The sequence below is a fragment of the Patella vulgata genome, chromosome 5 (assembly GCF_932274485.2).
Source record: "Patella vulgata chromosome 5, xgPatVulg1.2, whole genome shotgun sequence".
NCBI classification, from domain to species: Eukaryota; Metazoa; Mollusca; class Gastropoda; family Patellidae; genus Patella; species Patella vulgata.
This window is the reverse complement of record NC_065883.2, coordinates 7,582,813-7,726,991: the sequence shown is the minus strand read 5'-3', so window position 1 is coordinate 7,726,991 and position 144,179 is coordinate 7,582,813. Positions and strand designations below refer to the sequence as shown.

General features: G+C 38.7%; 1 protein-coding gene and 1 long non-coding RNA gene across 3 annotated transcripts; one reads left to right on the top strand and one right to left on the bottom strand.

Annotated features, from left to right (window-relative positions):
* The first annotated feature begins 24,820 nt into the window (after positions 1-24,820).
* On the top strand, positions 24,821-130,628 carry LOC126820947 (uncharacterized). The gene is made up of 3 exons (XR_007680202.2): positions 24,821-25,736; positions 114,511-114,559; positions 126,851-130,628. It is a non-coding gene; the product is annotated as an uncharacterized LOC126820947 (long non-coding RNA).
* A 5,259-nt stretch (positions 130,629-135,887) lies between these two features.
* LOC126820938 (uncharacterized) lies at positions 135,888-139,803 on the bottom strand. Of its 2 annotated transcripts, none has more exons than XM_050549155.2 (2): positions 139,663-139,803; positions 135,888-138,330 (listed from the first exon to the last, which is right to left on the bottom strand). In XM_050549155.2, the coding sequence occupies exon 2, from the start codon at positions 138,120-138,122 to the stop codon at positions 136,884-136,886; it is 1,239 nt and encodes a 412-aa protein (XP_050405112.2). In that variant the 5' UTR covers positions 138,123-138,330; positions 139,663-139,803; the 3' UTR covers positions 135,888-136,883. The 2 variants fall into 2 exon arrangements, with proteins under 2 accessions (XP_050405112.2, XP_050405113.2); XM_050549156.2 differs by lacking the exon at positions 139,663-139,803 and adding an exon at positions 139,055-139,412.
* Positions 139,804-144,179: the final 4,376 nt, after the last annotated feature.

The window sequence follows — 144,179 nt, the reverse complement described above, 5'->3', positions numbered from 1 at the left end:
CATAAATGATCCCCTCAATACGTCTACTTCACCTAGTGTCATAAATGATCTTCTCAATACGTTTACTTCACCTAGTGTCATAAATGATCTTCTCAATACGTCTACTTCACCTACTGTCATAAATGATCCCCTCAATACGTCTACTTCACCTAGTGTCATAAATGATCTTCTCAATACGTCTATTTCACCTAGTGTCATAAATGATCCCCTCAATACGTCTACTTCACCTAGTGTCATAAATGATCTTCTCAATACGTCTACTTCACCTACTGTCATAAATGATAAATTAATTTTGGCCCGGTAGAACAAACAATTTAAAGATACATTATGTAAGATCTAGACAAAGAGCTGGATGTTCTTGTTATACTAGATCAGAAATAGAATGAATATACATGTTTGGAAATTTCATTCATGTATACTTCATTCTGAGTGAAGGTATGACTGTTTGAAGTTAAAGCGTACATCGTTCATTATCGCACCAACGGTACTTGACAAGCTTTAATCTATAAATTATCTTTAAATTTTAAAATCTCGCGGATGTTTAAACCTACATGTATATACATATTGGCCCTACGATGGTCTAGAGAGTTGATTACAGGATTCAGGATTGTCATGTGAATAGATGTCTGAATAATAATTTATATAACATTTTGAAACCAATAGGCAGATTGAGCTCTTTACATGATTGTAGTCACGGTGGCTAAGTGGGTAAGACGCTGGCTCGCTAGCCTGGAGGTCACGTGTTCGATCCCTGCATTGACCGAGAAAGTTCATCGGGATGTTCCGGCGTGGTTTTCCCCTTGTCAGTGGTGCAGGACGGAGGGCCTGACAAGGACAGCTGTCTAGTCGTTCGGATGGGACGAAAAACTGAGGAAACGTGTATACATTCGCGTGCACGTAAAATATAATCTGGTAATTGGAATTCTGGTAGTGCCGCTGCCCGGGCAAAATTTCCTTCATAGCGCACTGTATGGGGTACCCCAGTCTTCATTAGCCCAATCGTAGAAGAACAGTAGGACGTTAAACCCCATTTCATTTTATTTCATTTTACATGATGTGTCTTTAATCGTGGATATTAAAAACTGATCAACTATATAATTAAAACTTTCAACGTACTAAATGGAAGTTTATTACCTTACTCATCGGGATAAACCATTTCATACAAAGGCTGACAAAATCGGACATTCGATACTACATATACTCCATTATCACTACAAAACATTTATATATTAAAACACCATTTATATAGAAAACAATCACAGCGTTTATTTCACACTACGTTTTCACAAGTTCCTCTTGCTATTATACAGTCATTACTTACTTGACAACGACAAGAGGAAATTGTTGAAACGTAGTGTGAAATAAACTCAGTGATTGTTTTCTGTATAAATTGTGTTTTAATATTATATATTCAATTACTAAATGCCATATAAGGATTAAAATATTTATATAGTCCAAGTGCTGTCATGTCAATTTAACAACTCATCTAAACAATAAAAATATCCAAAATAAAATAACTCACTTTATTAAATAAATGCTAAACACATCAAATACAAAATATTAAGACGTAGATACATATCAATTGTAAGTGTGTAGAAATAAATAGGTTTTTAAAATTGTTTTCTTAAAATAGCTTTAGATTAGCTATTGCGTAACTTTAAAGGCAGGCTATCGCTATAGAGGTCATACTAAACTTTAGGCTGTCTGTCTATAGTTAGCTCTGCTTGAAAACAGACACTAAGCTAGTTGACCGACATTTAAATTCCTAAATCGACGATTTTAGTCGATAACACTAATTATATTCCGAGAATTTTGAGAAGTATATATTCTGGTTTCATTTAATAAAATTGAAAAGGTATAATCAGTCTTTTTGTGTATAATAACAGATGTGAACAGGAGTATGAAATGAAATGAAATGGAGTTTAACGTCCTACTGTTTTGCTCCGAACTGGGCTAATGAAGACGGGCATACGCAATACAGTGTGCTATGAGGGAAATTTTGCCCGGACAGCGGCACTACGGCCTACTCTTATATCGAATTCCAACTGTCAAGGGATCTTTTACGTGCACGCCAATGAGTACACGGGACCTCGGTTTTTCGTCCCATCCGAACGACTAGACAGCTGTCCTTGTCAGCCCCTCCGTCCTGCATCACTGACAAGGGAGAACCACGCCGGAAAATCGGGATGAACTTTCTCGGCCAATGCAGGGATCGAACACCCGACCTCCAGGCTAGCGAGCCAGCGTCTTACCCACTTAGGAACTGGAGTAGGACCGCATTACGAAACAGTATACTAATTGTTGGATATGGCGGCCATTTAGAGCAGAGATCTATTCTCGAGGTATGAAGTAGACGGAATGGCTAAAGACATGTTGTCGCATGATACAAATTTTGCATTACAGAGTTTTAATAGATACTAGAAGAATGCCCGGCTTCGCTCGGGGGCCATAGCCCCGAAACTGGAAGTGGTAGACTAACGCCACCTGGCCTATGTTACTCCCCGGTCCGAGCTACCCCTATACCCCAAATTTCAGACTAGGGGCAGACCTATTGTAGCCGTCAACCCCGAACAGACAGACAAACGACAGTCACAAATATTAGTCTAGATGATGAGAATACGATCTGAGACATCTAATAGGTGAAAAAATTCTATACGTTCAGTTCAAAAATATTCCTTCAATTAAAGATGTAGATGAAGAGCTGGTTGTTTTTGCTATTATAATAGTGCAAAAATAGGCAATGAAAAGCGAATATATTGACATTTCAGTCACATGACTTTGTTCTGAGCAAAGTTATGACTGTTTATAAAATAGCGAAGTCTCGGTTTTCATTGCTAGCTTTGTTACGATAATAAACATAGTCTCGAATCGATTTTTAAATAAAATTAACTAATATGCCGCGATCTTGTTTCGATTCGTTCAAAATTAAAACCACCTGATCATCTAGAGAGTTGATTATGGTTTGGTTAAAGTTACAATTTCATATTTTTAAGTTATATTTTTAAAATGTATTAAAATAAAGCCTTAAAATAGATGGTATCTATAAACAGTCCTATCTTGTTAAAGAATAATCCTATTAATCCTATAATTCACTATTGCCAGTTGAGAAATTGGCAAAAATATCATTTTCAACTTCAAATTCAAACGTTTGAAGATAGCTATTCCATGGGGGGGGGGGGGGGTAGAAAAACAGGGGGTTAATTGTGTTATTATTTCCGGGGTCAAGAATTTATAAGTAGGAGAATGATACCTATGATCGTATAATATTAAGTTGACAACCTATTGAGCAAAAGACATAGAAATAATTATGTTTTGACTTTCTTAGAAAATATGAAATTCTCGCTTTAAGCTAATTAATGTCTAATTAATAATTTAGATAACATTTTAAGATCTAAAGAAACACTTGCAATAGGCAGATTTAACTCTTGCATAATGCATCTTTGAAATCATCGGAATGTTAAAATAAATGTTATAGGCCATAAAATATCTTGGATTTGACATTTTCTCCCCTTTGTCAGTGGCACAGGACGCGGGGGCGGCGGGGGGGGGGGGGTTATGTTGGGCACGGACAGTGTATAGTCGGCAAGGTGGTACAAATGCATGGACCAGAACATTTGGTTTGGAATTCGAAAAAAAAGGCCGTAGCACCGCTAGTCTTCAAGCACATTCTATGGAATACGCCGGTATTCATGACCACAGTCGGCACAGAACAACAGGACGTTAAATCCAATTTCATTTGATTATCAATTTCTAGTCCCGATATGGTGACACAAGTTACTGTCATCGGCCTGGTCACGTCACGTGGTTATTTATAATTCAACATGGGTGCGGGCGACATGATTGGCGTTGGTTGGTAAGCGCTGCAGATAATCTAATTAATATATTCAAATGACTTCCTCCATACAGAATAACTCGGCGACAGAGGAAAAGGATTAGACATACAAATGTATTAAATTCCCTGGTATGGCGAAGACTATCAATGTTTTTCCATAATTAGGTATAATGTTATTTTGAATAGGGGGGGCGGCGTTGGGTCAGTGAGTAGGGCGGTGGCTAGCTAACAAGGGGATCTGCGGTTCAATCCCGGTATAGGCAGAGAAGGTTCCCTGGGTTTTCCAGCGTGTCTTCTCCCTTGTAGTGTCTAGTCGTTCGGATAGAACGTAAAACCGGGGTTATATGTACCATGACAGTTATAATTCGATAAAAGAGTAGGCCGTAGTGCCGATGTCCGGGCAAAATTTCCCTCATAGCACACTGTATGGCCTATGCCCATCTTCATTAGCCTGGTCTAGTCGTTCGGATAGAACGTAAAACCGGGGTCATATGTACCATGACAGTTATAATTCGATAAAAGAGTAGGCCGTAGTGCCGATGTCCGGGCAAAATTTCCCTCATAGCACACTGTATGGCATATGCCCATCTTCATTAGCCTGGTTGGTGCAGAAAAGTAGGACGTTAAACCCCATTTTATTTCAGTTCATTTCTTTAAGCCTGTGTGTGGTCTACACAACACATTGAAGACAAGTGTGAATATCGCTTAAATCTCTGCTGAATTTGTTGATATTTAGCGGGAATTTGTTTACACGAGTTTGACCTATTGACCTATAACATCATTAGAACATTGTTTATCTTTCATTGTTTATATATTATCTACCTGTGTTGTGAGTTTAATCTACACTTGTTTTACCTGTAACAGGTGAGAAACATATAACATGACCGGTGATTCATTATAGAGGAACAGTTCAATATTTCCATACTCCATGTTTTTTATTTACATATTATAACCATAATCATCCCCCCTTTGTATAAACAACAAGCAGAATTATCCCCCTTTGTGTAAACAATGATAACATAATCAAAGGCATATCTTGTACAACAGTTGGTTTGTTATTTTATGGTCAAGATAAAAGAAATTTGTTTATTTTTATATATTATATATATAAAGAATATACAAAGATACATTATGTAAGAGATAAATCTTCCCATTACAGGTCTTTCTTTTGGTCATGATATTGAATGATTTAAAAACAATCGACATTTAAAGGCTCAATACCACTCTTGTTGTAACTGAATAATATGTCCCAATCTTTATTCTGGTCAACAAATTGCACTATTTTACAATATTCCAATTAATTGATGATACAAATTTCATCTTAACACACCTAATTTAAAAAATTGGAAAAATTCAACTAAATGATTTGAAAAGCCTGACGTAAAGCTTTTCAAATGTGACTTGGATTTAAAAATATTTTTGAACCCTTTGGACAAGTAAAATATGATTTAATGGATAATTTACACAACAGGTATGACACTAACACATCTAGTACTTAGAATAAGGCTATTTTTTTATTTTTAGAGCTGTCAAGCCAGCAAGAGTGTTATTGTCCCTTTAATAATTTAGCGTAAAATCGAAATCGAGATTTTGTTAATTATCATAATAAAGTAATTTGACTGAAATTTTCAATATATTCATTTTTCATTGTGAAATAGTATAGCAAGAACAAATCTGATTAAAATACAGATCTATATTTCGTTTCGTTTTTTTTTATACATTCGATGGCCTACAGTACATGTTGTACTGGAAGGTCGCGTTAGGGGTCATACGAGCGGTTTTTGAACCTATGACGTCAGACATTGATTAATCAATCAGCGTTGACGTTTCAAGTGGTTTACCCACAGTTCCGTGCATTGCACGCCAAAAAACTCGCCGTAACAGACAGTTTCATTGGCTAATCCCTCACTTCAACCAGAACGCCGGTAATATAACAACTCTTCCAGATTCTTGTGTAGTAAAGACAAGTAAAATGAAATTTTTGAACTATAAAAAACAAAACGGAATAGGATCTGTGTTTTAATCAGATTGAGCGAGAACGGTCGGCTCTGTATCTAAATCCTCTATGATGCACCTTTAATTGGATTCTGTCCTCAGGCTGGAGTAAAGTGTGGCTAACTAATCAAGGGATACGACATTTAATCCCCATGTTGCCGAGATTGTACCGCGGTATTTTCAAGCGTGGGTTTCCCTTGTCAGTGACGCAGATGTTTAGTCCTTCGGGTATGAATAAAAGCAGAAGTTCCCTAAACAAACCCTTGACAGCGGGGTGCAGCGGAGACCCACAGCAAGAGTAGCCTAAGTCGTTGTGCCTGCCATTGTCCGGTCATAATTGAGGGTGATAGTTTAATAAGGTGGACAAATGCCATTTCACAAAATCTACCAAAAATTATATCTTTACATATTTTTAGACCAGAACACTAAAATTGACACATACTGTGATAAAATGATAAAGTTATAAAAATGAACAAGTTGTTAAGAAAATCTTCTAAAAATAGATTTGTTTGAAAAAAAATCAAATGATCTTATTTAAAAACAACGACACTTGTTCACCGTATTGCACCAGCATCCTTAATATGTATCGCATGTCCATCTTCATTAGCCCGGTTGGTGCAGAAGAGTAGGACGTTAATCTCCATTTTATTACATTTCTATACTCAGGATGGAGTATAATTATATTTATTTGTAACCTTTCTACTGACACCGGAAGTTGATTGCAGTAGTGGCATTTTATACAAGATATATGTTTTTATTAAATGGTCACATTTTACATTAATAATAGGTTTTGTATGTCGGAAATCGAATGGGTTTGACGTTTTAATTTTCCTGCATGAATTGGCCTAATGAAGGCGGTCAAACAGTCTCTCCCAGATTTTCAGTTGTCACCAGGTCATTATCCGGGACCTTGGATGTTCGTCCGAACACCTATAGTTAATATGTATTACCTGGCCGCGTTCTGCATCCTACACTACTGGGGGAGAAAATGAAATGAAATGAAATGGGGTTTAACGTCCTACTGTTCTGCTCCTATACTGGGCTAATGAAGACGGACATACGCCATACAGTGTGCTATGAGGGAAATTTTGCCTGGGCAGCGGCACTATCGCCTACTCTTATATCGAATTCCAACTGCCAAGGGATCTTTTACGTGTATACAAGGGACCTCGGTTTTTCGGCTCATCCGAAGGACTATACTGGGGGAGAGGGTGTTGAATGGGTTAACTCGTGCACGTTAGATCATCGGGTCTGTCATTGGGTCAAGTGGCGTGGTTTCGAATCTCACCTTGTACGTGACGTGGGTTTTCTCCGGGTCCTCTGGTTTTCTCCCACAGCTAGAGAGCGAATCACTGCAATAAAATTGAACCATAAGTTAGTCCCGCAATGACCTAGTTTGTGTCGAGTGGACGTTAAAACCCCATTCCTCTCCTACACTACTACACTTTATCGACCAACACGGCGATCGAACCTTTTACGGGATCAACCCCGTTTCTTTTAAAATACTCACAATTTACATACCGCTTGTATTTGCTGAACAAGTAACAAAAAATTGATAAAAAAATAAAATGCAATACAGTTTATAATTTTTGACATGTTTTAAAATGCAACAACGTGAAAGGCAGTGGCAGATTTATGGCTCGAATCTCATAGCTGTTTGTTATCTCTTATAAATATACACACTATTGTTCATGTCAATAATGTTTCATACTCGAAAAAGATAATTTGAAATAATGTTGGCAAAATTTGATAAGTTTATTTTAAGAACTGTATTACCAGAAGATAAATCCAATGAAACTCAATACGACGACCTCTGATTGTTGTATCAGCGTAAAACAATCTAGAGTTAATAAAAATAGATCTCTCCCAGCAGCAGACGTAAGAGAGAGAGAGAGAGAGAGAGAGAAAGAGATGGGTTTAACTTCCACTCGACACAAACTAGGTCATTTCGGGACTAACATATGGTTTAATTTTATTTCAATAATTCGCTTGCGCGTAGGGGTTTTTAGCAGTGGGGGGAAACCGGAGGACCCGGAGAAAACCCACGAGGTTGGACAGGCGAACCTAATCCTTGACACGAACAACCGGGGAATCGAAACCATGCCAGTTGACTCAATGACAGACCTATGATACCTTATGCACGTACTAACCATTAGGCCATCCCCCCACCCCCACCCCCGCATTATGGGAGAGCTAAGTCTGCCTATTGCAGGTCTTTCTTTAGGCCGGAAATGTTATCTAAATTATTAACTAGACTTTACATACCTTATCCAGACCATAATCAACTCTCAATGTCATAGCTAGCCTGTGATATTTACTGGATTTGAATCCAATCTGCTGCTCAACGCTCATTGATGATTAAATCCAAAAATGGATAATCGAGACTATGTTTTTTTTTATCGTACCGACTTTAGTAATGATGATCGAGGCTAGGCCTAAAAGTCAAAAGCTAATATCTCGGTTCAGAGTGGAGAAATTTGACTGAAATTTTCAGAATATTCACTTTACATTATTTAGTTTTTAACTATTATAGTGAGAACTGACAGCTCTTTATCTAATCTCCCATAATTCCCCTTTAAATGCCCAGTCAACAAACATTCAGCTATTTTGGGACTAACATTTAATCTGTTTACTGTTTTTAAGAAACCCTAAAAAACACATTTAAGGGTCAGACATTTGGAAACTCTAACAAATCTTTTATAAACAAATGAATTGAAAAGGGATTTGATATCCTATTTAACTGTTCAGTCCGGGTTAATGGAAACGGGTATATGCCATGCACTTTGGGTGTGCCGTGGGGTACATATTGCCCGGACATCGGCGCTACAGCCTACTCTATTTCGAATTCCAACTGTCAAGAGTTCTTGTACGTGCAGACCAATGTGAACTCGGGGACCTGGGTTTTTTCGTACTATCGACAGGCGACCCCACTCCTCGTCGCGTACAAGCGGGGAATCGAAACCACGCTAACTGACTAAATGATAGACTTTACGATACAACTCGTACGAGCTAACCATTCGGCCATCCAACCCACAACAACACGTTTGAAGAATATTTCTTCGGTTTATACAATGAATCAAGGGCATTTCGGGACTGACATATGGTTCAGTTTTATTTTAAATTCGCTTGGGCGTAGGGGTCTTTAGCATTGGGAGGAAACAGGGGGACCTGGAGAAGCACACTTCCAATCTAATTGGGTCAAACAAAGCAGCCCCACCCCACCCCTCACAGATCCACCCACAAGCCAATATCCGTCTTCATACATATTAATTATAAATACGACTGTATATATACTACTCCTGTTTTTAATGTAAAGTAATATTAAGAAAGACTCGACGAATATAGAACCATTTGAGATTTATCTAATGAAGTCAGTAATCTAGCTGGTGATTGTTAATTACGTAAGCGATCCACCCTCTTAATTGCATCTTCGTTGTTTTGTAAAACACGGCCAAAAGATAACATATTCAAGCCACCAGAGAACAAAATTATAAATAATCAGACGTTCGTTTTTACCAGAAAAACAAATCAAAATAACCTCCATAAATACAACGTCGTGTAATGCGCGTGATTATATATTTATTTATTTATTGTTCATGATGTAAGCGACACGATCTATCTGGGGGTTTTGTAATTTTCATCAAACAATACGATCCTTGTAGATTACAAGTGTTGTTTTTGGAAACTAAAAATAATTTATCATGCAAGTAGATATAACGAAATCGATTAAGGTATACCTCCAGGAATAGTGCTAAATGATAAGGCCAGCTCGATTTTTCGTCATGGGCCACGAAATGTAAACATGGCTGGCGCTAATCCCAACCCTAACCCTGGACCTAGCCCTTTATAATGCTTACCCTAACCTACAAACTCGCCAACAATCACGTGCCCTATAAGCTTATTTACATCTCAGCGACTTTGACAAAAATTGAACTGGTCTTATCATTTAGCACTAACCATAAGTCCACGTAATCATGGGCGCTTATGTTTTCTATGTTTGTGATTAATGCGTAGTTTCGTATTAACTGTTATAACGGTACAATAATTAGACCACATAACCAATAAGTTGTTTATTTACAAGAATGCCAAAACAATTCTTACAAGATCTATTATGATTTATCTCCGTCATGAGTGTAGATATGTTATTTTCTTGGCACGATTTTACTGGGAGCCGCGGTGGCTCAGTGGATAAGACGTTGGATCGAGGACCTAATAAGGTACAATGTACAGTCGTTCGGATAGGACGAAAACCCGAGGTCCCGTGAACACTTAGGCGGCCACGTAAAAGAACCCTTGACACTTAGAATTCGACATAAGAGTAGGCCATGGCGCCGTTGTCCGGATAGTACACTGTACAGTGTATGCCCGTCTTCATTAGCCCAGTCGCAGAACAGAACAGTAGGAAGTTTTACCTCATTTCATTTTGGGATTTTACTGGGTTCGACCTCAGTGTTTATCGAGTATCATGATTAATATACGTCACGAGTGTAGAAAGGTCGGACGTGTTATTGTCTGGGTAGATTTGATGCGATTTTAATGGGTTCGACCACGGTGTTGGCCATGTAGAATCCTCGAGATTTTCCAGTTTCTATGATCATTAGTCGACACCGGAACGATATTTCATTTCTATCCACGATCATCTACCCCAAGATGGTATCAAACCTCATTGTTTTGTTTTAATCGTTAAACGGTTCAATTTAAATTCAAATATAGTACCATATGAACCAGTCACCGATCATGACGTTATCGCCGTCGTCTTGGCAATTCACCATATAAAATCGATGCGCAGTGGTCCAAGGAACAAGTATGCCGAGCTTCATGTCGATGCAACCTAGGGTTTTCTAACGTCGCCCCCCCCCCCAAGATAACAACAAGCGGTAGCGCTTGGGTTCCCGTACAAATAACCCACGAGGTTGGACAGCCGACCCGCGCTACTCCTTGTCACCTACTCCGTTTGTCTTCTTATACGTGACAAGGAGTAGCCGGATCTGCTGTCCAACCTCGTGGAGTTTTACCTCCCATTGCTATATACCCGTATGAGCAAGCGAATTATTGAAATAAAAATGAACTATATGTTAGTCTCGAAATGACCTAGTTTGTGTCGAGTGGACGTTCAACCCATCTCACTCTTCTTTTGAACTGTAAAGTGTATTCGGGAGCCACGGTGGCTAAGTGGGTGAGACGCTGGCTCGCTAGCCAGGAGGTCGCGTGTTCGATCCCTGCACTAGCCGAGAAAATTCATCGGGCTTTTCCGACGTGGCTTCCCCTTGTCAGTGATGCATATGTCTAGTCGTTCGGATGGGACGAAAAACAGAGGTCCCATGTATACATTGGCGTGCACGTAAAAGATCCCTTGGCAGTTGGAATTCGATATACGAGTAGTTCATAGTGCCGCGGCTTAATGAGAAAGACGCTGGCTCGCTATCCTGGAGAAGTCGGGTTCGCTTCAAGTGTTGGTCAAGAAAGTTCCTCGGAATTTTCCGGCGCGGTTTCCCCTCGTCAGTGGGCGGCGGTCCTGACAAGGACAGTCGTTTGGGAAAAAAAACGAGGTCCCGTGTACACATTGGCGTGCACGTAAAAGATCCCTTGATCTTGATAGTTGGAATTCGATATAAGAGTATCATAGCACACTGTATGGCGTATACCCGTATTCAATAGCCCAGTTAAAGAGCAGAACAGTAGGTCGTTAAACCCCATTTCATTTCATTTCTAAAGTTTATTCGTTTCAACTAATATGTTTTTTTTTAAAAATATTAACTTGTTTTATCTTTGATTATTTATCTGGATATATCAACTGATGGCCTTCATTGTTTACATTACATAGAACATCTAAAATTATCTTGAATTTGGCACAGAAAACTTCTATCAATAAACCTGTCATTCTTGAGAAAATATACATTTACAAAATAAGATATTATTTACATTGTTGTACGATAGAAGGGCTGGGACAGATGGAATAGAGTAAATATTTATTTTAAAAGGCTATCAATTCTAAAAGATATCAATTTTTAAATTTCAAAGGGCAAAAACACAAATCAATCTTCGACGGAAATTCTTCCAAAAATTGACAATTCAATCAAATCGACTATTTTATTATTGATCAAACTCAAATTTAATCATTATAATCATAAAATAAATACACATCAAACATCTTGTAACGATCAACGAACTCTAAATTTAATCATAAGTTTCGTTTTAATAAAATAAATAAATATCTCGAAACTTCGTTTAAGAGAGAGAGAGAGGGGAGATGGGTTTAACGTCCATTCCACACAAACTAGGTCATTTCGGGACTAACATGGTTCAATTTTATTTCAATAATACGCTTGCGCGTAGGGGGCTTTAGCAGTGGAAGGAAACCGGAGGACCTGGAGAAAACCCACCCCTTGTCACGTACAACCGGGGAATAGAAACCACGCCAGTTGAGTCAATGGCCGACCTAATGATACAACGCACACGCGCTAACCATTCGACCGCCAACAACCTACTTCGTTCAAGATCATCGAACTGTAAAAGTTTGACATAAAACCTTAAAGATGCATTATATAAGAGCTAAATCGGTCCATTGCAGGTCTTTATTTTGGCTATAAATGTTATATAAACTAGTGGTCTAGAGTGCCGCGCTTGGACCTCTGGCTGGCCGGTCACCTCTGGCTTCCGGCTGTGGTTTCGAGCCCTGGTGTGAGCGTATGTGGCATGGAGATAGGGGCGCCTTCTCAACCTCGTGGGTTTCCTCCGGGCACTCCGGTTTCCTCCCACTGCTAAAGACCTCTACGCGCAAGGGAATTATTGAAATAAAATTAAACCATATGTTAGTCCCGAAATGACCTAGTTGTGTCGAGTGGACGTTAAACCCCATTTCTCTCTCTCTCTCTTTCGAAGATCTTCGTTCTCAATAAAGCTTACGTGATAGCTGCTCGGAATATCTGGATGAGCTCTGATCAATTTCGCTCAACACCCTCTTTTATATAACCGCCTAGTTTCTGTACGTCCTAGACTGACCTTGGTGTTAATTTCCTTCCCAAATATGGAATAAATATATATATATATAAGTTTATAAATAGATAAGATTGCGCAATACTCGTCTGTCACCTTGGTGGGTTAGATTCTTCATACCATCACACCCACTGCAGATTAGCCTCCATAAGGCCTGTCATCGAGTCAGCTGGCGTGGTGTCGATTCCCTGGTTGTATGTGACAAGGAGAAGGGTCGCCTGTCCAACCACGTGCGTTTTCTCTAGGTCCTCCGGTTCCCTCCCACTGCTAAAGACACATACGCGCAAGCGAATTATTGAAATAAAATTGAACGTCATATGTTAGTCCGAAATGACCTAGTTTGAGTCGAGTGGACGTTAAAACCCCATCTCTCTTTTTCTCTATCTCTCTCTCTCTCGTATGTATTATTTATGATTGATCTCTATTAAGTTTTGGACAGGAGAGGATCTACTCTGAAGCTAATAAAGCTTAAGTTCCAGGGATTCTAATCCTGGAGGGGACCGAACAGCGAATTAATTTAGGTCACATGGTTTAATTTCGTTTACTATAGAGATTGGACCGTTACTACACGGACTGAGATTGTTTATAATAGCGGCCAACAACTACTGTACTATACAATCTTAATAAGGTAGCTGAAGACAATTTAAATTATCAACTATACATTCTGTTATTTCGTAAACACTTATTATGAATAAAGATTATTTCGTCAATACTGTATTTATAAATTGCGATTACCCCGTAAATACTATATTTATGAATTATGAATTGCGATTACCCCATAAATACTGTATTAATGAATTGCGATTACCCCGTAAATACTGTATTTATAAATTGCGATTACCCCGTAAATACTGTGTTTATAAATTGCTATTACCTTGTAAATATTGTATTTATGAATTACGATTATCTTGTAAATACTGTATTTATGAATTGCGATTACCCCGTAAATACTGTATTTATGCATTGCGATTACTTCGTAAATACTGTATTTATGAATTGCGATTACCCCGTAAATACTGTGTTTATGAATTGCGATTACCCCGTAAATATTGTATTAATGAATTGCGATTACCCCGTAAATACTGTATTAATGAATTGCGATTACCCCGTAAATACTGTATTTATAAATTGCGATTACCCCGTAAATACTGTGTTTATAAATTGCTATTACCTTGTAAATATTGTATTTATGAATTACGATTATCTTGTAAATACTGTATTTATGCATTGCGATTACCCCGTAAATACTGTATTTTTGAATTGCGATTACCCCGTAAATACTGTGTTTATGAATTGCGATTACCCCGTAAATACTGTGTTTATGAATTGCGATTACTTCGTAAATACTGTATTTATGAATTGCGATTACCCCGTAAATACTGTGTTTATGAATTGCGATTACCCCGTAAATACTGTGTTTATGAATTGCGATTACTTCGTAAATACTGTATTTATGAATTGCGATTACCCCGTAAATACTGTGTTTATGAATTGCGATTACTTCGTAAATACTGTGTTTATGAATTGCGATTACCCCGTAAATACTGTGTTTATGAATTGCGATTACTTCGTAAATACTGTATTTATGAATTGCGATTACCCCGTAAATACTGTGTTTATGAATTGCGATTACTTCGTAAATACTGTGTTTATGAATTGCAATTACCCCGTAAATACTGTGTTTATGAATTGGGATTACTTCGTAAATACTGTGTTTATGAATTGCGATTACCCCGTAAATACTGTATTTATGAATTGCGATTACCCCGTAAATACTGTGTTTATGAATTGCGATTACTTCGTAAATACTGTGTTTATGAATTGCAATTACCCCGTAAATACTGTGTTTATGAATTGGGATTACTTCGTAAATACTGTGTTTATGAATTGCGATTACCCCGTAAATACTGTATTTATGAATTGCGATTACCCCGTAAATACTGTGTTTATGAATTGCGATTACTTCGTAAATACTGTGTTTATGAATTGCAATTACCCCGTAAATACTGTGTTTATGAATTGGGATTACTTCGTAAATACTGTGTTTATGAATTGCGATTACCCCGTAAATACTGTATTTATGAATTGCGATTACCCCGTAAATACTGTGTTTATGAATTGCGATTACTTCGTAAATACTGTATTTATGAATTGCGATTACCCCGTAAATACTGTGTTTATGAATTGCGATTACTTCGTAAATACTGTATTTATGAATTGCGATTACCCCGTAAATACTGTGTTTATGAATTGCGATTACCTTGTAAATATTGTATCTATCCCCACTCTGATTAAAATACAGATCTATATTTTGTTTCGGGGTTGTTTTTTTTATACTTTCGATGGCCTCTACTACATAACATCTGACCAGTTGTAGAGGGGGGTCGCGACAGAGGTCATACAGGTGGCCTTTCACCCTATGACGTCAGACATTTGATTAACCAATTACCGTTGATGTTTCTAGTGGGTTACCCACAGTTCCGTGCACCTCACACCAAAAACTCGCCGTAACAGACCGTTTAATTGGCTAATCCCTCACATCATCCAGAACGCGGGTTATATAACAACTCTTCCAGATCCTAGTGTAGTACAGACAAGTAAAACGAAATTTTGAACTATAAAAACGAAACGAAACAGGATCTGTGGTTTAATGAGATTAGATTATCCCGTAAATACTGTAATATTTTCGAAGTATTGATATTAGAAATTTAAATGAAATTTGTATTTTGTCAGAATTAAAAATCACAACCATAAAATCTTAATAAGGTAGCTGCAAACAATTTAAATTATCAGTCGTACAATCTGTAAACGATAGCTGTACAGCTTCCTTTACAGACGTAATTTCCCCGTAAACTTCGATTACTTAGCAGATAGCTGTTACCTTAATGACAGTCCGAGAAAACCATCCATATCCTTGATTAATCATCGAAGATGTAGCTGGTAGTCTCGATTATCAGATTACCAATAAAACAGTTTAATGAGAATTGTTTCTGTCCACATGTCTTTAATAGGGTGATTTGTATCGCCATGTTGCTTATTTTAGACTCGGTCAATAAGATCTTAATTATTGATTAGGCCACATGTATTTCATACTAAACCTCCGCTGTCTGTTTATAATTAGCTCCGCTTGAGAACAGACACTAAGCTAGTTGACCGACATTTTAATTCTTAAATCGAAGATTTTAGTCGAAAATGAAATGAAATGGGGTTTAACGTCCTACTGTTTTGCTCCTAAACTGGGCTAATGAAGACGGGCGTACGCCATACAGTGTGCTATGAGGGAAATTTTGCCCGGGCAGCGGCGCTACGGCCTACTCTTATATAGAATTCCAACTGCCAAGGGATCTTTTATGTGCACGCCAATTTGTACACGGGACCTCGGTTTTTCGTCCCATCCGAACGACTAGACAGCTGTCCTTGTCAGGCCCTCCGTCCTGCATCACTGACAAGGGGAAACCACGCCGGAAAATCTGGATGAACTTTCTCAGCCAATGCAAAGATCAAACACCCGACCTCCAGGCTAGCGAGCCAGCGTCTTACCCACTTAGCCACGTGATCCCCTGATTTTAGTCGAAAACACTAACTATATTTCAAGAATTTTGAGAAGTATATAACTTTTAACAGAACACAGTTTTTATGGGATACAACTTTTGTTTAAACATACATTATGCAAGAGCTAAATCTGCCAATTGTAGGTCTTTTTTTAAGTCTGAAATGTTATCTAAATTATTAATTAGATATTAATTAACTTATCCAGACCATAATCAACTCTCGATGTCAACACTAGCTTGCGATGTTTACTGGATTAGGTTCCCATTTGCTGCTCCACTTTCATTCTTGATTTAATCATGAAATGGATAATCGTGACTATGTTTTTCTATCGTATTGACTTTAGTAATGATGATCGAGGCTAGGCCGAAAATTCAATCGCTAAAATCTCGGGTCAGAGTGGATCAATTTTACTGAAATTGTCAGCAAATTCCCTTTACAGTATTTAGTTTTTAACTATTATAGTGAGAACTGCCAGCTCTTTATCTAATCTCCCATAATTTATCTTTAATAAAATTGAAAAGGTATAATTAATATTTTTGTGTATAAAAGATGTGAACCGGAAAAGGATCGCATTACGAAACAGTATACTAATTGTTTAATATGGCGGCCATTTAGGACAGAGATCTATTCTCATAGTATGAATAGATAGTTCTCTGTGTGCAGAATGCATGTATTTAAAGGGACAATAACACTCTTGCTGGCTTGAGAGCTCCAGAAAATAAAAAAAATATCCTTATTCTAAGTACTAGATGTGTTAGTGCCCTACCTGTTGTGTAAATTATCCATTAAATCCTATTTTACTTGTCCAGAGGGTTCAAAAACATTTTAAAATCCAAGTCACATTTGAAAAGCTTTACGTCAGGCTTTTGAAATCATTTAGTTGAATCTTCCAATTTTTTAAATTAGGTGTGTTAAGATGAAATTTGTATCATCAATTAATTGGAATATTGTAAAATAGTACAATTTGTTGACCAGAATAAAGATTGTGACATATTATTCAATTACAACAAGAGTGGTATTGAGCCTTTAAATGCCTGAGAACTTGAAAGCTGTCAATTATCCAGTGGCATGAATATTTGTAATTAGATCTAGAAATTTAAATTAAAATACTGGTTGATAACGGTGAGAGTACCCTCATTGAAACATCGAGGTTAATAAACCCAGTGAATGTTATCCATAAAGTTGTCTTTATCCTGCTTTCACTAAATGCCATTTAAAGATATCAGCTAATGTCCTTTTTTAAGATAAAGTACTGCGGTAGAATGACATCGAGTACGCATGTCTAGACTTAGATAGGATATAGGGGATACTCGATTGAACGATCCGGAATTAAATTCTGTCAATTACAAAAATAGTGTCAATCCAGTGAAAAGGAGAATTTCGGAGTACAACGCATGTGCTGAGTGCATAAAATATATCTCAACCAATCATGACAGCTGAAACATATTTGTTACTTAAAATACGTCACGATTCTACTCACACCACCCCAGCTGTTGGGACTGGCAGAACTGTGACAGGACTGAATTCCATATCACTTGATTGTAATTCTGTCAATTCGGGACTGTCCGGGCTGACAATCGAGCACCCCCTGGAGGAGGATAACTCTCATTGATTAAAAGCAGGTTCAATTTTTAGTTCATTTAAAGGAACGTTGCCAGGCATATGTAGTGGGAATTATGTAAGATTTAAATAAAGAGCTCGCCGCTCTTGTCTTTTATAGGGTGATTTGAGTCGCCATGTTGCTTATTTTAGACTCGGTCAATAAGGTTCAATTTTTAGTTTAAAGGAAATTTGCCAGGCATATTTAGTGAGAATTATTTAAGATTTAAATAAAGAGCTGGCCGGTCTTGCTATAATAGTTCAAAATTACATAATGAAAAATGAATATATATATATAGAAAGTTTTTAAGATAGTCTCGATTGTCAAGTATCATTGCTACGATTATCCAGTTTAAGGTTAACTTATTAAATTCGCGTTTGTTTTAATCTATTCAATATCTCGGCAATCCGATGATCTAGAGTAAGAAATGAAATGAAATGGGGTTTAACGTCCCACTGTTCTGCTCCTAAACTGGGCTAATCAAGACGGGCATACGCCACACAGTGTGCTATGAGGGAAATTTTGCCCGGGCAGCGGCGCTACGGCCTACTCTTATATCGAATTCCAACTGCCAAGGGATCTTTTACGTGCACGCCAATTTGTACACGGAAGCTCGGGTTTTCGTCCCATCCGAACGACTAGACATCTGTCCTTGTCAGGCCCTCCATCCTGCATCACTGACAAGGGGGAAACCACAGATGGTCTCTAGAGTTGATTATAGACTTGTTGTGTGAATAATAATGTAGATAACATTTAAAGCTAGAAAGAAGACCTGTAATGGCTAGATTTAGCACTTTTCATAATGCACCCCTAAAGGAACATTATGGGAGATTAGATAAAGACTTCACAATTCTCGCTTTAATAGTTGAAAAACAGATAAACGTAAATAGAATATGCTGAAATTCCAGTCAAAGTCTGTTCCACTCTGAACCGAGATATTAGCTTTTGAATTTATAACACACGAGGAGCTAAGGTGGCTCGATGAGAAAGGTTCATAGCTCACTAGCCAGCGGGCCCCGAAATTAATCCAAGAAGGTTCTTTTGGAATTTTTCAGCGTGGTTTCCTCCCTTGTCCGTATTACAAAAACTACCATATTCTTACGTGTACGTTGTTTTTAATTTACAAGACTCTCTCATGGGGTTACGATGTTTCATTGAGAAAAAAACATGCCCCCTTAATACGAAAGTCACCGACCTCTTTCGTTATCATTCTTTGATATTATTTTCCATGCATAACATGCGATAACAGACATCATAGACGAATAAGTTACTCAGTAATTTCCTATTTAACGTTATACGTTAGATCGTTTATATTCATTGAGTTCTGGTGGCGAGGTCTGGTTTCTTCATTACAGTTGATGTTCACGTCTTCTGGTGGCTCGTCTTGTAGTTTTACAGACTCCATCAATATCTCCATGTATAACACAATTAATTAATTAATAGCGCCCGTCTCTTTATCGGCTATTCTTTGTCTACCTTCGAGTTTTTAATTCTTTTTGAAGATTCGTACAGACGTGTTGTGGAGTTGATCGCCCGCGGCTGGATATTATTAACTCGATGACTCTTTAAGAAATCTGTACATCCGGATAGTTACATAATAATGTAATAGGTACGAGTAGCTAGGGTTTTGCCACCATCAGCCGTCCACCCTCCTAAGGGGGCTTGGATGGTGAATGGTTAGCGCGTGCGCGTTGTATCATAAGGTCTATCATTTCATTTCATTTTATGTATTAAAGGAAAGTAGCTTGTTGTTGATATGGGGAGTTGGATGGCCGAATGGTTAGCGCGTGCGAGCTGTATCATAAGGTCTGTCATTGAGTCAAATGGCGTTGTTTCGATTCCACGGTTGTATGTGACAAAGAGTAGGGTCGCCTGTCCAACCTCGTGGGTTTTCTCCGGGTCCTCTGGTTTTCTCCCACTGCTAAAGACCCCTACGCGCAAGCGAATTATTGAAATAAAATTGAAACATAGGTTAGTCCCGAAATGACCTAGTTTGTGTCGAGTGGACGTTAAACTTCATTCTCTCTCTCTCCCTCTCTCTCTCTCAGACAAGATGTCTTATTTTATTATGCTTAGCGCACTTGCATGGACCTTTCCTCCTCTCTCTCTCCCTCTCTCTCTCTCTCCTATTGTTCACTTGTGAAGAATACGTTTCATGGCGTGCTGAACATATTAGTTTGATAATGATGGGTATTGATAATTGTTAATAGACGATATAATTAAATATTGGGATGGTTAGACAATAAGTCACGCTATCATTAATTATTAACCCCCTTTTCTCCTTTTAGCTTAACTTCTGTTAAAAATCATTATTTCAAAGTCAAAGTCATTATAACGTCGAGTTTATTTTTTCTCTCTCTTTCTAATTTCTCGGGGATCACGTGGCTAAGTGGGTAAGACGCTAGCTCGCTAGCCTGGAGGTCGAGTGTTCGATCCCTGCATTGGCCGAGAAAGTTCATCCAGATTTTCCGGCGTGGTTCTCCCTTGTCAGTGATGCAGGACGGAGGGGCTGACAAGGAAAGCTGTCTAGTCGTTCGGATGGGACGAAAAACCGAGGTCCCGTGTACACATTGGCGTGCACGTAAAAGATCCCTTGCAGTTGGAATTCGATATAAGAGTAGGCCGTAGTGCCGCTGTCCGGGCAAAATTTCCCTCATAGCACACTGTATGGCGTATGCCCGTCTTCATTAGCCCAGGTTAGGAGCAGAACAGTAGGACGTTAAACCCCATTTCATTTCATTTCTAATTTCTCTTATTTAACTGTTTTCTTATAAGTTAAACTTTATTGATGCATTTTGGGAGAGAGAGACCGATGGGGTTTAGATGAATGAATGATTGAAATGGAGTTTTATGGCTCGTCAGCTCCAACTGGGCTATTTTGTGTTTTATATAAAATGAAATGGGCTTTAACGTCCTAATGTTCTGCTCCGAGCTGGGCCCGGACAGCGGCAATACGGCCTACTCTTATATCGAATTCCAACTGTCAAGGGATCTTTTACGTGCACGCCAATGTGTACACGAGACCTCGGTTTTTCGTCCTATACGAATGACTAGACAGCTGTCCTTGTCAGGCCCTCCGTCCTGCATCACTGACAAGGGGAAACTACGCCGGAAAATCTGGATGAACTTTCTCGGCTAGCGAGCCAGCGTCTTACCCACTTAGCCACCGTGGCCCCCGTGTTTTATTTTAAGATACATTATTGGAGATTCGATAACGAGTTGGCAGTTCCCACTATAATAATTAAAAACTAGATAATGTAAAGGCAATTTGCTGAAAATGTCATTCAAATTGATCCACTATGAACCGAGAACTAAGCGATTGAAAGTCAGTACGATAAACAGTATAGTCTCGATTATCCATTTAATCGTTAAATTGTGAAGGAAAGTTATGCAGTAAATCGGCTCATAATCCACAAAAGATCGCAGAATAGCGCTGCCATCTAGAGTTAATTATGGTCTGGATAAGTTAATTAATGTCTAATTAATAATTTAGATAACATTTCAGGCCTAAAGAAAGACCTCAATAGACAGATTTAGCTATTGCATAATGTATGTTTATTAAGCTCTTCGGGTAAACAACAATAATTTTTGTCACATCCGAACAACTGCCTGGTTAGTTAGCAAGCCCCTTACACGCTGAGCCACCGTGGCTCCCGGGGAGTGGAATAAAAAGTTATTTTTATAATAATCTTTAGTTAATTTACCATGATGTTTGAGGATTATATTATCGAAGTTCTAATAAATCTTTCTTAGAATAGAATCAATTAGATAACACAATAAATAAAATTATTTGATGCTAATGAGCTGATTATATTGTCTAGGGTTAATTACCAATCTGGTTAAAACACAGATCCTATTTCGTTTCGTTTTTATAGTTCGAAATTTTGTTTTACTTGTCTCTACTACACTTGGATCTGGAAGACTTGTTATTTAACTCGTGTTCTGCTTGAAATGAGGGGTCAGCCAATCAAATGGTCTGTCGAATCGAGTGTTTGACCTTTTTTGCCCGGAACTGTGGGTAATCCACTAGTAACATCAATGCTGATTGGTTAATCAAATGTCTGACGTCATAGGTCAAAAGTCGGTCTTTTGACCCCTGACGTGACCTATCGCTATAACTTGTCAGATCTTCATGTAGTGTAGGCCATCGAAAGTATAAAAAAACGAAACGAAATATAGATCTGTATTTTAATCAGATTGGGTTAATTACATATATATATATATATGTATATATATATATATAGTAAATAAAATAATTTGAAACTAAGGCGGATTAGATAAATATTTTAGTTAATTTATTAGCTAAGTATCCTTAGATACGGGGGTTATTAATTTACCACGGAAAGCATAATATATATGATGTAGATTGTATCAATTTAATAAGTCGTTGTTAAATACCCTGAAGCTATTTGTATCGTATTCTGATTAGAGGAATAAGCTGATTATATTATTCATTAGCTGATTTACAATGGAAAATATGAATGAGGCATACATGGGATCTCTCAGAAAACTAGGATATCTCTCAGAAAATTAGGATATCTCTCAGAAAACTAGGATATCTCACAGATATCTCCCAGAAAACTAGGATATATCTCGAAAAACTAGGATATCTCTCATAAAACTAAGATATTATATCTCAGAAAAATATAGGATATCTCTGAGATATCTCCCAGAAAATTAGGATATCTCACAAAAAACTGGGATATCTCTCAGAAAACTAGGATATCTTGAAGTTTTAACAACTATCAAAAATAGGAAAAATAATTCATAGATTTCCCAGTTTTGAGATAATTTCTCGTTTTAGATAAACATCACATGAGGTCAACCCAATTCCATAATTTAATTTGTCCCAAAGCAAAGGAATGTAGCCTCTTTAGGTTATCGGTCAGTTTTAATTCAAATTACGTATCATGGAAGTAGTATCAGATGTTCTAGAAAAATTGAGTATATCTTACCTCGTGTACTACACCCATCTTTACCTATAGCTAGGAGAGAAAATTTATCAGGTTTTCTAGATACATCAAGCATACCTTTTATCGTGTACTACACCCATCATTACCTATACTAAGTGAGGAGAGGTATCAAGTGTTCTAGAGAGAAGCATATCCTGCCCCGTGTACTACACTCACCATTACCTATATTGCTATATATTATTCTTTCGTAAATATGAATATGCCAGTGCTGTTGTTCGGATGGAACGAAAACCGTGTACGTACTAGCATCTGGTTATTCCAGTCTACACCAATAGTATTTACTACGCATGCTCTCCAGATAAGAATATGACTTCACTGTTTGACATGTCTTGCCCCGTTCTCCGAGCCTCTTGATACAAATGCCGCTGAAACGCTTTATGATACACGATTCGTGTACCAATGGTAAAATGTTTATTTTGCCTGAAATATTGGATATCAAAAGCCCATCTTTTCTCGGTAAGATCACAACATCAATGTTGATTTAAATTGACAAATAATTCGTGTTTTTAATGTCGAAGACTTGAGATGATATTGAGTTAGAGACTTAGCTACTTTAAATGTGACGGAACGTTAGTAGAAACATATCATATTCCTAAGACCCCCCCCCCTTATTTTAAGTATTACGCACGTGTCGTAATTTTTATCGCATGATTAATTATCGGCAATATTTCATTTAGTCTCGAGACCACCCGATACAAAAAAAAAACTATTATAAAAATGAAATAAAGTGTAAAAATTCCATATCGAATATTTTGCTTGGTATTTGAGTGAGGACTGTGTGGGATCGCTTATTGTTAATGAAGTGTATAATAACGTACTCTGGCGCTTCTGGTCAGTGGGTTCTATAATTGTATATCAGCACAGTAGATGGTTCTTTTAACACTGGTTGCCGGTCGACGTGGGTTCTATAATTGTATATCAGCACAGTAGATGGTTCTTTTAACACTGGTTGCCGGTCGACGTCTTCTAAATGAAATGAGGTTTAACGTCCTACTTTTCTGCTCCAACTGGGCTAATACAGTGTTCGATGTGGGAAATATTTGCCCGGACAGCGGCACTACGGCTTACTCTTATTCCGAATTCCAACTGTCAATGTGTACACGGGCCTTCGGTTTTTTGTCCCAGCCGAACGACTAGACAGCTGTCCTTGTCAGATCCCCCTGTCATTCACCAGAAAATTCCGAGAAACTTTCTCACCAACACTGGGAGCGAGCCAGAAACCTCCAGGTTAGCGAGCCAGCGTCTTCCTCACTGAGAGGGTGGGGTTGGAGGTATTCGGGTTGGATGGCTAAATGGTTAGCGTGTGTGCCCGCTGTATCATAAAGTCTGTCATTGAGTCAACTGGCGTTTTCGATTCCCCCGTTGTACGTGACAAGGAATAGGGTCGCCTGTCCAACCTCGTGAGTTTTATCCGGGTCCTCCGGTTTCCTCCCACTGCTAAAGACCCCTACGCGCAAGCGTAGTATTGAAATAAAATTAAACCATATAGTCCCGAAATGACCTGGTGTGTGTCGAATTGACTTAAAACCATCTCTCTCTATCTCTCCTCGGGGCGATCTGACCTTCTCTGTTATCAATAAAAAACCCCAGCAATCTTTGCGAATTGTCTATCCTGATATACGGATGAAAGAGAGTAATAACTTACTGTAAATATACAGGTCTGTATACTGTTTATTCTGATCTACGTACGATCGTGATGGACCAAGCATGATCTACCGACGGGTTCTGAATGGACTGGAAGTAGCGTGAAGAAGCAGACGAATGAAAATTGATTGGTTGAAATCGATGAGTGAGCGCGGGAAGAATGGTACTCAATCTCGCGCGCGTTATTACCGCGTGTTACACCTGTATTTAGCCGTCTGCTGTTAAAGAAGATAGTTGTGTGTGACGGAAAGCCAAACATCAATAATATTATATATATATACATGTCAAATGAGATTTTAAGATTTAATCCGACCGTTACTCGTCGATAACCGACATTTATTTTTTCATTGGACGACAAAAGCACGAGACAAGCAGACGACAGAATTATTTGCAACGGACTTGGAACAGAATCAAAGTATATAAAAGTTTTAGCGTCACGAGAAGCAGTCGATTTTACTAATAAGAAAGGGATCAAAGAGGATCGGACCAGTCTAAACTCGATGTCTTTTACACCATTTGCCTTGATTTAGAAGTTGAATTAGCCAGTCATCGAAGAGACCGAGGTTGTTATAGCGACGGCGGGAAGTGGGTCAGGTTCAAGTGTCTTTAATTACTTGTAAAGAATTATTTGGCTTTGATTAATTTACTTGTTGGAGTAAAGTGTTTTATTGTTGTTGTGATGTTATTAATCAGGGTGATCGTGTTATTCTTGGAGTATAATAATCTCGTTAGGCCTTCATTCTATGATCACTGATTCGGCCATTGTCGCTTTAACTCGACCAGCTTCATATCATGATTGTTTATCATTTTCCCGCGTAATCACAAAATATTTCAAAAATCTCGGATTCGGTGGAACTGTGCGAGCCCCGGGAAGAGGAGCTCGTGCAGGAAGCTATGACAACGGCAGAAGATGATGGAATAGAAATTCTCTCTTGTCACATAGAGCACGAGGAATTGGTGGTCGTGGAACCAGCGACCACTGTTAATATTTCTGTTACCAAGTCCAAACTCGAAGATGACCCGGCCACGAGACATAGGAAGCGCGTGGCACGTGCCGTGGCCATTGTGTCATTCATGTTATTGTTATTTAGTGTCGTGTTAATAGGAGTGTCTCTTAATATGTCAAAAAACATCGATGAATTAGGTGAGTAAATTATTTACTTATATTCAAAAATAATCTTAACATTTCGTTTCTGTAATTTCGTCCCTAATCAATTTATTACATTTAAATTCCAGATTTCGTTTCAGTAATGTCATCCCTGATCACTTTTTGAATTTAAATTCCAGGTGTGTTGCGTTTCGTTTAAGCGCATAACATGACGTCCATAAAACTTAAACACAGATGCAGTGCATCAAATCAAAACTGATATCTGCAAATTCACTTAAAACAACACGCTACCTGTTGCTATACAAAAACACACACAATTTAAAAGCCGTCTAGACGTTCTAGGTGGAGCCGTGAATATAATCTTAATGAATTGATGATAAGTTTAGAATAATTCTATTAATGCGATCTTCATCCACACAGTTGACTTACTACAAAGAACACTTCGACATGTAATCACTTCCCGTAATTAAATGTCATCAGATACGAAACCTTGGCTGTAGAACTCAAAGCATACTATCATCTATGAAATACATGATACACCCTTCAAGTACACTCAACTCAATCAATTTTAAAATTATTTTTACTTGTTGAAACCTCGATTTAAAAAGGACATACCATCTCCTTCAAGCGATACTCGGATACGAAACTGTGATTACAGAATGGTATTACAATTTCAGTACAAAATGCAACCACCAAAAATATCTGAATTGTACACGTAAGATCTGTTTAAGATTTATACATGATAAACTCTTCAAGTACACTCAACTAAAGCAATTTTAAAATTAGTTTTACTTATTGAAACCTCGATTTAAAAAAAGACATACCACCCCCTTAAAACGATACTTAGATACGAAAAAACTTTGATTACAGAATGGTAATACAATTTCAGTACAAGATGTAATCACCAAAAATATCTGAATTGTACACGTAAGATCTATTTAAGATTCATACATGATATACTCTTCACGTACACTCAAGTCAATCAATTTTAAAATTAGTTTAACTTATTGAAACCTCGATTTAAAAAACCGCGCCACCTTAAAAGGATACTTAGATACGAAACTGTGATTACAGAATGGTAATACAACTTCAGTACAAGATGTAATCACCAAAAATACCTGAATTGTACACGTAAGGCCTTTTTAAGATGTCTTAACAGTTGGCCCCTGGTTGTCTTAAATCCGGACCATGATATTAAGAAACAAAAATGGAAGTTATCTTAAATCGTCTCAATCTGTTTAAAACACAGATCATATTTCGTTTCATTTTTTATAGTTCAAAATTTCGTTTTACTTGTCTGTACTAAGTATGTAGTGTAAACCATCGAAAGTATAAAAAACGAAACGAAATATAGATCTGTAGTTTAATCAGATTGAAATCGTCTCTGAGCTTGAAATCCGAATAACTGTGCCGATCACGGGGTCTTTTCGGGGCCCCCGACGACTTTGCCATGAAGTTTCTGTCCCATCAATTGGCGATGGTCGGCGACCTGCCTACCACGGTGTTGACGGAGGGAGCCTGCGAAACGATGTGGAATACCCCCCCCCACCAAAAAAAAGATACGAAACAATGAGATAACATAAACGAATCGGTCCTATAATAAGTATACGCATTGTACTTCTAACATAATTATCTATACAGGAATTTTAATTTAATATTTCAAGAGATGCATTTAAAATGTGGAACTATTCTTAGATACAAAATACGAAAGTATTTTTAAAAACAAAATCCGATTGCACTGACGTTACAGTCATCGTATACAGTTTAATAAGAATTTTATAGACGGTAATAATTTGGATCTGGGTAGATCGAAACTTCAAACAAATTGAACCGAAGAGATGCATTTAAAATGAGGAATGATTCCTAGATATGCTATTTAAAGTGAATGAGTTATTACTAGATGTGAATTTGATATAAGAATGATTTCTAAATATGCTGTTTAAAGTGAATTTGATAGAAGAATGTTTCCTAGACGTGCTGTTGAAAGTAAAATTAACCAATACAACAATGTTTCCTAGATGTGCAGTTTAAAAGTGAATTTGATACAAGAATGGTTTATATCTGGGTAGATTAAAATTTTAAAAAACTCCAATGGGAATCAATATTAATTTGTAGTCTATAGAAATATCGATTAATATTGCTTAGTGATTAAAATCATCAAGTAATATCTGATAAATAAATTAAATTCTACCGTTTCCGCCTCATCGATTACAAATATATACAATTGTTTACGATTTCTAAAGATAACTCTTAATCTATATGCTACATATTGAAGTATGGCAACAGTTAACTCATACACGTTGGACTCTTGAATATTTCAGATGTTTCAGAAAATATTCCTCAAGCTAATTCTACGTTCCAGGAAGCATAACAACAGTTAAAGATACATTGTATAAGATTTGAATAAAGAGCGGACCGTTCTTGCTATAAAAGTTCAAGAATAAATAATGAAAATGAATATTGGAAATTTCATTCAAATTACTTATTTTATTCTTCGTGGCGTTATGGTAGACTGTTTATTATCGCAGCAACGGTACTTGACAACCGAGGTCAAGTCTCGATTATCTATTTTATCGTAGAATTTTAAAATCTTGCGGGTGTTCTAATCCATATAAATCTCTGCCGTCCGATGATCTAGATAGTTGATTATGGGCCTGGCATGTGAATACATATTTAAATAAATGAAATGAAATGGGTTTTAACGTCCTACTGTTCTGCTCCGACTGTTCTAATGAAGACGGGCATACGCCATACAGTGTGCTATGAGAGAAATTTTGCCCGGACAGCGGTACTATGGCCTACTCTTATATCGAATTCCAACTGCAAAGGGGTCTTTTACGTGCACGCCAATGTATACACGGGGATGTTTAAATAATAATTTATATAAAATTTGATGCCAGAAAAAAAGACCTACAATAGGCAGATGCAGTTCTTACATTATGCATCTTTAGGTTATATGCAGAAAATATTCAGATCGGAAAATATTCCTACTGCGTTTTTTTTACATGTTCAGAAAATTTACGGGAGGAACTCAAGAGACACAAGATCGGCTATTGAATGAAACAACTGGATACATAGTAAAAATGTTCTTGTGTAGCTATGTCGGATATTAAATATACGTCTTCAAAATTGTTTGTTTCGTGTAAAAAACAAAACAAAAACCAAATCAAAACAATTCACGCAAATCGACCAAAACAGAGAGTTTGACTATAATAAAAAGGAACGCGTAGAAGATTTTTTGTTTTGTTTTTGTTCTTACATAATCTATCTATAAATTATATACAGAAAATATTCCCAATGCGTTTTTTTACACGCACAGAAATTTTTTACACGCACAGAAATTTTTTACACGCACAGAAAATTATTCGTCATAAAAATTTATTTTTGTAGCTGTGTATCGGATATTTATTATACGTCATCAAAATTGTATTAAAATTTTGTTTCGTGTAAAAACAAAACAAAAATCAAATCAAAACAATTCGCGCAAATTGATCAAAACAAAGAAAAGGGTGGGTATATGTAGAAGAATTTTTGTTTGTTTTTGTGTGATTTTTGCTTGGAGTTGTTTTTTTGTTTTTTCTATTTTGATAAATCATTCTGCGGAACACATTGTACAATCTCCATTCAGATTAGTTTTTATTTCTTCTCATATGCGGCTTGGAATTCAAAACATTTCTACTTGGGGTCTCTAACTATGGAAGCCTTTTCTAATCTATTGTTGTTGTTTTTTTTAATAATCAATTTGCTGAACACAAAAGGCAACTCGGAACTCCTCCCCAGTGCGAAGACGATTGGCACGGCAATGTAGGATCTCTATTGATACTCGGCTTGGGAGATCCCTAAATATAGAAACCCATTGTTGTTCCAGTACTCCGTTTCAAATACATCTCTCTGGATAAAATGAAATGTTTGGGATCAAAATATACTGAAAATTTTTTTTTGTAATTTTAATTAAAATTATAACAACATAATGAAATGGGTTTTAACGTCCTACTGTTCTGCCCAGACTGGGCCAATGAAGACAGGCATACGCCATACAGTGTGCCATGACGGAAATTACGCCTGGGCAGCGGCACTACGGCCTACTCTTATATCGAATTCCAACTGCCAACGGATCTTTTACGTGCACGCCAATGTGTACATAGACCCCTGTCCTGCTCCACTGACAAGAGGAAACCACTTTGGAAAACCTCGATGAACTTTCTCAGCGACCTCCAGGTTAGCGAGCCAGCGTCTTACCCATTTAGCCACCGTGGCTCCATTATGGAGATTATTTTGTTTTATATGAAAGATACTAGCCCTAGCACTGATTGGGATTTACGTCCGCATTCATATCAGATGATATCGTAGCGTATAGTTTATTCCAGTACATGATAACGGCACTGTTCGGAAGATTAAAGATACATTATGGGAGATTCGTTAACGAGTTGGCAGTTCTCACTATTAAAGTTAAAAACTAGATAACGTAAAGGCAATTTGCTGAAAATTTCATTCAAATTGATCCACTATGAACCAAGAACTAAGCGAATGAAATTTCTGCCTAGCCTCGGTCACCATTACTAAAGTCAGTACGATAAACAGCATAGTCTCGATTATCCAGTTAATCGTAAAATCGAGAAGGAAAGTTCTGCAGTAAATCGGCTCACAATCCACTAAAGATCGCAGGCTAGCGCTGCCATCTAGAGTTAATTATGGTCTGGATAAGTTAATTAATGTCTAATTAATAATTTAGATACCATTTTAGGCCTAAAGAAAGACCTGCAATAGACAGATTTAGCTCTTGCATAATGTATGTTTAATAATAATGATTAATACAATGACGTCATTATTAATGTGACGTCATAATGTATGTTTATTAAGCTCTTCTTTTATATATGAACGATACTACCACTAACATTGATTGGGTTTTACGTCCACCTCCTGATTAGATAATATCGCAATGAAACATACATACAATCAGGTAGACGTTAAATTGTATAGCATTTACACCTGTTGTTATTAAAGGTATATATATGTACAGGTAGAATTTCATCCAACAGGTGCGTGAACTGTGTGTGTACTTGCATGTAGGTTTTATTTGTCCCAAGATTTCATTTCATTTAAAGTAGTAATAATGTGAATAATTTATAAAACCAAATATATCCAAACTTTAAAGAAGCTATATCATTATTAATTTTAAAAAAAAACAACCACGCCCAATCTTAAAAGGAGCAATATTATTATTAATTTATCCAAAAAAAAACTATATCCAAACTTCAAAGAAGCAATATATTTATATATATAAAAAAATTAAAAAAAACAACACGTCCAGTCTTTTTTATAGTAGTAATATTGTGAATCATTTATTGATAAAAACCAACCACATCCAGCCTTTGTTAAAAAAGTAATATTGTGAATAATCTTCTTTGAGCGGCATTTACCAATTGACATACGTAATAAAGACAAAAAGATAATATGGATCAACCACGCACAATTTTTGTTAAAGTACACGTAGTAATATATTGTTGTTAATTTATAAAAATCAACCATGTCCAGTCCTTGTTAAAGTTACAATTTCATATTTTCTAAGAAAGTCAAAACATAATTATTTCTATGTCTTTTGCTCAATAGGTTGTCAACTCACTATTATACGATCATAGGTTATCTTTCTCACACTTAAAAATCTTCACACCGGAAATAATAACACAATTACCTACCTTGTTTTCCTATTCCCACCATGGAATAGCTATCTTCAAACGTTTGAATTTGAAGTTGAAAATGATATTTTTGCCAATTTTTCAACTGGCAATAGTGAATTATAGGATAAATTAATCTTTAACAAGGTAGGACTGTTTATAGATACCATCTATTTTAGGGCTTTATTTTAATACATTTTAAAAATATAACTTAAAAATATGAAATTGTAGCTTTAGAATAGCAATATGGTTATTAATTGATAAAAACCAATCACATCCACGGCCCTTATTCACGAAAACTTAAACTAAGATACAATCGAAATTTTAAGAAATACTGCAATTCGATTGGCTGACCAGTAAAATCAATTTGCATATATCCAATGAAGTTGCAGTATTTCTTAAAATTTCGGTTGTAACTTAGTTTAAGTTTTCGTGAATAAGGGCCCAGTCTTTGTTAAATTAATAATATTATTATTAATCTATAAAAAACAACCAACCACACCCAGTCTTTACATGAAGTTAAAACATACTATATTATAAACAACGTTTGAAAGTCTCAATTTTTAGATTAGTTGGCCACCAAGAATATTGTAAACTGTTCTAATTTATTAATTAATCTGCATATTCAACAATAGTCTCGGTCACCCAGAACCTCCCAGTCTTCAATATTCGTAGAATATTTGTCTGGATGATAGAGACTAATTCAACAATTAGTAGGCCTATAAAGGATGGCGACAAAATTATTCTGACATGCGTAGACGTATTACCGCTTTATAAATCTGTTGTTCTATTTTTACCTGCTATTATTACCTGCTATTGTTGTATTTTTACCTGATATTATATATAATCTATTGTCAAGGTAATCTATTATTCTATGTAAGTATAAAACTACATGGCTAATGTTTAATTATTTATATACATTATTAACACCTGAAGTCTTTTATTAATGGCAGATAGCTATGCTATCATGTAAAAGTGATTAAAGTTGTTTTTTTTTAACTGGGCGTACTTTAATTTTGTTTTATGTAAATATAGAAGTTTATCACCCAATAATACATTCTACAGTAGATATCGCTTGTGTTATATATTTCATAATCTACTGCGATATCTCCCTAGGAACTACTTTTTTTTTAATTTCAAAGAACAGTTCATTTTTTTTAAATTAAAAGTAACTTCTTTTTTTTTTTTTATTAAAAATGAACTATTTTTATTTAATTGAACTTGATGAAAACATTGGGTCAATAAAAAGGACTTTGCAATGGTTGAATTGCTGTCAAAAAATGATGTATCACTACGCCGTAATGTAATCAGGTTCAGTAAAAGTGAAATCTATAGCAAAGAATTATATTTATTTATTTGTGCATGTAAGAAAGGATTGGGTGATAAATAAAATCTCCTACTCGTCTTTTTCAAAAACATGACACCACTTTGTTACAAAAATCTATTGGTTGTTTGTATGTTTTGGACTTCATATCGATATTGGTAAACATCGACTATATTCTATTAGGCGGTTTCAGGGAAGGGGAGGGGTATTTATGTCCCTTGTATATAAACCACGCCCACATTTCATTGTTTCCCGATACAATGATCTTAAATTTAATAAAGAAATACTTTTCATTGTGTGTGGTCATAAACACCCCATACACAAAGAAAATTATTTTTCGGATGTGACGAATAACGGAGGTCCTGTGTACACATTCGGGTGCACTTAATAGAACCGTTGGCGGATGAAATTCGATGGAGAGTAGGCGGTCAAATTTCCCCTCACAGCATGGCCCGATTGGCGCGGAAAATTAAAGGGCGGTAAATCGCATCACACTTCTCTTTTTAGTTAAAGATGCATTATGTAAGATTTAGATACAGAGCTCGCCAGTCATGCTATAAAAGTTCAAAAATAGAGAAGCCCTGCTAAGACACGAATAACCAGTACCGTGGTTACGATAATGAACAATCAATGCACACATCTTGTCAAAACTACAAACAGTGATTACTTCGCTCAGAAATTTTCAATATATTCATTTTGTATTATCTATTTTTGAGCTATTATAGCAAGAATGGTCAGCTCTTTATCTAAATCTTACATAATGCATCTTTAATTAAATTGGTGTGCACGTAAAAGATCCCTTGACAGTTGGAATTCGATATAAGAGTTGGCCATAGTGCCGCTGTCCGGTCAAAATTTCCCTCATAGCACACTGTATAGCTTATACCCGTCTTCATTAGCCCAGTTCGAGCAGAACAGTAGGACGTTAAATAAACCACATTTCGTTTCATTTCCAGTTTAATAAATGTCATTGTGCTTGATAACGATAAGAGAATACTTATCGAAACGTCGTGCTTGTGTATAATAAACCAGTGATTGTTTTCCCATAGAACTGTGTTAGTTTTGTTATTTGTCCAATCGCTATTAAATGCCACTAAAAGATTACATAATGTACCTTTAAGTTCTATATTTAACGTTATTTTGGTGTGTTGAGACTACAGTGTAAAAAAACAGTTCCAGATAAAATCACATAATAAGAATTTGTTATTTGTCCAATCGCTATAAAATGCCACTAAAAGATTACATAATGTACCTTTAAGTTCTATATTTAACGTTATTTTGGTGTGTTGAGACTACAGTGTAAAAAACAGTTCCAGATAAAATCACATAATAAGAATTTGCGCGTTTTACGTTTCTTCTTTGGCCATGGTAATCTAGCCACAAAAGGAAATACTGAGCTACTTTCAGCAGTTAACGAGTATTGTATCGTCTGGCTTGTCACTGTATCATGGTTCTTAATGCTTCTAAACATGGATCCATGTCAATAAGATGCTTTACTAAATACCTCGTTTCATTAGTCCTAATGCCCATTGCAACACTAACAATAATACTGAGATAGGTCAAAAGACCAAACAAAATATTGCGCAAGATCTTCTTCACAGTTCTTAATATTTGAAGTCTCCTAGGGGATTTTGAAATCCCTTGCGAACTATTTTATTGCGAAAGTGGGGTCTCTAAACGGGACAGGAGGAGTCCAAATATGGTTTAATCCTGTTCTGTATTTACAAAGAAATGATGAATTGTAAATTTCGGAAAGAGAGAGAGAGAGAGAGAGAGGGAGGGATGGGGTCTGACGTCCACTCGACACAAACTAAGTCATTTCGGGACACATGGTTTAATTTTTTATTTCAATAATTCGCTTGCGCGTAGGGGTCTTTAGCAGTGGGAGGAAACCGGAGGAGCCGGAGAAAACCCACGAGGTTGAACAGGCGACCCTACTCCTTGCCACGTACAACCGGGGAATCGAAACCCAGCCAGTTGACTCAATGATAGACCTTATGATACAGCGCGCACGTGCTAACCATTCGGCCATCACCCCCCATGTAAATTTCCGCATTCGGCATCTACTGCAGACTGTTAAAACTGTATCTCATCAAAACGGCCATAATTCATAAAATTTTGGTCAAAATATATCGTTTTAATTTTTATGGTCATTATGGCAAATCTATGGTCGTGTTGACTTAATGTTATATCCGTTTTGACCAAAGTTTTGTGTTTCTGGATCAAAGATATTTCTCATAAACAGTGATTGAAAATTGAGTAAATTCTTAACTTAAGTCTGAGAATGTTTTGTGAACTTGGGGCCAGGGGATTCTCTACCGTTGATATTTGGTTTTGTGTTCTTTAACATGTATTATGCAAGAGCTAAATCTGTCTATTGCAGGTCTTTCTTTGGGCCTGAAATGTTATATAAATTATTAATTAGACATTTATTAACTTGCCACGACCATAATCAACTCTCGATGGCATCGCTAGCCTGCGATATTTAGCGGATTATGGGCCGATTTACTGCATAACTTATCTTCACGATTTAACGATTAAATGGATAATCGAGACTATGCTGTTTATCGTACTGACTTTAGTAATGATGACCGAGGCTAGGCAGAAATTTCATTCGCTTAGTTCTTGGTTCATAGTGGATCAATTTGAATGAAATTTTCATCAAATTGCCTTTACGTTATCTAGTTTTTAACTATTATAGTGAGAACTGCCAACTCGTTATCGAATCTCCCATAATGTATCTTTAATCTGATATGACTGCGTATTGTGTCTTGTCCGTAGATTTGTTTTGTGTAATTGGTGTGTGGTGCAGCCCCCCCCCCCCTCCCCAGCACTTACTATTAATGAACTGGAATGAGGTTTAACGTCATATTCTTAATGCATTAATGAGAAAATAACATTTTTTTTATTCAGTGCGCCACTTCTTAACTAAACTATATATCCGATCAAAGGTGAAGGTAATTTCTAGAACATCTTTCTATTTTATAATTATTACACCTGTACGTACTCAGGTGAACCATTTATTATGAAAACAAAAACAACGGTTTCTATTGGACTAACAAAATAATAATCGACAAATAATTGGCGTTGGTACAAGTGTGATAGCAATCTGTTTCACAGAGTATTACAAAAGTCTTCTAATATCTCTGTAAAAGATGACTGCCTTCAACAAATGTCGTCATATCACGCGACGTCAATCATTGGCTCAATGACGCGAGTATTGTTTACATAAGACGTTACTAGTTCGGGCAGAATGGCGCCTTTTACTCATTTTAATACCTATTTCCACTAAAATAGGAAATAATTTTTACCTACAAATACTTCAAACGTCTTTATTTATTTTTCTAATACATTAAAAAAATGTTTTAGAATTTAATTTTTCGGAGGAAAAAAGTTAATATTTGTGACTCATTAAGTCGCATCGCTGTCATCCTTATCAGTGATTGTCGCGGCCTAGCGAATATTCAATGCGGATCAGTGTGGTGTGATAGGTATAGTGATTCATCCAACACTAATCAGGGGCGTGAACAAAAATTTGCTAACAGGTGGTGGGGGGTTGGGGAGGGTCTCATTTTACAATGACTGACGCCAGGGGTTTGCATGGGGCTTGGGGTGAAAGTTGTAAAATGTAGGCTCTATTTAGTGCAAGCATAACGAATTTGAAATCAAATTCTGATATAAAATTGGAGAGAGAGAGTGTGTGAGATTTAACGTCCACTCGACACAAACTAGATCATTTCGGGACTAACATATGGTTCAATTTTATTTAATAATTCGCTGGCGCGTAGGGTCTTTAGCAGTGGGAGGAAATCGGAGGCCCCAGAGAAAACCCACGATGTCTAGTACAACGGGGCAATTGAAACCACGCCTCTTGACTCAACGCTCACGGGTTAACCATTCGTCCACCCAATTCCCCCTGTATAAAATATTTTGAGACTGCAAGGGTTAAATGGATTCATAATCATTTGAACTACTAGAATACACATTTGTTAGCTATTATTTTGGTCTATGGGTGAGAGGGATCTCGATCCCAGTATACTATACCCCCCCCCCCCGGGCCCTCAAAATAGGTTATACCACTGCACAGAATTGATTCTAAAGACACGAGGCGATTCTGGTGCAAAGAAGGCACATTAAAACAACTACGAACAAAACACTAATCCTTCAAAGATTCGGTACCATGACGACTATTAATTCAAAATGGATTGATCCTGTTTTTAACGAGGGGGTCTATTGAAAGGTACTTATTAAGTTAAAACTCTACATATCTTACAAGGTCGTTTGTAGGAGACTCGAGGTCATCTCGGTGTAATAAAACCATTAAAGACTTTACTGATTATAAACCAAGATTACCCATAATCCCCTCTTGATTATAAACCATGGTAAGCCAATGATCCCCTCCTGATTAGGGTAAGAGTATAATGGCGGTCAGGTTTCTCCTCGGTTTAACCGGTATAGTTTGAACAGCGCTTCCGTTATTGCAGGTGGAATATCATAACAGACCAGTAGTTTTAATGCTATGTGTATGTTGTGTTTAAGACAAGGCGTGGGCACTGCTTTCAGAATCCAGGAAACAGTATTATACCAATCTGCTTCATATATATATAATGGCTACATTTCATTTGTGATATTTCAAGAATCTTTTGTTAGAGATAATGTTCTAGTTTTGGTAGATTGCATACAAATTGTATTTATGGAGAGAAAATTAGGGTTTAACGCCCGCGTGACACAAACTAGGTCATTGCGAGTCAGACGCAAGTTATAATTGTATTTCAATTATTCGCTTGCGCGTGGGAGGAAGCCCACGAGGTTGAACGCTTTCTGACACAGCTGGAGCAGCCTGTGGAACCGTCTTGCTTAAAAGCATTTCTGATATTAGCCATGGAAATATTGAGATACACAAATTGCAACGTAACAAACCTCTTGACTATATTATCCTTCCGCCTAAAAAATATGAATATTCACCAAAACCTGTCAGTCAATAAACATTCAGGCCCTTTTCTTCGATTTAACGCCAAACAGTCAACAAAAATCGCCATGCAAAAAGGGCGACAGAGAGACTTTTGGCAAGGGTAAATTCCTGTTACGTATCGCGTATCTGTATCGATTTTGCGTGTGACGTCATCGATGTGTGTGTATTTCTCATACGTGATAGGATACACGGATACGGCAGCACGTATCGAACAGTTTTCATACGGAAAAAGTCCGTATAACATCTTCGGTTTTTTTACCGTCTTTTTTGCTACTTTTAGATGCTGAAATGTTGTGGCATAGTGTTCAATGAATCTACGTGTATCCTAGATCAAGAAGGCGTATATTTGATGTGATTTTAATCATAATAAAGACTGGAATTTAAACATTATTTTTGATGAATTTTTCTTGGTACTTTCATCTTTTTCCTGCCTGCATGCTGGTTGAGCTACGTGCTAAATTTAGAGAGGTGGGAAGTCGCAAATGATGTGATTCTATCGTAAAGGGGTATAAACTTTCTGAAATGATATATTAATACTGAAACCAAAAACTGATGTCGAGTCGAAGATTTTTAATAAGATTCGACATTATTAATTTTTTTTAATTAGCTTAGCGACTGTCGAACGACTTTACTCCCTCCAGGAATTTATATGCTAGGCATTTGGCTGGTACTGGTGATGATCTTGGTAGTAGATAACTGCCATCATGCTGTAACAGAACTAAACTGAGCTCAGCTACTCATACGTACGTGGCGCGAAAATCTGCCAAAACTCTAAAACTACATTGACGGATACGTGATACGGATGGGAAAAATTCCGCTTGCCAAAAGTCTCTAAGAACTTTGCACTATATTCGTGTGTAGGAACTAATTGTGTAAGACACTTTGGACCTTAAGACAATATTCGGTCTTTGAAAAATTGTTGCTTCACTCTTTCTATAGAGTCAAGTCACACGTACTAATAAAAGCGGACGACATGTTTATATATAAAAAAAACAGTGATATTTTGGTAAAATCCTAACAATTGTCAAAATATCCATATAATTCTGTTTATGACCTATGGTTGGTATACCAAATAAGGTAATGTTCTCCCCCCTGGTCTTGGGAAATGGAATGTTTATTCCATATTTGGGATGGAAATTAACGTCAAGGTCAATCTAGGACGTGCAGAAATTATGGGGTTATAAAGAAGGGTTGTTGAGCGAGACTGGTCAGAGCTCACCCAGGTATTCCTGGAAGCTATTATTTATTGAGAACGAGCCATTCCAGCTTAACAATAACATTGTGGGAACCATTTAACCTGTAGTGTTATATATTACAATCACGAAGAAAACAAACACAACAAGGAAGTCTGATATTACTATACTTGGTTCATGTAAAACTACGCGCTTCAACAACGTTATAATGTCCCCTGTGTATTGTACGAAACTATTGCAGTTCCTTAATTTAGTAATTTAGCATGTAACCATGGTTAATTACATCAAGTGGATTTCTATGTTTTACTCATTTTATGTTTAAAATTGATTAGATCGACAGGAAAAGCATGGACTTGGCTGCTAACTCTGGCCATACTTTCGTATTTACAAATGGACCGTAAAATGTAATTATAGTCACGTGAAATGATATCGAATGGTGTTTAGCAGTCTACCTGTAAACACGAACTGAGTTAATGATGACAATAAAATGATATGAAATGGGGTTGAACGTCCTACTTTTCTGCTCCGACTGGGCTAATGAAGACGGGCATACGCCATACAGTGTGCTATGGGGAAAATTTTGCCCGGGCAGCGGCACTACGACCTACTCTTATATCGCATGACGTGTTATGATGGTAATCTTGCCCGGGAAGCGACGTTTTTACCTATTCGTCACCGAATTCCAATTGCAAATACGGGTCGGGGGGGGGGGGGGCTAGTTGTGTAACGCATGCGTGTGAAATAACATGATCTGGCATTGAGTCAAGTGGTCTATTTCGATTCCCGCTTTTTGCGTGACAAGGAGTAGGGTCGCCTACCCAACCTCGTTGGTTTTCTCTGGGCCCCCCGGTTTCCACCCACTGCTAAAGACCCCTACTACGCACAAGCGAATTATTGAATTGAAATAAAATTGAACCATTTGTTAGTCCCGAAATGACCTAGTTTGTGTCGAGTGGACGTTAAACTCCCATTATTCTCACTCGCTTTATTGTCAACAGTTCTTTTACGCCAGCAACCTTGGTTTTTTGTCCCATCCGAAAAGAGAAAACGGGCTGAAAATTCTCGAACCACGAATCTCTATCTGTTTAGTGAGTCTTCGCCATTCCCACTGTGCCACCTTGGCATCAACAAAATTAGAAATCTTCTCGACGTAGGGAATACTCCTGACATATTAAGTGGCCTCTATATTTACAGGCGTGGGTGGTCTAATGGCCTGCGCTTTAGTTCACAAGGTCCGTCATTGAGTAGGACAGCTGTCTAGTCGTTCGGATGGGACGAAAAACCGAGGTCCCATGTACACATTGGCGTGCATGTAAAAGATCCCTTGGCAGTTGGAATTCGATATAAGTTTAGGCCGTAGCGCCGCTGCCCGGGCAAAATTTCCCTCATAGCACACTGTATGACGTATGAAATGAAATGAAATGAAATGGAGTTTAACGTCCTACTGTTCTGCTCCTAACCTGGGCTAATGAAGACGGACATACGCCATATAGTGTGCTATGAGGGAAATTTTGCCCGGACAGCGGCACTACGACCTACTCTTATATCGAATTCCAACTGCCAAGGGATCTTTTACGTGCACGCCAATGTGTACACATGACGTATGACCGTCTTCATTAGCCCAGTTTAGGAGCAGAACAGTAGGACGTTAACTCCATTTCATTTCATTTCATTTCATACGTCATACAGTATGGTGTATGCCCATCTTCATTAGCCCAGTTTAGGAGCAGAACAGTAGGACGTTAAACCCCGTTTCATTTCATTTCATTTCCATCATTGAATCAGGTGACGTGCTTTCGATTCCCATTTTGTACGTGACAACGGCTACGATCGTCTATCTGACCTTGTAGGTTTTCACCGGTTTCCTCTCACAGCTAAAGCCCCCCTCTCTCTCCCCCTCGTCTATCTGACCTTGTAGGTTTTCACCGGTTTCTTCTCACATCTAAAGCCCCCCCCCCCCCCTCTCTCTCTCTCTCTCTCTCTCTCTCTCTCTGAAAAGTACACAAGTAACAGAGAGTATATAATCATTGTAACATGTGAATAATTTATAAGTTAGTGTAGGCTTCAAAGACACGCGTGTTTTTCTTTCTTTTTTCAGAATCAAACAGTTCTATTGTACTCGTTCCAGGGCCGAGCTCTTTGTGAATCTAACAAAATAAATGAAATAGGGTTTAGCGCCCTACTTTTCTGGTGAAATTGGGTTTAACGTCCACTCGACACAAACTAGGTAATTTCGAGATTGACATATGGTTCAATTTTATTTCAATAATTCTATAGGGCATAGGGGTCTTTAGTAGTGAGAGGAACCAGAGGACAGGTAGAAAACCCACGCGGTCGGACATGAAACCCTACTCCTTGTCACATACAGGCGGGGAATCGAAACCTCGCGACTGGCCAACTTCATGGGATTTTTCTCCAGGTCCTCCGATTTCCTACAGCTGCTAAAGAGAACCCTACGCGCCTTGCATACCAATTGGATATCTCGAGTAGACATTAGCGCCTCTGTTCGGTTAAATTTCCGTCGTAGCACACAACGTTCTAAATAAGAGTACGCCGTAGCGCACCTGTTCGGCTAAAATTTTCCTCGTAGCACACAGCGTTCTAAATAAGAGTAGGTCGTAGCGCATCTGTCTGGCTAAAATTTCCCTTGTAGCACACAACGTTCTAATTAAGAGTAGGCTGTAGTGCCTCTGTTTGGCTAACATTTCTTTCATAGTTCATAGCGTTATATTATTTGCCTAGCAGGTGCCCTTAATATCCCGATAACAATATCAGATTGATTATGGCTGCTGGTTAATCCCGACTTAATATATAATATTGATAGACATCCCTTAGATGATGTAGAAAATAAGACCTGGGTGAACAAATCTATAATATCGATACGTGTGATCATCAGTGGTGCCAGCTTAGTCCGCGCTCTTGACTGGAGTTAATCCGCACTTGATATCACCGTTAAATCTTATATTATTTGTGTTTGATGACTGTAATGGTTTATTGACTGTTGAATGTAACATGGAGCATTTGTGAGACCCAAGGGGATGAAAGACAATAAGCTATCATTAACATCATTGATTTCATACTGTAACTTGATACCTGCCAAGAGGACAACTTGATCCACTAATTTAGCCTTGATTGTAAAGCTAAACCAGGAAGCGGATTGTGGTGCTTTCGGTGGGTTATTCGGTCGCATTGGGCGAGAGGAACCTTCTGGGGGTTTTCAAACCATGTTTCAACTAATCACATTTCCCGCAATATTTAGGCATAGCACCGTCTGCATACAGCTCCCTCACTCGCCCCCACGCAAAACGAAAACAGTTATCCAAGATGATCCTATACACTTATTTAAGTGCTTTAAAGTGATAATAAACATTCGCACATTTCAACCTAATTTAAGGCATTAGACTCATCCCAATCCCCACCCCCGTATCTCGGAAAATCCCCCTCAAACACTTGATCATCACCCAGATTCAAAGTCTACGGAAAAAATGCTCTTGGGTAGCGTTTCTGCTGCTCTCTCGCTCTCTCTCTCTCTCTCTCTCTCTCTCGGGAACTATATTTTACAGATTCCATTGTTTGTGGACAAGATTTTATTTTATTTTGTCAAATTAATCGCGAAAGATGATTATACAGGAATATAAACATTGCTCAGCATATAAGTCTACCGAAAACACGGGAACTATATTAATGTAATAGGTGAGATAACATCAGATTGTATCAATACGCCCACTGAGAGCAGAAAAACATTACTAAACAGTGAAAATAATACAAAAGAACAAATTTTAAAAATTTATATGCGATGCGACGCGACGCAACGTGATGCGACGCAACGTAACGCAACGCAATGTAATGTAGTGTATTATATGCAAGGTTATGTGTAGTTTATATTAATTATATTAATAGAGGGAGAGGGGAGGTAGGGGGTAATGTCCACACGACACAACCCATATGATTCAATTTTATTTCAATAATTCGCTTATCATCTTTAGCAGTGGGGGGGGGGGGGATCCCGTGATATGTGGTGGAGTACCCATATGCTGAAGAATGTTTATATCCCATTATGATTAAAGTTGGCAAAACCTTCTCCTTTTTAAACATTGTGTGGTGTTTGGCCACCAGGCAAAATTATCCGAACCTCCGAGAGAAGGGTTTAATGTCCACTCGACACAAACAAGGACATTTCTGGATTAACATATGGGTAGTGTGTGTATGTATTTTTTTTAACTCAAGTCAAAACATTCCTGTATAAATGAAATGAAATGAAATGGGGTTTAACGTCCTACTGTTCTGCTCCTACACTGGGCTAATGAAGACGGGCATACGCCATACAGTGTGCTATGAGGGAAATTTTGCCCGGGCAGCGGCACTATCGCCTACTCTTATATCGATTTCCAACTGCCAAGGGATCTTTTACGTGCATTCCAATGTATACACGGGACCTCGGTTTTTCGTCTCATCCGAAGGAATAGACAGCTGTCCTTGTCAGGCCCTCCGTTCTGCACAACTGACAAGGGGAAACCACGTCGGAACATCCCGATGAACTTTCTCGGCCAATGCAGGGATCGAACACGTGACCTCCAGGCTAGCGAGCCAGCGTCTTAACCACCTAGCCACCGTGACTCCCAGGGTTTTTAATAACATTTGGTATCGATCTAAAGGTATTGATAAGATCTGACATCTATTCAACTGCCATCACTGAATCAATATATAATTGTTATAATTGCAATCTACAGAGATTAGGCGATTTCTATAAATATTGACAAGTTTCTATATTTAACGAAATTAATCGTCTTGGTTTCTTGTAATTGCATCCTAAGTACTGACTATTACCTTAACAATATGTGTAATTATTCTATGGACGGGGATGCCCAGACTCTAAGATTCAATGGGTAATTATTCGGTGGAACGAGCGTCAATTGAAAGAAAACATACTTTGGTTCTAAGATACGACCACATCTCTTAAAGTTACAATTTCATATTTTTAAGTTATATTTTTAAAATTTATTAAAATAAAGCCTTAAAATAGATGGTATCTATAAACAGTCCTTCCTTGTTAAAGAATAATCCTATAATTAACTATTGCCAGTTGAGAAATTGGCAAAAATATCATTTTCATCTTCAAATTCCAACGTTTGAAGATAACTACTCCATGGTGGAGAATAGAAAAGTTGGGAGGTAATTGTGTTATTATTTCCGGTGTAAATGAGTTTTAAGTGTGAGAATGACACCTATGATCATGTAATAGTGAGTTGACAACCTATTGAGCAAAAGACATAGAAATAATTATGTTTTGACTTTCTTAGAAAATATGAAATTGTAACCTTAAAACGCACTTAATATTTGTCAATACAGTTTAATTAGGCCGAAATAAAATCAGTCCGACAGAGCGTAGTCGGCGACGAACCATGGGTAGCGTACGATCCTGTCGGGATAATGTGCCGGTCTTGCCGTGACGTCATCACGCCTTGTCGTCCAGACCATGGTCGATTTGGAGTGGACTGGAAATGATCTGATGGAAACGATCGGCTGGTTATGTGATGGCACCCAGTCCTTGGGGCGAGGAAAGACCGGCGATTCTCAGACTGGTTGTGTGATGGCATCCAGTCCGTGGGGCGGGAAAACGATCGGCCAGTCTCGGGCTGGCTGTGTGATTGCATCCAATCCTGCGGGCGGGAAGCGATCGGTCAGTCTCAGACTGGTTGTGTGATGGCATCCAGTCCTTGGGGCGGGGAGCGATCGGCTAGTCTCGGGGTGGTTGTGTGATAGCATCCAGTCCTTGGGGCGGGGAGGTTGTGTGATTGCATCCAAACCTTCGGGCGGTGACTATGGTACTCGCGCCCTTTCGGATTAACGCGATGGTGCGTTGAGTTGTCAACCTTGGTGCATGGTTTCGTCTTCACAGTCGTATTTAACCATACATTTATTAAGGCCGGATTTTATACGCCAAATCTGCACCTTTAAATTGTGATGTTTTCAACGTTCTCATTCATTTGTTTGTGTTTGAGGGAGTTAATCTGTGTTGCGTTTATTCATCATTTCCACGTGTTATCGTCGTGATCTGTTACATTCAAAACTGTAAGATTAAAGTATATCTCTCAAACGATATTTACAATCAGTCATGTATATAAAAGTGCACGGTTTATAATGCCTCGGAGTTTATTTATATAAAAAGTTGTGTGAAATGGCGTGTATATATAACACAGCCTTCTAAATATTTAAAACCATTCATCATCTGACGTTATTCGTGTATGTCGTGATTCCCAGCGGATATATTTATCAAGTCTTCTCTAGTCTTTTTTTGTAATGAAGTCAGCAGATTTTCGCTGAATCTAATATATGTTGATGCAGCTGAATTATCTCCTATCCAATTGTTGATTGTAGGGTTTAAAGTCCGCTTTCACCGTGGGTGATATCGCACACAAGTTGTCAGATATCTGTTGATTCAACTGAATTATCTTTTTTTATATCGTATGTAGCCGAATCCAAACGTATCGAAATTTTCCATTCGTCACAATCTGATTAAAATACAGGGTCCTGTTTCATGAAATTTTAACTGAAGATAAAATGCAAATTTTAAAAGATACTTCAATTTTGATTGGCTAAGCACTAAAATCAATCTAATATTATCCAATCAAATTACTGAAATTTGGATTTTATCTTAGTTAAAATTTCGTGAAACAAGCCCCTGATCAATATTTCGTTTCGTTTTTTTATACTTTCGATGGCCTCTACTACGTAAAGATCTGACCAGTTGTAGTGTGGGGTCACGTCAGGGGTCATATGAGCGGCTTTTGGTCCTATGATTTCAGACATTGATTAATCAATCAATCAGCGTTGACGTTTCTAGTGATTTCCCCACAGTTTATTGCACAGCGCGCCAAGAACTCGCCGTAACAGACCGTTTCATTGGCTAATTCCTCACATCAACCAGAAAGCTAGTTGTATAACAACTCTTCCAGATCGTAGTGTTGTGAAGACACGTAAAACGAAATTTGTACCTATAAAAAACGAAACGAAATAGGATGTGTGTTTTAATCAGATTGTATTCGACCTATCTTTGAACCACGTTTTGGACTGGTATTCCTTTCAGGTGTAACTCCTTTAAACATACATTATGCAAGAGGTAAATCTGCCTATTGCAGGTCTTTCTTTAGGCATGAAATGTTATATAAACTATTAATTAGACATTTATTAACAAAACAGGACCATAATCAACTCTCGATGGCTTCGGATAATCGAGATTTTAACTAGATTAAAACGGTTCGCCATCTAAAAATTTAATTTAAAAATGGAGGCTAAGTCTCGATTATACCAGTGCCCTGGTTATCACAATGCATACATCTTGTCAAAACTGCAAACAGTGATATTTTGGCTCAGAATGAAATAATTTGAATGAAATTTTCATTTTTGAGCGAAAATAGCAAGAATGGCTAGCTCTTTATCTAAATCTCATATAATGTATCTTTAGCTATTTAAGAAGTTTGGAGGCTGGTTGCGTGGGGGTGTGACTTTAACATCCATATGTAGGCTAATAACTCAACGGTAGAACTATACAGATATTGCGACATTTTCCTTCGATTATTTTAACGGTATAAAATTTTTATCAAGCTGTCTTTTATATGGTTATTTTTTGTTTAGTCGATGCCAAGCTAATACAGCACGTGGTTTGTATAATGATGGTCTACATCTCAGATGTTCTTCACTAGTACAATGTATTGAAGTTTTGACAAGGTAGTCAAGTATGATTGCCACGATAATAAAAAAAATCTCGGTTATCCATTTTTAAATTAAATTATTAAATGGCGGTCAGTCTTCCAATCCGTTCAAAATCACAACCATCCGATGATCTAGAGAGTTGATTATGGGCTTGTCATGTGAATAAATGTCTAATTAATAACGTGGATCTGCAAAAGGCAGAGTTAGCTCTGAAGACTTATGAAGCACGTGATTCGTATAAGCATGCAAATGAACTCCTCTGACGTTTTTTATCACTAGTTTATGTCTATGTATACTACTGGAATAGTATTTAATTTAATTCGATACCGCGTGAGGGGGAGGGGGTCTCCATCCCCCTCCCCCTTGAACTGTTTTTAAAGGCTTACTTTTAAGGGTATAGATCCTGTTCGGTCAACTTACCAATTCACCAACATTCAAAATTCATGACTAAAAAAGGACCCTCGAACTAAAAATTAGGAAAAGGTCGACGGACTACGTTAAATACTCACATTCATTCTGGAGAGCCAGGGTTGTCATGTTAGTAAAGGGGGCTGTCCCACTAACCCGGAGATATCGATGTTGGCCGCGAAAGGACCCTAGTGAGTATATGGGGGTTGGCGTACTGACCAGACTATTTCCATTGTCAGTTGAGAAAGTACTTAGAGAGAAAGAAAAATGGGGTTTAACGTCCACTCGACATATGGTTTGATTTTATTTCAATAATTCGCTTGCGCATAGGGGTCTTTAGCAGTGGGAGGAAACCGGAGGACCCGGAGAAAACCCACGAGGTTGGACAGGCGACCCTACTCCTTGTCACGTACAACCGGGGATTCGAAACCACGCCAGTCGACTCAATGACAGACTTTATAATACAGCGCGCGCACGCTAACCATTCAGCCATCCAACCCCACAAAGTACTTAGAGATTTTACAAAGTGGTCTTCCCTTGTCAAGGATTATTTCTGATTTGATTTATAATACCTTTCCCTGATTTCCACTGACACAAATATTCTCGTCAACTCATTTCAATAGATATTCCACTTCGTTCCAATGTAGTGAATTAGTTTTTTAACCTTTTCATTTCGTTTTCTCATGGGACCTTGTTTTACATTAATATTTCTTTTTTTAAATAAATGAAAGCAACTCGATGACAACGTAACGGAAATGGATCTTTTGATATTGAAGTAGCGAATAGTGGAAGCACGCGATACAACTCTTTTTCACTTGAAACCATCTCGTGGAATTACTCGGATAAATTTGTTTTGATTTCTTGCTGTACGGGCTGGGGTTTTTTTTATATTATTTCATCTTTTTGAAAATAACCGAACTAATTAGATGCAATCAAGGAAAATATGTTTCTGATTGATTTTAACATTCCTCTGTGTGTTTTCTAGAAATATTAGAACTCCGTAACAAAATCAATTGTGATAACACGGAAAACATGATTATTACCGCCATTAAAGAATTCAGACATCAGTCTAAACGATAATGTAACAATAGTTAGCGTCGCCCATTTTCCAGACAAACGATTCTTTTAAAAACATCCCTTCCATTAAGAGCGACCGACATCACGCACGGCAGATTCCCAGATTCTACAAGACAATGTTTTCTACTTAACTAATTAGTTCGGCCAGGTTGATTAAAAACATAGTTTGATTCCACTTTTAGACACGACTCGGTGTGGCTTGAAAAATATTTGGTTTCATAACCAATTAATTATAAAAGCTTTGAATAGGTTAATGGGACAAGCGTAACAAAAAATAAGGAAAACTTGAAGCGCACAAGAAAATTCCAATGCTATCCGGCATAGATTAGAAAACTTAATTCGGTTCGTTTGATAAACAGCTTTATTTGAGTTTTGGGCACGAAATATTTCTGTTAACATAATTACCAAAGAAGTAATATTATTTCAACTGATCACATGTCAATTTGCCTGGAGTCGGGGATCTTCTATACTAATATTTGTGACTGTAGTCTGTTTGTCTGTTCAGGGTTGATGGTTACACTAGGGCTGTTCCGAGGCTGTATTTTGGAGTATAGGGGAAGCTCGGACCGTGGTTCCGGTTTCCTCCCACTGCTAAAGACCCCTACGCGCAAGCGAATTATGTAAATAAAATTAAAACCGTATGTTAGTCCCGAAATGACCTAGTTTGTGTCGAGTGGACGTTAAACCCCATTTCTCTCTCTCTCTCTCGGACCGTGGAGTAACATAGACCTAGTGTCAATGGCCTGCCACTTCCGGTTTGGGAGTTATGTTACTTCCGGTTAATGGCTATACCCGTGCTACGCCGGACCAATCACTAGTATCACATTACCCAGTGTCTCCGGGGTTGCATCCCGGTGTAATGGGCCAGTCGGTTACTCACTGAGCCACCGTAGCAGATCCGTGAAAAATAAAATATATATTTACATAAAGTCTTTTTATCATCGGTCTAGACAAGTAGGCGTTAACCCCCATTTTATTTCATATTTTTTGGTGTTGTCTAGTCGTTTCAACTGAAAAGGATAGCTGTCTAGTCGTTTGGATGTACGAAAAACCGAGGTCCCGATTATAAATTGGCGTGCACGTAATAAATCTCTTGGCAGTCGGAATTCGATATAAGAGTAGGCCATAGTGCCGCTGCCCGGGAAAAACTGTCCCTCATAGAACACTATGGCGTATGCTCGTCTTCATTATCCCAGTAGGAGCAGAACAGTAGGACGTTAAACCCAATTTCATTTAGTTAGCGCGCTAACGTCTCACACACAGAGCCACCGTGGCTCCCCTGTTGTTTGATTATTATAGGTCGGTTATTGATGAGAGGTTGTCCTGATCTTGGTTTTATATGTTCCAGCCAGACTAACATAAATAAAGTATATATTTTTATGCGTCCAATATATTTTCCCTTTTAGAAATATGTCTAGTAACCGACAGTAATTAACACTCGACATTTTCTCTTTGTTTACGCTACCACGGTGACTTGTCTTAGTTTGACTGGGTTTTACTTATCTTATAAAATGAATCCTTACAGATCGAATCAACGACTAGTAGAGAGAGAGAGAGAGAAAGAGAGAGAAAGGGGGGTTTAACGTCCACTCGACACACACTAGGTCATTTCGGGACTAACATATGGTTCAATTTAATATCAATAAATCGCTTGCGCGTAGGGGTCTTTAGCAGTGGCAGGAAACCGGAGGACCCAGAGAAAAACCCACAGGCGTCCCTTTTCCTTGCAACGTACAACCGGGGAATCGAAACCAAGGCAGTTGACAGATTGACAGACCTTATGATACAACGCACACGCGCTAACTATTAGCCCCCCGTCCCCCATGCTAGAACTTTTGAAGGGTGTTGCCAATTTACATTTTAGGGTAGGCTATGGTCTACTCAGATTTCAATTCTATCAAGGGTTCGTTTACATGTACGCGCCTGTCCAACTTCGTGGGTTTTCTCCGGGTCCTCTGGTTTCCACCCACTGCTAAAGACCCCTAAGCCCAAGCGAATTATTGGAATAAAATTAAACCATATGTTAGTCCCGAAATGACCTAGTTTGTCGAGTGGACGTTAAACCCCATTTCTCTTTCTCTCTTTTACGTGTACGCCAATGTGTACACGGGTCCTCGGGTTTTCGACCCATTGATTCTGCACCGATGACAAGGCGAATACCGGAAATCCCGAAGACTTTTCTCGACCAACACCGGGGAGGAACCCGGTGCATCTTGATTAGCGAGCCAGCGCCTTACTGCGCCACCGAGCCTTGTGAATCATGTGGTCAGTCAGTCAAGTGGTAGGCTCGAGTGGCGTTGACGAGTGCTGTGACCAGTAGTAGGAAACCAAGCGCGTGACTGGGTGACACGTGTTTGTCATTGACACCAATAACAAGAAACCAAGAGTCCAAGTCATAAATACTTGACATTTATACAGATCCGATTGACAGACAGATCATCTGAAATCTATTACTATGCCTAAAAGCATCATAATGAATCAGCCGCTCAAGATTTTTACAAGGAAGTGTCGTCTAGAGTTCATTACCACATAGCACATATATACAGAATGTAGTTGTTTGGATTGTACGAAGCACCGGGGTTCCGTATGCACGGGGGCAAAACATTTTTTCGCTGGCTACGGGCCTGACAAAAAACCCTGTTGCTTCACGGAATTCGCTGTTGTTAGGGTAAAATGTATTTTCATAGTAGACGGCATGGTTAAAGTCCATCTTCATTAGATTAGTTGGTGCAGAGAGAGAGAGACAGAGAGAGAGAGGGGTGTAGAAATGAGGTTTAACGTCAACTCGACACAAAACTAGGTCAGTTCGAGACTAACATAATATGGTTCAATTTTAATTCAGTAATTCGTTTGCACGTAGGGGTCTTTAGCAGTGTGAGGAAACCGGAGAAAACCCACGAGGTTGGATAGGCGACACCACTCCTTGTGACGTACAACCGGGGAATCGAAACCACGCCAGTTGACTCAATGACAGACCGTATGATACAACGTACTAACCATTCGGGCCCCACCCCACCTGTATAGCAATTAAGACCCAAGCGTATTAAACGTCAATGTGATTAAAATACAGATCTATATTTCGTTTCGTTTTTTTTTTATATATTTTCGATGGCCTCTACTACACTATGTAAAGATCTGACAGGTTGTAGCAATAGGTCACGTCAGAGTTCATACGAACGGCTTTTGACCTATGTTCAGATATTTGATTAACCAATCAGCATTAATGTTACTAGTGGATTACCCATAGTTCCGTGCAAACCACGCCTAAAGCTCGCCGTAACAGAGCGTTTCATTGGCTAATCCCTGACACCATTCAGAACACGTCAATGATAACAACTCTTCCAGATCCTAGTGTAGTAAAGACAAGTAAAACGAAATGTTGAACTATAAAAACGAAACGAAATGAAATGAAATGAAATGGGGTTTAACGTCCTACTGTTCTGCTCCTATACTGGGCTAATGAAGACGGGCATACGCCATACAGTGTGCTATGAGGAAAATTTTGCCCGGGCAGCGGCACTATCGCCTACTCTTATATCGAATTCTAACCGCCAGGGGATATTTTACGTGCATTCCAATATATACACGGGACCTCGGTTTTTCGTCTCATCCGAAGGACTAGACAGCTGTCCTTGTCAGGTCCTCCATCCTGCATCACTGACAATGGGAAACCACGTCGGAAAATCTGGGTGAACTTTCTCGGCCAATGCAGGGATCGAACACCCGACCTCCAGGCTAGCGAGCCAGCGTCTTACCCACTTAGCCAAGTGATCCCCCAAAACGAAACGAAATAGGATCTGTGTTTTTATCAGATTGAATAAACGTATTATGTATTTACCTGGTGTAGAATGTGGTTAATATTATTATATATCTTTAATGTGAATAATTGGCTCTAAATAGATTGATTATATATATATACAATGTTTATAAACACGTGTTCTATATTTAGATTAGTTTGCTCTACGCGTTAAAAATAATTTCAAATATAAAAAAACGAACTAGGGCATGTGTAGAGTTAAGTGTTTGTAAGTTTTTTGTAAAGCTGTAAAAATGAATTAAAATAGGATTTAATGTCTCACTATTTTTGCATCAGTCGGGATAATAGAGAAGAATGTGCGCGCCATGTAGTGTAGTCCCATGTATACATTGGCGTGCACGTAAAAGATCCTTTGGCAGTTGGATTTCTATTTAAGAGTAGGCCATAGTGCTGCTGCCCGGGCAAAATTCCCGTCATAGGACACTGCGTGACGTATGCCCGTCTTCATTAGACCAGTCGGAGCAGAACAATAGGACTAAAAAACCCATTTCATTTCATTTCCATGTAGTGTGCGAAGGGTATAATTTTGACCTAGCAGCGGCACTTCATATCCTCCCCTCCGTCCATCACCACTGGCAAGGGGAATTGATGGTGAATGGACGAGGTCTCGTGTACGTCATTGGTACCACGTTGGAAATCCAAAGAAACGGAGGCCTTAGCGTCGCTGTCTGGGCAAAATGTCCCCATGGCACACTGCATGGCGAATGAACATCTTCATAAGCCCGGTTGGTGCAGAAAAGTAAGAAGTTTGATTTTCATTGTGATTTATTGTATTATAGAACGAATGGTCTTACCGTATCGATCAAATGACAAAATTTAAGAAATATGTCTAGGTTTATTGTAGTGCACCGACGCCATTAATCTATAAAATATGTCTATAACACGTGCTATTTAATGAATGAGAGAGAGAGAGATGGGGTTAAACGTCCACTCGACACAAACTAGGTCATTTCGGTACTAACATATGGTTCAATTTTATTTTCATAATTCACTTGCGCGTAGGGGTCTTTAGCAGTGGGAGGAAACCGGAGGACCCGGAGAAAACCCACGAAGTTGGACAGGCGACCCTACTCCTTGTCACGTACAACCGGGGAATCGAAACCACGCCATTTGACTCAATGACAGACCTTATGATACAACACGTAAGTACTAACCATTCAGCCATCCAACCCCCCTGTAATGAATGAAGTATTACATATAAAGATTTATGACAGATCATTTTAAATATGAAGGGGTGAGGGGGTCGGGTGGCCGAATGGTTTAACGCGCGCGCTTTAAATCACAAGGTCTGTCACTTAATCAAGTGGCGTGGTTTCAATTCCCAACCACGTGTGTTTTCTCCAGGTCCTCCGGTTTCATTCCACTGCTAAAGACCCCTACGCGCAAGCGAATTATTAAAATAAAATTGAACCACACGTTAGTCCAAACATTATTGAAATAAAATGATAGCGAGCGAATTGTTGACCAGTAAATAAGGTCGGCTGACAGAAAAGTATGACGTGTATTACAGCAAGGTAGCTTGTTGTTGATATGGGGAGTTGGATGGCCGAATTGTTAGCGCGTGCGCGTTGTATCATAACGTCTGTCATTGAGTCAACTGGCGTGGTTTCGATTCCCAGGCTGTACGTGACAAGGAGTAGGGTCGCCTATTCATTTCCTCCCACTGCTAAAGACCCCTACGCGCAATCACATGTTAGTCCCGAAATGGCTTAGTTTGTGTCGAGTGGACGTTAAACCTCTCGCTCTCTCGCTCTCTCTCTCTCTCTCTGTTGTTGATATACCAGTACATAAGTAGGACTGGCAGTGGGGTGTTCAACAACCAGTTCAATTCGGGCTAAATCTAAAGGTTAAGGCCCACAGCAGATTTCGTCAAGGCCGTTAAACCTAAATACAGTTAATACGCCCCGTTTACATCTCGTGACCTTCGACCAAATCTGCAGCGGGCCTTAACTTTTAGGACTAACCGTCCAATTCGTGTCTAACACTGACTGGCTTGTTGTTGCAACACGTATGACTGACTGACAATGTATTATCGATCTACAACAAGATTAAAAACTGCTTTGGTAATGAAAGGTTTTTTTTATGTCGGTTGATTGAAGAAGAAGTCGGCTAATGGTACAGGAATTACAGTGTGTATTATCAAACATTAGGATGTTACTCGCGTGTCCTCTTTAAATACTGTGATAGTGAATGAAATCATGACTGTCGAGTATCATTAAAATTAAAGGGACATCATTATTGGGGTTTTGTTGTTGTGGTTACATTTTTTGATATCACTGACAGCTTGATTTAATTTAGATTAATTACATATGAAGCAAGCATAAAAAGATAAAAACATTTAAGAAGGCAATAACATAAAGACAAGTAAAAACATTAAAAAAAACGGTAAAAACATTTTAAAAAAAGGTAAAAACATTAAAATAACGGTAAAAACATTTTTAAAAAGGTAAAAAAACTTTACAAAAAAGGGTAAAAACATTTTTAAAAAACCCGAAAAAATTACAAAATAGGGTAAAAACATAAGGAAAGGTTAAAAACATTAAAAACCCGGTAAAAACATTTTAAAAAAAGGTAACAATATTACAAAAAAGGCTAAAAATATTACAAAAAAGAGTAAAAACTTTCCTTTTTTTTTTTAAAGGTACAAAATTACAAAAAAGGGTAAAAACATTAGGAAAGGTTAAAAACATTTTAAAAAAGGTAAAAATATTTTTAAGAAAAAAAGGGTAAAAACGTTTAAAAAAGGGCAAAAACATTTTTAAAAAAAGGTAAAAACATTTAGAAAAGAAGGTAAAAAAAAATGGCATTTCAAAACAAGGTGTTAAATTTCGCTGTCGTGAGAAGTTCGGGTGGATCATCTTCTCCCTTTGTCGTTTACTTGAGTGTCAATCGAGTGAAAAGGAGAATTTCGGAGTACAACGCATGTGCCGGCTTCATAAAAAAATTATCTCAACCAATCATGACAGCTGAAACATATCTGTTACTTAAAATACATCACGATTCTACTCACACCACCTCAGCTGTTGGGACTGGCAGAATTGTGACATGGCTGAATTACGTATCACTTGATTGCAATTTTGTCAATTTGGGACATTCCGGACTGACAATCGAGTACCCCCTATATGTATATTGTGACTGTCGTGTGTCTGTTCGATAGGCGGCTACACTATGGCTGTCCTTAGGCTGACATTTGGTGTATAAGGGCGGCTCCAACAGTACCACTTCCGGTTTCAGGGTTATCATACTTCCGGTTTCATGAAACTCCATAAGTTCGTCATTAGTAACTCGGATGGTGAAGTAAACAGTCACCCCACGCCCTCTCCCGCACACACATATAAATATTGTTTTGGGTTTTTTGGTGGCGGGGGGGGGGAGGGGGCGAACGGGATCTTGTTATTTATGCAAAATCATGGGTCACCACGCCCCTGGCAAGATGGCGCTGATGACGTCATGCTTGATTCCTGGTCAACATAGTACTACAGTGCTTGTTAATATTGCTTATTGAGAAGATTATATTATGACGATGAAGTCAGTCCTTAATACCCCAGTCTATAATCCATTGGAGTTTAAAATCTTCTTCAGCAAAATTACTGTAACTAAAAGTTTGCCGATTTGTAATTACAAATCAATCGATAAATTATCATTTATTTTCATGTTTTTGTTGGAAAGTTGGAAACGCTCTCTTTTTTTCATTTCAAGAGTTGAACTACATGTATTTGATTCCTCTCCGCGGATATCGATTGTTCATTAGACACGTTGGTGATTAGGCCGATTCTGAATCTGTATTTACCATATAAAAGTTGACATTTGATCCACATAAACGTCGACATTACGATTTTCGAGAAATAACCTCCATGGTCATGTTTGCTCAACTTTATAAATTTACTCAAGCTAGAATATTTGTTGATGTAGAGAACATTAAATACGTTAGGTATATTCTCATCGTCGGGAAGAACACTAATTTGGTGCAAGCCATGGTGACGTGGTGAGTATGGCGCCGACTCAGGTTTGATAGCGGTGTTGGTCGAGGGTCGCCTGTCCAATCTCGTGAATTTTTCTCCGCGTCCTCCGGTTTCCTTCCACTGCTAAAAACCCCTACGAGCAAGCGAATTATTGGAATAAAATTGAACCATATGCTAGTCTCTCGGTGTTGAGCGACAAGGTTCCTCAGGGTTTCCATTCTACTTCCGCCATGTCAGTGATGCAGGACGAAGGGCCTCACAAGGAAAGCTGCCTAGTCTATCGGTTGGGACGAAAAACCGAGGTCCCGTGTATACACTGACATACACGTAAAAGATCCCTTGGCAGTTGGAATTCGATATAAGAGTAGGCCATAGTGCCGCTACCCGGGCAAAATTTCCCTCATAGCACACTGCATGGCGTATGCCCGTCTTCATTAGCCCAATCGGAGCAGAACAGTAGGACGCTAAACCCCATTTCATTTCATTTTTTTCTCGGCTCTAGCAGGGGTTCGAGAGAGAGAGAAAAATAAAAATGGGTTTAACGTCCACTCGACACAAACTAGGTCATTTCGGGACTATCATGTGGTTCAATTTTATTTCAATAATTCGCTTGCGCGTAGGGGTCTTTAGCAGTGGGAGGAAACCGGAGGACCTGGAAAAAACCAACGAGGTTGGATAGGTTGGTGTATAAGGGCGGCTCCAACAGTACCACTTCCGGTTTCAGGGTTATCATACTTCCGGTTTCATGAAACTCCATAAGTTCGTCATTAGTAACTCGGATGGTGAAGTAAACAGTCACCCCACGCCCTCTCCCGCACACACATATAAATATTGTTTTGGGTTTTTTGGTGGCGGGGTGGGGGGGGAGGGGGCGAACGGGATCTTGTTATTTATGCAAAATCATGGGTCACCACGCCCCTGGCAAGATGGCGCTGATGACGTCATGCTTGATTCCTGGTCAACATAGTACTACAGTGCTTGTTAATATTGCTTATTGAGAAGATTATATTATGACGATGAAGTCAGTCCTTAATACCCCAGTCTATAATCCATTGGAGTTTAAAATCTTCTTCAGCAAAATTACTGTAACTAAAAGTTTGCCGATTTGTAATTACAAATCAATCGATAAATTATCATTTATTTTCATGTTTTTGTTGGAAAGTTGGAAACGCTCTCTTTTTTTCATTTCAAGAGTTGAACTACATGTATTTGATTCCTCTCCGCGGATATCGATTGTTCATTAGACACGTTGGTGATTAGGCCGATTCTGAATCTGTATTTACCATATAAAAGTTGACATTTGATCCACATAAACGTCGACATTACGATTTTCGAGAAATAACCTCCATGGTCATGTTTGCTCAACTTTATAAATTTACTCAAGCTAGAATATTTGTTGATGTAGAGAACATTAAATACGTTAGGTATATTCTCATCGTCGGGAAGAACACTAATTTGGTGCAAGCCATGGTGACGTGGTGAGTATGGCGCCGACTCAGGTTTGATAGCGGTGTTGGTCGAGGGTCGCCTGTCCAATCTCGTGAATTTTTCTCCGCGTCCTCCGGTTTCCTTCCACTGCTAAAAACCCCTACGAGCAAGCGAATTATTGGAATAAAATTGAACCATATGCTAGTCTCTCGGTGTTGAGCGACAAGGTTCCTCAGGGTTTCCATTCTACTTCCGCCATGTCAGTGATGCAGGACGAAGGGCCTCACAAGGAAAGCTGCCTAGTCTATCGGTTGGGACGAAAAACCGAGGTCCCGTGTATACACTGACATACACGTAAAAGATCCCTTGGCAGTTGGAATTCGATATAAGAGTAGGCCATAGTGCCGCTACCCGGGCAAAATTTCCCTCATAGCACACTGCATGGCGTATGCCCGTCTTCATTAGCCCAATCGGAGCAGAACAGTAGGACGCTAAACCCCATTTCATTTCATTTTTTTCTCGGCTCTAGCAGGGGTTCGAGAGAGAGAGAAAAATAAAAATGGGTTTAACGTCCACTCGACACAAACTAGGTCATTTCGGGACTATCATGTGGTTCAATTTTATTTCAATAATTCGCTTGCGCGTAGGGGTCTTTAGCAGTGGGAGGAAACCGGAGGACCTGGAAAAAACCAACGAGGTTGGATAGGCGACCGGGGAATCGACACCAGACCTTATGATGCAGCGCGCACAGGCTAACCATTCGGCCATTCAACCCTCCAGTAGGGAATTGAACCAGGGAGATTGGAAAATGATTTTCAGCTCAACAGGGATTTATTACACTAATATCAGTAAATCTTGTAAACTATCTATTAATCAGAATAAAGTATGGTAAATGATCGGTATGATCAACTCTAGCAAGATTAATTTACTCAAACCATCGGCGGATTGTGGCCTCTTTAATATAGGCGATGATTTGTAGATTGATATATCATTTGTGCAATGATATTGATACAGTAAACATGGCAACGTTCAGCCATGAATTTATAAATACTGTACTGGTAAAGAAATTGATAAATGTGTCAAATTTATTTAATTAATAAGCTTGCGCGTCGGGGTCTTTAGGAGTGGAAGGAAACCGGGGGACCCGGAGATAACTCACGAGGTTGGATAAGCGACCCCACTCCTTGTTACTTACAACCAGGGATTCGAAACGCCGCCAGTTGACTCAATGACAGGCACATGCTAACCATTCGCCCCCCCCCCCCCCCATATCGATACGAATACATCAACGTAAGAATTGTAAAAGATCTTGTGATGTGGAATGGGATGACGGTCAGCATAGAATGTATCGGAAGCAATGATCAATTTATAAATATTATATTGGTCAATAGTCCAATAAGAATATATCAACGTTGGAATTGTACTCGTAAATGATGTATTGATTTAACAGCAGTAAATATCAAGCTGATTAAAACACAGATCCTATTTCGTTTCGTTTTTTATTGTTCAAAATTTCGTTTCACTTGTCTTTACTACACTAGGATCTGGAAGAGTTGTTATATAACCCGCGTTCTGGATGATGTGAGGGATTAGCCAATGAAACGATCTGTCACGACGAGTTTTTGGCGTGAGGTGCACGGAATTGTGAGGGCCGCCGCCTGACAAGGGGTAGGGACACTTGTCCAACCTCGTGGGTTTTCTCCGGGTCCTCCGGTTTCCTCCCATTGCTAAAGAACCCTACGCGCAAGCGAATTATTGAAATAAACTTAAACCATATGTTAGTCCCAAAATGATCTAGTTTGTGTCGAGTGGACGTTAAACCCATTTCTCTCTCTCTTTATTACGGTCAAACCCGTAATGATTAATTACGGTACGAGGTCGAGTCCGGGGTAATCTTGATAAATAATTACCTTTACCAACACCATGGCGGCCATAGTGGATAGTTCGTGTATGAAGTATTTAGCTGTGGAGTTATTTAATTAATTAGATGGTTATTTGACGAAACACGGGATGATATACAGCGTCGGTAGATTATTATAGGATTTCTCATCAGCTTGTCTGGTGATGATGACTTTAACCTGATGGTCAAGGAGAAATACTTTTATATTAATCATCGCATAGTCTGGTCATCACCTGGCATTAACTAGTGTTGTCGGAATGAGGGAATATTATACATTCTGTGTCTGGTCGTTCAAGCGTTATTACTTCCGATGAGTAATGGGGAAAGAGAGAGAGAGAGAGAGAGAGAGAGAGAGAGAGAGGGGGGGGATTAAAGCCCACTCGACAAAAATTAGGTCATTTCGGGACTAATATTTGGTTCAATTTTATTTTAATAATTCGCTTGCGCGTAGGGGTCTTTAGCAGTGGGAGGAAACCAGAGGACCCGGAGAAAACCCAAGAGGTTGGAGAGGCGACCCTATTCTTTGTCACGTACAGCCGGGAACCGCGGAATCAAAACCATACCAGTTTATTCAACGGCAGACCTTATGATACAGGGTGCACGCGATAACCATTCGGCATCCAACACCCCTGTTATGGGGAAAGAATAAGAATGGGGTTTTACGTCTTGTCAGTCATTTTAAAACTAACATACGGTTATTTCGTTTTGATGGATATATGTCCAGTCATTAACATGGATAATTTTACCCGAAGATTTCTTCATCGAATCCCACATGGTCTTGAATATCTGAATGAAACAGTAGTTGATAGTTTATAAAATATTGATAATAATATCGCTGCCTTGATTAACCAGGAAGTGGGTGCAGGTGAATGGCCGAATGGTTAGCGCATACGCACTGTATCATAAGGTCTGTCATTAAGTCAACTGGGTTGATTTCGATTCCACGTGACAATGTATAAGCGACGCGTTAGCGCGTGTGCTCTGTAACACAAGGTCTGTCATTGAATCAATTGACGTGGTTTCGATTCTCCGGTTGTACGTGACAAGGAGTAGGGACACCTGGTCCTCCCACTACTAAAGACCCCTGCATCCCTGACAAGGGAGAACCACGCTGGAAAATCTGAATGAACTTTCTCGGCCAATGCACATAACAATTAGAATTGACTATTTCTCTTTGATCAAAAGATATCGATTGAAATTTATCATAAAATAAAAATAAGAAGAGACGGGAATTGATTTGGAATTAGTAAAATGTGATGTTTTGCAGTCTATAATTATTAGAAAATAGATAATTACACAATAAGCCTACTAATCGATAATTAATTATTTTTTGATTATCAATTATTTTCAATTATTTCATTTTATATCGATCTTTTAAATGGGTTACGTAAACACTTCGATTAAACATATTGTTGTTGGGTTGGGTTTTTATAGTGAAGTAGGTGATTTGTTCAAAAATCGTTCCGTTTATGCCATGCATTGTTGGTGGGTTTTTTTAAACATATATTATGCAAGAGCTAAATCTGCCCATTGCAGGTCTTTCTTTAGGTCTGAAATGTTATATAAATTATTAATTATACATTAATTAACTTATCCATCGCTAGACTGCAATGTTTATTGGATTAGGTTCCGATTTGCTGTTCGACTTCCATTCATAATTAAATCATGTAATGGATAATCGAGACTATGTTTTTTTATCCTACCGACTTTAGTAATGATGATCGCGGCTAGGCCGAAAATTCAATCGCTAAAATTTCAGTTCATATTGGATCAATTTGACTGAAATTTTTAGCAAATTTCCTTTATCTGATTTTCTTCAAACAAGGTCAACTTTGCACTACAAATTCTAAACACGCTTCGAACGATGCAATTTTGATAACTTCTTTTTAAAAGCGGCAAGTTTTCCTAATAAGTAAACCGGTGCCGCATCACAATTGTATAGGCGTAGGTACATATCACTTAACAGTCATATAGCCGATGCTAGATGTAGAGTAACAGAATCAGCCGAGGTTTTCCGAGTGCGGCACCACGAGATCTTCCTAAGTGTGCCGCGAAATTTTGAAAGGCACACTAAGAAATTGCGAAAAACCACGTGATCCCAATTGAGTATTCGCTGGTGTCTAATAGTAACTTCGATAGCTGTGTTTTTCTTTACTTAGCTTGCGTCATTCTATGTGTCTATGACAAGTCTCTGTCTACGGATCTATGCCGTATATGACTTGCCATGTATTTATTTTGCAAAATTCAAATACTTTTCGAATATATTTAGCCAGGTGTGCCGCTATTTTTTCATGTGTTCCAAGGTGTGCCGTTGGCAAGAAAATATTGAGAACCACTGGGCTAGAGTTTGACGGACCTCTCACCCTACCCTTCTCCACCTTACTCAGACCCATTTTGTTTTATAATATTTTGAGAGGTTTGCCAGACATCTTTCTTAGAAGTTGTTCCACTTGATATGTTATGACCAATCAAGCAATCGTTTCCTTCCACTGTCCCGACACAAAAAAAACCTTTATAAATGGGCGCTATGGTGTGTGTGTGTGGGGGGGTAAACTGTCATAATTTCCGAGTTTCTATAGTTGTGTCCCTACAGAACAAGAACTATTTTTTTCATTGTAGTCGACAAAAAGGGTGCCACCTGGGTGGACTCCCTTCTTCTTCCCCGCTGCTGTACGGGTTATCGATTTAGCCTTTTAAAAATATCTTTACCCTCTTCTAACAATCTTTATTTCCTTCCCCCCTCTCTCTCTCCTCTCTCTCTCTCTCTCTCTCTCTCTGTTTTCTCCCACATCCAAAGATCGCTAGGCGCAAGCGAGTTAATCTCTCTCTCCCTCTCTCTCTATATCTCCCTCCCTCTCTCTCTCTCTCTTCCTCCCTCTCTCTCGCTCTCTCTCTCTCTCCCTCCCTCCCTCTCTCTCTCTCCCTCTATCTCTCTCTCTCTCTCTTTCTCTCGTTATCTTATAAACATAAGTTGGCATGTGTTCTGATCTTAACCTTTGTTTGTGGTAACATTGTCTGTTTTTCATCCAGGTAATTCTCTCTAGGTAATATACAGGTAAGAAGTTTTCTGTATGATATACAAACATCAAACAGATTGTAAGAAAAGCCGCCCACTTGTAGCAGTAAAAAGAGAAATATTTTGTCTGTGTCGCAAGAGGATGAAATAACCATAAAAACTTAAAGGGAAAGTGGATGTTGGTTGTTGGTTTTTTTTGGATGATATTATTGTTGCTGTTCTTTGTGGATAAGTAGAGCAGTTATAACCTTTAAATCTTCAAGGGGACGAAAACCCGAGGTCCCGTGTACAAATTAGCCTGCAAGTAAAAGAACACGTGATAGTCATGGAATTTGATATAACAGTAGGTCGTAGTGTCACTGCCCGGGAACAATTCCCCTCGCACAATGCATGGCGTATGTCCGTCTTCGTTAGCTCAGTCGTAGCAGAACAGTAGGACGTTAAACCCCAGTCGTAGCAGAACAGTAATAAAATCGCCCGTCCTAAGCTTAACACACATTTAAATACAATTCTCTGTGAATTCGATAACAATCTCCCGTGTGTACCTGGCTTTAAGTGTTTTATCATATGCCGTGTAGGAGTCTGTTAGTTATTCATGTAAAATAATCTCCCGTGTTTACCTGGCTTTAAGTCTTTTATCATATGCCGTGTAGGTGTTTGTTAGTTTTTCATGTAAAATAATCTCCCGTGTACACCTGGCTTAAGTGTTTTAGCATGTGCCGTGTAGGAGTCTCTGATATATATAGTTATTCATGTAAAATAATCTCCCGTGTACACCTGGCTTAAGTATTTTATCATTTGCCGTGTATGAGTTTATGTAACTACCTGTTCGATGTGAAAGTTATTCTAGCTAATATCTCTCTCAGGTGTAATTGCATTTAAAAACACCTGAACTCGTTGCCATGTTGTGATAAAGGGTGGAACCAATTTACTATGAACACATTTAAGACTTATACATTAGGGTTTTTTTTTCTCTCAGATGTTTCTCTATCTTTGACCGGAATCTGTGTAAAAATTCCACCTCCTACGATTAAATTTAGAATTCATTTGATGCCAAAATAATCTAAAAACGTCACAAATAGCAGCAAATGGATATTTTTGACCTTGCGGCGTTCACCTTGAGTGAAATCGTGAAAGAGTCGACGGTTATTAGTTTAAGGAAATGAAACGAAATGAAATGGGGTTTAACGTCCTACTGTTCTGCTCCGACTAGGCTAATGAAGACGGGCATACGCTATGAGCGAAATTTTACCCGGGCAGTGGCAGTACGGCCTACTCTTCTATCGAATTCCAACTGCCAAGGGATCTTTTACGTGTACGACAATGTGTACACGGGACCTTGGTTTTTCGTTCCATCTAAACGACTAGACAGCTGTCATTGTCAGGCCCTCCTTCCTGCACCACGTCGGAACATCTCGATGAACTTTCTCGGCCAATGCAGGGATCGAACACGCGACCTCCAGGCTATAGCGAGCCAGTGTCTTACCCACTTAGCCACCGTGGCTCCGGTAAGGTAAAGGAGAAGTCGCAGATATATTTTAGCGAATAAAATGAAATGAGGTTTAACGTCCTATTTTTCTTTACCAATTAAGGATAATGAAAACGGACATGCACCATACAATGTGCTATGAAGGGTATTTTGCCCCGGCAGGTGCGTGCCCGCCTATTCTTCACTGAATTGCCAAAGGTACTTTATGTACACGTACCAGGCCCAGTGCCGAATTTACTTACAGACTTGGCAGGCTTAACCTTGTGCCTCAAGATCTACAGGGGCTCCACAGGTCTCACGAGAGGGCGGCGCACCGGCTGCACCGGGCCCATGCTTCTCATAACCCTTATGACAGTATGACAAGGTGTAGGGTCGCTTATCCAATCTCGTGGGTTTTCTCTGGGTCCTCCGGTTTCCTCCCACTGACAAAGACCCTTTCGCGCAAGCGAATTATTGAAATAAAATTGAACCATATGTTCGTCCCGAAATGACCTGGTTTGTGTCAAGTGGGCGTTAAACCCCATCTCTCTCTCTCTCTCTCTCTCTCTCTCTCTCTCTCTCTCTCTCTCTCTCTCCCTCAGTTCTAATTTTCTAGGTACACATGTTCTTACTGGAACACCATCAATTGATATAGCACAGTTATAAATGATTAGGGTGAACGGTCTATATTAACACCGTCTATCATTATTTTAGACAGATCTGTATTTAAATGGAATCTTGCTGTCAATGTTATATGAATAATATCGAAACTATAATAACCTGACTTTATGGAATGTAGTTCAAGAAAATATATGTAATGAGAGAGAGAGAGAGAGAGAGAGAGTTAGTTTAACGTCCACTCGATACAAACTAGGTCATTTCGGGACTAACATATGATTCAATTTTATTTCAATAATTCGCGTGCGCGTAGGGGTCTTTGGCAGTAGAAGGAAACCGGAGGATCTGGAGAAAACCAACGAGGTTGGACAGGCGACCCTACTCCTTGTCACGTACAACCGGGGAATCGAAACCACGCCATTTGACTCAATGACAGACATTATGACAGCACGAACGCGCTAACCATTCGGCCAAGCAACCCTTCCATATGAACATACATTATTATGACTGTATACATGTATTTCTAACAGAGATATCGTTTAATTGACTAATCCCCCACCTCAACCAGAACGCGGGTTATATAACAACTCGTTCAGATCCTTATGTTGTGAAGACAAGTAAAACGAAATTTTGAACTATAAAATAAACCAAAACGAAATATGATCTGTGTTTTAATCAGATTCCGCCGCTCTGTACTAAACATGTAATATTGTATCCATGTGTAATAAAGCGAATAGTAGTCAAATTTCAACTGACAAATGCCATTCAAAAATTAAGATAGACGCCATTTAAAATGAGACGGTGTCAAATTCCCCTCAATAATTAAAATGAATCCATCAATATTTGAAGGTGTTATATTGTACTGATTTCCCTGTGTGGTTTTAAATAGATCGAATTTCAACACAAATTGATATTGTGATATTTTCATCTAAATTCAGATGAATAAGATACTTGTTATCAATAGAAATTAATTGAAATGGGGTTTACCGTCCTATGGCCATACGTCATGCAGTATGCTGTGTGTGTGTGTGTGTGAGAGAGAGAGAGGGAGAGAGAGAGAAAGAGAGAGAGAGAGATTAGGTCAATCTGGACTAATTAACATGAACAGGCATTATTTCAATGTGAGAGAGAGAGAGAGAGAGAGAGAGAGAGCGAGAAAGGGGGGGGGGTAACTTGCTTGCGCCTAGGCGTCTCTGGTTGTGGGAGGAAACCGGAAAACTCGAATAAAAACGATCGAGGTTGGTCAGACTACCAAACTCCTTGGCACGTACAAAGGGGAGTCGCTGTGAGGGTGTGGTGGGGGGACAGCAAATTTTAAATTCCAATTGTCAGGGATATTTTTACGTTCACACCGGGGGGGGGGGCGAATGGTTAGCACGTGCACGTTGTATTATAAGGCCTGTCATTGCGTCAGCTGGCGTGGTTTCGAATCCCCGGTTGTACGTAACACGAAGTAGGGTCGCATGTCCAACCTCGTGGGTTTTCTCCGGGTCCTCCGGTTTCCCCCCACTGCTAAAGACCCCTACGTGCACGCGAATTATTGAAATAAAATTGGACGTTAAACCCAATTCTCTCTCTCACACGTTCACACCGACGTGTATACGGGACTTCAGTTTTATAATATACACGAGTTCGCGCATGCCTTGTATTCAGATGTGTCACATTTTGCTATTTTGTGTCCCATACGATTGAAAGACAGAATTGGAGATTTTTTTTTACTTTTTCAACTGAACATAGCGGATTATTTTGTTTCTGTTCCACAACGAAAAAAGACGCTAAGCTGATTATATAATATTCTGTTCGTGTACTATTAGCCGGGCGTGGGCCTGGATAATAAAAACAATACATTAGTCTGGGTCAATAAGTCAGTATTAAGAGTAATTCGTGTAAACCTATTACAAAGTTAGCTTGAGAAATACTGCACGAGCTAGGACTCTCATGTGTGATGGGTGACATACACAAGGCAGAGCATGCTTATAATTGTAAAACACACGTTGTGGGTTCTTATCCAATAATTGTTTTCTATTTTGTTAGCCAAAAACCAAGGTGGCTCAGTCAGTAGGGATTCAGGTTTCGACCCCCCGGTTTTGGCCGAGACAGTCTCCCAGTATTTTCCATCTTGGTATCCCCGACCCCCGTGTCAATGATGATAAAGTGCAGTACAGTTAGACGGGAGTCTCAGTGCGGGGTGGGGGCGGGGTCCATCAAATGGGCACAAAACCAGACCCAACTTTTCTAGAGTAAAATGTTGCGTAAAATACGATGCCGAGTGGTGATCAGTCCGCCGTTGGAGACATTGAGGTCATTTGCACTGAAAATGCGCAGTCATTCTTGTAATCAACCTTTCAATAAAAATGTTAACTTGCTAAATTTACCTTAGTTCTTTTTGATCCCAGAGGCCAAAAGGTCCAATTTCCCTTTTTGCACTAGCGTAAAATGTCAGCGTAAAATATAAAAACTAAAGCGAAACCTGTTCTAATTAATAAAAGGAACATTTAAAACTTATTTTTAGGTGCTCTTAGCACCGTACATTTACTTTGGAACGTTGCATAACAGAAACAAAACACTTCGAACCCTGTTTCAAAAATACGTAAAAACTGTCAAATCAAAATCTCCACGATTTAGTTTAACAACGATTGTTTTACATAATGGAACTAGTTGTCCGAAAAACAATTGAATAGTTTCATAGTTGGACTCCGCGAGAAACCAATTCTTTCCCCAACGGGAAAAGGCACCATTGGGTGGGCCGATTTTTCCAGGGGAGGCAGCTCCCTTGTCAGTGATGCAGGACGAAGGATCTGACAAGGACAGCTGTCTAGTCGTTCGGATGGGACGAAAAACCGAGGTCCCGTGTACATATTGGCGTGCACGTAAAAGATCCCTTTGTAGTTGGAATTCGATATAAGAGTAGGCCGTAGCGCCGCTGCCTGGGCAAAATTTCCCTCATAGCACACTGTATGGCGTATGCCTGTCTTCATTAGCCCAGGTTAGGAGCAGAACAGTAGGATGTTAAACCCCATTTCATTTCATCCCCCCCCCCCAACAGCTAGCTACGGCCCTGTAAATCCCATTTCAATTCATTTATAATTGATACAAAATATAACAGCGACACTGTTTTGTTTTTCGTTTATTGTTTATTTGAATCAGCGTGCGCCTGGCTTTAGATTGAACATAACTGTATTTATATTATCGATAAAAGATTAGATTTCTATTGCCAGTAGAGATGTCAGATACTTGGAGTGTTTATTTTTAACCAGATTGGTCTGAAGTATAAAGTAGAAGCCCATTAGGTTAGTGGAACCAATGCCTGTTAGATATTTATGTTCCTGATAATATGAAGTTAAATCTGATAGGTATTATTATACTATAGCTAATGAGTGAAACGAGGCCAGTAGTGCCAGTTCCAGAAATATAATTCAATATTACACATATACGATCATTTACTGATGGCATGTAATTTGACAGGTGCCCGCTGGAAAGCTATCATTATGTATTATATAAAATCATCAGTATATATACCAGGAGGGCGGGGTGTGCTGTAGATCATTAGGTCTGTCACTGGAGCAAGAGATGAGGTTTCGAGCTCAAGTTTGTACATGACAAGGAGTAGGCTAGGGTTACCTGCCCAACCTCTCGGGTTTTCTCCGAGTTCTCCGGTTTCCCCCCACTGCTAACGCGACATGTTGAGATGGAGAGAGAGGAATGGGATTTAGCGTCCACTCAGCACAAACTAGGTCATTTCGGGACTAACATATAGTTAAATTGTATTTTAATAATTCGCTCAGGTTCAAGAGTTTTATTGAGAATCGTTCGTTCGTTCATTCATTCGTGGAGTTTTACGTCCACCTGATGTCGTAGACAAGTTAGTTGGAATCAAATTGACAAGCATAAGTTCAATAATAATAAACATAACAGAATGAAACATTTCAGACAAAAAACGAAAAGTAATAATAATAACAAAAGTCAAACATATAGATGTTATACATATTTGCAATCAGCGAAACATACTACAGATTTTGATAATACAATTAAATATAAATATATACATTATTTAGATAAATCTTTCAGTAAATATACATGAATATGATTATCTACCCTTATAAAAACGAAGGCGAAACGAAAGGTTTGTAAACTATTTTTTTATTGGTTCGTAGACCATGGACACAATCAAGACCAGGGCAGATAATTTGAAATCGTGGAAACCCTATGGATTAACCCAGGGTATAGTGGAGTAGAACGGAATGAGTACACCGGGGATATCGAGGATGGGTCGAAGTGTGACACTCTAGACCTCTAGGCCATCCCAACCCCACTACCTCGGCCACTAGGCCATCCCAACCCCCCGTACCGCGGTTATTATTATTGATGGTATTAATGGTATACCCTCTAGGGTAATATTATTACACCAAGCAGATGTCTATATTAATATAATAATAATAATAATCTGTTATACTATATATGGAACAATAACTGTGAGTCTATCGAGTATTCGCCGAGCCTTTTACAATACTGCTAAAAGCCAGTCGTTTATTATTGACTGCGCAACCAACCATGGTGTAATTAAACCAGATTGCGCAACATTAAGAATAGGTTATTGATCGAATCATTGTTACAACATAGCTTGTCTAAATAATGAATCGTTAATATCATATTATACTGATACTCTTATATTTATTGTATCTTATAATATAAAGGGGGTTGGATGGTCGAATTGTCTACGATATCACCTTAGGTGGAAGTGGACGTAAAACTCTAGAAACGAACGAACGAACGAATGGCCGAATGGTTAGCACGTGCGCGCTGTATCATACGGTCTCTCATTGAGTCATCTGGTGTGCTTTCGACAGAGAGCCTGACAAGGACAGCTGTCTAGTCATTCGGATGAGACGAAGAACCGAGGTCCCGTGTGTACATTGGCGTGCACGTAAAAGATCCCTTGGCGGTTGGAATTCGATAGAAGAGTAGGCCATAATGCCGTTGACCGGACAATATTTCCCTCATAGCACACTGTATGGCGTATGCCGGTCTTTATTAGCCCAGTCGGAGCTGAACAGTAGGACGTTAAACCCATATCATTTCTAATATAAAGAAGCATTATGTAAGATTTAGATAAAGACCTGGCCATTCTTTATAATAGTTTAAAAATATATAATGAAAAATGAATATTCTGAAAATTTGAGTCAAATTACTTTATTCTGAGCGAAGTTATGGATGTTTGAAGTTTTGACAAGAATAGCATAGTCTCGATTGGCATTACTAACATAATAAACGAAGTCTCGATTTCCCTTTTAAGCTTTAACCGATTAATTGCCTCATGTGTTCTAATCCAATTAATATCGCTGCTATCCCATGTTCTAGAGAGTTAATTATGGGCTTGTCATATGAATAAATTTCTAATTAATATATGAGATAACAATTGAATCGAGAATAAAGACCCGCCATAGGCAAATATGGCTCTTACGTCCTCATAATAACAAAAATATCGTCAATTATATAGCGCGTTAAAGGAGCTAAATCGCTAATATTTGGGATCTAGAGATTTATACAAATGGGTCGCAATGCATATAATAATGTAATATGGATGTATATAAACTGATTTACTTTCAATCGTTTCCGCTTTTACTCTAATTTCAAATCACATTATGTTCGGCGAAATACACTAAAAATCTCAATCGAATGGCAATCTCTAGCGTCTGGTTATTCCAGTCTACACCCTGGAGTTACCGTTTGACATGATTTGTGGAATATGTCTAGCCTCGTTCTACGAGTCCTTTGTTACAAATGGCACTGAAACTCATTATGGCAATGTTTATTTTGTCTTAAATATTGGATATCAGAAGCCCATTTTTTCCCGGTCAGATCACAACATCAATGTTGATTTGAATTGACAAATTATTCGTGTTTTAACGTCGAAGACTTTGGATTTTATTGTGTTAGAGACTTAGCTACTACTTTAATATCTTAGCTACTTTAAACCCGCTTTATATCGTTAATATATACTGGAGGAAAGTTTCTAAGGCGCTGATTATTTACAGATCAGGGTTTTGGAACAAGAATGTTTTGTGCATGCAATCTTATTTTTTTCTTTTTCCCCAATAGCCGAAAAACATACGACACAGCAATGTTTCATATTTTTGTTTTAATCGCCAGAGAGATATTTCAATAGATGCGGCGATCTAAAGGGATTGGTTTTACAGAATCCTGTCAATATTTGAAGTTTTAAATTCCGGACTTGAGAAACTATAGAGATAATTTGCACCAAATAACACCAGACGCCATTGTCAGGATATCATACATTGGTTTCCTTAGAGACACGTGCATGATCAGATACAGTTTCCGATAAATTGGGCTGATTGAAATCTGAAACCAACAAATAAATGGAAGTCAAATCACAAAAGGAATATAGGACAAGATTAGAAACAGGAAGTAAAAATTGTTCATTACTTGATTGCAAAAGTTCATTGCCTTTTCACCGTCGGTTTAGAATTGATTAATGTACGGTTAGCGCATGCGCGTTGTATCATAAGGCTTGTCATTGAGTCAACTGGCGTGGTTTCGAATCCGCGGTTGTACGTGACAAGGAGTAAGGTCGCCTGTCCAACCTCGTGGGTTTTCTCCTGTTTCCTCCCGCTGCTGAAGACCCCTACGCGCAAGCGAATGATTGAAATAAAATTAAACCATATGTTAGTCCCGAAATGACCTAGTTTGTGTCGAGTGGACGTTAAACCCCATTTCTATTTCTCCTCTCTCTCTCTCTCTGTCTCTCACTCTCTCTCTGCACCAACATGACTAATGAAGGCAGGTTTACGGCATGCAGTGTACTAACGATAGGGGAATTTTGTCCTGACAACCGTGTTATCTCCTTACTTTACGTGTACGACAAAGAATACACCTGTAAGCCTTTTTGCGATCACCAATCACTAACCCAGCATTCGATTTATTGTTCTTGTGGCGTTTTCTTTGATTTTTCGTTGTTGTTTTGGTGAGGTGAGTTTTGGTGGGGCGGAGGTGTTTGTAACTTTGCAAGTGTTCTTTCACGTCCATCACTGAAACGAAGAAACCAGGTTGGAAAGTCACAAGGAACTTTTTCGGTCCGAGCCGTCCTGGTTGGTGACAGGTGCGTGGTGACCCATGATTTTGAATGAGGAACAAGATGCAGTTCGCCCCCCCCCCCCCTCCTTCAGAAAAAAACCCAAATATTTATATGTGTGTTGAACATGCTAGAGTCGATTTTTAGCGTATCTCACCCACGGTATATGGTTGATACTGGTTAAGAAAGTTATGATTATGATTAAGATTTTGAAAACCGCGTGATTTTTTGCCATTTGCGAGGAGGCAAAAAAACTTAAGGAGGCGCAAAATTCAAAAGCATGATGTAAAGCTCGCCATTGTGTCCCTCTCACTTAACCCCTGGGCCCTGTTTCTCGAAATCTTAACTAAAGTCAATTTTGATTGGCTAAGCACTAAAATCAATCTAGTATTATCCAATCAAATTTCTCAAATTTGGATTTTAACTTAGTTAAAATTTCGTGAAACAGGCCCCAGGTTGGTGAACGAGTGAAATTTTAATGTTGCCATTACGGCTCCCTTTTATGTACAGAACATTAAGATTAGAGTCGCACAAGGACTGGTTGTACAGACAATTATTATTTCTAATTATAGCATACACGAGCTAATCAAGGTCATAGGGGTAATGAAAGTTAATAATAAATAAGATTAACCTTGGAAACCACTCTCTTTGTGTGATACGATATCAACATTAATCTCCGTGCAGTATTATCATACACATTCTCCCGTGCAGGTAATTAGTTTTTCCCGACCCAGGAGATAAATTAATACTAATTGACTTAGCCTAATTTAGGCTGTAAGTGCCTGTAAGTACAAGTATGGTATTAATACAATAGATAGAGTAATCCTGGTGGAAAGCTCGGGAGAATACTGTCATGAACGATATCACCGTTAATGCTTTATGCCACGTCTGGTGAATTTACATTGACATATCCAATAGCCAGCGTGCAAATGACAATTGGGAGAAAATTAAATGGGGTTTAAAGTCCTACTCCACTGTACCAACCGGGATAATTAACTTGGGGACATTTAGCCAGGACAGCGGTATTTTCATTCCAAATGTGGAGAGTTATTTAGGTGCACACCAACAAGTACACGGTACCTCCGTCCTATCCGAGCAGTGGCTAAGGTTCTGGCTTACTAAACTAGAGGGGGGGGGGGGGCCGAATGGTTAGCACGTGCGTACTGAATCATAAAGTCTGTCATTGAGTCAACTGGCGTGGTTTCGAATCCCCGGTCCAATCTCGTGGGTTTTCTCCGGGTCCACCGGTTTCCTCCCACTGCTAAAGACCCCTACGCGCAAGCGAATTATTGAAATAAAATTACACCATATGTTAGTCCCGAAATGACCTAGTTTGTGTCGAGTGGACGTTAAACCCCATCTCTCTCTCTCTCTCTCTCTCTCTCTCTCTCTCTCTCTCCCTAAACTAGTGTTCCTCTGCATTTTACGCACAAGGGGTTTCCGCTTGTCAGTGATGCTGGACGGTGGGTCTAGTCTTTTCAATTGCACAAAAGTTTGGACGTCAAACCCCTTTTTTTCCCTATAGATATAAATCAGGGTATTATATTTATAAGATCAGTGTATATTTATTACCTTTATATTTACCTTACCTGTTGTTAGTTTTACCAACGGTCAGGTATTTTTACTAATCAATGACATCGTTTACCTGTGGAACGTGACGTTTTCTATGGGACCTTGACCCATGGATATTTAACCCATATTTAGTATCAATCAGATGTGTAACTCACAAATACACCAGGTAAAACAGTTCTCACAATCAGATCATTTATTTAACAAGATAATATTTACTATGAAAAAATTCATCATTAATAATTAATCCAAATTTATGTACAAATTTACAAAAAAATTCGTTTTTTTTTTATTATTCTACCTTTTTAATAATACCTTTCTCTTATCTCACAATTTGTAGTTTTTGATATTCTTACAATCTGATTAAAACACAGATACTATTTCGTTTCGTTTTTTACAGTTCAAAATTTCGTTTTATTTGCTTTTACTACACTAGGATCTGGAAGAGTTGTTATATAACCTGTGTTCTGGATGGCGTGAGGGATTAGCCAATGAAACCATCTGTGCGATACAAGGAAATGTGGGTAAACCACTAGAAACGCCAACGCTGATTAATGTCAGGGTCAAAAGCCGTTCGTACAACCTCTGACACGACCTTTTAGTACAACCGGACAGATTTTCATGTAGTGTAGTCCATCGAAAATATTAAAATAACGGAACGAAATATAGATCTGTATTTTAATCAGAATGATATACTAATGTTGGGTTTCCATCTATGGATTCAGAAACTTCCTATCTCGTTATCAGGATGTGGATTGTAGTGCACCACCGCAGTTTGTTATAGAATAGACAGAGCCGCGGGGGCTCAATAAGTAAGACGTTGGCTGGCTAACCTGGAAATGAAATGAAATGAGGTTTAACGTCCTACTGTTCTGCTCCTATACTGGGCTAATGAAGACGGGCATACGCCATACAGTGTGCTACGAGGGAAATTTTGCCCGGGCAGCGGCACTATCGCCTACTCTCATATCGAATTCCAACTGCCAGGGGATCTTTTACGTGCATTCCAATATATATACGGGAGCTCGTTTTTTCGTCTCATCCGAAAGACTAGACAGCTGTCCTTGGGGTCCCGTGTTCTTCGATCCCTGCATTGGTCGAGAAAGTTCATTGTCAGTGGTGCAGGACAGGGGCCTGGCAGGGGACAACGTATATTCGTTCGGATGGTACGAAAAACTTAGGTTCCGTCTACACATTTGCGTGCACGTTAAATAATCCTTGTCAGTTGGAATTTGATGGGCTGTAGTGCTGATGTCCGGATACAATTGACCTCATAGCATACTTGATTATCCCAGTTCGGAGCAGAATAGTAGGACGTTAAACCCCATTCCATTTTATCTGTTACATTTCCGACCATGTAATAGGTTATATTTATAGCACGGCTTCCATTCGTTAACGGGGTTTAAACACAGAGGCCGTAGGCCGAGGTGTTAAACGTGTTAAAGAATGAAGCGTGCTATACATGACTTGTAACATTGACACCTGTTCAACATGCATGTTTTTATTTCACAGTTAACCCACCAGCATACTAAAACTAGTGTAAACCAGCAAAAAGGGGGGAAAAACATTGAACATGTCCAGTTATTGCATGGCTAAGCCCAAGCCAGTCTGCTCGAGGGAAAACAATCTGCTTATTCAACGAAAAGAACACAGGAAGATTTCCCATCATGTAATATAGAGTAGTTAGAGAATTGTCTGTTTGCTTTTTAATATAACGCATGGTCTGGATGCCTCCCACACATTAAGATCATTTGCATCTTAGAACAGACAGATAGCAACGACAATTTCCTGATGTTACACTTCCGGTCATGCAATAGTGATCAGCCCAATTTAATTCAGACCACTGATACACCAGTCTCAGAATTAAAGCCCTTAGCGTCCTCTTCCACAAGTTGGTTCTATTGATACAGTATACATTTATATATGCGAACACATCAACTTTATTTGCTACATAATAACAAACAAATATTCGCCATGGTGCCTAAAGCCTTTTGCATGATACCTCTATGAAACAGACTGGATAACTAATAAAGTCTTTCTGGGGGTTTTTATGTGTCTGTTGGCTTCTGTACAGTAAATGATTTAGTCTTGCCGAGTGTGTAATGTCATGTCATACACTTAATCAACTCTTGATTTATATAAACGGGGAGGGTATTTGTTGAATGGCATGATTTCGACTCCCCGCTTGTACGTGACAAGGAGTAGGATCGCCTGTCCAACCTCGTGGGTTTTCTCTGGGATCTCCGGTTTCCTCCCACTGCTAAATACCCTCTAAACGTAAGCGAAGTATTGAAATAATATTCAACCATATATGTAAATCCCGAAATGAACTAGTTTGTGTCGAGTGGACGTTAAACCCCATTTCTCTCTCTCACTCTTGTATAACTTGAGGGGGTGGGGCAAATTGTTTAATGCGTGCGTGTTAGATCACATGGTCTGTTATTGTGTGGCAAGATTTCGACTCCCCGTTTGTATGTAAGGACGCCTATCCAACCTCGTGGGTTTCTCTGGGTCCTCCGGTTTCCCCCCGCTGCTAAAGACCCCCTAAACACAAGCGACATTGAACTAAAATTAAACCGTATGTTAGTCGCGAATGACCAAGATTGTGTTGAGTGGACATTAAACCATACTCTCTCTCTCTCTCTCTCTCTCTCTCTTTCTCTCTCCGAATGGTTAGCACGTGCGTGCTGTATCATAAGGCCTGTCATTGAGTCAACTGGCGTGGTTTCGAATCCCCGGTTGTACGTGACAAGGATTAGGGTCGCCTGTCCAACCTCGTGGGTTTTCTCCTGGTCCTCCAGTTTCCTCCCACTGCTAAAGACCTCTACGCGCAAGCGAATTATTGAAATAAAATTAAACCATATGTTAGTCCCGAAATGACCTAGTTTGTGTCGAGTGGACGTTAAACCCCATTTCTCCCCCCTCTCTCTCTCTCTCTCTCTCTCTCTCTCTCTCTCTCACCGCAGTTGACCAGACTATCTCTGCATGACTCTGTTTCAAAGCATTATTGAGAGTAAGACGATGGCTCACTAATCTGGAGGTAGCGTGTTTGATCACGGTGTGGGCCAAGAAAGATTATCGAGATTTTCCGGCGTGCTTCCCTCGTGTCAGTGTTTCAGGATACCCCGTGTACCATTGGCGTGCTTGTAAAAGAACCATTGGCAGATAGGATTCGTAGCGCCGTTGTTCGGACAACATTTCTCTCATAGCACACTGTATGCTCGTCATCCTTAGCCCGATTGGAGCAGAACAGTAGGACGTTAAACCGCCATGTTGATTTATTAAACGTACAGAATAGGTAAACAAAATGGCGACCATGACCGCAGTTGGCCACACTCTCTCTCTCTCTCTCTCTCTGGTTCAAAGCATTATGTTCCGTCATGTTTATTCATATGTCTTGAATTATTAATTGTAAATATTGATTAACTATTATTGAAATGGACTAATTCCACCGACCATCAAGGGTCTCTATTTGTATTGGAAGAAGCAATAACTATATATTATCTTTCCAATATTCTGAAATAGTATTGGAACTTGTTGGGTGATTTCTGAAATGTTTAATAAACATGAAAGAAATGTTTATTGGAATGTGGAATGGTTATTGTTTTGCCCGAATATTGGAAAATGCCTACATCGTAATCCTTCCACTGCGTCAGCCCTGTCACAAATTACTCCGGGCGACCGTGTTTCCGCTCACTATTCTTTGAATTCGAAATGTCAAGTGATCTTTTACGTGCACACTCGACTTCGGTTGCTCCTTGTCAGGTCCACTGCACCACTGACAAGGGAAAACCACGCTGACAAATTCCGAGGTACAATCTCGGCGAACGCCGGGGTGGAGCTCGGGACAGCGCCTTACTCACCGAATCACCGTGGCTCCTCCATAAACAATTATAATAAGCATGTTATAACACGAACTGGTCACGAGATTTGAAATCAATGAACAAGATATGAATCAATAGGGTTGATTATTACTAGTTTAAATAAACATAAATGTGAATCAATAGGTTTGATTGTTGCTAGTGTTAATAAACATAACGATTTCCTATAAAATACAAATAAAACATCATGTCGATATCGACGAATGGTCCATTTTTGTGAGAATACAGAAATTGTAATTAATGTATCAATGAGAAAATAAAAGACTACTCGTCAATAATATCGATACCAAATCACGTTGGCGATCGGCGGTCATTAGTTAGTCGGCCCGTCTTCATTAGCCCGTTAGGGAGAGAGAGAAATGAGGTTTAACGTCCACTCAACACAAACTAGGTCTTTTCGAGACTAACACCTTGTTCAATTTTGTATTTTAATAATTCGCTTGCGCGTACGGTCTTTAGTAGTGGGGGGAAACCGGAGGACTCGGAGAAAACCCACGAGGTTGGACAGGCGACCCCTATTCCTTGTCACGTACAACCGGGGAATCGAAACCACGCCAGTTGACTCAATGGCAGACCTTATGATGCAGCGCGCACGTGCTAACCATTCAGCCATCCAACTCCCCAAGCCCGTTAGGAAATGAAATGATATGAAATGGGGTTTAACGTCCTACTGTTCTGCTCCGACTGGGCTAATAAAGACGGGCATACGCCACACAGTGTGCTATGAGGGAAATTCCAACTGACAAGGGATCTTTTACGTGCACGCCAATGTGTACACAGGACCTCGGTTTTTCATCCCACCCGAACGACTAGACAGCTGTCCTTGTCAGAACCTCCGTCCTACACCACTGACAATTATCCCGTTAGGACGTTAAACCCCATTTCATACCATCGTTAGTAGGTACTGCATTTTTTCTAGCCAAGGACACCCGTTTGACGCACAAGCTTAAAGTGGCATACAAGCTTAAAGTGACATACAAGCTTAAAGGGGAATTATGTGAGATTTAGATAAAAAGCAGGTAGTTCTCGCTACAATATTTTAAAAATAGATAATGCAAAATAAATATATTGAAAATTTCATTTAAATTACTATTTATTTTCAACGAAGTTATCATAATAGTTGTAGTTTTGACAAGATGTATGCATTGATAGTAAACACCGTACTGGACATTTGAGTCTTAGTCTCGCTTCTCCAGTTTCCGATCAAATCATTAAATGGCAGAACCGTTCTAATCTACTTAAAATCCAAGCCAGCTGATGGCATTGAGAGTTGATTATGGTCTTGTCATGTTTGTTAATACGTGTCTAATTAATAAGACCTGCAATTGGCAGATTTAGCTCTTACATAATGCCTGTTTAATGTATAGTTACTGCCCAGGCATCCTTTCTACTTTAGTTTTTACTTTCTTTGAAAAGGTACCAGTAATAAGAATTCTAAATGGCATGCGTTATTTTACGCACACGCCAAGGTGTACACGGGACCAAGTTATACGACTAGACAGACCCTCCGTCCGGTTGGAACTAATTCATAAGGCCAACTTCATGTTTGGTCAAAGGTCACGAAATGTAAACAGGGCTAGCGCTAATCCCAACCCTAACTCTGGACCTAGCGCTTACCTTAACCCTAACCTATTATTTCGCCAACAACCACGTGTTTTAATCGTATTTACGTCTTGGCCTCCCTCCGTCCTGCCCCACTGTCATGGGAAATCCACGCTGGTAAATCTTGAGGAACCTGAGGAACTTCCTCGGCCAAAACCTAGAGCGAACATCTAGTTGTGTTATAGTTCGTCCAGCATGCTGATTGGTTTTATACTTGAGTCGCTCGGCCATCGCTGTGTAGATTGTAAGTGGTTCGTATTGTTGTATAAATGTTTTAATATCGAACTCCACCTCCTTGCCAACCACCATACGTCATCTGACAAATATAGCTATTAATATTTCATGTTTTTACTCTCCTCACGTGGCGAATCACACCTCGGTGATCAGCCTTGATAATCTTAAAGATTATTATTTTTGAAACCAAAACGGAAATAAAATCCATTAAAATGAGCCCAGACTATATAAGGAAATGTAATCCGTTAAAATGAAATCAGACTATATAAGGAAATGTAATCCGTTAAAATGAAAGCAGACTATATAAGGAAATGTAATCCGTTAAAATGAAATCAGACTATATAAGGAAATGTAATCCGTTAAAATGAAATCAGACTATATAATGAAATGAAATGAAATGGGGTTTAACGTCCTACTGTTTTGCTCCGAACTGGGCTAATGAAGACGGGCATACGCCATACAGTGTGCTATGAGGGAAATTTTGCCCGGACAGCGGCACTACGGCCTACTCTTATATCGAATTCCAACTGTCAAGGGATCTTTTACGTGCACGCCAATGTGTACACGGGACCTCGGTTTTTCGTCTCATCCGAATGACTAGACAGCTGTCTTTGTCAGGCCCTCCGTCCTGCATCCCTGACAAGGGGGAACCACGCCGGAAAATCGGGATGAACATTCTCGGCCAATGCAGGGATCGAACACCCGACCTCCAGGCTAGCGAGCCAGCGCCTTACCCACTAAGCCACCGTGATCCCCCAGACTATATAAGGAAATGCAATCCGTTAAAATGAGACCAGACTATATAAAGAAATGTAATCGGTTACTAACATCCGACATTGTGGGTTTTCTCCAGGTCCCTAAGCGCAAGTGAGTTATTGAAATAAAATTTAGTCCCGAAATGTCCTAGTTTAGTCTACATTTACAATTGTTTTTTTTTCTTCTGTAAACTATAAAATATAAAAAGATTCTTTACGCGATCATTTCATATAGATTGGGGGGGGGGGATGGCCGAATGGTTAGCACATGCGTGCTGTACATAAGACCTGTCATTGAGTCAACTGGCGTGGTTTCGAATCCCCGGTTGTACGTGACAAGGAGAAGGGTCGCCTATCCAACCTCGTGGGTTTTCTCCGGGTCCTCCGGTTTCTTCCCACTGCAAAAGACCCCTACGCGCAAGCGAATTATTGAAATAAAATTTAAAAACCATATGTTAATCCCGAAATGACCTAGTTTGTGTCATATATATTGGTGTTTTAAATGTTATAATCGACTCTCTAGAACATCGAGTAACCGTGTTATTGAATGAATTAGAACAACAATTCTATTTAATAATGGATAATCGAGACTTTATTATCATAGCAATGGTACTTGACAATAGAAACTTCCTTGTCAAAACTACAAACACTTATTACTTGGCCGAGAAAGTTTATCAGATTTTTTCGGCGTGGTTTTCCCTTGTCAGTGGTGCAGGACGGAAGGCCTGATAGGGACAGCTGTCTAGTCGTTCGGATAGGACGAAAAACCGAGGTCGTGTGTATACATTTGAGTACACGTAAAAGATCCATTGACAGTTCGAATTCAATAGCACATTGTATAGCGTATGCCCGTCTTTATTAGCCCAGTATAGAAGCAGAATATTAGGACTTTAAACCCCATTTCATTTCCATTTGCGGCCTATGACCATGGATTTGTATAGTGGGTCAGATCTTCCCAATCTAGTATTCAGTAAAACACGTTAATATAGTGATAGCATGAAATACACCACGTGACACTAAACGTAAATATATATATATATATATATATATATATATATATATATATATATATATAAAAACTACTTACAAGTTATATTTAGAATAGAATTAGTTATAAAAAAATCCTCGTAAATCACAAAATTCGATAAAAAGCTATTTAATAGATTTAACACGTGCTCGTTTATAACATATAAATACTTATATATACACTCTAAAATATACGCATGTAATTTAACAGGACTTCCGTTCTGCTTGGATGAAATGGGGTTTAACTTCCTACTTTTCTGTGGTTTTCATGGCTTATTCTTTAGAAACTGATCATGCATGACATATTTATCACTCAATTTATTCTATTTATATTGAGGGGAGGGGGCTCTTGTACATTCATGCAAGCGGTTCCACCCATTTATCATTGAATTCTGTCAATGGTTCTTTTACGTCCACGCCAGAAAGTACATGTGATCTCCTAGAGTTTCCCCCCCCCCCCCATTCCAACGGTAAGACCCTCGTTTTCTTGCCTTCCGTCCTGCCCCACAGACAATGGAACTCGCGAAGGACTAACACCGGAATATAAATCTAAACCTCCAGGTTAGTGAACCAGCGCCATATTGAACGAATTATACTGACTGAGCCACCGTGGCGCCAGCGCCATATTGCGCGAGCCACCGTGGCGCCACCGTGGTTCCAGCGCCATACTGACCAAGCCAACGTGGCTCCAGCGCCATACTGACCGAGATACCGTGGTTAGTAAATCAACTGCATACTGACCGAACCAGTGTGACTCCAGCGCCATATTGACCGAGCCACCGTGGTTAGTGAACCATTGGTCGAGCCACAATGGCTCATGTGCCGTACCGACCGAGACACCGTGACTCCCTGATTATTCTAAATCCAGAGCGTTATTACAATAAACAGCAAGCTTGATAACGTTGAGAGAGTACTCTTCGAAACGTAGCTTTAAATATATTAATAGCTGTTTTCCATAAGTTGTTTACTCTATCCAGTTACTCAATGCCACTTACAGTAGCTAAGTCTCTAACTCAATATCATCCAAAATCTTCGACATTGAAAACACGCTTTATTTGTCGGTTTAAATCAACATTGATGTTGTGATCTTACCGGGAAAAGATGGCCTTCTGATATCCAATATTTAAGACAAAATAAACATTTTACAATTGGTACACGGATCGTGTACCATAATGCGTTTCAGCGCTATTTGTAATAAGGGACTCGAAAAACGATTCTAGGCATATTCCACAAGTCATGTCAAACGGTGAGGCTATATTCTTATCAGGAGAACATGCCCAATAAATACCATCAGCGTAGACTGAACTAACCAGACGCTAGAGATTGAAATTCGATTGAGAATACTGGCGTACTTCGCCGAACCTAACTGATTAGAAATTACAGTAAAAACAGAAACGATTGAATGTAAATCAATTTATATACATTCATATTACATTATTGTATGCGTTGCGACCCATTTGTGTCAATTTCTAGGTCCCAAATATTAGCGAATTAGCTACTTTAAAGTTTATTAAAATAGTTGACTTAACAAAATATTTTTTTTTGCTTCCCGACTCAGTTTTTATTTTCATTGTGTATTCACGTTTAAATATATAACTTTATGTTTATAGACTTTCAGCACTTTTTTTAAACGAGTCCAATAAAACCATTCTATAGGGAACCGCGCACCTGTTCTCTTGTAGTTAAATACTACTTCATGTAATGGCGTATTGAAGTAGGCTATACATTAAATTCACATTAATATGTATAAGAGTTTTATTGCATCTCAGTTCTCTTAGAATGGGTTGGGGGGGGGGGCAAATGGTTAGCGTGTGCGCGTTATATCATTAGGTTTGTCATTGAGTCAACTGGAGTGGTTTTGATTCCCCGTTTGTACGTGGCAAGGAGTGGGGTCACCTGTCCAGCCTTGTGGGTTTTCTCCAGGTCCTCCGGTTTCCTACCACTGCTAAAGAACCCTACGCGCAAGCGAATTATTGAAATAAATATGAACCATATGTTAGTCCCGCAATGACTTGGTTTGTATCGATTGGACGTTAAACCCCATTTCTCTCTCTCTCTCTCTCTCTCAGAACGGTTTTTAGTGTGGTCACCCTTGTCAGTGGTGTAAGGCACCGCCACTAGTTATTCGAAGTGGAACGAAAAAGCGAGGTTCCACCTCCTACACGTTAGCGTGCACGTAAAAGACCCCTTAACAGTTGGAATTCGATGAAAAGTTGGTGACCGTCTTTACTAGCCCGGTTGATGCTGACAAGTATATCAAAAAAAACCATTTCATTTAAACAGATGAATACCTGATTAAACACGAAAGTCTCTTAAACATTCAAAATCGCATGTCTTTGAGTCAAGTGGCATAGGGTCGGCTGCCCAACCTCATTGGTTTCCTCCGGGTCCTCCGGTTTTTTTTCTCTCGCTGCTAAAGACCCCTACGTGCATGTGAATAAATGACGTTAAACCGTCGCTTTTCTGACGAATCTGAAATATTTAAGTATTGAGAATTATGCGTTTGAAATTTGCTCTCTCTCTCTCTCTCTCTCTTTCTCTCCTTGTGGATAGGTTCGTTGTCTTCAGACTGACCTAAATGTTAAAACATACGATACATCTCTCTGTGTCCCCCTCTCTCTCTCTCTCTCTCTGTTGGGCCGTTTGTTGTCTTCTCCCTGACCTAAATGTTAAAACATACGATACATCTCTCTCTGTCCCTCTCTCTCTCTCTCTCTCCTTGCAGATAGGTTCGCTGTCTTCTCCCTGACCTAAATGTTTAAAACATACGATACATCTCTCTCTGCCCCCCCCCTCTCTCTCTCTCTCTCTCTCTCTCTCTGTGTGGAACCTTCACCCTGACCTTAATGTTGAAACATACGATACATATGTCTAGTTTCTAACAGTTTAATCAATATTTTTTAATTCTCTTTTTTTACTTTCCTCCTCTCAACCTATAAAAAAAGAATATACAATCGATAATTTCCTGGTTATTTCTGTCTTTTTGACAACTACTGATGACGGAAGGCCATCGTAAATGAACCTTTACTAGGAGGAACGACTGAAATTATTGGTTACTAAAATAGATATTTAAATGATACAGTCGGTACATTGATGGAATATGTTCTAGATGCCTGCAGAATCAATTTCCAACATAATTTTCATCTACAGTTTGTTAATAAATGCGAATCCCCAGGACCTCTACTTTTATGTGAGAAATGAAATGAAATGAAATGGGGTTCAACGTCCTACTGTTCTGCTCCGAACTGGGCTAATGAAGACGGTTATACTCCATACAGTGTGCTATGAGGGAAATTTTGCCCCGGCAGCGGCACTATGACCCACTCTTATATCGAATTCTAACTGCCAAGGGATCTTTTACGTGCACGCAAATGTATACACGGGACTTCGGTGTTTCGTGTCATCCGAATGGCTAGACAGCTGTCCTTGTCGGGCCCTCTGTCCTGTACCACTGACAAAGGGAAACCACATTGGAAAATCCCTATGAATTTTCTCGGCCAATGCCCTCCAGAATCAATTTCCAACATAATTTTCATCTACTGTTTCTTACTAAAGGCGATCCCCAAGGACATCTACGTTTATATGAGAAAAGTTCACTCGATTTAGTTCCCAAAAAATACAACACGGGGTTTAGTGTACGCTTGACACAAGGTAGGTCATTACGGGACTAGCCTATGGTTCAATGTTTGGCAGTGGGGAGGGGGGGGGGTATAGAAAACCCCGCATGGTTGGACAGGCGACTCTTATCTTAGTCACGTATAATGCCCCCGTCAGACCGGGTTGGCGGCCTTACTGCGCTGCTGCGACCGTACGGCGACCAGGAAATGCACAAAGTCGCCGGCAAACGTGAGCACAATCCGAGAAAATGTCCCATTTGGTCGTTTACATTTTTTCTTTGTTATAAAACATATATCATATTTGTTGACTAAATTAGGAAACAATCCCTGTCGATATAAAGGTTTGGGGTGAATGTCCATTCCATATTTGGAATTTAGCTGTTATCAGTTGTTTACGTAATTAACAGAGACAAAGGAATAAACAGAGACAAAAGAATATGCACCTATATAAAGGAGCGGGGCTAGAATAATTGGGAGAGATCATGTGGATTCTTTAGACGACTATTTCATGCGGTAGTGTTTTCCTGGGTCTAGCCATGCTGGCTAGATTTTTACAGGATTGGGGTTGGAGAGAAAGAGATGTTAATTTTAAATATTGTAATGTAGACTACTGTGTAACTGTTGTGACATAAAATGTAGACTACTGTGTAACTGTTGTGACATAAAATGTAGACTACTGTGTAACTAATCTTTAAGTGGCATTTAGCGATTGGAAAACACATTAATAGAACACAATTTTTATGGGAAACAATCACTGGTTTATTTAACTGCCACATCCCCATATTGACGTTGTGATTGTTTCCCATAAAAATTGTGTTCTATTACTGTGTAACTGTTGTGACATAAAATGTTTAGTAAAACACTATCGTTGTTCCTGTTACTTATTTGAGTCGGTATCGTGAGAAAACACAATGATGAAGTCTTTAAGAAGAAAGATACAACAGTGGCAGTCCAGAGCCAACCAACCCCACATTAGACGATCAGGCCAAAAACTAAGATGTGTAGTTGGATAGTACTACACATGCTCAAACGTAAAAGAAAAGAACAGTGGAATTCGAGTAGATGGCAGCTCTAGTGTTCGTTTCGTTTTTTTATAGTTCAAAATTTCGTTTTACTTATCTTCACAACACTAGGATCTGTTATACAACAGACGTTCTAGTTGATGTCAGGAATTAGCCAATGAAGCGGCCTGTTACGGTGAGTTCTTGGCGTGCTCTGCACGGAACTGTGGGTAAACCCATAGAAACGACAGTGTAACAGGGTCAAAAGCCGCTTGTATGATTCCTGACGCGACCTCCCCGTACAACTGGTCAGATCTTCATGTAAAGTATAAAAAACGAAACGAAATATAGATCTGTATTTTAATCAGATTGGACGCTGATACTTCCCAGGCACTCCACCCTGCACTGCTGACAGCACCGGATCTCAGAAACAAACACATCTGTGTTTTTATATCGTATGAAGCCAGGAGACAGCCATGTTTATCAGATCATCTATTTATTCAAATGTTTATAGAAAATCATCCACCGGGTATTCATACACATAAACATCCAGTCTTCTGTGTCCTACTTCAATAGAAGGATTTTATTTCTACATATGGGATTAACAAGTCCTCTTTGTCTTATATTCAATTCAGTGACAATCCTTTTTCTTTTCAATAAGCTCTTTGATCTCGAACGTCAACAGAAGAATTTCCTGTGCGTTCTATTGAATTAAGTCCCTTTGTTTTCGGCTCTCTGTAGCCATTTTTTTCTCTTTCGATTTTTTTAAATGTGCTAAGATCATGCACGTAAAAAAAACGAGTCTTTCTTATTCTAATTTTTATCTTATAATTTAGGACTGTTTTGAGTTTGAAGCGTTTGGTTGTTGGGGGAACGGGTGTGGGGTGGGGGTACATTCGCTGGAGAAATAATGTTCAGTGGTAAGGTGACTAACCTGCTTTAGGATTGTGCCGAAATAAGGGCGTGGTGGCTTTTTTGTGTGTGGGAGGGGGGGGGGGGTATGTTGAAATTCTTTTTCAGAACTTAAGAAATAAAATTGGCGATATACTTTTTAGACGCGTAATCGGAAAGAACAGTATGGCCTGGGTGTATATGTGCCTATAGATATTTTATTGTGATTTCTGCTCAATAAAATAAATATCAAAATGTATGAAAGGCTATTCAAAAATCTTTTGTGGCATTACGTTTACTTTATTGACTGACAAAAAATAGTATGTAGTCCATCATCTTCCGGAGGCTTTATCTCGCGGTCGTAGCTTTAGGAACATGCTAGCCCACGTGATTTATCATAGATATTTACAATTCCTATTTTATAAGACGACAAAGGTGGGTTGGATGGCTGAATGGTTAGCACATGCGCGCTGTATCATAACGTCTGTCATTGAGTCAACTGGCGTGGTTCCGAATCCCCGGTTGTACGTGACAAGGAGTAGGGTTGCCTGTCCAGCCTCGTGGGTTTTCTCCCGGTCCTCCGGTTTCAGTTAGTTGGGGGTTGGATGGCCGAATGGTTAGCACGTGCGCGCTGTATCATAAGACCTTTCACTGAGTCAACTGGCGTGGTTTCTCCGGGTCCTCCGGTTTCCTCCAACTGCTAATGGCCCCTACGCGCAAGCGAATTATTGAAATAAAATTAAACCATACGTTAGTCCCGAAATGACCTAGTCTGTGTCGAGTGGACGTTAAACCCCATTTCTCTCTCTCTGTGTTACGAAGCTTTTCTTATTGGGTCCTCCATGTTCTAAACCACTAACGAGAAGGGACCAAGCTAGAAAATCCGGGGGATCACCTAGTCAATATTATCCAGTCTTCGACATTATTAGTCCATTCCAATCAATAGTAATGTTTTTATCTTGTCGTGCTGGTATTGATAATCTAAGACACAGTGACCCAATTTCAAAACCAATACACGTGTACCCTACATCTTCTCTAGCGCTATTTCTAATTAGACGTCTTGATGAACGAGGAAAAACGTCAGCTTGTTTTCAAGTGCAATGTAAGTACTGGACTGGATAACCTACTCTAATACGTCAGACTCGCTCCTACGTCACTCCTTTTCTGACTTGCATATTGAAGTCAGAATAGCGCAGTGACGGAGGAACCAGCCTGGCGTCATTTAGAGCAGGTTATTCAGTCTATGTAAGTACTCCCGATGTAGACTGTGCTAACCAGGCGCGAGCGACTACCATTTCACTTGGACTGCTTTCATATTTAGGTGAACATAACTGATTAGAAATTACAAAATTACAATGATAAGGCTAGTTCGATTTTTTTCGTCATAGGTCACGAGATGTAAACAGGGCTAGCGCTAATCCCAATCCTAACCCTAACCCTGGACCTAGCGCCATTGCTTACCCTAACCCTAGCCTACAATCTCGCCAAAAATCACGTGCTCGAACCTTATTTACATCTCAGCGACCTTGACAAAAAATTGAGCTGGCCTTAACAAATAGATTTAGACCAGTCCACGATCCAGTATTCCTCTTGTGTAATTATAAGCCGCCTATCAAACCCAACATGTAACAGACATTTCAATTTAAAATAACTCCCAATACTAATTACAACCAATCACGAACAGCAAACAATTAGCATGTACTGAATGTAAAACCCGTTCTGATTGGCAGAACCCACTGTGGTTCAGTATTTGTTGCCTGGCACCATGGTGAGGATACAACACAATCCGACTTCTCAATTATTATTTTGCTAAATAGAAATTATGTTTCAAGTAAATAAATTATAATCTCAATAGGTTCCATTCTGGGTTTAAATGAACATGATATTTGCCGTAGGTAATCAACATTAAACGATTAAATCATTCAAATATTTATCATATTATCAAAGTGAATCAGTTAAGCACTTAAAGTAGCCACGTCTCTAACTAAATCATCCCAAGTCTTCAACATTGAAAACACGAATTATTTGTCAATTTAAATCAACATTGATGTTGTGATCTTACCGGGAAAAGGTGGGCTTCTGATATCCAATATTTAAGATAAATTAAATATTTTACCATTGGTACTTGAATCATGCACCGTAATGCGTTCCAGCGCCATTTATAACAAGGGATTCGAAGAACCAGGCAAGACATATTGCACAAGTCATGTCAAATGGTGACATCATATTCTCATCTGGAAAGCATGCGCAATAAATACTATAGGTGTAGACTGAAATAAAAGATGGCAGAGATTGCCATTCGACTTCTGGCATATTTCGCCAGACATAACTGATTAAGGCCCGTTCTCACGGTGCGACTTGTAGTAACTACTTGTAGTATCTACATGTAGTATCTACATGTAGATTACAAAATCGTATATAAATGAGTTGATACGACTTGGAATCTCGCGATAATCTCGTCTTGTCTTAGCATAATGGCGTCATCAAGCGACGAAGAGACGCTGGCTAGTATTGCCCTACATTTGATAAATAAGAACAAAAAGAAAAAGAGAAAACCCAAATCCGTCTGGGTTAGACAGTGGATACTGCGTAGACCCACTGCCGGTGCGTACAGTTCCCTATTACGTGAACTTGTTCAGCTTTGCTGAGCGGCTCTTGATAGGTGCGCTTCGCGTCCATGTTTACCAACAACAAAGGGAGGGAACTCGTGTTTGTACTATTACTCGACGTCTCTGATTGGTCAATTTCATACGATCTGTTGACTGAAATAGGGAAGTTTCTATTTCGCTCAACTCGCTTTCAACTGGTTGGGAGCTTGTAAAAGTTGGTACGACTAGGGTGTTCTCACGCTGCATCTCGGGTCGATACTACAAGTAGTTACTACAAGTCGCACCGTGAGAATGGGCCTTTAGAAATTACAGTAAAAACGGAAACGATTGAATGTAAATCAGTTTATTTACATTTATATTACATTATTATATCGGTTGCGTCCCATTTGTGTCAATTTCTAGGTCCCAAATATTACCGATTTAGCTCCTTTAAAGTTGCATATAATAAAGCCCCGTTCCCACTAGCATCCAAATGTATAATACAATTTAGGCTTGAATCGAACGGTATCTCGCTTTATCAATATAGATTTCCTTTGATGGATTTTTTTTTCACCTTGTCAGTGGCGTAGGAAGGGTGGGGCTGATAAGGAACAACGCCAGTGTCAATCGGGCTTTAGTGTTTATGTTTTGTTAGTAGTGGCAATGGGGCTTTAGTGTTTATGTTTTGTTAGTAGTGGCAATGGGGCAGTAGTATCTAGGTTTTGTGAACAGTATCAGTCTGGCTTTAGAGTGAGAGAAATGGTGTCTAACATACACTCTACACATATTTTGTCGGAGAGAGAGAGAAATGGGTTTAACGTCCACTAGACATACACACTGTTATCATTTCAGGACTAACATATGGTTCAAATTTATTTCAATAATTCGCTACCGCGTATGGGTCTTTAGCGGTAGGACCCGGAGAAAACCAACAAGGATAGGCAGGCGATCATACTCCTTTCCACGGACAAGCAGGGAATCGAAACCACACAGCTTAACTCAATGACAGGCCTTGTGATTAAACGTTAACTATTCCGCTACCCCACCCCCTTGACAGTCAGGTACTAAGACGATTAGGTGGAAATTACATGTGTAACCATATCAATAAATATGCAACACCTATTCCATGGTTTCCCATCGTGACTGCTGTGAATGAATAAATGTACAATATATATCATTCTGATTAAAATACAGATGTATATTTTGTTTCGTATTTTTTATACTTTCGATGGCCTACACTACATAAAGTTCTTACCGGTTGTAGTAAAAGGTAGCGTCAGAGGTCGTACGAACGGCTTTTGACCCAATGACGTCAGACATTGATTAATCAATCAGCGTTGGCGTTTCTAGTCGTTTACCCACAGTTCCGTGCATCGCACGCCAAGAAGTCGCCGTGACAGATGGTTTCATTGGCTAATCACTCATGCTATCCGGAAAGCAGGTTATATAACAAGTCTTCGAGATTTTAGTGTAGTCGGCCTACAGACAAATAAAACGAAATTTTGAACTATAAAAAACGAAACGAAATAGGATTTGTGTTTTAATCAGACTGAATATATATGGGTTCCCATCATGGCTGCTGTAAATAAATGAACAATATATGGACACAACAATGAAATTAATGGGCGTTTTCTGTGACACAATCGCCTGATGAAACATCTTAAATACTTCCATCAAAGATAACAGATGAGTTTAAAATTTAAATTTCAAAGAACTCGAATCTATTTCTCAAGATGTTTCATGGATCTCCATCGGTGTTAATTCCATCTGGAATAATTAATGACAATTGCGGAAGATAAATCTGTACAACATGCAAGAGACAATCATGATAAAATACTATTATATGCAACCGGAAGTAAATAATAGATCCGGTAGACTCGAGATCTAAACAACCCAGACGACATGTTACAGAATAAATAATGATTATCCAGTAATTATTTCCTGTGTGATATCCTTAATTTAAAAGCGCAGGTCGTCATGTGACAAAAATTAAAACGAAACCCATATTTTAGTCGACTTTGTTTTATTAAGCAAATTATAAAGGACAACCGGAGACCGGAATGCATTAATCGTTCGATAATTTCTTTTTCACCACGTTTTTTTTACCAGGCCCTCCCATCTTTGTTTTCTTCCAATAGCCTACGGTCAATTCCAGTAGCCCACGGTCGACATGTAACTTGGCATCCTCGTTGCTTGGACGATGACGTCATATTTCTAAGATGTCGGCGATGACGTCCACCATGGTCACTCGTAATAATTGTTTGAGCTGATTGTAAAAAGACAGCTGGTCAATTATGTAAAAATGTATGGGTACTATAGTATCTTGTATCAGCTAGGCAACTATAATAAAGTATGTGTAGGCCTACTAGTATCTTGTAATTAAAAATAATATCATTCATCCATTTTTATAAGAGAAACGCGTCATAAATCACGTGATATTGATGTACGTCATACTAGAGTCTTGTATCAGCTAGTCAACTATATAATAAAGTATGAGTAGGCCTTACTAGTATCTTGTAATTAAAAACACAAATGAAAGGCGTCATAAATCACGTGATATTGATGTACGTCATACTAGAGTCTTGTATCGGCTAGTCAACTATAAGAATGGGTAGGCCTTACTAGTATCTTGTAATTAAAAACACAAAAGAAAGGCGACATAAATCACGTGATATTGATTTACGTCATATTATTATTATAGTATGAATTACAGTAGAAATAGTGTAAACCAACCCGATACAATTATACAGTAAGTACAGTAAAGCCGCACTACAAGACAAATTGATGGACAGGACATAATCTACACAGGCAGATCAAACAAATCAAATTAAATGTGGCAGCGGCAAAATTTACCTCATAGGACACTAGCTGTTTCCGACGTGGTTTCCCCTCGTCAGTGGTGCAGAACGGAGGATCTGACAAGGACAGCTGTCTAGTCGTTCTGATGGCACGAAAAATCAAGGTTCCGTGTACACATTGACGTGCACGTAAAAGATCCCTTGGCAGATAGAATTCGATAAAAGAGTAGGCCATAGTGCCGCTGTCCGGGCAAAATTTCCCTCAAAGCAAACTGTATGGCGTATGCCCGTCTTCATTAGCCCAGTCGGAGCAGAACAGTAGGACGTTAAACCCCATTTCATTTCATTTTATATAGCACACTGCATGGCGTATGCCCATCTTCATTAGCCCAATCATTAGCCCAGTTGGAGCAGAATAGTAGGACGTTAAACCCCATTCCGTTTCATTTCAGTCCGTTGTACATGCATATTTTTTTAGGCCATGTCTCGTATTAGTATTTTATTCATACTCACGGAATATTTCCGCCTTATTAAGCATGGCCTTAGTTACCGTCTCCTTCATTAAAATGCCGAAGTCTTGTTGCACATTTCAATATTAAAAGAAAAATCCATTAATAGTTGGTTTCAGCGACTGGCAGCTCGTAAATCATGGGCACCATAACGATCTGTATTTCTACGAGAAGAGGCGAACTATTCGAACTCGCAACAAGTCAAGCTATCCATTATAAAATAAAAAAAAAAACCAATGAAAGCTATCAATTAATCAATAACTATCAAGAAATTCTTAACAGTAGAACATGTTCTTTGTAACGAAACGGTTGTAATCCACTACTATTGTGAGACTTGACTCGGGCAACAAAAGAAGTGTAATGAATGAAATGGGATTTAAGTTCCGACTGTTCGCCACGAATCCTATGAGAGTTTACAAGGACAGCGGTACTACGGCCTACTTTTATTTCAAATTCCAGCTGTCGAGCATTCTTTCACGCACACGCGGTTTTTCGTTCCACCCGATGAACTAGACACTGTTCATTCATAAATACAGTATTTACAAGGTAATCTTTACTAGTAAACATTGTGGTAGCGAGGTAATCTTTATTGGTAAACACTGTAGTTACGAGGTTATCTTTATTGGTAAAACTGTTGTTACGAGGTCATCTTTATTGGTAAACACGGTGGTCGTGGGGTAATCTTTATTGGTAAACACTGTGTTTACGAGGTAATCTTTATTAAGACTGTTGTTACGAGGTCATCTTCATTAAGACTGTTGTTTATTAAGACTGTTGTTACGAGGTAATCTTTATCGGTAAACACTGTAATTACGAGGTAATCTTTATTGGTAAACACTTGTTACGAGTTAATCTTTATTAATAAACACTTAAACATTATTGTAACCAGCTAATCTTTATTGTGTAATATAATGTTATGGGCCATATTGGTAAACACAGTGATTATTAAAATTGAGTTTTGTGTAATATGTTATGGACCATATGTCCTACATATATCGATTATTGTACTATTGCTGGTTTAAATGAAGGGAAAGGATTATTATATAATATGGAATACAGCTGTATTGATCTCCCTGAATTGACAATCATCAGCTGTTTCTTTAGTATGACATATAGTGAGATATTCTGTCAATAACAAATATTAATTACATACGTTATGAAAGTGATTTAGTAGAAAATTGATATAAGCAAATGGGCCCCAGACAAGCTCGCGGATGTGTGTGTGTATGTGGTGGTGGGAGAGGGGCGTTTGAACAGACAGCCAAGAGACTGCAATGGACGATTAAAACGGACGTAAATTAGGACTCGGGTAATTATGACTACAACCTGATAATATGTATACTGTAGCCTAATAATTTAGAATAATAGATAATACGTGAAAACAACAACCAGTTTTATTCTTATATACTTTGGTACTACCAACCTCGTTGGTTTTCTCCGGGTCCTCCGGTTTCCATCCACAGCTAAAGACCCCTACGCGCAAGTGAATTATTGAAATAAATTTGAATCCAAGTCCAAGTCCGACAATGGCCTATTGTTTTGTCGAGTGGACGTTACCCCTCTCTCTCTCTCTCTCTCTCTCTCTCTCACACACACATGTATCAGTCAATAAGACCGTGTAATAAACACCATGCTGATAGTTATCGACTTGTTCCTTCTGGTCATGATTCAACAAACAACTTCCAATCAACATGTATCCTCTCATCTATTATCTGCTAAACAAAATATTTACTTGATCGGGAAATAACACTCGAGTATATATTACATTCTTATTGATTTGAGAGAGAGGGAGAGAGAGAGAGAGATAGAGAGAGAGAGGCGCGGGGGGGGGGGGGGGTACTGTCCACTCGACACAAACCAGTTAATTTCGGGACTCCAATATGGTTTAATTTTATTTAAATAATTCGCTTTCGCGTAGGGGTCTTTAGCAGTGAGAGACATTCGGATCACCCAGAGAAAACCATGAGGTTGGACAGGCGACCCTACTCCTTGTCAGGTACAGCCGGAGATTCGAAACCACGCCAGTTGACTCAATGACAGACCTTCTAATGCAGCGCGCTCGTGCTAACCATTCGGCCACCCAACCCCCAGAGAGAGAGCGAGAGAAGAGAGAGAGAGAGATGGACGATATAATTCTAGACTGTGAAAGAACTCTTTATTCAATCATTTTTTGTAAGATATTATATTTTATTCACTATAAATGGATGGAAGATCAGACCTTGATCCATATATCGATTCTAATAAAGAAAATATTTAGTTGATCGAGAAATTACCCTCGAGTATATTTTTCATTCTCATTGATTCGAAGTTTGGTTTAAATTATGAACGAGTTGAAAATATGCCTGTGTCGTTAACCTCCAATAAAATTGATTTCGTCTGACCGATTCCAACAGAATTCTTCTCACACTAGTCTGGTTCATTCACGGTTATTTCAATCGACCACGGTACACCCGATGATCTGGTATGCCCCATACTCCTCGCAGTGTTTCGATTGATTATACCTAATCCCACTAAACACTGCTTTACCGAAGGCAAATTTATGTTCCAAATTATGACTGGTCAATGATCCGATTAACAGCCAATAGTGCGTTACAAAAGCACTATGCTTAAAACAGAGCTCCAAATTGGACCAAATATGTTTACATAACGTTACGTCATGACTCACGATTTTATTATGCCCAAGTAACCAATGATAGCAGAATATTGCAGAAAAATTAATTGCGTGACAAACGAGGTTATCAAATCGAAAACAATGTAAACAATACTGTTTGGAGACGAACATACTTTCAGCGTTTTTAAAACCTTAAATTACTGTCCAAAGTTTTAGGGAAGACCCAGGTTAAACGAAGGGCTGTCATGTTGCTATACTTGGGATAGATTTGATTGAACGGGAAGAATAGGCAAACTCCCCCAAAAGCTCAAGTATCAGAAGCCAATCCAACAATGGCCGGTTGTAGTGGAAGGTCGCGTCAGAGCGGCTTTTGAACTATGACGTCAGACATTTTATCAACCAATCAGCGTTGATGTTTCTAGTGGGTTACTCACAGTTCCGTGCACATCACGCCAGAAACTCGCCGTAACAGACCGTTTCATTGGCTAATCCCTAACATCATCCAGAATGCGAGTTATATAACAACTCTTTCTGATCCTAGTGCAGTAAAGACAAGTAAAACGAAATTTTGAGCTGTAAAAAGCGAAACGAAATAGGATCTGTGTTTTAATCAGATTGCATGCATACCAACGTATACACGGGATCTCAGTTTCCCGTCCCTCGCTGTCTTCATTAGCTTAGTTGGTGCAGAACACTATGGCTAAATCTATTTGTTAAGGCCAGCTCAATTTTCGTCAAGGTCGCTGAGATGTAAATAAGGTTAGTACACGTGATTGCTGGCTAGATTGTTGGTTAGGTTTAAGAATATAGGGGAGAGAGGTTAAGTCTCCACATAAGCACCGACCTAAGGTTCGAGCACGGGATTGTTGGCGAGATTGTAGGTTAGGTTTAGGGTAAACATTAGGTCTAGGTCCAGGGTTAGGGTTGGGATTAGCGCTAGCCCTGTTTACATCTCGTGACATTTGACCATCTCTGAAGTTGGCCTTTTCAATTAGATCCAACCGAACAGTAGGGCTTAAACTCGATTTCGATTTCATGTAAGAAACGGTATATATTTTAGACAGTCGGTTGGGTAGACTAGGTCGAACGAAAAGGCGTACATTAAGCGCTTGCTTTATATGTTACAATATACGTCTTGTTGTCCTAGACTATATATATATATATATATATATATATATGTGATATTGATTTATTAAGTGTTGAGGAGTTTAACATTCTAAGCAGATTATCTTTGGCGATATTGGAAATTACTCAGGAAGTTGAGATAAAAAGCCATTCATATTTTCAGATTAATCCTGCTGACCGTATCTACCGGTATCTTGTCTCTCACACGCTGTAGTAGTAAGTAGTACCATAAACACATAGGCTACACTATATCTTATGTGGGTCAATACAAGTTCGCGTGTTCTTTTATTTAAAGTAGCTAAGTCTTTAACTCAATATCATCCAAAGTCTTCGACATTCAAAACGCGAATTATTTGTCAATTTAAAACAACACTGATGTTGTGATCTTACCGGGAAAAGATGGGCTTCTGATATCCAAAAATTAAGACAAAAATTAAAACGAATCCTGTACCAATATGCGTTTCAGCGCCATTTGTAACAAGAGGCTCGAAGAACGAGCGTAGACATATTCCACAAGTCATGTCAAACGCTGATGACATATTTTTATCTAGAGAGCATGCGTAATAAATACTATCGGTGTAGACTGGAATAACCAGACGCTAGATATTTCCATTCGATTGAGATTTCAGGCGTATTTCGGCGAACATTACTGATTAGAAATTAGAGTTAAAAAATCAGTTTATTTACATTCATATTACATTATTATATACGTTGCGACTCATTTGTGTCAATTTCTAGGTCAATTTAGCAGCTCCTTTAAAGGGTGTGTCTATGTATATTGGGTCACTAAATTGGCCGCAAGTACTCTTTTATCTAGTGACGTAACTGGATTAGGCCTGAATTTAACATAGAAGTTATGGCCCTTGATCACTTCAAAAAATCTTGTGGACGCTCTAGAGGCTAAGGTTAATATCCGATTTACTTTAAATTTATACACAGTGTTTAAGGTCATGAGACGAAGAAGCCTGTTGATTTTCAGCGCTTTCTGATAATTACTGCCAGAGTTATGGCCCTTGATCACTTCAAAAAATCTTGTGGACACTCTAGAGGCTAAAGTTAATATCCGATTTACTTTAAATTTATACACAGTGTTTAAGGTCATGAGACGAAGAAGCCTATTGATTTTCAGCGATTTCAGATAATTACTGCCAGAGTTATGGTCCTTGATCACTTTCAAAAATATTGTGGACGCTCTAGAAGCCAAAGTTAATATCCGATTGACTTTAAATTTATACACAGTGTTTAATGTCATAAGACGATGAAGCCTATTGATTTTCGGCGATTTCTGATAAGTACTGCCAGAGTTATGGCCCTTGATCACTTTGAAAAATCTTGTGACGCTCTAGAGGCTAAAGTTATCATCCGATTGACTTCAGATTGATACACAGAGTTTAAGGTCTTGAGACGAACAAGTATATTGATTTTCAATGAATCTTTTGACTTGAACAACTAAATCCATGATGTTAAAAGTTTTCTATACTAAACATTAGCATGGGGCAGAACTTTATAAAAAAAACAAATTCTAATGGTTTTCTGATAATTACTTAATTAGTTGTTACTCTTTATCAATTTTAATGTATTATAAATGTTTAATTACCGAAAAAAGTAAAAATATGCGACAACTCTTGTTGACTCCCCGGACGATTTAGCTGCTGTGGGCGTATGTTTCGTTGTCTGGCAACCTATCTTTACAATCATTAAACATTGTGACCTCTAGAGGGCCCACAAGCTAAAAATGTGATTTTTCATAGAATCAGGGCCCATAATCCTTGAAGTAACGATCTAATATGCGCCAATATCGACAGGAATCGCGATCTGTGGGTTATAAAGATACATTGTAAATGTCATCAAAATCGGATAAAAATTGTGACCTCTAGAGTGTCCACAACCTTGTAATTATTATGCATATATTTGTCCAGTTCAGCATCACATGAAAGCGCCACCGAATGCAGTGCTTTCGTGGTAAGGGATTTAAAAACGAATTAAAACTTCATTTCATTGCTGAGCAATTTTACTAGCCAGAAATCACTTAGAAAACGTCTCCGACGATCTAGACCCCGGGAGCTTCCGGGGACTAGGCGGTACACTCCCCTCCCCATCAAGAAGTGCTTCCGCTGGCCCTGAACTCAGAACAACCCAAAAAAATACACGTGCTACACTATGAAATAATATAATAACTTTCGTAAAAAGTAAGACATGAAAAAAAACCACGTTAATGAGATGAACGACATTTGAAAAATCATTATTTTCTATCACGTGTATTCAATTATATAAAGTATAAAAAAAAATATCAAGTAAAAAGGCTTTTAAAAGACCATTATATGATTGAGTTAATTTCTAGTGGCTTGTGGTCTACATTCAGTCGTTCACAGATCAATGATGGACTCAACTTGAAGATTAAGTAATGTTTCATGTTATGTATTGTGAACGACTTGAGAATGTCTAAAGGGGATTGTTATTAAAATTGTTAACCACCCGAAGCTGACATGTGAAGTCTCGTGTTGTCTAACATCCATTGATCTAGCTCTTCTTCCATTAGCTCGCGCCTGTAAACATCTAATTTTTGTAGGGTTTTTTCTTTCTTCCGTGTACAAAAGAAGTTTTGGGCATCATGACATGGCCTTTGCACACTTGTATATGTCACTTTCTAGTCCATTATTTAAAGGACAATATTGGTGTCAATCATTATCACATATGTGAAAGAACTGGTTAAACATGCATTATGCAAGAGAAAAATCTGCTTATTACAAGTCTTTCTTTAGGCCTGAAATGTTATCTAAATTATCAATTAGACATTAATTAACTTATCCAGACCATAATAAACTCTCGATGTAAAGGCTAGCCTTCGATGTTGGCTGGATTATATTCCTATATGCCGCTAACGGCCGTTGATAATTAAATCAGAAAAAGTGGATAATCGAGACTATACTGTTTATATTAATGATTTTAGTAATGATGACCGAGACTATGCAAAAATTTCACCCGCTTCTTTCTCGGCTCATAATGGATCAAGTTGACTGAAATTTCCAGCAAATTACCTTAACACTAATTAGTTTTTAACTATTATAGCGAGAACTGCCATCTCTTTATCTTATCTCCCATAATGTATCTTTAAATACGTTCCAAATATAATTTTAATACAGAGATCATTGATACGATAGATGCGTTGTGAAGCTTTCGAGAAAGGGGAGTGACGAACGCAAAAGGAAAACACGAGTTATCTTTCTATATAACTGACTGGAGTGACGAGGGATAACAGATACACGGGCGAATTTCTGCTCATTAATAATTCTTTCGAAGAGCAAAAGTTGTTATGTGAGGCTGTGAGAGGATATCTGTTAATTCAAAAAATTAATTGAATGCCACTAGATAAGAGAAAACGAGAAAAATAGAAATAGTCCGTACATTCCCTTGTTTTTGTTTTTATTCATACTATACTTTATAAAAACATGGTAATGCACAGACTTTTTTCTATTTTTCTCGTTTTCTCTTATCTAGTGAGAGTCAATTATTTTTTTGAATTGTCAGATATCCTCCCACAGTCTGATATAACAACTTTTGTCCTTCTAAGGAATTATTAATGAGCAGAAATTCGCCCGTGTATCTGTTATAACTCGTCACTTAAGTCAGTTATATAGAAGGATAACTCGTGTTTTCCTGTTGCGTTCGTCACTTCCCTTTCTTGAACGCTTCATAACATATCTATCGTATCAATGATCTCTGTGTTAAAATTATATTTGGAATGTGTTTAACCAGTTCTATCACATATGTGATATTGACTGACACCAATATTGCCCTTTAATGCGATTACTCAGGTTATATAAGGGAGAGATCTGGATGTAACTTATCAGGCCATGAGAATTCAGAATTTATAGCAATAGATGTCAGTTGATTTAAACGAATGTCACAGTGAACATTTCTAGATGGAATACTGACTCAGTGAGATCAATGACGGCAAATAAATACTTCTAGGAGTCTCTAATGGTCAGCTGAGTTTTTAAAAACAAATGGATTTCATCTCGGACCCGTCTTCATTAGCCCAGTCGGTGCAGAAAAGTAGGACGTTAAACTACATTTAATTCCATTCCATGTCGGGTCACATGAAGCATGCGAGACGCAAGACGCTATTTTCTAGGAACATTTTCAGAGATGGTGGGGGAGCCACGGTGGTTAGGTGGGTTAGACGCTGGCTCGCTAGCCTGGAGAAAGTTCATCGGGATTTTCTGACGTGGTTTCCCCTTGTCAGTGATGCAGAACGGAGGGCCTGACAAGGACAGCTGTCTAGTCCTTCGGGTGATACGAAAAACCGAGGTCCCGTGTATACATTAGAATGCACGTAAAAAATCCCTTGGCAGTTGGAATTTGATATAAGAGTAGGCGACAGTGCCGCTGCCCGGGCAAAATTCCCTCATAGCACACTGTATGGCGTATGCCCGTCTTCATTAGCCCAGTATAGAAGCAGAACAGTAGGACGTTAAACAATGTTTCATTTCATTTCAAAGATGGTGGGATGGACATACCCATGGACCGTCCAGGGTGGTCTTTGATTTAGTAGCAACAATATCCAGTCTTCGTTTTATACACAACCAAAATCTGTTAAACGATAGCTTGGCAGATGACTAGAGAACCTCTTGTTATGGCGAGGAATTGGGTGACCGAATGGTTTAACGCATGCGCGCTTGGTCGTAATGTCTGTCATTGAATCAAGTGTCGTGGTTTCGATTCCCCGGTTGTATGTGGCAAGGAGTAGTTTCGCGTGTCCAACCTCGTGGGGTTTCTCCGTGTCCTTCGGTTTCCCCCTACTGCTAAAGACTCCTACGCGCAAGCGAATTATTGAAATAAAATTGAAGCATATGTTAGTCCCGAAATGACGTAGTTTGTGTCGAGTGGACGTTAAGCCCAACCTCGCGGGTTTCCTCTGGGTCCTCCGGTTTTTTCCTCCAGCTGCTAAAGACCCCCTCTCTGCAGGCGAATAAATGGCGGATGGACGTTAAACTGCTCTCTCTCTCTCTCTCTCTCTCTCTCTCTCTCTCTCTCCAATCGGTGTGGTTTCGTTACACTATATAAATAAAGCCCGGCAGTCGATTAAAGAACCTTTTATGGCGATAAAACTCAACATGATTTGTAAGATTTCTCCTCGCTATCGACATGTAAACATGATTCAGACAAGAGATGTCTGGTGTGACAAGACTAAATCTATTAACGTTAGACATAGTCTCGATTGATTTAAACAGGCAACTCTTACAAACATTGAAATCCGTCTAATGAGACATAAAAGACTACAGGCTAACGAATAATCTACAAACATTCCAGTAATGGTATACACCGTGAGAGACACTTTGTCAAGACTTTGGCTTACTACAACCATTCCAGCAATGGTATACTCCATGCAGTATGCTACGAGGGACACTTTGTCTTTGACTTACTACAACCATTCCAGCAATGGTATACACTATGAGAGACACTGTGTCCGGTCTTTGGCCTACTTTTATTTTGATTTACTGATCAGAAGGTTATAAATCGACTATCGTGTGCTCCCATACTCCCCGCAGTGTTTCGTTTGATTAGAGCTAAACCCACTAAACACTGCTTTAATGGAAGCGATTTTCTGTTCCAAATTATGACTGGTCCATAGTCCGATTAACAACCAATAGCTAACTGCGTAACAACATGATTACGCTTTAAACAAAGCTCCAAATTGGACCAAATATGTTTACATGACGTTACGTCATGACTCGCGATTTTATTATGCCCAATTAACCAGTGCATAGCAGAATATTGCAGAAAAACTAATTGCGTGACAAACGAGGCTATCAATACGGATACAATGTAAACAATACTGTATGTATACGAACGAGACTTTCGCCGTTTTTAATACCTTAAATCACTCTCCAAAGTTTTAGGGAAGACCCCTGATTAAACGAAGGCTGTCATGTTGCTGTACTTTGGATAGATTTGATTGAACGGGAAGAATAGACTCACTCCCTCAAAAGCTCAAGTATCAGAAGCCAATCCAGCAATGGGCAGAAAGGGATTTCTCGGGCCATTGTTTCAGGAATATGGTGTGCTTCACACTGCCCACAATTTCTCCATTACTCCATACGATGCAAAATTTTGGTTTTTAATCCCCTCGCGGAACTTTGTTTCTCCTGCAAAATCACCATGTCCCCGAGTTCAGATCCGTGGTGCTGAAGTACATGTATTTAAGATTTTTTTTTTTTTTTTTTTTTTTTAGAAAAATGAAACGAAATATAGATCTGTATTTTAATCGGATATGACAACCTGTTATTAAATACTGTAAATGAAGCTAACTAATCGATTCGATTAAATCCATGATATAAATTTATCATTAATCTAAATCTAATTCAAAGACCTTCATTACAAAATGCCATATCAGTATCAGTTCTGTGATCTTTACCATGAAAGAAATTCCAACGAAGATTTTAGCTTTATCTTATGATAAATCAGAATTTGTTGTTGAGCTAGAGCAAGGGGGAGAGAGAAATGTGGTTTAACGTCCACTCGACACAAACTAGGTCATTTCGGGGCTAACATATGGTTTAATTTTATTTCAATAATTCGCTTGCGCGTAGGGGTCTTTAGCAGTGGGAGGAAACCGGATTAACCGGAGAAAACCCACGAGGATGGACAGATGACCCTACTCCTTGTCACGTACAACCGGGGATTCGAAACCACGCCAGTTGACTCAATGACAGGCCTTATGATACAGCGCGAGCGTGCTAACCATCCCCCCCCCCCCCCAGAGCAAGGTGTTATTAAATATTATTGTGTAGAATTAACAAGCCGATGGAATTTTATCAGTGGTTTTTTTTAGAGTAGTAAAACGTGTGGTTTGTATGATAAAGCAGGCCGTGAAAAGGTCATCGTGTGTGTGTTTTTTTTGTTTTTTTTTCTTTAACCAACCTGATGAGAAACTAAGGACAGACACTGCTCTTGATATTTAAAGAGATGATATTCCTACGCCCACTAGTAACCGGACTTCCGTGAGGTGAACTACTAATATAAAGATGGAAGACAAACACTTGAAAACATGGAGAGATTTAACCTACTTTTATACACGTTATATAAAGTCAGAATACGCCTCTGTAAAGAACAAAATAAAATAGAGAGAGAGAGAGAGGGTTTAACGTCCACTCGACACAAACTAGGTCATTTCGGGACTAACACATGGTTCAAATTTATTTCAATAATTCGCTTGCGCGTAGGGGATCTTTAGCAGTGGGGGGAAACCGGAGGACCAGGAGAAAACCCACGAAGTTGGACAGGCGACCCTATCTCCTTGTCACGTACAACCGCGCAATCGAAACCCCGTGCACGTGCTAACCATTCGGCCATCCACCCCCCCTCCCCCTGCTCGTAAAAGATCTCTTGGCAGATGGAATGCCCGGGAAAAATTTCCCTCATAGCACATTGCATGGCGCATGCCCGTGTCGGAGCATAACATCTCATTTCATTTCATTTCAGCGACCATGACGATTGGACCATATTCAGCATCAGACTTCGATATCCGAAAACAAAACGCTTATTACGTAACGCAAACAACCAAGCCTGCAACCATTAGCAATAAACTTTACCAGCGACCATGGCGATTGGACCATAGTTAACATCAGAATTCGATATCTGAAAACTCAACGCCTATCGCTTATTACGTAACGCAAACAACCAAGCCTTTGTTTTATTATTCATCAAAAAATTTGTAGGACAAATACCCAGGTATTGAAAGTCATCAAGTGCTTACCTATTTCAACGGAATAATATTTTATTTCAATAAGTGGGTCTATACATTGCATACGCCCCAACAATTTTATTGTTTGATTAACAAATACGTAGGTGTTTAATTAAGGATCATCGCCTACTTTACTTATATGAAATCCATAAAATGATTATTACTGTTTATTGTCAATACGTTGAATAATATTTATCTTGCTAAGTACTAGTCATACACTTCCTTTCTATATATTTAAATGCATAACTTGTCCTTGAAGAAGAGAGAGAGAGAGAGAGAGAGAGAAAGAGAGAGAGAGAGGGTTAACGTCCACTCGACACAAACTAGGTCCATTTCGGGACTAACACATGGTTCAATTTTACTTCAATAATTGGCTAGCGCGTAGGGGTCTTTAGCAGTGGGAGGAAACCACAGGACTCCGAGAAATCCACGAGGTTGGACAGGCAACCCTGCTCCTTGTCACGTACAACCGGGGGAATCGAAACCACGGCAGTTGATTCAATGACAGACTTTATGATACAGCGCGCACGTGCTAACCATTTGGCCATCAAACCCCCCTGAATCAGAAGAGGGTACCTCTTCGAAACGTTGGTTTAGTAATATCTGACGATGAAAACAGTGTTAGTGTGGCTTTTGTTTATCTATTTTTATATATTTAAACGTTTTAAAGATAGATTCTCACGAAAGTATTTAGCCGGTGGTTATTTCCAATAAATGTATGGCAAATTTGGTATATATAGAATGTATAGAAAAATATTGGATTTCCCGAAACATACCCAATACCCATGGGGCAAGCATTGGGCAAAAATGACAGGCTGCCACTTACTGGCAACCCGACAGCTTATTGTCTGCCAGCTTGACTTAGGAAGCGGTTGTTATTTCTTGATCAAATGGTTAGACGGTTTTGGGAACATTGAGGGATGTAAACGTATATCAGCCTCATCAATTAAACGGTGGAAAAGAAGTTGGCGGAAAATTATTCTAGAACTGACTTAGGCCCCAGTATGACAAATCACGAGGTTGGACTGCTAACCTTATTCTTGTCACGTACACCCGGGAATCGAGACCACGTCAGTTGATTCAAAGACAGACCTTATGATACAGCGCGCAGGCGGAAACCATTCGCCCACCCAACCCCTCGTATAGACAAAACACGCCCATACACTATTCATCCTGTATCGATATTCCAAATTTCTATGAATGTATTATATTTTTATATATAATCTTTTGATCTTAGATAAGCTGGTTTACTGTCGTTTTACTTCAAACAGTCAAAATCAATGCATGATACATTTACATGGGCCATGTTCAATAGACACTTCGTCAAAAATATTCATGGAGAAAGAGAGACAGAGAGGGGAGGGGAAGGGAGTTGGGGGAGTAATCTTGTACTAACATATAACTATTTCATGATTTCTTTCGAATGGACGCTAGCGCTAGGAAATAATATCAATGACAGAAATCGGAATTCGAGAATCCCACATGGGTGACACTGGTGGGGTTTGTGTTGATAATAAACCTCATCTCTCAACCAACCGTGTTTCGAGATAAGAGATGGTGCTATATAGTTCCACGTAGCAAAGCCCAACACAAATCGCATCGGGCATCATTAAGCAAAATTGACAATATTTTTCATCAAAAAAACAATTGATAATTGTTATTTATAACATTTCTGCATGGCCGAATGGTTAGCACGTGCGCGCTGTATCATAAAGTCTGTCATTGAGTCAACTGGCGTGGTTTCGATTCCCCGGTTGTACGTGACAAGGAGTAGGGTCGCCTGTTCAATCTCGTGGGTTTTCTCCGGCTCCTCCCGTTTCCTCCCACTGTTAAGACCCCTACGTGCAAGCGAATTATTGAAATAAAATTAAGCCATATGTTGTCCCGAAATGACCTAGTTTGTGTTGAGTGGACGTTAAACCCCATTTCTCTCTCTCTCTCCATCTCTCTCTCCCTTTAATCAGATTGGTCCTATTGTCGCCCAAGGAAAAACAAGAAATATTCGATATGTGATCTCTTTAATAGATCAGGTTTAAATCGATAGTATGATAAATAACACGTTTTATAAGCCTCTGTATCCGTCATATTATAGTTTTTATATTATTATAGCGTAGTGCAAAATCGAGTTATCAGGAAACCCGTGGATGTGGAAATTATCGGATTTTGTGTGAAAATACACCTTGATAATCAGAGATAATACAGTTTACACATTCAAATCTATTTCTAATTTATATGTAAGAGAAAATGATACACTGATTCATAATACTATAATGTTTGACTGGATACGATTCCATTGATATGGTTTATATCCACTTAGATAATGTCAATAAGGGTCAAGGTTAATTTCCAAATGTCATTATTGGAAGCATCACCAACAGTCAATGCTTATTTCAAATGTTAGCCTGCATAGCGTCAGCAAAGGTCAGCGTTGATTTCAAATTTTATCTTTTATAACGTCAGCAAAGGTCAGCTTGATATTAAATCTTAAATTTCATAATGTCAGTAAAGGTCAGCGTTGATTTCAAATGTTAGCTTTCATAACGTCAGCAAAGGTCAGCGTCGATTTCAAATGTTAGCTTTGATAACATTAGCAAATTTCAGCGTTAATTTCAAATGTTAGCTTTCACAACGTCAGCAAACGCCGTCGTTGATTTCAAATGTAGGCTTTGAGAACATCAAGAACAGTCAGCGTTGATTTCAAATGTTAGCTTTCATAACGTCAACCAAGGTCAACATTCCTGATAAAGAATGCCCGGTTGACTTGGGCTTAAAATCAGTTACTGAATAATGGGCCGACCTAGTAGGTGAATGATGTCCTTGCCAGTTTTAAGATCCAGTACCATCTTTAATCGACGACTTGATCTCGCTTTAACTCCGTACATCTTGCCAAGTCCTTCGCCACACTGATCGCCACACTGAATATTCGCTAGGCCTCTACAATCACTGATAACGATGACATCGATGCGACTTAATGAACCCCAAACCGGGGATTCGAAACCACGCCAGTTGATTCAATGACAGGCCTGATGATACAGCGCGCACGTGCTAACAATTCGGTCATCCAACCCCCCAAATGCATCAGTGAAAATGGCTGTCTTGAAAAAGAAAATATCATGTCTCGTGCATGGCATCCGGCCAGTACTCAGTGCTAAATGGGGCAAGGGATAGTCGCGTACGAAAATTATACCATCTTTCGACAATTAGCTCCGCTTGACAACAGACGCGAAGTTTGTCGAACGATAATTCAATTCGCATATCGACGATTTTAGTCGAAAACATTAAACATGCATTATGCAAGAGCTAAATCTGCCTATTGCAGGTCTTTCTTTAGGACTGAAATGTTTTCTAAAGTATTAATTAGACATTAATTAACTGATCCAGGCCTTAATCAACTCTCGATGGCATCAGATTTTTCCGATATTAAACAGATTAAAATGGTTCAGCGATACTTTGATCTAATCAAATATGGAGGACCGAGACTTAGCTTCGATCAACCAGTACGGTGGTTGAAATTATTGCACACGTCTGTCAAACCTTCAAAGGCTAATATCTTCGCTTGCAATAGAGTAATTTGAATGAAATTTTCAAATTATTCATTTTACATCATCTACTTTCGAACTATTATAGCAAGAATGGCTAGTTCTTTATCTAAATCTTACATCTTTAAGTATTAAATTCAAGAATTTTGAGAGGTATATATATAGCGTCCACGTTCTTATCTAATAAAATTAAAAATGTTTTATTTAGTCTTTGCTGCGTGTATTAAAGACCTAAACGGGGAATGCTCACTAGTCCACGGGTTTATTAGTCCATCGATATCTATTATAAGGGTTAGGGTAAGGGTTCGGACTATTTTTCTTTTGATACCATATTTATAGTATTTCTTATTGCGGCGGACTACAGTGAACCCACGGACTAGTGAACCCCTCTCCCTAAAACGGATGAGAACCGATTATAGTACACTAATTTTCAATATGGCGGCCAACAAGTATAGAGATTTCTTCTCGAAGTATATAGTTCTTGCAGAATGGGATAGTCTGGGCCAAGATGTCAGTATTTCAAAAAATTGAAATGAAATTGGGTTTAGCTCCTACTGTTCTGATAATACAATCTGATTACAATACAGATCTATATTTCGTTTCGTTTTTTATAATTTCAATGGCCTCTACTACAATAATTGTACTTTTGAACCTATGACGTTAGACATTTGATTAACCAATCAGCATTTGATGTTTCTATCGGAATATCCACAGTTCCGTGCACAACACGCCAAGAACTCTCCGTAACAGACCGTTTCATTGGTTAATCCGTAACTTCAACCAGAACGTGGGTTACATAACAACTATTCCACATCCTAGTGTAGTAAAGACAAGGAAAACGAAATTTTGAACTATAAAAAAAACAAAACGAAATAGAATCTGCGTTTAAATCAGATTGGGAATAATGAAGACGAGCATAGGTCATAGGTCATAGGTCATACAGGCGCCACGGGCCAACTCTTGTTTAGAATTCCAACTGCCATGGTCCAATATGCTGTATGTCGAAGCCTGGGGCCTGTTTCACCAATTTTTAACTAAGATAAAATCCAAATTTTAGTAATTTGATTGGATAATATTAGATTGATTTTAGTGCTTGGCCGATGAAAATTGAAGTATCTACTAGAATTTCGATTTTATCTTTAGTTAAAATTTCGTGAAACAGGCCCCAGTATATTTCACCTGATAAATAAACCATACAGATATATATTTGCCGGAAACCAAATTATTGACGACAATCGAAAGGGAATGGTAAAATAAAGATTATCATTCTCTAACTGTATTAAATCTATTTTTAATCTTGGGTCGTCTAGACTGGAATATTACATAGAGACCACAATCAATCTTTCATACCGTCTTCTCAATTTTTATTTGAACAGGAAATTCGGTTTGTCAGGAGCGGGGGTCCCGGAGGTCCGGAATCCCTCCTTCTCGGGCTCAATTTGGGAGATCCGGGCACGAAATGGTCGGAAGTGGCATCACGGCGTTCCATTTTTTTTCCAAATTTTCTAGAGGAGATCATCCAGACCCCTCGTAACACATTTGTAACACATCAATATGGAGATCTCCCTGCTGAAATCCCGGATCAGCCCTTATTTGTATCCCAGCGTTGTTCAGTTCTCATCCCATGGTGGATGGAGGCGAATCTATAATTCCCGTACGTAATGCTATTACTCGGTTGATAATAGAATATTTTTTATATGTGAATCGTCAATATAAATAGTTTACGGCATGTTAATCAAATTGCACTAGTCCTTCTATTTCAATAGAAACTGTGGGTTCTTTTTTTTTCGATAGAATTGGAATGTCAGTCATAGCACTGTTCTTGACATTTTCCAACAGACGTCCTTTTCTTGATTAATGAGTCTTTAGTGTGCCTGGAATGACTGATGGTTACCGTCAAATCGAAAATCCCTATGTAATGTAAACGTATAGTCTCGGTCATACCGGTCATTCGGGAATCGTGTGTATATTAAGGTACATGTTAGCCTCGATTATAAATTGTACTTAGAACTTTATTACAGGCGAAGCAAAAAGTTTGCCTTAACCAAAATAAATGAAATGAAATGAAATGAAATGAAATGAAATCCGAACGACTAGACAGCTTTCCTTGTCAGCCCCTCCGTCCTGCATCACTGACAAGGGAGAACCACGCCGGAAAATCTGGATGAACTTTCTCGGCCAATGCAGGGATCGAACACCCGACCTCCAGGCTAGCGTGATCCCCGCCTTAACCAAAACATATATACAGATATAAATAGTATGTATTGTAGATTAAAGATGCATTATGGGAAATTCGATAACAAGTTGGCAGTTCTCACTATAATAGTTAAAAACTAGATAACGTAAAGGCAATTTGCTGAAAATTTCATTCAAATTGATCCACTGTGAACCGAGAACTAAGCGTTTGAAATTTCCGCCTAGCCTCGATCATCATTACTAAAGTCAGTACGATAAACGGCATAGTCTCGATTATCCATTTAATGTTAAATCGTGAAGGAAAGTTATGCAGTAAATTGGCTCATAATCAACTAAAGATCGCAGGCTAGCGCTGCCATCTAGAGTTGATTATGGTCTGGATAGGTTAATTAATGTCTAATAAATAATTTAGATAACTTTTCAGGCCTAACGAAAGACCTGAAATAGGCAGATTTAGCTCTTGCATTATGTATGTTTAAATATATATAGATACGAGCGTAACAATAAAGTATATATAATCCCAATCCTATACAGCAAACTCCTATCCGGGAGGGGGGTTGGATGGCCGAATGGTTAGCACGTGCGCGCTGTATCATAAGGCCTGTCATTGAGTCAACTGGTGTGGTTTCGAATCCCCGGTTGTACGTGAGTAGGATCGCCTGTCCAACTTCGTTGGTTTTCTCCGGATCCCACGGTTTCCTCCTACTGCTAAAGACCCCTACGCGCAAGCGAATTATTGAAATAAAATTTAAAACCATGTTAGTCCCGAAATGACCTAGTTTGTGTCGAGTGGACGTTAAACCCCATTTCTCTCTCTCTCTCTCTCTCTCTGTCTCCCTCCCTATCCGGGAATTGTTTTTACGCCACTTTTAAAGGACAATAATGGTGTCAGTCATTATCACATCAATATCTTTTCGTTTTCTCTCTTCTAGTTACAGTCAATTTCTGTTTTGAATTGTCAGATATCCTCTTACAGTCTCACATTACAACTTTTGGTCTTCGGAGGAATTATTAGTGGACAGGAATTCGCCCGTGTATTTGTTATCACTCGTCACTTCAGTCAGTTATACAGATGGATAACTCGTGTTTTCCTTTTGTGTTTGCCACTTCCTTTTATAGAAACCTTGATTACGCATCTATATTAGCAATGATATCTGTGTTAAAATTATATTTGGAACGTGTTTAACGAGTTCTATCACATATGTGATAATGACTGACAGCAATATTGTCCTTTAATAATACATTATTGCGCTACAGTTATTCAGTATGCACGGAAATGAGTGATCGATATTTTTTTACACCGCAGTTTAAAATATTTTAAAATTCCACCTGCAAGTTTGAAGTCAACACGTTCGACAATCGAAGCTAATCTAACAGACGATCTTAATGTCACGGATCAAACGAGAGTAGACTGTTGACTAGTTCGAACCGTGGAAATCTAAAGGGTAATTAGTTGATATTTGATTTGCTTTTAGCGTGGGCGTGATGTCTATTGACAAAATACGCACTCGATATCTTGTACTCTTTCAAAAGTAGACTATTCAAAAGTTTTTAACGATTTCTTGCTGGTATGGTTCAATGGGATATAATCGTTCAGGAAATGAACTTTTAAAGATAGGCTACACTGAATCATATGATGGATGTCCGGCTTTGTTATTCAGGTTGGACCAGAAAAGTAGTAGAGTTTCGAATGATAGATTGAATCGTTCTGAATTGGCAGAAATACAATCAATCACGTGACACACAATTCATTCCTGTCACCGTTCTGTCAGTCCAGACAAATGACGTAGTGTGTGTACAATCGTGACGTACATTAAACACGACGAATTCGTTTCAACTTTCGTGATCCACTTTTCGCTTTATTGTCGCTCGGGATTTAGAGAGTTCATTCGAAAAAACAATTTAAACAAGCCATGATGGGCCTATAATTACCACTTGGTGGGCCTATAATTATCACCTTGTGGGCCTACAATTACCACCTGATGGGCCTATAATTACCACCTGATGGGCCTTTTATTAACCTGATGGGCCTATAATTACAACCTGATATGCCTTTTATTAACCCAATCGAATTAAAGTCGAGTCATTATCTACCGTTGATATTTTAATTTGTTTATTTATTTAATTTGTTTATTGAAAATTTCATTCAAATTACTTTATTTTGAGCGAAGTTGTCAATAGTCGTAATCTTGACAAGATGTGTGCATTGATAGTAATCACATTTTTTAAATTAAATCATTAAATAGCCGAACCGTTCTAATCTATTTAAAACCGAAGCAATCCGATGGCATCGAGAGTTGATTATGGTCTTGTGATATTAATAAATATCTAATTATTAATTTATATAACATTTAAAGACCCAAAGAAAGGCCTGCAACAGGCAGACTTAGCTCTTGTATAATACATGTTTAAGCAGTGAAAATTAGATATTGGTTAAACTTTAAAGCAACTCAATATCATCCAAATTCTTCAACATTGAAACACGAATTATTTGTCAATTTAAATCAACATTGATGTTGTGATCTTACCGAGAAAGGTGGGCTTCTGATATCCAATATTCAAGACAAAATAACCATTTAACCATTGGTACACGAATCGTGTACCATAATGCTTTTCAGCGTCATTTGTAACAAGGAACTCGAAAAAAGAGGCTAGGCATATTCCACAAATCATGTCAAATGATGACGTCGTATTCTTATTTGGAGAACATGCGCAATAAATACTATCGGTGTAGACTGAAATAACAAGACGCTAGAGATTGCCATTCGATCGAGACTTCTGGCGTATTTCGCTAAATATAACTGATTAGAAATTAGAGTAAAAACAGAAACGATTGAATGTAAATCAGTTTATATACATGCATATTACATTATTATATGCGTTGCGACCCATTTGTGTCAATTTCTAGGTCTCAAATATTAGCGACTTAGCTCCTTTAAACAATAAATTAATACGGTGCACGTGTTTGTATATCTGTGGCGGGATAATTCGATTAAAATCAGCGATAAATTTCGTCCTGGAGAACGCTATATCGGAAAGGGTCCTGCACATATGTGGGTTAGGGTTACCGCTAGCCCTGTTTATATCTCGAGACTTTGACGAAATCTGTAGGTCCTAACCCTAACTCACATATGACGCCATATGTACTAAAATGTGCGGGACCGTCTCCGATCTACCGTTCTCCGATGTCAGCCCTCTCGGTCCGAAAATAAGAACGAAACGAAATTGTAATGTATTTGTGAGGTGTGCTGGTGGAAGGACCTATACTTCCTAATAAAGGTTGCATAATCAAAGAAAGTTTCATTAACACTCTAAGTACTTGTACGTATTTATACACACGCATCGATTTAATCCAATTTAATTCAACATACAGCTTTAACGCCATTTAGAGGTTTATTGCATGTCGGCCATTTTGATTAATTTCTTTTCACGCACCAGCTAATCTTTTTGCTCTCGTGGTATTTTCATTGTTTGTCTCTTGTGCATATGTTTGCATGTTTGTTATGTCTACTCGAAGCTAAGGTGATGTTAGTATAAATACCTACTTGTCAGTGACGTGCAGAGGGGGTGATGGCACAGACCATCCATTTTAGAAGATAATCCAATTAAAAGGTTTTACAAGTAAGCTGTCCTGTTTGAATGGTTTGGTGGTCCCTCATCCCCCCTTGTCAGTGATGCAGGACGGAGGGCCTGACAAGGACAACCGAGGTCCTGTGTACACATTGGCGTGCACATAAAAGATACCTTGACAGTTAGAATTCGATATAAGAATAGGCCGTAGTGCCGCTGTCCGGGCAAAATTTCCCCCATAGCACACTGTATGGCGTATGCCCGTCTTCATTGGCCCAGTTCGGAGCAGAACAGTAGGACGTTAAAGCCCAATTCATTTCATTTCCTACACTTGAGTATTGGGAGGGGGGGGGGGGGGCTAGCATATAATTAATTAATCACCAATGCGAAACTTGAATCTAATCAAAACTAATTGAAGCAATCGCAACAAAATACTAAACAGTCTGGTTTCGGTTTGTTTCATTTTCAACTCAGGGCCCTGTTTCACGAAATTTTAACTAAAGATAAAATCCAGATTTTAGTAGATACTTCAATTTTGATTGGATAAGCACTAAAATCAATCTAATATTATCCAATCAAATTACTAAAATCTGGATTTTATCTTAGTTAAAATTTCGTGAAACAGGCCCCAGCTTTCAAGAGCTCTAATAGTAAACCATGCCTTTGTTCCATGACAAGTAGGTCTGCTGCGTACCATGCCTTTGCTCTCTGACAAGTAGGTCTGCTGCTTACCATGTCTAATATTCACATCTACATTGTAAAAACATGGTGATATTAAATATATATTTAATGTGTTGATTTATGACGTCTGATCGCCGCTCGCGTTCACTTCTTCTCTTTGTATGGACAGTTCGTTTATCACCGAACGCAACCATTCATGACCGAAATCAGCCATTTACGAAATTGGCCGTTCATGACCGAAATCCACCGTTCATGACCGAAAATATCCATTCATGACCGAAATCAAGCGTTCATGACCAAAATCAAGCGTTCATGTCAACAACTTGACAAGCTCGCTGGGGTGGAGGGGAGGGGGATTTTAGACGTAGTAGAACATGATTTAATACGAGGTGACAGTCTCTCTTTGTTCAGAAGAGTGAGTCCTGATTCATTAGCCCATTTCATTAGTTCAGAATGTGTCTTCCGTAGATCAATCCTACTTTGAGATATACCCAATTGTGTACCAAACGGTCATAAATCAACAAATCGACTTCCTCTCAGGCTGGCCTGCTCCATCTCTTATATTGACCTATGTGTCACGGTGGTCACGCGGAAGTAGGGCCCTAACTACCGCCGGTCGTATTTATTTCATGACGCATTAAATTAAACCCTTGCTTCACAAAATTGCGTATTCGTATTGCTCCTACTATAGGCAAACAATCTGATTAAAATACCGATTTATATTTCGTTTCGTTTTTTTTATACTTTCAATGGCCAACACTACATGAAGATCTGACCAGTGGTACTGGAAGGTCGCGTCAGGTGTCATACGAGCGACTTTTGACCTTGATTAATCAATCAACGTTGACGTTTCTAGTGGTTTACCCAAAGTTCCGTACACCTCACGCCAAAAAATTGCGGTAACACACCGTTTCATTGGCTAATCCCTCACATCAACCAGAGTTATATAAAAACTCTTCCCGATCTTAGTGTAGTAAAGACAAGTAAAACGAAATTTTGAACTATAAAAAACGAAACGAAATAGGGTCTGTGTTTTAATCAGAATGAGAGGCAAGCGGTATATAAAATAACGTGTTATTGTTTGCAAGTTTTAAATTGTGTTTAAATATTAATAATCATCTCATCGTGTTTTTACAGTGTACTTATGTATGTGTTGAGCACCTAATTTAAGCATGCTTATTTACCTCCAAGTAATTTATTATATTTCAGCTAATACTACAATAACTGCCAGTCAGCTTCATCAACAGAATCATAAAAGGTAACATACCTTTAACCCATAGGCTTGTAGCATGATAGTAGAAAACGTAGTAAGCATAGAAAATAAAAGTAGAATGGTCTTGGGCAGGGGTGGATATGGGCCTGACGTTGTGAAATGGTCGAGAGCGAGACATTAAGTCATATATTGTAACAACAAGAGGGCCGTAAGCCCGAGTGTTTTACAATATATTACGCAATGTCTTAAGCTCGAGAACCACCATTAAACGACTTAAAATATAGACACTCCGCACGTGATTTTACAGTGAAATATGTCACGCGAGTCCAGTATTTGACTAGCGTAAATAATGTACGATTGGCAAGTTGCCCGTACGATTATTTGAAATAATGGTACGCCGACATCAAGAGGTGACGTCACATTTGTATTTTAATTGGAAATATGACTGTAAATGATGCTTTCTAGAGTATATCCTGATGTTTCTAGCTTACAAATTTAGTGCAATTCATCACCAATTCATCAAAAACGACGCATATTAAAGACTAAAAAGGACCCCCAAATTACGTGTCCCCAAGCCTTCAGTACTCACAGACACGTTCTCGGTTTATCCGTTTATCGGGGCCATCAGCGCGGAGGGAGTGGATGGAAGAGCCACAGTGCGTATTTATCGATATAAGGGTTGTTTATTGGTCAAATTTGGAAGGTTTTTACCGTCAATTCCATTCACTATATGCGGTTTCCCAAAGGGGGCCTTCCCTACATCCCCACAAGATTTATCTGGATATGGTATGTATTTATATGTAGAGATACACGTCATAGTTTAAACCTACTGAAACAATGCCCTCGCCCCCATCCCGCATCTATTTGTGGGGGATTGAGGTTTGGGGTTTTTTTTTTGTTTTTTCTTTTAGTAATCAATTCTCTGTGTAAATAATTAGTTATCCTTTTAGTAACTATCGCATTTATTATTTGTCTTTCCTTCTAAATATATCAGTTGTTCCCGTTAGTCTTCATTTAGACAGAATATAAAACTTATCTATTTGTGGGGTGCGGTGGTGGGGGGGGGAACTTTCGTTTAGTAATGATTTCTAATATAAAGTCTAGCTATTTGTGGGGTGCAGGGGGGTGGAGGAGAGGGCGGGACTTTTCGTTTAGTAATGATTTCTCTGTGTCAGTAATTGATTACTCCTTTAGTAATTATCGCATTTATTCATTGTCTTATCTTTAGAACTTTTCCCCCTGTAAAATAATTAGTTTCTTGGTTTAACATTTTAGCTTTTTTCCCCCCTCAGTTAGTTCCATATACAATAAAAACTATTTATGGAATAACAATTACTGGTTTATTAAAATTTAACGTTTCAACGATGATACTCTCGTCATTATCAAGCAAATGGCAGAACGTTTTAAAATCTTCAGCGTTTTACCTATACAGTACATGTATGTTAGAGAGAGAGAAAGAGAGAAGGGGGGAGGGAGAGAGAGAGAGATAACATAACATATGATACTGTACTGGTAGAACGCTTTAAAATCTTCGGCGTTTTATCGGTACAGTACATGTATGTGAGAGAGAGAGAGAGAGAGAGAGAGAGAGATGGTTTCCTCCACTCGACATAAACTAGATCATTTTGGGACTAACATATGGTTCAATTTTATTCCAATAATTCGCTTGCACGTAGGGGTCTTTAACAGTGGTAGGAAACCGGAGGACCCCGAGAAAACCCATGAGGTTGGACAGGCGACCTTACCCCTTGTCACGTACAACCGGGAAATCGATGTATGTTACAATTTGATTGATAAAGAGAATCATCGTAAAAACGTTACATTTTAATAAACCAGTAATTGTTATCCTATAAATAGTGTTAGTGTGTTACTGTTCAATTACTAACGCCACTCAAAGTATAATTTAATAATCATTTTCTCCTATTTTACTCCCCGCCCACGTCTCCTTGTCAGTGATTAGGGCAAGACAGGATCTGTAGCGTATCAGAAATCGTAAAAGCTGTCAGATAGCATAAGTAAATTATCGGTTTGAAACGTTTTCTGGTCTTTTTGATGTGTGCTATAGGTTTAGTTGAAAACTACCTGGTTAAAACACAGATACTGTTTCGTTTCGTTTTTTATAGTTCAAAATGTTGTTTTACTTGTCTTTACTACACTAGGAACTGGAAGAGTTGTTATACCCAGTGCCGGACTGGTGTGCCGAAGGCCCACCTGTCAGGTCATTGACCAAGGCCCACACAAGTATCCTGTCCTCTCATTCCTTCTTTCTTTTTTGTCCTCCCCCTCTCCTTTCTTCTCTTTTCTTTTTTTCTTTTTTCTTTTTTCTTTATAGGCTTAGGCCCACTTTTTTTAATGAGCTTAGGCCCATCTGTCACGGACAGGTGGGCAGGTGGACCCAGTCCGGCACTGGTTATACCCGTGTTCTGGATGATGTGAGGAATCAGCCAATGAAACCGTCTGTTATACGTCGAGTCTTTGGCGTGAAGTGCACGGAACTGTGGGTATACCACTCGAAACATCAACGCTGATTGGTTAAATCAAATGTCTGACGTCATAGGATCAAAATCGCTCTAGTGACCCCGGACGCGACCTACCACTGCAACTGGTCGGATCTGCATGTAGTGAAGGTCATCGAAAGTATAAAAAACGAAACGAAATAAAGATCTGTATTTTAAACATACATTATGCAAGAGCTAAATCTGTCTATTGCAGGTCTTTCTTTAGGCCTGAAATGTTATCTAAATTATTAATTAGACATTAATTAACTGATCCAGGCCTTAATCAACTCTCGATGGCATGAGATTTCTCCGATATCAAATAGATTAGAATGGTTCAGCGATACTTTGATTTAATCAAATATGGAGGACCAAGACTTAGCTTCGATCAACCAGTACGTTGGTTGAAATTATTGCACACGTCTTGTCAAACCTTCAAAGGCTAATATCTTCGCTTGCAATAGAGTAATTTGAATGAAATTTTCAAATTATTCATTTTACATCATTTACTTTCGAACTATTATAGTAGGAATGGCTAGTTCTTTATCTAAATGTTACATAATGTATCTTTAATCAGATTGAGTTGAGATTTGCAAAATCTCATTCTTATATACAGGAGCAAGTTTCTACTTCTCCCTAGTTCTTTTCAACGATATTATTTCTGTGGAAGCAGACTTTAAACCGCCAGCTACTACCAAAATTCGTTCTGTTTTTTATATTTATGGACTTGTAGTTTAACAGACACAGCACATTGCACTGTAACAAATTAAAATAAACGATCTTTAGACTTTCTTGTACTTAGAAATGAAATTGGGTTAAACGTCCTACTGTTCTGCTCCCCCTCCCCCTTCCCAATACTCAATTGTAGGAAATGAAATGAAGTGAAATGGGGTTTAGCGTCCTACTGTTCTGCTCCGAACTGGGCTAATGAAGACGGGCATACGACATACAGTGTGCTATGAGGGAAATTTTGCCTGGGCAACGGCACTATGGCCTACTTTCAAATCGAATTCCAACTGGCAAGGGATCTTTTACGTGCACGCCAATGTATACACAGGACCTCGGTTTCTCGTCCTATCCGAACGACTAGACAGCTGTCCTTGTCAGGCCCTCCGTCCTACACCACTGACAAGGGGAAACCACGTCCGAAAAATCCCGATGAACTTTCTGGGCAATGCAGAGATCGAACACGCGACCTCCAGGTTAGCGAGCCAGCGTCTTGGCCACTTAGCCACCGTGGCTCCTCTTGTATTTAGAAATGGAACCCCAGATTTCTCCCATGAAGCTTCTAGTTTCATTCTTATGCGAACTCTTTAGGTTTAATTTGTGATTGTACGGCTGTTCCCTTTACATAGTCGTTGGAGACCAGAACACAGTAGTAGTCTCAGGTGAAGTCATTTAGTTTTTCATACCATCCGAACGACTAAACAGCTGTCCTTGTCAGACTCTCTGTCCTGCAACACTGACAAGGGGGGACTACGCCGGAAAATCTGGATTAACTTTGTCGGCCAATGCAGGAATCGAAAATCCGACCTCCAGGCTAGAGAGCCAGCGTCTTACCCACTTAGCCACCGTGGCCCCCTACGTTACCAATCTGTTTCACAGAGAATTACTAATATCTCTGTAAAAGATGACTGCCTTCAACACGTGCCGTCACAGCACGCGGCGTCAATCATTGGCTGAAAGGCGCGTGCATTGTTTACATAAGACGTTACTGCTTCGGGCAGAATGCTGCCTTTTAGTCATTTTAATACCCATTTACACTAAATAGGAAATATTTTTTACCTACAAATACGTTAAAAGTCTTTATTTATTTTTCTAATACATCAAAAAAGTGTTTTAGAATTTAATTTGTCGTGGAAAAAAGTTAATATTTGAGACTCATTAAGTCGCATTGATGTCATCCTTATCAGTGATTGTAGCGGCCTAGCGAATATTCACTCTGATCTGTGTGCTACCTTACATCAAGACCGGAGAGTCAAGTCGAGTGAGTTGTTAGGACCACCTACCGGGCCAATATATATATAATAACTAGATGTTGTATATTAATACAGAATGTTGACATTTTATACACGTGTACCTTACAGCTGATATAATTAACCAATATTTCTAATAACATTCTTTGGCATCTTGGATCGGGTGGCCGCGTGGTCTCAACAACGCTGTAAATTATAAGGTCTGTTATCGATTTGCAAGTCATAGTTGGTTCGATCCGAGACTGGTACGTCACTAGGATTAGGGTCGCTTGCCTAACCTTGTGGGTTCCTTTGGGTATTCTCCATTTGCTTCTACTTCTTAATCTGGGGGGTTGGATGGCCGAATGGTAAGCACGCGTGCGCTGTATCATGAGGTCTGTGATTGAGTCCAGGTCCTCCGGTTTTCTGCCACTGTTAAAGACCCCTACGCGCAAACGAATCGCTGAAATGACCTAGTTTGTGTCGAGTGGACGTTACCCCCCCCCCTCTCTCTCTCTCTCTCTCTTTCTCTCTTAGTCTCTTATGACTCGTGTGTGCAATCGAATTGTTGAACTTTGGGATAATATTATGTTACTGCCCAAATAACTGCTTTCTTTCGACTTCTAAAAAAGACCTGCGTATTAGCAAATTGTGGAAATAAAAGTAGTTCTTGTTGTTCGATGAAATAACTGTTCAAGATTAATTCTGTTGGATTCAAGTCAGCCAAAATCAATTTTATTGGAGGTTAACGAAACAGGCGTATTTTCAACTCGTTCATAATTTAAACCAAACTTCGAATCAATGAGAATGAAAAATATACTCAACGGTTATTTTCCGATCAACTAAATATTTTCTTTTTTAGAATCGATATATGGGTCAAGGTCTGATCTCCCAGCCATTTATAATAAAATATGTCTTGCAAGACAATAGAGTTCTTTCACAGTCTAGAACTATATCGTCCTTCATACCCTCTCTTTCTCTCTCTCTCTCTCTCTCTCTCTCTCTCTCTCTCGTATCGTCCATCGTCTGTACCAGGAAGTCTATACATATTGTAATGTGATGACCATATAATACATATCTATTGTTATCAGACGTCTGCTACCATTCCTCTTCTCTTCATCTCCTGCCAACTCTTATCATTATCATTGCCATGCCAACCCCGACATTTGGAACCGGACATGGAACTAATTTATCGCACAACCTATAGGAATTTATCAACATGACGTCATTGACGCCCTCATCTTACACCAATGCATTCGGTAGGTCATCGCTCCTTCAGCCATCATCATCGTCAAACAGTATTAATAGATATTAGCGAGACGTAGATAAGGGCTTTTTCCTGAATGACCGCCATATTGAAAAAAGATTAGAATGGTGTTTTGTCGGTTCTACTCCGTTATATGTCTTCCATGCACACAAAGACTAAATAAACATATTCAGATACAATATGGGAGATTAGGCAAAGAGCTAGCAGTTCTCACTATAATAGTATAAAAAATAGATATTGTAAAGGTGATATGCTGAAAATTTCGGTCAAATTGCTCCACTCTGAATCGAGATATTAGCGATTGAATTTTAGCCGAATGGTAAGCGTTGATTTCTCTCTAACATACATGTACTGTACAGGTAAAACTCTGAAGGTTTTAAATCGTTCTACCAGTACAGTATCTTATGATATGTTAGTCCGGAAATGACCTAGTTTGTTTCGAGTGGACGTTAAACCTCATCTCTCTCTCTCCCTCTCTCTCTCTCTCTCTCTCTCTCAAGAAAGGTGAGATAAGTATCAGGGTAGACATTGTTTCTCTGACTCGCCCAGGTAATATGATACTACTCCGATGAAGCTCGGTAGTCTGATATCACACAATCTTTCCCAAGACAATACTCTGATAGCTTTACTTACCTTTAGAATATTTTTAATTCCGGTCGTACAATAGGAGATATATTAAGTAATAGTTCACCCTTTTTGAGAAAACGTAAGGTTGGTATTAAGGGAGATGCGGCTGACTCTCGTCAGACATCAAGAACGTAATTATTTCTGTGATATTTATATCGGACCAGGTGTACGGTATAATATCTACATCTGTAGATTTGACTGGTCTCTTTTTTATAATCTGTAAATACTGAAGTGGTAAGAAAATAAACGCAGTACATTTTATGTAACATTATATTCAGAATCGCCTAAAGCCTAGTACACACCATGTTCCTGAAGCAACGACTGCGAGTTTCACAACATCTGGCCGTTGCTTGTTTACTTCACAATTCTCGAACTTATAGCTATGTTATCTACAGACACATGAGCCGTAGCGTCCAATCAGAGGTTGTGTCATCGCGACCTCCACGGAAACCTTGACATTGAATGAACCTTGAACTTTGCATCTCGATTATCACAAGTAGACATTTTAGCTTGAAAGCGCGAGACTTGGTATTCGCGACGATCGAGGAATCTGATAGGCTCACAAGTTGGGCTTGTACCCAATCGAAATTAGCGCCGAAATATGCAGGGTATTACGTGAAGGCCTTGATAAGATGTACGTAGTTAAAGCGAGATCAAGCCTTCTATTGAAGATGAGCACACACGGGCTATTTCGTTAGTTCGAGAAACGACCAATGTGTTGTGTGCGAACAACAAATTTCAGACAATGGTTCAGGGAATGCCACCGCTGATCATGTGTCTATTCAAAATTAATATTAAAAATCAAAAGGTTTTTTTGGTTTTTTTTAAAAAATCTCGATTTTTATGATATTTATGAAAATGATAGCGCTCCTTTGAGAGTAAAGTATATGTTGAAGGTACGTGTACCCGATAAGTGATAATAACCAAATTTTAAAATGAATGACAGTGTCCCTTTAAGAGTGACGTATATATTGAAAGTAAATGACAGTGTCCCTTTAAGAGTGGAGGCTATATTGAAATTGAAGTATATTTCCACTTTAAGATTAAAGTAAAGTGTATATAAAAAATGAATTATATTTTCCCTTTAAGATTAAAGAATATGTTAAAAATGAATGATACTTCCCCTTTAACTAAAGTATATATTGAAAACTAATTATATTTCCCCTTTAAGAGTAAAATATATGTTGAAATGAGTGATAGTTCCCCTTTAAGACTAAAGTAATGAAATGAAATGAAATGAAATGGGGTTTAACGTTCTATTGTATTGCATACGCCATACAGTGTGCTATGAGGGAAATTTTGCCCGGACAGCGGCGCTACGGCCTACTCTTATATCGAATTCCAACTGCCAAAGGATCTTTTACGTGCACACCAATTTTTACACGGGACCTCGGTTTTTCGTCCCATCCGAACGACTAGACAGCTGTCCTTGTCAGGCCCTCCATAAGACTACAGTAAAGTGTATGTTGAAATGAATGATAGTTCCCCTTTAAGAATAAAGTAAAGTATATATTGAAGTACCCATGTGTACCCAACAAGTGGTTGTAATAAGTGATATAAGTAAAATAACAAGGTGTTATACATATGTTACAATATATATATAGGTGTTACAAGTCTAGGGTGGAGTGTATATCAGGGGAATTAACAAATGTTCTATGTTAAATAATAACACGTGTCTTTATTGTTAAACAATCTACATGTTCACAGCGATATATCTTGGGTTGTTCCGTAAAACCAACGTTTATAGTGGAGTAAAATAAAATAAAATGGGGTTTAACGTCCTACTTTTCTGCACCAAATGGGCTGATGTCAAGAACGAAGACAAACATACTCCCTGCAGTGTGCTATGTGAGGGAAGTTTCTATTTCCGCCTTCTTTACATCAAATTCCGATTGTCAAGATTCGTCAACATGTGCGCAAGATGTCGGTTTTTCGTTCCATCCATACCATTATAACTAAAATAAGAAATATTTTGGTTTAACTTATCGTGAACGCGCCCGCTGGTCAGTAAGGTTCAATCAGATTAAAACACAGATCCTATTTCGTTTCGTTTTTTATAGTTCAAAATTTGGTTTACTTGTCTTTACTCCACTAGGATCTGGAAGAGTTGTTATAGGTCAAAAGCCGCTCGTGTGACCCCTGCGGGATTGGACATCTCACTTCAACTGGTCAGATCTTCATGTAGTGTAGGCCATCGAAAGAATAAAAAAAACGAAACGAAATATAGATCTGTATTTTAATCAGATTAAATAAGGTTTGTTAAAAGTTTTACTCGAAGTTTTTATTTAGCGTATCGCATTGAAACCGTTGCCGGAGGATCACGTGGCTAAGTGGGTAAGACGCTGGCTCGCTAGCCTGGAGGTCGGGTGTTCGATCCCTGCATTGGCCGAGAAAGTTCATCCAGATTTTTCCGGCGTGGTTCCCCCTTGTCAGTGATTCAGGACGGAGGGCCTGACAAGGACAGCTATCTAGTCCTTCGGATGAGACGAAAAACCGAGGTCCCGTGTATATATTGGAATGCACGTAAAAGATCCCCTGGCAGTTGGAATTCGATATAAGAGTAGGCGATAGTGCCGCTGCCCGATCAAAATTTCCCTAATAGCATACTGTATGGCGTATGCCCGTCTTCATTAGCCCAGCATAGGAGCAGAACAGTAAGACGTTAAACCCCATTTCATTTCATTTGAAACCGTTGCCTGTTGCAAGAACTATTATGATTGTGGCCTATTGTATTGAACCCGTCCTGTAGTATTATTAGAATGTCTGAACAGACGATCTTGCAAAATAGTCGAAGTCAACCTGAATTGATTACGACTACCAATTGAACCAAGCGCACTTTGAATAGCATCTGAAAACCTTTCCTGTAGAGCTAATTCCATCCTTTTCCCGATTCGTCTTTTTTTCCTGTAAATTCCGGTCGTTAAAACCCATCAAAAATAATTACAGCTATTGATCCTGTATCACAAAATGCTTCTAATTTTCTACTTTTTATCGATTTCATTTGAAAACAGAAATATATGCTTAGAAGCTATAAAACAACGTCTAAACTATGACTAACACTGTGATGCATCAAGGCATGTTTTACCACGAGAGAGAGAGAGAGAGAGAGAGAGAGAAAATGAAATGAAATAGGGTTTAACGTCCTACTGTTCTGCTCCTATGCTGGGCTAATGAAGACGGGCATACGCCATACAGTGTGCTATGCGGGAAATTTTGCCCGGGCAGCGGCAATATCGCCTACACTTATATCGAATTCCAACTGCCAAGGGATCTTTTACGTGCACGCCAATGTATACACAGGACCTCGGTTTTTCGTATCATCCGAAGGACTAGGCAGCTGTCCTTGTCAGGCCCTCCGTCCTGCATCCCTGTCCCGGGATAACGAAGACGGGCATACGCCATACAATGTGTTATGAGGGAAGTTTTGCTTGGACAGCGGCATTACATCTCTCGTTGTCAGAGGGCATAAAACTTTGGTCCATTTTATTTTAATCAAACGTTGGCCTGTTGTGTTTAGGGTCTGGATTCAGCCATAATGATTGACTAAGATCACAAACACAAACATCTTAAAGAGACGTTATCACTCCAATCTGATTAAAACACACATCCAATTTCGTTTCGTTCAAAATTTCGTTTGAACTTGTCTTTATTACACTAGAATCTGGAAGAGTTGTTATATAACCCGCGTTCTGGATGATGTGAGGGATTAGCCAATGAAACGGTTTGTTTCGGCGAATTTTTGGCGTGAGGTTCACGGAACTATGGGAAACCCACTAGAAATATCAACGCTGATTGGTTAATCAAATGTCTGACGTCACAGGGTCAAAAGTCGCTCGTATGACCTCTACCGCGACCTTCCACAACAACCGATCAGCTCTTCATGTAGTGTAGGCCATCAAAAGTATAAAACGAAATATAGATCTGTATTACCATTTCAAACTTCATGACAAGTTGAGGGGTTGGATGGCCGAATGGTTAGCACGTGTGCGCTGTTCATACGGTCTGTCGTTGAGTCAACTGGCGTGGTTTCGATTCCCCGGTTGTACGTGACAAGGAGTAGGGTCGCTGTCCAACCTCATGGGTTTTCACCGGGTCCTCCGGTTTCCTCCCACTGCTAAAGACCCCTACGCGCAAGCGAATTATTGAAAAAGAATTGAACCATGTGTTAGTCCCGAAATGATATAGTTTGTGTCGAGTGGACGTTAAACGCCCTCTGGTTAAAAGTGATAAAACATCTTTAATAAAGATGCCTATAGACTGTGTAAATGTTAACAACATTACAAGTAAAAGAAAATACTGTATTCTTATAATTAGTCTGAACCCATTCTTAACCGTAATTATTGCTAAACGATAGACCTAAAAGAAAAATGGCTTTTGTTGGATCCTTTTATTTGATGGGTCTTTGATGATAAATGTCAAATGTTATATATACATAAGTTGTTGTGGGTTGGTTTCTTTTGTAAATGTCATCGTCCATCCATCAATAATTTTTTTAAATATTTTATTGTTTTGTGATTAAAGACCAAGGAAGCCGATCAATCTTATATTTGCATTAAGTAGCTTTACTAATGAAGAAAACGTGTAACCGTCTCACCGCCAGCTTTTTAAGTGGCTTTTATGTCAATATTTAGATGAAATTGTAATTAGGTAACATTCCCGTTAATAAGCTATCAGAACGTTCGATATTATTGGTGATTTTGTAATTGTAAAATTACCCCCTGTGGTTTCCCCGTGTAAGGACAATGAGCGAGAGAGAGAGAGAGAAGAGAGACAGAGACACACACACCCACACACACACACACACCCACACACACACATTTCAGGGGCCTGTTTCACGAAATTTTAACTAAGATAAAATCCAAATTTTAGTAATTTGATTGGATAATATTAGATGGTTTTTAGTGCTTAGCCAATCAAAATTGAAGTATCTACTAAAATTTGGATTTTATCTTTAGTTAAGATTTCGAGAAACAGGGCCCAGGACTATAGTATGGTTCAATTTTATTTCAAAAATTCACTTGCGCGTAGGGGTCTTTAGCAGTCGGAGAAAACCCACGAAGTTGGACAGGCGGCCCTACTCCTTGTCACGTACAACCGGCGAATCGAAGCCATGCTAGTTGACTCAATGACAGACCTTATGATACAACGCGCACGCGCTAACCACTCGACCCCCCTCCAGGAGATGCAAGACGAAGGGCCTAGCAAAAAGAGATATAGAGAAATGGGGTTTTTAACGTCCACTCGACACAAACTAGGTCATTTCGGGACAGCGTCTAGTCGTTCGAATGGAAGGAAAAATCGAGGTCGCGTATATATGGCAGTGGGTTTGCGATGTAGAATAGACGAAAACGGGTACAAATTTGCTCATAGCGCACTGCAAGGTATATGTCCGTCTTCATTAGCCCGGTTGGTGCAGAAAAGTAGGGCATTAAACCCCATTACATTTCATTTCAACCCGTTATTGCGAATAAAAATAAAAAAATTCCCGGAAGAAATTTGCTTTGTTCACAGGAAACAAGCACCATCGTCTTCGCACATTACGGATTAAATATTCGAAATTTAACATCAAGATAAACAACATAATATCAAGATCTAACAACAACATTACATCAAGATCTAACAACAACATAACATCAAGATCTAACAATAACAACATATCAAGATCTAACAACAGTATAATATCAAGATCTAACAACAACAACCTCATATCAAAATCTAACAACAACAACATAACATCAAGATCTAACAACATAACATCAAGATCTAACAACATAACATCAAGATCTAACAACAACATAACACCAAGATCATATAACAACAACATAACATCAAGATCTAACAACAACATAACATCAAGATCTAACTCCATATTTTAACCCTTTATTACTTAGACCAGCATGTCTGTCGCTTTATTTCGCGACGACGCACATGTTGCTTGTCCATCCATATTTTATACACTTTTATTAATTGCGTCTTTTTGTTCTCATTTCAGTTCGGGAATCCAATGATATTCTACGTAGACACAACAATGGAATAATGATCAATGGATTAAACCGACCGAAACTTTATCATAACCACACAGTGGACTATCGTCGATAAACTATTACTGAAGCAATGCATAGTTTGAATAGTCCAGGATCCTATGACGTCAACAACAGGTGCGCGTTTTGATGATGCCAACAGAGAACGCGCTTTTTGAAAGTGTCGACAGTTTGTATGATGAAGATGACATTACCTCAACTTACGATATCAAGAAAGATTGTAAACTGAATTGACGTCATAGAAACTCGCTTAATACGATACACGTTTTAGTGTTTATGTTGACGTCACTAAAAGAGTTTTACATAATGTTATAGTGTGTGTGTGTGTTGACATCATCACCTAGAGTGTACCACGTGATATTTAAATTAGCAGCGAATATAACAACTGATGCAGTTTATAATTGTATGAATATGCAAATTAACCAATATGTAAATAGTTTTAGAGTGTGTATGATAGATAAATTCAAGTGTTATTCATTAGTTGCACGAATGAAATTTGCTAGTTGTCTGTCCATAATACTAATAGAATCAAAGTAGGCCTTAAATGCAGACTTAATCCAACTGTTCGGGGAAAGGATACTTTAGGGAAATGTTTATAATTATTCCGGTAATAAATCTGGGCCCTTATTCACGAAAACTTAAATTAAGATACAATCGAAATTTTAAGAAATACTGCAATTCAATTGGCTGACCAGTAAAATCAATTTGCATATATCCAATGAAGTTGCAGTATTTCTTAAAATTTCGGTTGTAACTTAGTTTAAGTTTTCGTGAATAAGGGCCCAGATCAATAGAACCTTGGCAAACATATAGAAATTATATCTAAAAATTTAAATTTGATCGAATTAGGCCGTAACGCATGAGGCTGTGATAATCACCGTTGTCAGTTGTTTCGACAATAGCCTATCCCGGTCATAATAATCACCAACAAGAGGGGGTTATTTTGGGGGAGGTTTTGTCATTTACAAAAAGTGACCGACAAGAAAAAATATGTTACAGATAAAATTTAAATGATTTCATAAAAACATGAAATTAATATGTACAAATGAAATTTCAAATTTTATAGATAAGATCACATTATTAACAAAATACAAGATTTCGCGGTTTTATTCGTCTTAGTAGATAAAAGAAAGACAGATTTTCTACCAAGACTTAAAAATATCTTTCTTCCTGAACATCACCCGCGTCACGACTCATAATTAAATGGAACGCAGTTTGAACATGGATGTTGGGTTGCTTCTTCACGAAAACCTAAATCTCTTAAGATGCATAATGTAAGATTTAGATAAAGAGCTGGTTGTTCTTACTATAACAGTTAAAAAAAAGATGATCAAAAATTTATATATTTATGATTTCAGTAAAATTACTTTATTCTGAGCGAAGTTAGTAGTGTTTCGGTGAATAAATGACTAAATAATAATTTATGTAACATTTTTGAAGCTTGAAAAAAGACCTGACATAGGCAGATTTAGCTAATACATAATGCATCTTCAAATTCGATTGTACCTTATAATTAACATCTAGAAATCGTCATAACAGGATTGATTTGTCCCCAAAAACTTATGGGGAGACAACTAACAAATTTCTCTCATCACCTATTATAACGGCTAAATCTAATTCTTAAGGCCAGCTCAATTTTGTCAAGGTCGTCGAGATGTAAATAAGGTTAGGGCACGTGATTGTTGGTGAGATTTTAAGTTAGGGTTATGGTAAGCATGGGGCTCTAGAGGGTTAGGTTTAGGGTTGGGATTAGCCCTAGTTCGGTTTACATCTCGTGACATATGACGAAATATTGAGCTGACCTTATCATTTAGTACTAACCGTATTATAACGACATATCATTATTAGAGCGAGACATCGACATAGTTACACTCGCAAAATTGTGCCAAATGAAAGGATTCTTTTTTCAGTCCAGTCTATGTTAAGCTTTATTCATCTTCTAAAAAGTGTCTGCTTACAAGTCAATAATCTGCCAAAGATACCTTGATAGCCATGATCACTTTATTTCTTTTAGACCACACCAATTTGATTTTAAGTTCTTGGTTCTGAACACTTTTTTGTGCCAACGGCACTCCTTGCAAAACATGAAAAAATATATATGGAAAATATCTGAATTTTTCAAAATAAAAACATGGCAAGTCATAGACGGCATATAATCGTACACTCAAACTAGATAAAGAAAAACACAGCTATGAACTAAGAATTTACTCAGAATTGTCCGCCTAATATATAACTTTATAAACCTTTTGTTGTTTTAATGATCAAATACATCAATAAGAAACTATGTACAAAGTTTTGTGTTTCTAGATCAAAGATATTTCACCTAAACACTGATTGAAAGTTGAGTAAATTCTTAACTTAGTTCTGAGAATGCTTTGGGAACTCGGTGACAGGGTGGCGTCTTTACTGCGCTGCTGCGACCGTACAGCGACCAGAAAATGCACACGGTCGCCGGCAAACGTGAACACAACGCGAGAAAATGTCCCAAAAATTACAAACTTGTAAAGAGTCGCGTTCTCACAGCTTTCCGGGTCATAACCGTGGCGTTTGTTTTTAACATGCTTAAAAGTAGGACATCAAACCCCATGCCATTTCGTGCAGTAATACCTTGATATTACGGCGTGGTTTTGTTATGATCGTATCCTATTATTATACACTCTCTAATGAATGCTACCAAGTCAATCTAGTACAATATTGTTACTATATTTAGATACCCGTTTCTGTTCTAATTATGATGCTTCAGATTAATTATATTGCCATGTATTCCCATTCCGTTAGAATATGAAAGATCTACCATCGACTTGTAACTACATCTATCAAGGGATTTGATAATTACCACTAATGCATGCGTTAATTAAAAGTCATAAATTTTCACTTCCTTGTACTCAAAGCTTCTACAGTTTAAAAGGAGATTCTCACTCCACCAAGAAAATAAATATAAGCAATTTAGAATAATATCAGATTTTCAGACTTTAAATAATTTGCCAAACAATTTAAAGTTTAAAGGGGAATTCTCACTCCCACGAAGAAAATAAATATAAATATTATTTCAGATTTAAAATAATCTTAAACTCTTTAATTTGCAAAAAAAAAAACGAGCACTGGCCTACTTTGTGTATCGTAATTCGTCATACGAAACGTACGCCGCCTGTCTACAGTTAGCTCCGCTTGAGAACAGACACGAACCTAGCATAATTTTTCAAAATGGCGGCCAATTACGTCCGAGATCTATATTCTCAAAGCGAACAGTTAACTGTGTGCAGAATGGTTTTGCGTACTTTGCCACATCGGTTGCTAAACGCCTTGAAAACAAATGAAATGAAATGAAATAGGATTTACCCTTTTTCTGTTCTCCGGCTGAGCTAATAAAAGACGACCTTTGAAAAGAGCTAAAATTTGTGTGCATATATTTGACTCGTATATTGGAGAATAAAACTTTCACATCGTGGTTATTTGTATTCCGATCGGTCTCAAATTTTACATAAGATCTAGATTGTACAGGCACGGGGCAACCGTGTCGTAAAATCATGATAAAGTGATGGTGGGGGGCTCAAACCGAACAGGACCTCCAAAGCGCTATATTTTTTACCGACTAGCGAAAGAACTGATCCAAACCGCACAAAACAGCGACACTTATTACGAAACTCCTCATTCGTTTTAATTCTTGTTAAATATTAAATTGTGCTAAAATCAAAATATCAACTGTTTATAATTTCGCAGGGGGGTTGAATGGCCAAAGGTTAGCACGTGCGCGCTGTATCATAAGGCCTGTCTTTGAGTCAACCGGCGTGGTTTCGAATCCCCGGTTGTACGTGGCAAGGAGTAGGGTCGCCTGTCCAACCTCGTGGGTTTTCTCCGGGTTCTCCGGTTTCCTCCCACTGCTAAAGACCCCTACGCGCAAGCGAATTATGTAAATAAAATTAAACCATATGTTAGTCCCGAAATGACCTAGTTTGTGTCGAGTGGACGTTAAACCCCATTTCTCTCTCTCTCTCTATTTCACCGAACATTTCATTAACGATTGAATGTAAATCAGTTTTATAACATTCATATTACATTATTATATGCGTTGCTATCTATTTGTGTCCATTTCTACATGGGTGCCTAAGAAAGGCGATTCAACACAATACATTGGGTTATTTTAAAGCTGACATAATAGTAATTTTGTCTGGTTGCGTTACGTTTTCAGTGCCAGACAAGGACATTTTCACCGGACGGCGACACGAGGGCTTATACTTCAAATTCAAAATCAGAGCAGACCATCTACTGGATTGAAACATTAAATTAACAATGCGTCATTTAGATTTTTCTCGGCCAAAATATCAAATTTTTCACAGCTTAATTTACGCCAATATGAACTTTGATTGATTACTTAAGAAAGGAAAACCAACGCTAGATAATATCCCGGCTTGGATTGAATCGGTTTCAAAACAGGGACCTGTTTCACGAAATTTTAGTAATTTGATTGGATAATATTAGATTGAAGTATCTACTAAAATTTGGATTTTATCTTTACTTAAGATTTCGAGAAACAGGGCCCAGGTCTATCAATAAATAGTTCGATGAAATTTCAATTCCTCATATCTTTGTAAATACTGAACGGAACTGAACCAATGTTGGAGCTTCATCTTTCACAATCTGATTCAAACACAGATCCTATTTCGTTTCTTTTTTTTTATAGTTCAAAGTTACGTTTTACTTGTCTTTACTACACTGGGATCTAGAATAGTTGTTATATAACCCACGTTCTTGATGATGTGGGGGATTATCCACTGTTACGGTGAGTTTTTGGCGTGAGGTGCACGGAACTGTGGATAACCCACTAGAAACATCGACGTTGATTGGTTAATAAAATGTCTGGCGTCATAGGGCCAAAAGTCGCTCGTATGACCAGATCTCCCACTACAACTGATCAGATCTTTATGTAGCAGAGGACATCGAAAGAATAAAAAAAAACGAAACGCAATATAGATCTGTATTTTAATCAGATTGGGGATCCTATATGACGCGTCGAGACATTGACTATTATCATCATGGCGTCAGTTCCTAACAGAGATGATCAACAAACGTCATAACTATGATAAGATAAACCTCATAGAAACAAATAGTTCGGTTTTGTTCAATTTGTGAACAGGTCCTCGTTTCCCTTCTCACCAACAAAACTACACAAGTTTTTCTTATTATTCCACGGGCGTTACCCCTGACAAAAAATGGCTAAAAGAAACCGAGGGGAACACTTGGCAATAATGGCTTCAAGCCAATCGTAAACTGGATAACCTGCTCAAAATGACGTCAGACGTAACTATAAGTCAGAAAATGAGTGACGTGGGGGCGATTCTGATTTACAGCATGCTATCCAGTTAGACTGGATAACCTGCTTTAAATGACGTCAGATTTGTTCCTACGTAACGGCGCTATATAAATGCAAGTCAGAAAAAGGAGTGACGTAGGAGCGAGTCTGACATATTAGAGCAGGTTATCCAGTCTAAATTTATCGAAGCTTGTGCCATTGGAATATGAATCACATGCCATTAGATGAGACATTTGCATTTCGAGTGTGGTAGCTTGGGTTTAATGTTTTTAATATTTATTATTATAAAAACAATACAAGTTTATTATATAATTAATTGTTATAACTATTATTCCAAACGGTAGATATTCCACGTAATGAATACAAATGTAGTCCTTATTATTATGTCTTAATTTGTATGCGTAGTCCAATTAACCAGACGTTAAAAATGATAATTACAATATTATATAGACCTATATTTATAAAAGAAAACATGTACATACAGAATAAAATGTTGAATGATATGTATTATCTTTCATTTATTTTTCCTGGTGCTGGACATTTTTATTATGGCATGTCAACTGGTGTTGCCTAGGGTTAGGATTAGGGTTAGATGAGATCAATCCGGTTGGGGAGGAAATCGGGATGGCTGTGGAGGAGAATAGGAGATTTAGCCAAAGATGGAGTCGTTTCTTGAGGGGGTCGATCCGTTTGTTGAGATCAAGGCGAATGTGGATACAGCTCAGGACGGTTGGGGTGGGGAAGAGGGGGGGGGGGGGTGCAGGCGTTAGATAGGACAGTTTAGGGAGGGGAAGAGATCAGAAAGAAGGGGTTTTGGTCGGGGGGGGGGGGGGGGTCAGTCGTTAGATAAGACAGGTTAGTGAGGAGAATAGATCTGTTGAGCATATCAGGGCGGTTGGGGAGGAGTGATCAGAACTCGAGCTTTCTCAGACTTAAGTTAAGAATTTACTCAGCTTTCAATAATTGTTTATAAAAAATATCTTTGATCCAGAAACACAAAATTTGATACATTAAAACAACAAGGGGCTATATTTTACTTAAAATAAGGTGAAAAATTTTGAGTAGATTCTTTACTTAAGCCTGAGAATGCTTTGTGAACTTGGGGCCAGGTTGTTTGGGGAAGAGATAACCCACTAGAAACATCGACGTTGATTGGTTAATAAAATGTCTGGCGTCATAGGGCCAAAAGTCGCTCGTATGACCAGATCTCCCACTACAACTGATCAGATCTTTATGTAGCAGAGGACATCGAAAGAATAAAAAAAAACGAAACGCAATATAGATCTGTATTTTAATCAGATTGGGGATCCTATATGACGCGTCGAGACATTGACTATTATCATCATGGCGTCAGTTCCTAACAGAGATGATCAACAAACGTCATAACTATGATAAGATAAACCTCATAGAAACAAATAGTTCGGTTTTGTTCAATTTGTGAACAGGTCCTCGTTTCCCTTCTCACCAACAAAACTACACAAGTTTTTCTTATTATTCCACGGGCGTTACCCCTGACAAAAAATGGCTAAAAGAAACCGAGGGGAACACTTGGCAATAATGGCTTCAAGCCAATCGTAAACTGGATAACCTGCTCAAAATGACGTCAGACGTAACTATAAGTCAGAAAATGAGTGACGTGGGGGCGATTCTGATTTACAGCATGCTATCCAGTTAGACTGGATAACCTGCTTTAAATGACGTCAGATTTGTTCCTACGTAACGGCGCTATATAAATGCAAGTCAGAAAAAGGAGTGACGTAGGAGCGAGTCTGACATATTAGAGCAGGTTATCCAGTCTAAATTTATCGAAGCTTGTGCCATTGGAATATGAATCACATGCCATTAGATGAGACATTTGCATTTCGAGTGTGGTAGCTTGGGTTTAATGTTTTTAATATTTATTATTATAAAAACAATACAAGTTTATTATATAATTAATTGTTATAACTATTATTCCAAACGGTAGATATTCCACGTAATGAATACAAATGTAGTCCTTATTATTATGTCTTAATTTGTATGCGTAGTCCAATTAACCAGACGTTAAAAATGATAATTACAATATTATATAGACCTATATTTATAAAAGAAAACATGTACATACAGAATAAAATGTTGAATGATATGTATTATCTTTCATTTATTTTTCCTGGTGCTGGACATTTTTATTATGGCATGTCAACTGGTGTTGCCTAGGGTTAGGATTAGGGTTAGATGAGATCAATCCGGTTGGGGAGGAAATCGGGATGGCTGTGGAGGAGAATAGGAGATTTAGCCAAAGATGGAGTCGTTTCTTGAGGGGGTCGATCCGTTTGTTGAGATCAAGGCGAATGTGGATACAGCTCAGGACGGTTGGGGTGGGGAAGAGGGGGGGGGGGTGCAGGCGTTAGATAGGACAGTTTAGGGAGGGGAAGAGATCAGAAAGAAGGGGTTTTGGTCGGGGGGGGGGGGGGGGGCAGTCGTTAGATAAGACAGGTTAGTGAGGAGAATAGATCTGTTGAGCATATCAGGGCGGTTGGGGAGGAGTGATCAGAACTCGAGCTTTCTCAGACTTAAGTTAAGAATTTACTCAGCTTTCAATAATTGTTTATAAAAAATATCTTTGATCCAGAAACACAAAATTTGATACATTAAAACAACAAGGGGCTATATTTTACTTAAAATAAGGTGAAAAATTTTGAGTAGATTCTTTACTTAAGCCTGAGAATGCTTTGTGAACTTGGGGCCAGGTTGTTTGGGGAAGAGATCGGGTCGGTCATGCAGGAGACAGGGTCGTGTATTGGGGACATCAGTCTGGTTGTTAGGGAATGAGACCAGGAGATAGTGTCGTGTATTGGAGAGATCAGTCTGGTTGGATGCAGGAGATAGCGTACGGAAATGAAATGAAATGAAATGGGGTTTAACGTCCTACTGTTCTGCTCCTATACTGGGCTAATGAAGACGGGCATACGCCATACAGTGTGCTACGAGGGAAATTTTGCCCGGACAGCGGCGCTACGGCCTACTCTTATATCGAATTCCAACTTCCAGGGGATCTTTTACGTGCATTCCAATATAAACACGGGACCTCGGTTTTTCGCCTTATTCGAAGGACTAGACAGCTGTCCTTGTCAGGTCCTCCGTTCTGCACCACTGACAAGGGGAAACCACGTCGGAAGATAGCGTACGGAATTTCTGATCAAAGACAGTTTATTGACATGTGTAACGGTACAAGGGAGACAACTCTATTTAGTTCTGATACCATACTCCATTGCTTTTCACTGTGTCACAATTCCAAATTCTAACAACTAGTATTTATACCATGAATTTCATTAGCTGGTACCAGAGTCACATTAATGCTTCAATAATTCGCTTGCCCGTAGGGGTCTTTAGCAGTGGGAGGGGGAGGGAACCGGAGAAAACCCACGAGGTTGGACAGTGTCTATAGGCCTACTCTTTGTCAAGTACTACCGGGGATTCAAAACCACGCCAGTTGACTCAATGACAGGCCTTATGATACAGCGCGCAGGTGCTAACCATTCGGCCATCCACCCCCTACCCCCACCCCCTCTTGCATCGAATTTCAACTCAACTGTCAAGGGTTCTTTAACGTGCACAAACAGAGTGGGAACTGCAATGTCGTAGAGGGTATTACATGATCAAAAAAAATATATAAAATCATTAACAAACACTTCGAAAACAATAATTTGCATATATTGAAAAATATCATCTTCTAAGAAATAAATGAAATGAAATGGGGTTTAACGTCCTACTCTTCTGCTCCGACTGGGCTAATGAAGACATGCATACGCCATACAGTGCGATATGAGGGACATTTTATCCGGACAGCGGCGCTACACCCTACTCTTGTATCGAATTCCAACTGCCAAGGGTTCTTTTACGTGCACGCCAATGTGTAATGTCCCTCCATGCTAGCCAGCCAACGTCTTACTTACTGAGCCACCGTGGCTCACCATAAACCTTCCAACAGTGATTCATGGTCATTCCTTACGAAGACGATATTTCTGATACACTGAATTTCTGATACATTGATATTTCTGATACACTGATACATTGTTATTTCGGATACATTGACGTTTGTGATGCACTAATATTTCTGATAATCTGATATTTCTCACACACTGATATTTTTCATACACTGAAATTTCTGATGCGCTAATATTTCTGATACACTGATATTTCTGATACACTAATATTTCTGATACACTAATATTTCTGATACACTGATATTTCTGACACATTGATATTTGTGATACACTGATATTTATGATACACTGATACACTGACATTTGTGATACACTGACATTTGTGATACACTGATATTTCTGATACAATACATTGATCTGATACACTGATATTTATGATACACCAATACATTGATATTTATGATACACTGACATTTCTGATACACCAATACATGGATATTTCTGATACACTGATATTTCTGATACACCAATACACTGATATTTCTGATACACTGATATTTCTGATGCATTGATATTTTTTTATATTTCTGATACACTTATATTTCTGATATACGTCATATCCGAACGAGTTGAAGCATATTTCTTGCCACGCCCCCCATCCTGCAGAACAGACACAGACAAACCGAGAGGTGAAAAGACACACCTGGTCTAAAGCGTCAATTACATCTCAACCCTCAAAACAACAAATCAGCATATTTTTGCTTTCATTTGATTGATTAATTTATTCATATTATGGGGATCAATATGAATATTATAATTTGGAAACCTGTAGTTATTCTTGCGGTAATCCCCTCGAAGATATTTCAATTTACGCCATCCAGCAATATATTTAAAATGATCGCGCGCGGAAGGATATTCTATAGAGGAATCGGGAAACATTTCAATTAGTCCAGAATGGCCGGGTAGAAAAATGGCATTCGTTAAACCAGAACCATGTATTCCAATTAAAATGTCTGTCGACGCTATTAACTGTAATTGGGCTTTGTATGAAAGACTGTCAAGCTGAACCCCTTTTACTTCATGCCCTGGCATAAACTGACGAACAGAAGCCAAAACTTCTAATTCATTGAGAAGTTTTCCCCTCATATGTTCGACTGGGTACCAAGGATAAGCAACTGAATCGTGCCGCCATACAAACAGAATATTTAAATGTTGGCAATTTAGCTTAGCGGCTGGGGACAGCTCAAATCTGGATAGAAAGATATCGCGGAATTCATCTAAGTATGGCACCGTTGGTAAAAGGAATGCATTTAACGGGCTGTTGGAACCAAGAATACTCCATGCCAAATGGGAATAAATATTTTCGGAATTTATTTCGGCTGTTCGAATAACTTTTTCAAACAAAGTCGACCAGATATTATAGGGTCCCCATTTTGGATGTTGGTCCCAGAGTAAAATATGTGTTGTGTTCGGCGTTCCTTTCAAAATTTTCATCACCAAGAAAGCGTTATAGAAGTCCGCCATAGTATGATAAATATTTGTATATGCGTCTCTTCGTACCATTATGGTCAAACGTTTCTCTGTAAACACGAAAGATTTTTGTCTCATATCTTTGTCCACGCATTCTATATTTTTATACCAGTCATTTAAATGATTTGCTCCCTGAAAGACAACAGATGGTGGAGATTTGCAATTAAGTCTAAAAGTTGGTAAAGCATCGTCTGTGTTCAATATAGGCAGCACTAACACGTCCTTCAAATCGGCAAATTCACTGCTACATGCTTCAACTACATTATTGTCGTCATTCTGACAGTGTGTGTACCATTTTTCGAAAAAATAGTCTTCATACCAATTCCGCTGTGGTAGGTGTTTCCAATATTGTGGTCGGAACAACGAGGATAACAGGAATGACACAATTAACAGTAACCCGACCACCATTCCAGTAACCACTTTTACCAAACGAAACCTGGTATTCCATGACAACATATTTATTATTATTATTATCAAAAATAACCGGATTTTACAGTGGCAGTGGACCCGGTGACAGAATCTACCGACATCATAGCGTTCTATATGTAGCAGGATTGGTGGACTGACTTATTCACCTTTGGGTTGAACCAAAGAGACCACTAAACAGTTCATTTACAGAACGCACACACAGGAAACAGAACAGCCAATATTACACAGAGGAGCACTGAAATAAAAAAATAACTAAAATATAAACACTCAATGATATAGCTTCTAATGACTAGTAACTTATGAGAGAGAGAGAGAGAGAGGGGGGGGGGGTTAACGTCCACTCGACACACACTAGGTCATTTCGGGACTAAAACATGGTTCAATTTTATTTCAACAATTCGCTTGCGCGTAGGGGTCTTTAGCAGTGGGAGGAAACCGAAGGAACCGGAGAAAACCCACGAGGTTGGACAGGCGACCCTAATCCTTGTCACGTACAACCGGGGATTCGAAATAAGAATAAAACAGTATTTAAATTAGAAATGAATTGTCTTATCAATATAAATAAAATGAAAGATGTCTGGGTATATATGTTCGTCCATCATGCTTCGTCGAGGTTCTCTAACCCAACACATGGGGTATCAATTAAATGTTTTAGGCCATAGTATTTGGGCCCCGGGCGAATCATGCTTCGTCGCCGTGCTCCAACCCAACATATGTGGTATCAAATAACCAGCATGGCCACGTGAATGTTTTAGGCCATAGTATTTGGGCCCCGGGCGAAGCATGCTTCGATCGCCGTGCTCTAATTCCACATATGGGATATCAAATTAACAAGGAATGACCCTTGAATATTTTAGGTCATCGAATTGGGACCCTAGCGAATTTGGACCACGGGCGAAGCCGGGTTATCCTACTAGTATTTAACATTGTCAAGTCAAGTTAAACAAATATTAACGTACCTGAGTTTTAGGCGAATTCGGTGCTTTGACTATGAAACAATGAAACTGACGTAACCAAGATGGGGATTTAAGAAAATATGTCTCACGGTGAAACAGGATGTTAGGGTAGGTATTCAAGGGTTAGATCTATTTGATAAGGTCAACTTCAAGTTTGGTCAAAGACCACGAGATGAAGGCTAAACAGGGCTAGCGCTAATCCCAACCCTAACCCTGGACCTAGCCTTAACGCTTACCCTAACCTACAATCAATATCGCCAACAATCACGTGTCCTATAACCTTATTTACATCTCAGCGACCTTGACGAAAATTGAGTTGGCCTTAACAAATAGATCTAGCCATATTTAAAATACCGACTTCTACTCACTACCTGAGTGACTGAGACCAAACATATGACATATTTCCAACACAGGATGAAAGAGACTACTTCTTATAGCTAAATATTTATGTCATTTACCCTCCTACTACATATACAATAACATAAAAATATTATACAATATTACAAGTAGCTAACTGAATAGTGTGTATATACATATTTTGTTTATTCATTCATCACCATGATTTATTCATTGATTTATTCATTCATTCATGCACTGTAATGTAGGCCTACCTCCATTGTAACGTCACAAGGGTAACCTTGCAACGTTATAATATATTATCATCAATGGCTTCCCGGTGAAATTATATTGAAACATGTAGAAGCAATATATATATAGTATGTTGATAAAGTATGTTTACGGCAGAATTAACTAGACCGCGCGCATGTCCAACCTTAACAGCATACCAGCCATAACATCCGGTTCGGGCAGAAGGTGGGAAATATGACAAGAGAGGCAGGGTCCTCACATAGTGGGAGGTAGATAACAAATCTTATCTCTCAACCCTCCGTGTTTCGAGATAAGAAATTAACTTCAACGTAGCACATGCGGGGGTGGGGGGCGATTCGCACCCGGCATTTGTAAACAAAATTGACAATATTTTTAATCAAAACAACGATTGATTATTGTTATTTATAATATTCCTGCCACACCCAACTATAACTAAGCATATAATCCTACCTGAAACGGTTACAAATCCCCTCTTTTTAAATCAAAGCGACAGTAGATTGTTTTTTCCGACATAAAGGCGGGGCCTCGTGTGCAATAGCCAATCAAAGTACCCATCTGATCAGAGTTGCGCAGTAGTAATACGCCATAATTATGAACGTCCGAATCAATTTTGATAAAAACAACGCTTGATTTACTTTGTCAATATTTGCTGATAACTGAATGTTGTTTCAGTATCTTGGACTGCGTATATGTAATATTAAGTACTAAGCATGAAGTCAAGGACTTTATCTTGCTTATAAACCGTCTATGTTTACATGTACGCAAGATGAGAATATCCCAGAATTCCCACAAGAAAAACTTTATATCATGTTTTCTTATGGAAAAAAACCTACCCTGGAAGAATAACCCGTTACAGTTTTAAAGAAAATCTTTCAGAAGAATAACCCCAAATATCCCTGTATATATCCAAAACCTCCCCCGACTTACCGCAAGTTATTCCGGGCATAGAATATACCCCAAAGATCAAAGAGATTTACCGTTACAGGTTTATAAAAACTGTTAATTAGATATTAATTAACTATCCAGACCATATTCAACTCTAGATGGCATCGCTAGCCTGCGATCTTAAGTGGATTATGAGCCGATTTACTGCATAACTTTCCTTCACGATTTAACGATTAAATAGATAATCGAGACTATGCTGTTTATCGTACTGACTTTAGTAATGATGATAGAGACTAGACAGAAATTTCAAATCCTTAGTTATCGGTTCATAGTGGATCATTGGCCGAGAAAGTTCATCCAGATTTTCCGGTGTGGTTCTCCCTTGTCAGTGATGCAGGACGGGGGGGGGGGGCTGACAAGGAAAGCTGTCTAGTCGTTCGGATGGGACGAAAAACCGAGGTCCCGTGTACACATTGGCGTGCACGTAAAAGATCCCTTGGCAGTTGGAATTCGATATAAGAGTAGGCTGTAGTGCCGCTGTCCGGGCAAAATTTCCCTCACAGCACACTGTATGGCGTATGCCCGTCTTCATTAGCCCAGGTTAGGAGCAGAACAGTAGGACGTTAAACTCCATTTCATTTCATTTCATTTCATAGTGGATCAATTTGAATGAAATTTTCAGCAAATTGCCTTTACATTATGTAGTTTTTAACTATTATAGTGAGAACTAACAACTCGCTATCAAATATCCCTTAATTATCTTTAATAGAGTGTAGTACCATCCAACGTTGGTCGTTTTTTAAGCTAAGTAAATATGAATATGCAAGACAATTATTACATATTGGAAAATAGGAACTAACATGCATTTCTGTGAATTTATCGGGAATTTCGTATTAAAGGAGCTAAATTGCTAATATATAGGGTAAAAACGCCTATAATACTGTAATATGAATGTATATCAACTGATTTACATTCAATTGTTTCCGTTTTTACTCCAATTTCAAATCAGTTATGTTCGGCGAAATAAGCCAGCAGTCTCAATCGAGTGCAAATTTCTAGCGTCTGGTTATTCCAGTCTACATACGCCGTTTGATTTGGTGTGATGTGTCTAGCCTCGTCCCTCGAGTCTCTTGTTACAACTGGGGCTGAAGCGTATTATATTACACGATTCGTGTACCAATGGTAAAATGTTTATTTTGTCTTACGTATTGGATATCAAAAGCCCATCTTTTTCCGGTAAGATCACAACATCAATGTTGATTTAATTTGAGAAATAAATCGTGTTTTCAATGTTGAAGATTTTGGATGATATTGAGTTAGAGACTTAGCTACTTTAAGAGCCGTATTTTGACATTTTATACCCCTCCCCCTACAATCACGGTAATAGTGTATAACATCCTATCTGGAATTTCGTATTAAGACCCATATATTGACAATGAATACCCCTTTTCAGTGATATTTAACATATTTTGGTATAGACCACAGAACCACAGGTCTTGATATGAAATTCTAGATATATATCACTGAAAAGCTTGTTCGTTGCTCTTTTAAAATATGTAATAAATGTTCTGGCACATTTATATTTACTTACCTTGATAGCAACCAAACTTGTATGGCACTAAACCCTATTACTGTAGGGGGTGGGGATTCAATGTCAAAATATGGGTCTTAATATGGGCCTTATCTCTATTGCTCAACCAGTTTCATTTCGGGACTAACATATAGTTCAATCTTTATTTCAATAATCCCCTTGTGTGTAGGGGTCTTTAGCAGTGGAAGGACCCAGAGAAAACCCTTCGATATGGGTCTTAATATGGGCCTTATCTCTATTGCTCAACCAGTTTCATTTCGGGACTAACATATAGTTCAATCTTTATTTCAATAATCCCCTTGTGTGTAGGGGTCTTTAGCAGTGGAAGGACCCAGAGAAAACCCTTCGAGGTTGGTCAGGTGACCCTACTCCTTGTCACGCACAACTGGGGAATCGAAACCACACCAGTTGACTCAATGACAGACCTTATGATACAGCACGCACGTGCTAACCATTCGGCCATCCAACCGCCAACTAACTGATGGATGGGGGAGATTACAATATGTGACCCCCATAGCATACTGAGTCACAATCAGGAAATTTTGAAAATTGAGTTATTGTTATTTGCGCATTCTCCAACTCAATACCTTCAATTTGATGTATAGTTTGTTTGAATTGGGCTAAAATTGACAGAGCTGTGTCCATTAGAAGCTATCCAACTCACAAAAGTAAGTTTTGAGAAAAAGCAAGTCAAAGATTTGGTATGTTCCAAAACAAAATCCCATAGCAACCAGGCCATTTATCTGCTGTTTTGTCAGTGAATATATCTTTCCATGGGTTTTCAGGGGTGCTGAAGACGAAAATCGTAGTAAAAATTTGATCCTACTATTTCCGCAATTTATTTGCTATTTTGTCGTTTAATGTTTTTCATTTAGGATTTCAAGGGTGCTGACGACGAAAATCGTTATAAATGCACTCCTTTCGTAACGAAACATCCACAACACATACGGCATAATATTCACATGATAGTGTTATACTGAAGAACAATCTATACATTAGTAGTCTGTTGTGTATATATTTATATATTATATATATATATATATATATATATATATAATATATATATATATATATATATAATATAATATATATATAATATATATATATATATATATATATCTAAATTTATGTTCGCGCAACAATACTAATCAAAGTTTCTATTGCGCTAGGCAAATTTTTCAATACTGGTCTTGGAAAGCAGTTGTGAAAAGCAGAGTCTTTATCTGTTGTTTAAACACATGCAGTGATGATATTATTCGAATATGGTGGGGGAGGGAGTTCCACAAGTAGGGTGCTGCAAACCAAAAAGATCGTTTTGTTGTTTCGAGATGTATCGGCTATATTATAGCTTTGGTGAGATTAACTCAGTTAATCTCATCAATTAATTAGCACCTTAGTGCCAGCTAGTGGCCAGGAGATTAAGATTGTTGATTGGATAATCATCAGAGAAGCCGCCACAGCTGTACACGTGTTCATTTAACACGTGAATTAAAATAAGGTTTTGCGTGTACGATAGGTCTATTATTATTTTCAGGTACCGTGACGTTATCAAAATATGAGTCCCTATAGAAATGTCAATTTCATAGTCAAGAAATGCTTACGTTCACTTGTGTGCATTTAGCTTTGATGTAAATATCAACATTATTCAGAGGATACTCAATGGCAGACTCGAGAATCGTCGCATTTCGGCTCGTTGGTCGTTCTCATTTTCTCGACCCATGGTGGTAAGAGAATTTTAAATAATAATATCCCAGATGCATTCCTTACTTTGCATGCCGTATGAAGAAGCGACAGTAAACGGAATTCAGCTATCAATAAAATTCTCTTCGAAAAGAAAATTATTGGCCATTTTGTTTATTTCCATTTAAGGCCTATAGATTATTTTTTTAAAGATGATATGAGATATCAAATAATCACCACTTGGATTAATTATTCGGAGTAAATAATGAGTTGTCGACGACTTTATCATTGACCCGTGACAGTTGATTAGTAATAGTATTACTCAATGACACACACCCGCTTGTCGATTAATTTACATCATTA

What these genes read in the sequence shown, in the direction of transcription:
- LOC126820938 (XM_050549155.2), bottom strand. Translation starts at nt 138,122, where the DNA reads ATGTTGTCATGGAATACCAGGTTTCGTTTGGTAAAAGTGGTTACTGGA.